Below are 144,179 nucleotides of genomic sequence, written 5' to 3'. Positions count from 1 at the left end.
ACAGTACTTCTCAATCGGCTTTCAGGCACATATCGCATGGCTGAGTAGACATTGATCGCGGGGCTGAGTAGGCACAGATCATGAGGCTGAGGCGAGCATCGCATGGCTCAGTAAATACTGATAGCGAAGCTAATTAGGTGTTGATCAAGTGGTGTATAGGAGCTTGTCAAGCGGCTGACAGGTGCTGGTCACGCCGCTGAATATGCGCTGATCGAGGGGGTGATTAGGCGCTGATCAAGTGTCTGACAGTCTCTGATCAAGCGGCTTACAGACTATGATCACGCGGCTGTTTAGGGGCTGATTCGCAGATGAGTAGGCATTGATCCCGCAGCTGAGAAGGCAATGATCAAGAGGCTGTCAGGTGCTGTTTAAGCGGCTTTCAGGTGCTGATCAAGCAGCTGACAGGTGCTGATCAACTGGCTGACAGTGGCTAATGAAGCGGCTGACAGCCGCTGATCAACTGGCTGACAGTTGCTAATGAAGCGGCTGAAAGGTTTTGATCAACATGCTGACAGGTGCTGATTAAGCGGCTGACAGGTGCTGATAAAGCTGCTGACAGGTGCTGATCAAGCTGCTGACAGGTGTTTAACAAGCATCTAACAATTGCTGATCAACTGGCTGACAGGGGCTAATCAAGCGGCTGATAGGCGCTGATCAAGGGGCTGACAGGTGCTGATCAACTGGCTGACAGGTGCTAATCAAGCGGCTGATAGGCACTCATCAAGCAGCTGGCAGGTGCTGATCAAGTGGCTGATAGGCCCTGATCAAACTTCTGACAGGTGCTTGTCAAGCGGCTGAGAGGCACTTATCGCGCGGCTGTGTAGGCGCTTTTCAATCAGCTGATTGGGCACTGGTCAAGTGGCTGACAGGCACTGATGAAGTGGTTGACCAGGCGCTGAATGACCAGCAGAGCAGGAAATGATCAAGCGGCTGACAGGCGCTGATCAACCGGCTGAGGGTCACGGATCACGTGGCTGAGTAGGAACTGATCACGCAGCAAAGTGGTCGCTGATCAAGCAGTTGACAGGTGCTGATAGAGTGGCTGACAGGTGCTGATATAGAGGCTGACAGGTACTGATCAAGCCGTTGAGTAGGCGCTGATCGCGCAGCTGATTAGGCGATGATAAAGCGGCTGACAGGCGCTGATGAAGTGGCTGACAGGTGCTGATAAAGTCGTTGACAGATGTTGATCTAGCGGCTAATAATCGCTGATCAAGGGGCTGACAGGTGCTGTTAAATCTTTGACAGATGCTGATCTGGCGGCTGATAATCGCTGATCAAGCGGCTGACAGTAATTCTCAGTCGGCTGTCAGGCACATATCGCACGGCTGAGTAGGCAGTGATCGCGGGGTTGAGTAGGCACAGATCATGCGGCTGAGGCGAGCATCGCATGGCTCAGTAAATACTGATAGCGAAGCTAATTAGGTGTTGATCAAGTGGTGTATAGGAGCTTGTCAAGCGGCTGACAGGTGCTGATCACGCTGCTGAATAGGCGCTGATCGAGGGGGTGATTAGGCGCTGATCAAGCGTCTGACAGTCTCTGATCAAGCGGCCGACAGACTATGATCACCCGGCAGTGTAGGGGCTGTTTCTCGGCTAAGTAGGCATTGATGGCGCAGCTGAGAAGGCACTGATCAAGCGGCTGGCAGCACTGTTTAAGCGGCTTACAGGTGCTGATCAAGCAGCTGACAGGTGCTGATCAACTGGCTGACAGTTGCTAATGAAGCGGCTGACAGGTGTTGATCAACATGCTGACAGGTGCTAATCAAGCAGCTGATAGGTGCTGATAAAGCTGCTGACAGATGCTGATCAAGCTGCTGACAGGTGCTGATTAAGCGGCTGACAGGTGCTAATCAACTGGCTGACAGGTGCTAATCAAGCAGCTGATAGGCGCTGATCAAGCGGCTCTCAGGTGCTGATCAAGCTGCTGACAGGTGCTGATTAAGCGGCTGACAGGTGCTAATCAACTGGCTGACAGGTGCTAATCAAGCAGCTGATAGGCGCTGATCAAGAGGCTCTCAGGTGCTGATCAAGTGGCTGAGAAGTGTTAATTAAGCAGCTGATAGGCGCTGATCAAGCGTCTGAAAGGTGTTGATAAAATAGTTGACAGATGCTGATCTAGAGGTTGATGATCGCTGATCTAGCGGCTGATTATCACTGATCAAGCGAGTGACAGTACTTCTCAATCGGATGTCAGGCACATATCGCACGGCTGAGTAGGCACTGATCGCGGGGCTGAGTAGGCACAGATCATGCAGCTGAGGCAATGATCGCATGGCTCAGGAAATACTGAGAGTGAAGCTAATAAGGTGTTGATCAAGTGGTGTATAAGTTCTTGTCAAGCGCCTGACAGGTGCTGATCGCCCTGCTCAATAGGCGCTGATGGAGGGGGTGATTAGGCGCTGATCAAGCGCCTGAAAGTCTCTGCTCAAGCGGCTGGCAGACTATGATCACGCGTCTGTGTAGGGGCTGATTCGCGGCTGAGTAGGCGCTGATAGCCCAGCAGAGAAGGCAATGATCAAGCAGCTGACGGGCACTGATGAAGCCGGTTATATGTGCTGATCAAGCAGCTGACAGGTGCTGATCAACTGGCTGAGAGGTGCTAATGAAGCAGCTGACAGGTGTTGATCAACATGCTGACAGGTGCTAATCAAGCAGCTGATAGGTGCTGATAAAGCTGCTGACAGGTGCTGATTAAGCGGCTGACAGGTGCTAATCAACTGGCTGACAGGTGCTAATCAAGCAGCTGATAGGCGCTGATCAAGCGGCTCTCAGGTGCTGATCAACTGGCTGAGAAGTGTTAATTAAGCAGCTGATAGGCGCTGATCAAGCGTCTGAAAGGTGCTGATAAAGTAGTTGACAGATGCTGATCTAGCGGTTGATGATCGCTGATCTAGCGGCTGATTATCACTGATCAAGCGAGTGACAGTACTTCTCAATCGGATGTCAGGCACATATCGCACGGCTGAGTAGGCACTGATCGCGGGGCTGAGTAGGCACAGATCATGCAGCTGAGGCCATGATCGCATGGCTCAGGAAATACTGAGAGTGAAGCTAATAAGGTGTTGATCAAGTGGTGTATAAGTTCTTGTCAAGCGCCTGACAGGTGCTGATCGCCCTGCTCAGTAGGCGCTGATGGAGGGGGTGATTAGGCGCTGATCAAGCGCCTGACAGTCTCTGCTCAAGCGGCTGGCAGACTATGATCACGCGTCTGTGTAGGGGCTGATTCGCGGCTGAGTAGGCGCTGATAGCCCAGCTGAGAAGGCAATGATCAAGCAGCTGACGGGCACTGATGAAGCCGGTTATATGTGCTGATCAAGCAGCTGACAGGTGCTGATCAAGTGGCTGAGAGGTGCTAATGAAGCGGCTGACAGGTGTTGATCAACATGCTGACAGGTGCTAATCAAGCAGCTGATAGGTGCTGATAAAGCTGCTGACAGATGCTGATCAAGCTGCTGACAGGTGCTGATTAAGCGGCTGACAGGTGCTAATCAACTGGCTGACAGGTGCTAATCAAGCAGCTGATAGGCGCTGATCAAGCGGCTCTCAGGTGCTGATCAACTGGCTGAGAAGTGTTAATTAAGCAGCTGATAGGCGCTGATCAAGCGTCTGAAAGGTGCTGATAAAGTAGTTGACAGATGCTGATCTAGCGGTTGATGATCGCTGATCTAGCGGCTGATTATCACTGATCAAGCGAGTGACAGTACTTCTCAATCGGATGTCAGGCACATATCGCACGGCTGAGTAGGCACTGATCGCGGGGCTGAGTAGGCACAGATCATGCAGCTGAGGCCATGATCGCATGGCTCAGGAAATACTGAGAGTGAAGCTAATAAGGTGTTGATCAAGTGGTGTATAAGTTCTTGTCAAGCGCCTGACAGGTGCTGATCGCCCTGCTCAGTAGGCGCTGATGGAGGGGGTGATTAGGCGCTGATCAAGCGCCTGACAGTCTCTGCTCAAGCGGCTGGCAGACTATGATCACGCGTCTGTGTAGGGGCTGATTCGCGGCTGAGTAGGCGCTGATAGCCCAGCTGAGAAGGCAATGATCAAGCAGCTGACGGGCACTGATGAAGCCGGTTATATGTGCTGATCAAGCAGCTGACAGGTGCTGATCAAGTGGCTGAGAGGTGCTAATGAAGCGGCTGACAGGTGTTGATCAACATGCTGACAGGTGCTAATCAAGCAGCTGATAGGTGCTGATAAAGCTGCTGACAGGTGCTGATCAAGCGGCTGACAGGTGCTGATCAACTGGCTGACAGATTCCGATCAAGCGGCTGAGTAGGCGCTGATCGCGCAGCTGATTAGGCAATGATAAAGTGGCTGACAGGCGCTGATCAAGTGGCTGACAGGTGCTGATCAAGTCGTTGACAGATCTTGATCTAGCGGCTGATAATCGCTGATCAAGCAGCTGACAGGCGCTGATCAAGCGGCTGAAAGGTGCTGATAAAGTCGTTAATAGATGCTGATCTAGCGGCTGATAATCGCTGATCAAGCGACTGACAGTACTTCTCAATCGGCTTTCAGGCACATATCGCATGGCTGAGTAGACATTGATCGCGGGGCTGAGTAGGCACAGATCATGAGGCTGAGGCGAGCATCGCATGGCTCAGTAAATACTGATAGCGAAGCTAATTAGGTGTTGATCAAGTGGTGTATAGGAGCTTGTCAAGCGGCTGACAGGTGCTGGTCACGCCGCTGAATATGCGCTGATCGAGGGGGTGATTAGGCGCTGATCAAGTGTCTGACAGTCTCTGATCAAGCGGCTTACAGACTATGATCACGCGGCTGTTTAGGGGCTGATTCGCAGATGAGTAGGCATTGATCCCGCAGCTGAGAAGGCAATGATCAAGAGGCTGTCAGGTGCTGTTTAAGCGGCTTTCAGGTGCTGATCAAGCAGCTGACAGGTGCTGATCAACTGGCTGACAGTGGCTAATGAAGCGGCTGACAGCCGCTGATCAACTGGCTGACAGTTGCTAATGAAGCGGCTGAAAGGTTTTGATCAACATGCTGACAGGTGCTGATTAAGCGGCTGACAGGTGCTGATAAAGCTGCTGACAGGTGCTGATCAAGCTGCTGACAGGTGTTTAACAAGCATCTAACAATTGCTGAAAAACTGGCTGACAGGGGCTAATCAAGCCACTGGTAGGCGCTTATCAAGCGGCTGACAGGTGCTGGTCAACTGGCTGACAGGTGCTAATCAAGCGGCTGATAGGCACTCATCAAGCGGCTGACAGGTGCTGATCAAGCGGCTGATAGGCGCTGATCAAGGGGCTGACAGGTGCTGATCAACTGGCTGACAGGTGCTAATCAAGCGGCTGATAGGCACTCATCAAGCAGCTGGCAGGTGCTGATCAAGTGGCTGATAGGCCCTGATCAAACTTCTGACAGGTGCTGGTCAAGCGGCTGAGAGGCACTTATCGCGCGGCTGTGTAGGCGCTTTTCAATCAGCTGATTGGGCACTGGTCAAGTGGCTGACAGGCACTGATGAAGTGTTGACCAGGCGCTGAATGACCAGCAGAGCAGGAAATGATCAAGCGGCTGACAGGCGCTGATCAACCGGCTGAGGGTCACGGATCACGTGGCTGAGTAGGAACTGATCACGCAGCAAAGTGGTCGCTGATCAAGCAGTTGACAGGTGCTGATAGAGTGGCTGACAGGTGCTGATAAAGTGGCTGACAGGTACTGATCAAGCCGTTGAGTAGGCGCTGATCGCGCAGCTGATTAGGCGATGATAAAGCGGCTGACAGGCGCTGATGAAGTGGCTGACAGGTGCTGATAAAGTCGTTGACAGATGTTGATCTAGCGGCTAATAATCGCTGATCAAGGGGCTGACAGGTGCTGTTAAATCTTTGACAGATGCTGATCTGGCGGCTGATAATCGCTGATCAAGCGGCTGACAGTAATTCTCAATCGGCTGTCAGGCACATATCGCACGGCTGAGAAGGCAGTGATCGCGGGGTTGAGTAGGCACAGATCATGCGGCTGAGGCGTTGATCGCATGGCTCAGTAAATACTGATAGCGAAGCTAATTAGGTGTTGATCAAGTGGTGTATAGGAGCTTGTCAAGCGGCTGACAGGTGCTGATCACGCCGCTGAATATGCGCTGATCGAGGGGGTGATTAGGCGCTGATCAAGTGTCTGACAGTCTCTGATCAAGCGGCTTACAGACTATGATCACGCGGCTGTTTAGGGGCTGATTCGCAGATGAGTAGGCATTGATCCCGCAGCTGAGAAGGCAATGATCAAGAGGCTGTCAGGTGCTGTTTAAGCGGCTTTCAGGTGCTGATCAAGCAGCTGACAGCCGCTGATCAACTGGCTGACAGTGGCTAATGAAGCGGCTGAAAGGTTTTGATCAACATGCTGACAGGTGCTGATTAAGCGGCTGACAGGTGCTGATAAAGCGGCTGACAGGTGCTGATCAAGCTGCTGACAGGTGTTTAACAAGCATCTAACAATTGCTGATCAACTGGCTGACAGGGGCTAATCAAGCCACTGGTAGGCGCTTATCAAGCGGCTGACAGGTGCTGGTCAACTGGCTGACAGGTGCTAATCAAGCGGCTGATAGGCACTCATCAAGCGGCTGACAGGTGCTGATCAAGCGGCTGATAGGCGCTGATCAAGGGGCTGACAGGTGCTGATCAACTGGCTGACAGGTGCTAATCAAGCGGCTGATAGGCACTCATCAAGCAGCTGGCAGGTGCTGATCAAGTGGCTGATAGGCCCTGATCAAACTTCTGACAGGTGCTGGTCAAGCGGCTGAGAGGCACTTATCGCGCGGCTGTGTAGGCGCTTTTCCATCAGCTGATTGGGCACTGGTCAAGTGGCTGACAGGCACTGATGAAGTGGTTGACCAGGCGCTGAATGACCAGCAGAGCAGGAAATGATCAAGCGGCTGACAGGCGCTGATCAACCGGCTGAGGGTCACGGATCACGTGGCTGAGTAGGAACTGATCACGCAGCAAAGTGGTCGCTGATCAAGCAGTTGACAGGTGCTGATAGAGTGCCTGACAGGTGCTGATAAAGTGGCTGACAGGTACTGATCAAGCCGTTGAGTAGGCGCTGATCGCGCAGCTGATTAGGCGATGATAAAGCGGCTGACAGGCGCTGATGAAGTGGCTGACAGGTGCTGATAAAGTCGTTGACAGATGTTGATCTAGCGGCTAATAATCGCTGATCAAGGGGCTGACAGGTGCTGTTAAATCTTTGACAGATGCTGATCTGGCGGCTGATAATCGCTGATCAAGCGGCTGACAGTAATTCTCAATCGGCTGTCAGGCACATATCGCACGGCTGAGTAGGCAGTGATCGCCGGGTTGAGTAGGCACAGATCATGCGGCTGAGGCGAGCATCGCATGGCTCAGTAAATACTGATAGCGAAGCTATTTAGGTGTTGATCAAGTGGTGTATAGGAGCTTGTCAAGCGGCTGACAGGTGCTGATCACGCTGCTGAATAGGCGCTGATCGAGGGGGTGATTAGGCGCTGATCAAGCGTCTGACAGTCTCTGATCAAGCGGCCGACAGACTATGATCACCCGGCAGTGTAGGGGCTGTTTCTCGGCTAAGTAGGCATTGATGGCGCAGCTGAGAAGGCACTGATCAAGCGGCTGGCAGCACTGTTTAAGCGGCTTACAGGTGCTGATCAAGCAGCTGACAGGTGCTGATCAACTGGCTGACAGTTGCTAATGAAGCGGCTGACAGGTGTTGATCAACATGCTGACAGGTGCTAATCAAGCAGCTGATAGGTGCTGATAAAGCTGCTGACAGATGCTGATCAAGCTGCTGACAGGTGCTGATTAAGCGGCTGACAGGTGCTAATCAACTGGCTGACAGGTGCTAATCAAGCAGCTGATAGGCGCTGATCAAGCGGCTCTCAGGTGCTGATCAAATGGCTGAGAAGTGTTAATTAAGCAGCTGATAGGCGCTGATCAAGCGTCTGAAAGGTGCTGATAAAGTAGTTGACAGATGCTGATCTAGCGGTTGATGATCACTGATCTAGCGGCTGATTATCACTGATCAAGCGAGTGACAGTACTTCTCAATCGGATGTCAGGCACATATCGCACGCTGAGTAGACATTGATCGCGGGGCTGAGTAGGCACAGATCATGCGGCTGAGGCGAGCATCACATGGCTCAGTAAATACTGATAGCGAAGCTAATTAGGTGTTGATCAAGTGGTGTATAGGAGCTTGTCAAGCGGCTGACAGGTGCTGATCACGCCGCTGAATATGCGCTGATCGAGGGGGTGATTAGGCGCTGATCAAGTGTCTGACAGTGTCTGATCAAGCGGCTTACAGACTATGATCACGCGGCTGTTTAGGGGCTGATTCGCAGATGAGTAGGCATTGATCCCGCAGCTGAGAAGGCAATGATCAAGAGGCTGTCAGGTGCTGTTTAAGCGGCTTTCAGGTGCTGATCAAGCAGCTGACAGGTGCTGATCAACTGGCTGACAGTTGCTAATGAAGCGGCTGAAAGGTTTTGATCAACATGCTGACAGGTGCTGATTAAGCGGCTGACAGGTGCTGATAAAGCTGCTGACAGGTGCTGATCAAGCTGCTGACAGGTGTTTAACAAGCATCTAACAATTGCTGATCAACTGGGTGACAGGGGCTAATCAAGCCACTGATAGGCGCTTATCAAGCGGCTGACAGGTGCTGGTCAACTGGCTGACAGGTGCTAATCAAGCGGCTGATAGGCCCTCATCAAGCGGCTGACAGGTGCTGATCAAGCGGCTGATAGGCGCTGATCAAGCGGCTCTCAGGTGCTGATCAACTGGCTGAGAAGTGTTAATTAAGCAGCCGATAGGCGCTGATCAAGCGTCTGAAAGGTGCTGATAAAGTAGTTGACAGATGCTGATCTAGCGGTTGATGATCGCTGATCTAGCGGCTGATTATCACTGATGAAGCGAGTGACAGTACTTCTCAATCGGATGTCAGGCACATATCGCACGGCTGAGTAGGCACTGATCGCGGGGCTGAGGAGGCACAGATCATGCAGCTGAGTCCATGATCGCATGGCTCAGGAAATACTGAGAGTGAAGCTAATAAGGTGTTGATCAAGTGGTGTATAAGTTCTTGTCAAGCGCCTGACAGGTGCTGATCGCCCTGCTCAATAGGCGCTGATGGAGGGGGTGATTAGGCGCTGATCAAGCGCCTGACAGTCTCTGCTCAAGCGGCTGGCAGACTATGATCACGCGTCTGTGTAGGGGCTGATTCGCGGCTGAGTAGGCGCTGATAGCCCAGCTGAGAAGGCAATGATCAAGCAGCTGACGGGCACTGATGAAGCCGGTTACATGTGCTGATCAAGCAGCTGACAGGTGCTGATCAACTGGCTGAGAGGTGCTAATGAAGCGGCTGACAGGTGTTGATCAACATGCTGACAGGTGCTAATCAAGCAGCTGATAGGTGCTGATAAAGCTGCTGACAGGTGCTGATCAAGCGGCTGACAGGTGCTGATCAACTGGCTGACAGATTCTGATCAAGCGGCTGAGTAGGCGCTGATCGCGCTGCTGATTAGGCAATGATAAAGTGGCTGACAGGCGCTGATCAAGTGGCTGACAGGTGCTGATCAAGTCGTTGACAGATCTTGATCTAGCGGCTGATAATCGCTGATCAAGCAGCTGACAGGCGCTGATCAAGCGGCTGAAAGGTGCTGATAAAGTCGTTAATAGATGCTGATCTAGCGGCTGATAATCGCTGATCAAGCGACTGACAGTACTTCTCAATCGGCTTTCAGGCACATATCGCATGGCTGAGTAGACATTGATCGCGGGGCTGAGTAGGCACAGATCATGCGGCTGAGGCGATGATCGCATGGCTCAGTAAATACTGATAGCGAAGCTAATTAGGTGTTGATCAAGTGGTGTATAGGAGCTTGTCAAGCGGCTGACAGGTGCTGATCACGCCGCTGAATATGCGCTGATCGAGGGGGTAATTAGGCGCTGATCAAGTGTCTGACAGTCTCTGATCAAGCGGCTTACAGACTATGATCACGCGGCTGTTTAGGGGCTGATTCGCAGAGGAGTAGGCATTGATCCCGCAGCTGAGAAGGCAATGATCAAGAGGCTGTCAGGTGCTGTTTAAGCGGCTTTCAGGTGCTGATCAAGCAGCTGACAGGTGCTGATCAACTGGCTGACAGTGGCTAATGAAGCGGCTGACAGCCGCTGATCAACTGGCTGACAGTTGCTAATGAAGCGGCTGAAAGGTTTTGATCAACATGCTGACTGGTGCTGATTAACCGGCTGACAGGTGCTGATAAAGCTGCTGACAGGTGCTGATCAAGCTGCTGACAGGTGTTTAACAAGCATCTAACAATTGCTGATCAACTGGCTGACAGGGGCTAATCAAGCCACTGATAGGCGCTTATCAAGCGGCTGACAGGTGCTGGTCAACTGGCTGACAGGTGCTAATCAAGCGGCTGATAGGCACTGATCAAGCGGCTGACAGGTGCTGATCAAGCGACTGATAGGCGCTGATCAAGGGGCTGACAGGTGCTGATCACCTGGCTGACAGGTGCTAATCAAGCGGCTGATAGGCACTCATCAAGCAGCTGGCAGGTGCTGATCAAGTGGCTGATAGGCCCTGATCAAACTTCTGACAGGTGCTGGTCAAGCGGCTGAGAGGCACTTATCGCGCGGCTGTGTAGGCGCTTTTCAATCAGCTGATTGGGCACTGGTCAAGTGGCTGACAGGCACTGATGAAGTGGTTGACCAGGCGCTGAATGACCAGCAGAGCAGGAAATGATCAAGCGGCTGACAGGCGCTGATCAACCGGCTGAGGGTCACGGATCACGTGGCTGAGTAGGAACTGATCACGCAGCAAAGTGGTCGCTGATCAAGCAGTTGACAGGTGCTGATAGAGTGGCTGACAGGTGCTGATAAAGTGGCTGACAGGTACTGATCAAGCCGTTGAGTAGGCGCTGATCGCGCAGCTGATTAGGCGATGATAAAGCGGCTGACAGGCGCTGATGAAGTGGCTGACAGGTGCTGATAAAGTCGTTGACAGATGTTGATCTAGCGGCTAATAATCGCTGATCAAGGGGCTGACAGGTGCTGTTAAATCTTTGACAGATGCTGATCTGGCGGCTGATAATCGCTGATCAAGCGGCTGACAGTAATTCTCAATCGGCTGTCAGGCACATATCGCACGGCTGAGTAGGCAGTGATCGCGGGGTTGAGTAGGCACAGATCATGCGGCTGAGGCGAGCATCGCATGGCTCAGTAAATACTGATAGCGAAGCTAATTAGGTGTTGATCAAGTGGTGTATAGGAGCTTGTCAAGCGGCTGACAGGTGCTGATCACGCTGCTGAATAGGCGCTGATCGAGGGGGTGATTAGGCGCTGATCAAGCGTCTGACAGTCTCTGATCAAGCGGCCGACAGACTATGATCACCCGGCAGTGTAGGGGCTGTTTCTCGGCTAAGTAGGCATTGATGGCGCAGCTGAGAAGGCACTGATCAAGCGGCTGGCAGCACTGTTTAAGCGGCTTACAGGTGCTGATCAAGCAGCTGACAGGTGCTGATCAACTGGCTGACAGTTGCTAATGAAGCGGCTGACAGGTGTTGATCAACATGCTGACAGGTGCTAATCAAGCAGCTGATAGGTGCTGATAAAGCTGCTGACAGATGCTGATCAAGCTGCTGACAGGTGCTGATTAAGCGGCTGACAGGTGCTAATCAACTGGCTGACAGGTGCTAATCAAGCAGCTGATAGGCGCTGATCAAGCGGCTCTCAGGTGCTGATCAACTGGCTGAGAAGTGTTAATTAAGCAGCTGATAGGCGCTGATCAAGCGTCTGAAAGGTGCTGATAAAGTAGTTGACAGATGCTGATCTAGCGGTTGATGATCACTGATCTAGCGGCTGATTATCACTGATCAAGCGAGTGACAGTACTTCTCAATCGGATGTCAGGCACATATCGCACGCTGAGTAGACATTGATCGTGGGGCTGAGTAGGCACAGATCATGCGGCTGAGGCGAGCATCACATGGCTCAGTAAATACTGATAGCGAAGCTAATTAGGTGTTGATCAAGTGGTGTATAGGAGCTTGTCAAGCGGCTGACAGGTGCTGATCACGCCGTTGAATATGCGCTGATCGAGGGGGTGATTAGGCGCTGATCAAGTGTCTGACAGTCTCTGATCAAGCGGCTTACAGACTATGATCACGCGGCTGTTTAGGGGCTGATTCGCAGATGAGTAGGCATTGATCCCGCAGCTGAGAAGGCAATGATCAAGAGGCTGTCAGGTGCTGTTTAAGCGGCTTTCAGGTGCTGATCAAGCAGCTGACAGGTGCTGATCAACTGGCTGACAGTTGCTAATGAAGCGGCTGAAAGGTTTTGATCAACATGCTGACAGGTGCTGATTAAGCGGCTGACAGGTGCTGATAAAGCTGCTGACAGGTGCTGATCAAGCTGCTGACAGGTGTTTAACAAGCATCTAACAATTGCTGATCAACTGGGTGACAGGGGCTAATCAAGCCACTGATAGGCGCTTATCAAGCGGCTGACAGGTGCTGGTCAACTGGCTGACAGGTGCTAATCAAGCGGCTGATAGGCCCTCATCAAGCGGCTGACAGGTGCTGATCAAGCGGCTGATAGGCGCTGATCAAGCGGCTCTCAGGTGCTGATCAACTGGCTGAGAAGTGTTAATTAAGCAGCCGATAGGCGCTGATCAAGCGTCTGAAAGGTGCTGATAAAGTAGTTGACAGATGCTGATCTAGCGGTTGATGATCGCTGATCTAGCGGCTGATTATCACTGATGAAGCGAGTGACAGTACTTCTCAATCGGATGTCAGGCACATATCGCACGGCTGAGTAGGCACTGATCGCGGGGCTGAGGAGGCACAGATCATGCAGCTGAGTCCATGATCGCATGGCTCAGGAAATACTGAGAGTGAAGCTAATAAGGTGTTGATCAAGTGGTGTATAAGTTCTTGTCAAGCGCCTGACAGGTGCTGATCGCCCTGCTCAATAGGCGCTGATGGAGGGGGTGATTAGGCGCTGATCAAGCGCCTGACAGTCTCTGCTCAAGCGGCTGGCAGACTATGATCACGCGTCTGTGTAGGGGCTGATTCGCGGCTGAGTAGGCGCTGATAGCCCAGCTGAGAAGGCAATGATCAAGCAGCTGACGGGCACTGATGAAGCCGGTTACATGTGCTGATCAAGCAGCTGACAGGTGCTGATCAACTGGCTGAGAGGTGCTAATGAAGCGGCTGACAGGTGTTGATCAACATGCTGACAGGTGCTAATCAAGCAGCTGATAGGTGCTGATAAAGCTGCTGACAGGTGCTGATCAAGCGGCTGACAGGTGCTGATCAACTGGCTGACAGATTCTGATCAAGCGGCTGAGTAGGCGCTGATCGCGCTGCTGATTAGGCAATGATAAAGTGGCTGACAGGCGCTGATCAAGTGGCTGACAGGTGCTGATCAAGTCGTTGACAGATCTTGATCTAGCGGCTGATAATCGCTGATCAAGCAGCTGACAGGCGCTGATCAAGCGGCTGAAAGGTGCTGATAAAGTCGTTAATAGATGCTGATCTAGCGGCTGATAATCGCTGATCAAGCGACTGACAGTACTTCTCAATCGGCTTTCAGGCACATATCGCATGGCTGAGTAGACATTGATCGCGGGGCTGAGTAGGCACAGATCATGCGGCTGAGGCGATGATCGCATGGCTCAGTAAATACTGATAGCGAAGCTAATTAGGTGTTGATCAAGTGGTGTATAGGAGCTTGTCAAGCGGCTGACAGGTGCTGATCACGCCGCTGAATATGCGCTGATCGAGGGGGTGATTAGGCGCTGATCAAGTGTCTGACAGTCTCTGATCAAGCGGCTTACAGACTATGATCACGCGGCTGTTTAGGGGCTGATTCGCAGAGGAGTAGGCATTGATCCCGCAGCTGAGAAGGCAATGATCAAGAGGCTGTCAGGTGCTGTTTAAGCGGCTTTCAGGTGCTTATCAAGCAGCTGACAGGTGCTGATCAACTGGCTGACAGTGGCTAATGAAGCGGCTGACAGCCGCTGATCAACTGGCTGACAGTTGCTAATGAAGCGGCTGAAAGGTTTTGATCAACATGCTGACAGGTGCTGATTAAGCGGCTGACAGGTGCTGATAAAGCTGCTGACAGGTGCTGATCAAGCTGCTGACAGGTGTTTAACAAGCATCTAACAATTGCTGATCAACTGGCTGACAGGGGCTAATCAAGCCACTGGTAGGCGCTTATCAAGCGGCTGACAGGTGCTGGTCAACTGGCTGACAGGTGCTAATCAAGCGGCTGATAGGCACTCATCAAGCGGCTGACAGGTGCTGATCAAGCGGCTGATAGGCGCTGATCAAGGGGCTGACAGGTGCTGATCACCTGGCTGACAGGTGCTAATCAAGCGGCTGATAGGCACTCATCAAGCAGCTGGCAGGTGCTGATCAAGTGGCTGATAGGCCCTGATCAAACTTCTGACAGGTGCTGGTCAAGCGGCTGAGAGGCACTTATCGCGCGGCTGTGTAGGCGCTTTTCAATCAGCTGATTGGGCACTGGTCAAGTGGCTGACAGGCACTGATGAAGTGGTTGACCAGGCGCTGAATGACCAGCAGAGCAGGAAATGATCAAGCGGCTGACAGGCGCTGATCAACCGGCTGAGGGTCACGGATCACGTGGCTGAGTAGGAACTGATCACGCAGCAAAGTGGTCGCTGATCAAGCAGTTGACAGGTGCTGATAGAGTGGCTGACAGGTGCTGATAAAGTGGCTGACAGGTACTGATCAAGCCGTTGAGTAGGCGCTGATCGCGCAGCTGATTAGGCGATGATAAAGCGGCTGACAGGCGCTGATGAAGTGGCTGACAGGTGCTGATAAAGTCGTTGACAGATGTTGATCTAGCGGCTAATAATCGCTGATCAAGGGGCTGACAGGTGCTGTTAAATCTTTGACAGATGCTGATCTGGCGGCTGATAATCGCTGATCAAGCGGCTGACAGTAATTCTCAATCGGCTGTCAGGCACATATCGCACGGCTGAGTAGGCAGTGATCGCGGGGTTGAGTAGGCACAGATCATGCGGCTGAGGCGAGCATCGCATGGCTCAGTAAATACTGATAGCGAAGCTAATTAGGTGTTGATCAAGTGGTGTATAGGAGCTTGTCAAGCGGCTGACAGGTGCTGATCACGCTGCTGAATAGTCGCTGATCGAGGGGGTGATTAGGCGCTGATCAAGCGTCTGACAGTCTCTGATCAAGCGGCCGACAGACTATGATCACCCGGCAGTGTAGGGGCTGTTTCTCGGCTAAGTAGGCATTGATGGCGCAGCTGAGAAGGCACTGATCAAGCGGCGGGCAGCACTGTTTAAGCGGCTTACAGGTGCTGATCAAGCAGCTGACAGGTGCTGATCAACTGGCTGACAGTTGCTAATGAAGCGGCTGACAGGTGTTGATCAACATGCTGACAGGTGCTAATCAACCAGCTGATAGGTGCTGATAAAGCTGCTGACAGATGCTGATCAAGCTGCTGACAGGTGCTGATGAAGCGGCTGACAGGTGCTAATCAACTGGCTGACAGGTGCTAATCAAGCAGCTGATAGGCGCTGATCAAGCGGCTCTCAGGTGCTCATCAACTGGCTGAGAAGTGTTAATTAAGCAGCTGATAGGCGCTGATCAAGCGTCTGAAAGGTGCTGATAAAGTAGTTGACAGATGCTGATCTAGCGGTTGATGATCGCTGATCTAGCGGCTGATTATCACTGATCAAGCGAGTGACAGTACTTCTCAATCGGATGTCAGGCACATATCGCACGGCTGAGTAGGCACTGATCGCGGGGCTGAGTAGGCACAGATCATGCAGCTGAGGCCATGATCGCATGGCTCAGGAAATACTGAGAGTGAAGCTAATAAGGTGTTGATCAAGTGGTGTATAAGTTCTTGTCAAGCGCCTGACAGGTGCTGATCGCCCTGCTCAATAGGCGCTGATGGAGGGGGTGATTAGGCGCTGATCAAGCGCCTGACAGTCTCTGCTCAAGCGGCTGGCAGACTATGATCACGCGTCTGTGTAGGGGCTGATTCGCGGCTGAGTAGGCGCTGATAGCCCAGCTGAGAAGGCAATGATCAAGCAGCTGACGGGCACTGATGAAGCCGGTTACATATGCTGATCAAGCAGCTGACAGGTTCTGATCAACTGGCTGACAGGTGCTAATCAAGCGGCTGATAGGCACTCATCAAGCAGCTGGCAGGTGCTGATCAAGTGGCTGATAGGCCCTGATCAAACTTCTGAGAGGTGCTGGTCAAGCGGCTGAGAGGCACTTATCGCGCGGCTGTGTAGGCGCTTTTCAATCAGCTGATTGGGCACTGGTCAAGTGGCTGACAGGCACTGATGAAGTGGTTGACCAGGCGCTGAATGACCAGCAGAGCAGGAAATGATCAAGCGGCTGACAGGCGCTGATCAACCGGCTGAGGGTCACGGATCACGTGGCTGAGTAGGAACTGATCACGCAGCAAAGTGGTCGCTGATCAAGCAGTTGACAGGTGCTGATAGAGTGGCTGACAGGTGCTGATAAAGTGGCTGACAGGTACTGATCAAGCCGTTGAGTAGGCGCTGATCGCGCAGCTGATTAGGCGATGATAAAGCGGCTGACAGGCGCTGATGAAGTGGCTGACAGGTGCTGATAAAGTCGTTGACAGATGTTGATCTAGCGGCTAATAATCGCTGATCAAGGGGCTGACAGGTGCTGTTAAATCTTTGACAGATGCTGATCTGGCGGCTGATAATCGCTGATCAAGCGGCTGACAGTAATTCTCAATCGGCTGTCAGGCACATATCGCACGGCTGAGTAGGCAGTGAACGCGGGGTTGAGTAGGCACAGATAATGCGGCTGAGGCGAGCATCGCATGGCTCAGTAAATACTGATAGCGAAGCTAATTAGGTGTTGATCAAGTGGTGTATAGGAGCTTGTCAAGCGGCTGACAGGTGCTGATCACGCTGCTGAATAGGCGCTGATCGAGGGGGTGATTAGGCGCTGATCAAGCGTCTGACAGTCTCTGATCAAGCGGCCGACAGACTATGATCACCCGGCAGTGTAGGGGCTGTTTCTCGGCTAAGTAGGCATTGATGGCGCAGCTGAGAAGGCACTGATCAAGCGGCTGGCAGCACTGTTTAAGCGGCTTACAGGTGCTGATCAAGCAGCTGACAGGTGCTGATCAACTGGCTGACAGTTGCTAATGAAGCGGCTGACAGGTGTTGATCAACATGCTGACAGGTGCTAATCAAGCAGCTGATAGGTGCTGATAAAGCTGCTGACAGATGCTGATCAAGCTGCTGACAGGTGCTGATTAAGCGGCTGACAGGTGCTAATCAACTGGCTGACAGGTGCTAATCAAGCAGCTGATAGGCGCTGATCAAGCGGCTCTCAGGTGCTGATCAACTGGCTGAGAAGTGTTAATTAAGCAGCTGATAGGCGCTGATCAAGCGTCTGAAAGGTGCTGATAAAATAGTTGACAGATGCTGATCTAGCGGTTGATGATCGCTGATCTAGCGGCTGATTATCACTGATCAAGCGAGTGACAGTACTTCTCAATCGGATGTCAGGCACATATCGCACGGCTGAGTAGGCACTGATCGCGGGGCTGAGGAGGCACAGATCATGCAGCTGAGGCGATGATCGCATGGCTCAGGAAATACTGAGAGTGAAGCTAATAAGGTGTTGATCAAGTGGTGTATAAGTACTTGTCAAGCGCCTGACAGGTGCTGATCGCCCTGCTCAATAGGCGCTGATGGAGGGGGTGATTAGGCGCTGATCAAGCGCCTGACAGTCTCTGCTCAAGCGGCTGGCAGACTATGATCACGCGTCTGTGTAGGGGCTGATTCGCGGCTGAGTAGGCGCTGATAGCCCAGCTGAGAAGGCAATGATCAAGCAGCTGACGGGCACTGATGAAGCCGGTTATATGTGCTGATCAAGCAGCTGACAGGTGCTGATCAACTGGCTGAGAGGTGCTAATGAAGCGGCTGACAGGTGTTGATCAACATGCTGACAGGTGCTAATCAAGCAGCTGATAGGTGCTGATAAAGCTGCTGACAGGTGCTGATAAAGCGGCTGACAGGTGCTGATCAACTGGCTGACAGATTCCGATCAAGCGGCTGAGTAGGCGCTGATCGCGCAGCTGATTAGGCAATGATAAAGTGGCTGACAGGCGCTGATCAAGTGGCTGACAGGTGCTGATCAAGTCGTCGACAGATCTTGATCTAGCGGCTGATAATCGCTGATCAAGCGACTGACAGTACTTCTCAATCGGCTTTCAGGCACATATCGCATGGCTGAGTAGACATTGATCGCGGCACTGAGTAGGCACAGATCATGCGGCTGAGGCGATGATCGCATGGCTCAGTAAATACTGATAGCGAAGCTAATTAGGTGTTGATCAAGTGGTGTATAGGAGCTTGTCAAGCGGCTGACAGGTGCTGATCACGCCGCTGAATATGCGCTGATCGAGGGGGTGATTAGGCGCTGATCAAGTGTCTGACAGTCTCTGATCAAGCGGCTTACAGACTATGATCACGCGGCTGTTTAGGGGCTGATTCGCAGATGAGTAGGCATTGATCCCGCAGCTGAGAAGGCAATGATCAAGAGGCTGTCAGGTGCTGTTTAAGCGGCTTTCAGGGGCTGATCAAGCAGCTGACAGGTGCTGATCAACTGGCTGACAGTGGCTAATGAAGCGGCTGACAGCCGCTGATCAACTGGCTGACAGTTGCTAATGAAGCGGCTGAAAGGTTTTGATCAACATGCTGACAGGTGCTGATTAAGCGGCTGACAGGTGCTGATAAAGCTGCTGACAGGTGCTGATCAAGCTGCTGACAGGTGTTTAACAAGCATCTAACAATTGCTGATCAACTGGCTGACAGGGGCTAATCAAGCCACTGATAGGCGCTTATCAAGCGGCTGACAGGTGCTGGTCAACTGGCTGACAGGTGCTAATCAAGCGGCTGATAGGCACTCATCAAGCGGCTGACAGGTGCTGATCAAGCGGCTGATAGGCGCTGATCAAGGGGCTGACAGGTGCTGATCACCTGGCTGACAGGTGCTAATCAAGCGGCTGATAGGCACTCATCAAGCAGCTGGCAGGTGCTGATCAAGTGGCTGATAGGCCCTGATCAAACTTCTGACAGGTGCTGGTCAAGCGGCTGAGAGGCACTTATCGCGCGGCTGTGTAGGCGCTTTTCAATCAGCTGATTGGGCACTGGTCAAGTGGCTGACAGGCACTGATGAAGTGGTTGACCAGGCGCTGAATGACCAGCAGAGCAGGAAATGATCAAGCGGCTGACAGGCGCTGATCAACCGGCTGAGGGTCACGGATCACGTGGCTGAGTAGGAACTGATCACGCAGCAAAGTGGTCGCTGATCAAGCAGTTGACAGGTGCTGATAGAGTGGCTGACAGGTGCTGATAAAGTGGCTGACAGGTACTGATCAAGCCGTTGAGTAGGCGCTGATCGCGCAGCTGATTAGGCGATGATAAAGCGGCTGACAGGCGCTGATGAAGTGGCTGACAGGTGCTGATAAAGTCGTTGACAGATGTTGATCTAGCGGCTAATAATCGCTGATCAAGGGGCTGACAGGTGCTGTTAAATCTTTGACAGATGCTGATCTGGCGGCTGATAATCGCTGATCAAGCGGCTGACAGTAATTCTCAATCGGCTGTCAGGCACATATCGCACGGCTGAGTAGGCAGTGATCGCGGGGTTGAGTAGGCACAGATCATGCGGCTGAGGCGAGCATCGCATGGCTCAGTAAATACTGATAGCGAAGCTAATTAGGTGTTGATCAAGTGGTGTATAGGAGCTTGTCAAGCGGCTGACAGGTGCTGATCACGCTGCTGAATAGGCGCTGATCGAGGGGGTGATTAGGCGCTGATCAAGCGTCTGACAGTCTCTGATCAAGCGGCCGACAGACTATGATCACCCGGCAGTGTAGGGGCTGTTTCTCGGCTAAGTAGGCATTGATGGCGCAGCTGAGAAGGCACTGATCAAGCGCCTGGCAGCACTGTTTAAGCGGCTTACAGGTGCTGATCAAGCAGCTGACAGGTGCTGATCAACTGGCTGACAGTTGCTAATGAAGCGGCTGACAGGTGTTGATCAACATGCTGACAGGTGCTAATCAAGCAGCTGATAGGTGCTGATAAAGCTGCTGACAGATGCTGATCAAGCTGCTGACAGCTGCTGATGAAGCGGATGACAGGTGCTAATCAACTGGCTGACAGGTGCTAATCAAGCAGCTGATAGGCGCTGATCAAGCGGCTCTCAGGTGCTGATCAACTGGCTGAGAAGTGTTAATTAAGCAGCTGATAGGCGCTGATCAAGCGTCTGAAAAGTGCTGATAAAGTAGTTGACAGATGCTGATCTAGCGGTTGATGATCGCTGATCTAGCGGCTGATTATCACTGATCAAGCGAGTGACAGTACTTCTCAATCGGATGTCAGGCACATATCGCACGGCTGAGTAGGCACTGATCGCGGGGCTGAGTAGGCACAGATCATGCAGCTGAGGCCATGATCGCATGGCTCAGGAAATACTGAGAGTGAAGCTAATAAGGTGTTGATCAAGTGGTGTATAAGTTCTTGTCAAGCGCCTGACAGGTGCTGATCGCCCTGCTCAATAGGCGCTGATGGAGGGGGTGATTAGGCGCTGATCAAGCGCCTGACAGTCTCTGCTCAAGCGGCTGGCAGACTATGATCACGCGTCTGTGTAGGGGCTGATTCGCGGCTGAGTAGGCGCTGATAGCCCAGCTGAGAAGGCAATGATCAAGCAGCTGACGGGCACTGATGAAGCCGGTTACATATGCTGATCAAGCAGCTGACAGGTTCTGATCAACTGGCTGACAGGTGCTAATCAAGCGGCTGATAGGCACTCATCAAGCAGCTGGCAGGTGCTGATCAAGTGGCTGATAGGCCCTGATCAAACTTCTGAGAGGTGCTGGTCAAGCGGCTGAGAGGCACTTATCGCGCGGCTGTGTAGGCGCTTTTCAATCAGCTGATTGGGCACTGGTCAAGTGGCTGACAGGCACTGATGAAGTGGTTGACCAGGCGCTGAATGACCAGCAGAGCAGGAAATGATCAAGCGGCTGACAGGCGCTGATCAACCGGCTGAGGGTCACGGATCACGTGGCTGAGTAGGAACTGATCACGCAGCAAAGTGGTCGCTGATCAAGCAGTTGACAGGTGCTGATAGAGTGGCTGACAGGTGCTGATAAAGTGGCTGACAGGTACTGATCAAGCCGTTGAGTAGGCGCTGATCGCGCAGCTGATTAGGCGATGATAAAGCGGCTGACAGGCGCTGATGAAGTGGCTGACAGGTGCTGATAAAGTCGTTGACAGATGTTGATCTAGCGGCTAATAATCGCTGATCAAGGGGCTGACAGGTGCTGTTAAATCTTTGACAGATGCTGATCTGGCGGCTGATAATCGCTGATCAAGCGGCTGACAGTAATTCTCAATCGGCTGTCAGGCACATATCGCACGGCTGAGTAGGCAGTGATCGCGGGGTTGAGTAGGCACAGATCATGCGGCTGAGGCGAGCATCGCATGGCTCAGTAAATACTGATAGCGAAGCTAATTAGGTGTTGATCAAGTGGTGTATAGGAGCTTGTCAAGCGGCTGACAGGTGCTGATCACGCTGCTGAATAGGCGCTGATCGAGGGGGTGATTAGGCGCTGATCAAGCGTCTGACAGTCTCTGATCAAGCGGCCGACAGACTATGATCACCCGGCAGTGTAGGGGCTGTTTCTCGGCTAAGTAGGCATTGATGGCGCAGCTGAGAAGGCACTGATCAAGCGGCGGGCAGCACTGTTTAAGCGGCTTACAGGTGCTGATCAAGCAGCTGACAGGTGCTGATCAACTGGCTGACAGTTGCTAATGAAGCGGCTGACAGGTGTTGATCAACATGCTGACAGGTGCTAATCAAGCAGCTGATAGGTGCTGATAAAGCTGCTGACAGATGCTGATCAAGCTGCTGACAGCTGCTGATGAAGCGGATGACAGGTGCTAATCAACTGGCTGACAGGTGCTAATCAAGCAGCTGATAGGCGCTGATCAAGCGGCTCTCAGGTGCTGATCAACTGGCTGAGAAGTGTTAATTAAGCAGCTGATAGGCGCTGATCAAGCGTCTGAAAGGTGCTGATAAAGTAGTTGACAGATGCTGATCTAGCGGTTGATGATCACTGATCTAGCGGCTGATTATCACTGATCAAGCGAGTGACAGCACTTCTCAATCGGATGTCAGGCACATATCGCATGGCTGAGTAGACATTGATCGCGGGGCTGAGTAGGCACAGATCATGCGGCTGAGGCGAGCATCACATGGCTCAGTAAATACTGATAGCGAAGCTAATTAGGTGTTGATCAAGTGGTGTATAGGAGCTTGTCAAGCGGCTGACAGGTGCTGATCACGCCGCTGAATATGCGCTGATCGAGGGGGTGATTAGGCGCTGATCAAGTGTCTGACAGTGTCTGATCAAGCGGCTTACAGACTATGATCACGCGGCTGTTTAGGGGCTGATTCGCAGATGAGTAGGCATTGATCCCGCAGCTGAGAAGGCAATGATCAAGAGGCTGTCAGGTGCTGTTTAAGCGGCTTTCAGGTGCTGATCAAGCAACTGACAGGTGCTGATCAACTGGCTGACAGTTGCTAATGAAGCGGCTGAAAGGTTTTGATCAACATGCTGACAGGTGCTAATCAAGCAGCTGATAGGTGCTGATAAAGCTGCTGACAGGTGCTGATCAAGCGGCTGACAGGTGCTGATCAACTGGCTGACAGACTCTGATCAAGCGGCTGAGTAGGCGCTGATCGCGCAGCTGATTAGGCAATGATAAATTGGCTGACAGGCGCTGATCAAGTGGCTGACAGGTGCTGATCAAGTCGTTGACAGATCTTGATCTAGCGGCTGATAATCGCTGATCAAGCAGCTGACAGGCGCTGATCAAGCGGCTGAAAGGTGCTGATAAAGACGTTAATAGATGCTGATGTAGCGGCTGATAATCGCTGTTCAAGCGACTGACAGTACTTCTCAATCGGCTTTCAGGCACATATCGCATGGCTGAGTAGACATTGATCGCGGGGCTGAGTAGGCACAGATCATGCGGCTGAGGCGATGATCGCATGGCTCAGTAAATACTGATAGCGAAGCTAATTAGGTGTTGATCAAGTGGTGTATAGGAGCTTGTCAAGCGGCTGACAGGTGCTGATCACGCCGCTGAATATGCGCTGATCGAGGGGGTGATTAGGCGCTGATCAAGTATCTGACAGTCTCTGATCAAGCGGCTTACAGACTATGATCATGCGGCTGTTTAGGGGCTGATTCGCAGATGAGTAGGCATTGATCCCGCAGCTGAGAAGGCAATGATCAAGAGGGTGTCAGGTGCTGTTTAAGCGGCTTTCAGGTGCTGATCAAGCAGCTGACAGGTGCTGATCAACTGGCTGACAGTGGCTAATGAAGCGGCTGACAGCCGCTGATCAACTGGCTGACAGTTGCTAATGAAGCGGCTGAAAGGTTTTGATCAACATGCTGACAGGTGCTGATTAAGCGGCTGACAGGTGCTGATAAAGCTGCTGACAGGTGCTGATCAAGCTGCTGACAGGTGTTTAACAAGCATCTAACAATTGCTGATCAACTGGCTGACAGGGGCTAATCAAGCCACTGATAGGCGCTTATCAAGCGGCTGACAGGTGCTGGTCAACTGGCTGACAGGTGCTAATCAAGCGGCTGATAGGCACTCATCAAGCGGCTGACAGGTGCTGATCAAGCGGCTGATAGTCTTTGATCAAGTGGCTGTCAGGCACCGATCACACGGCTGAGTAGGCGCTGGTCGTGGGGCTGAGTAGGCACAGATCAAGAGGCTGAGGCAATGATCACGCGGCTGAGTAAATGATCATCGTGTGGCTGATTAGGTGCTGATCAAGAGGCTGACAGGTACTTGTCAAGCGGCTGACAAGCACTGATCGGGCGACTGTGTAGGCACTGACTGCGGGGCTCAGTAGGCACAGATCAACTGGCTGCAAGATGCTATTCACGCGGCTAAGTCGGTGCTTTTCAATCGGCTGAGTGGAAAGTGGTCAAGCGCTGATCAAGCTACTGACATGTGCTTAACAAGCGGCTGACAATTGCTGATCAACTAGCTGACAGGGGTAATCAAGCCACTGTGAGGCGCTGATCAAGCGGCTGACAGGTGCTGGTCAACTGGCTGGCAGTTGCTAATCTAGCGGCTGATAGGCGCTCATCAAGCGGCTGACAGGCGCTGATCAAGGAGCTGACAGGTGCTGGTCAACTGGGTGATAGGTACTATTCAAGTGGTTGATAGGCCCTGATCAAGCTTCTGACAGGTGCTTGTCAAGCGGCTGAGAGGCACTTATCTCGCGGCTGCGGAGGCGCTATTCAATCAGCTCTGTGGGCACTGGTCAAGTGGCTGACAGGCATTGATGAAGTGGTTGACCAGGCGCTGAGTGACCAGCAGAGCAGAAAATGATCAAGCGGCTGACAGGCGCTGATCAACCGGCTGAGGGTCACTGATCATGTGGCTGAGTAGGATCGATCACGCAGCAAAGTGGTCGCTGATCAAGCTGCTGACAGGTGCTGATATAGTGGCTGACAGGTGGTGATATAGTGGCTGATAGGTACTGATCAAGCGGTTGAGTAGGCGCTGATCATGCAGCTGATTAGGCGATGATAAAGCGGCTGACAGGCGCTGATCAAGCGGCTGATAGGTGCTGATAAAGTCGTTGACAGATGTTGATCTAGCGGCTGATAATCGCTGATCAAGCGGCTGAAATTACTTCTCAATCGGCTGTCAGGTACATATCGCACAGCTGAGTAGGCACTGATCGAGGGGCTGAGTAGGCACAGATCATGCGGCTGAGGCGATGATCGCATGGCTCAGTAAAAACTGATAGCGAAGCTAATTAGGTGTTGATCAAGTGGTGTATAGGCCCTTGTCAAGCGGCTCACAGGTGCTGATCGCGCCGCTCAATAGGCGCTGATGGAGAGGGTGATTAGGCGCTGATCAAGCGTAGGACAGCCTCTGATCAAGCGGCTGACAGACTATGATCAAGCGGCTGTGTAGGGTCTGATTCACGGCTGAGTAGGCATTGATCGCGCAGCTGAGAAGACACTGATCAAGCGGCTGGCAGCCCTTGTTTAAGCGGCTTACAGGTGCTGATCAAGCAGCTGACAGGTGCTGATCAACTGGCTGACAGTTGGTAATGAAGAGGCTGACAGGTGTTGAACAACATGCTGACAGGTGCTAATCAAGCAGCTGATAGGTGCTGATAAGGCTGCTGACAGGTGATGATCAAGAAGCTGATAGGTGCCGATCAACTGGCTGACAGGTTCTGATCAAGAGTCTGAGTAGGCGCTGATCGTGCAGCTGATAAGGCGATGATCAAGCAGCTGACAGGTGCTGGTCAACTGCTGACAGGTGCTAATCAAGCGGAAGATAGACGCTCATCACGCGGCTGACAGGTGCTGATCAAGCGGCTGATAGTCGCTGATCAAGCGCCTGAAACGTGATGATCAAGCGGCTGACAGGTGCTGATCCAGTGGCTTACAGGTGGTGATAAACTGGCGGAGAGGTCCTGATCAACTGGCTGACAGGTACTTCTCAAGCGGCTGATAGGAACTGATCGCGTGGCTGAGTAGGCGCTGATTGTCGGCCTCAGTAGGCGCAGATCAACTGGCTGAGTGATGCAATTCGCGCGGCTGAGTAGGCACTCTTCAACCCGCTGACAGGTGCTGATCAAGCGGATGACCGACTCTGATAAAGAGGCTGACAGACTATGATCACGCGGCTGTGGAGGGGCTGATTCGCGGCTAAGTAGGCGCTGATTGCGGAGCTGAGAAGGCAATGATCAACAGCTGACAGGCACTGATGAAGCGGCTGGCAGGCGCTGTTTAAGCGGCTTACAGGTGCTGATCAAGCAGCTGACAGATGCTGATCAAATGGCTGACAGGTGCTAATCCAGCAGCTGACAGTTGTTGATTAACAGGCTGACAGGTGCTAATGAAGCAGCTGATAGGTTCTGATAAAGCTGCTGACAGGTGCTGATCAAGCGGCTGACAGGTGCCGATCAAGTGGCTGACAGGTTCTGATCAAGAGTCTGAGTAGGCGCTGATCGTGCAGGTGATAAGGCGATGATCAAGCGGCTAACAGACGCTGACCCAGTGGATTACAGGTGCTGGTCAACTGGCTGACAGTTGTTAATGAAGGGGCTGACAGGTGTTGATCAACATACTGACAGGTGCTAATCAAGCAGCTGATAGGTGCTGATAAAGCTGCTGACAGGTGCTGATCAAGCAGTTGACAGGTTCTGATACAGCGGCTAACAGGTGCTGATAATGTGGCTTACAGTTAATGATCAAGCAGCTTATAGGGGCTGCCCTAGCGCCTGGCAGTTGCTGATAAAGTGGCTGACAGGTGCAAATGAAGTGGCTGACAGGTGCTGATCAACTGGCTGACAGGTACTGATCAAGTGGCTGATAGGCCCTGATCAAGTTGCTGACAGATGCTTCTCAAGTGGCTGACAGGCGCTTATCGCATGGATGCGTATGCGTTTATCAATCAGCTGAGTGGGCACTGGTCAAGGGGCGGACAGGCACTGATCTAGTGGTTGTCCAGGCGCTGAATGACCATCAGAGCAGGAAATGATCAAGCCGCTGACAGGCGCTGATCAGCTGGCTGAGGGTCACTGATCCTGTAGCGGAGTAGGCTCTGATTACGCAGCTAAGCGGGCACTGATCAAGCTGTTGAGAGTTGCTGATATATTGGCTGACAGGTGCTGATCAAGTGGCTGACAGGTACTGATCAAGCTGCTGACACGCGTTTATCAAGCGGCTGACAGGTGCTGATCAAGTGTCTGACAGGTACTTCTCAAGAGGCTGACAGTCACTGATCGGGAGTCTGAGTAGGAGCTGATCGTGGGGCTCAGTAGGAGCACATCAACTGGCTGAGAGATGCTATTTGCGCGGCTGATTAGGCACTGTTCAACCGGCTGACAGGTGCTGATCAAGCAGCTGACAGACACTGATCTCGCGGATGATTAAGCACTGATAGCACAGCTGAGTAAGTGTTGATCAAGCGGTTTACAGGTGCTTGTAAAGCGGCTGACAGGTGCTTATTGCCAGGCTGCGTAGGCGCTTTTCAATCTGCTGAGTGGGCAGTGGTCAAGCGGCTGACTGACACTGATCCAGTGGTTGACCAGGCGCTGAATGACCAGCAGAGCAGGAAATGATCAAGCGCCTGACAGCAGAAGATCAACCGGCTGAGCGTCACTGACCGCGTGGCTGAGTAGGCTCTGTTCATGCAGCAAAGTGGGTGCTGATCTAGCGGTTGGCAGGTGATGATCAATAGACTGACAGGTGTTAATCAAGCAGCTGATACGCACTGATCAACCTGCTGACAGGTGCTGATCAAGCGGATGACAGGTGCTGATCAACTGGCTGACAGGTGCTTATCAAGCGTCTGACCGTTGCTGATCAACTGGCTGACAGTTGCTAATGAAGCAGCTGACAGGTGTTGATCAAAATGATGACAGGTGCTAATCAAGCCGCTGACAGGTGCTGATCGCGCCGCTCAATAGGCGCTGATCGAGGGGGTGACTAGGCGCTGTTCAAGCGTCTGACAGTCTCTGATCAAGCGGCTGACAGACTATGATCACGCGGCTGTGTAGGGGCTGATTTGCAGCTGAGTAGGCATTGATGGCGCAGCTGAGAAGGCACTGATCAGGCGGCTGGCAGGAGCTGTTTAAGCGGCTTACAGGTGCTGATCAAGCAGCTGATAGGTGCTGATCAACTGGCTGAGAGTTGCTAATGAAGCGGCTGACAGGTGTTGATCAACATGCTGACAGGTGATAATCAAGCAGCTGATAGGGGCTGATCAAGCTGCTGACAGGTGCTGATCAAGCAGCTGACAGGTGCTGATCAACTGGCTGACAGTTGCTAATGAAGCGACTGACAGGTGTTTATCAACATGCTGACAGGTGCTAATCAAGCAGCTGATAGGTGCTGATTAAGCGGCTGATAGGCGCTGATCAAGCGGCTAACAGGTGCTGATCAACTGGCTGAGAAGTGTTAATTAAGCAGCTGATAGGTGCTGATCAAGGTGCTGAAAGTTGCTGATCAAGCGTCTGACAGGTTCTGATCCAGTGGCTTACAGGTGGTGATCAACTGGCTCAGAGGTGCTGATCAACTGGCTGACAGGTACTTCTCAAGCAGCTGACAGGCACTGATCGGGCGGCTGAATATGCGTTCATTGCGGCGATCAGTAGGTGCAGATCAACTGGCTGAGAGATGAAATTCCCACGGCTGAGTAGGCACTCTTCAACCTGCTGACAGGTGCTGATCAAGCGGATGAACGACTAAGATAAAGAGGCTGACAGACTATGATCACGTGGCTGTGTAGGGGCTGATTCGCGGCTGAGTAGGCACTGATCCCGCAGCTGAGAAGGCAATGATCAAGCAGCTGACAGGCACTGATGAAGCGGCTGGCAGGCGCTGTTTAAGCGGATTACAGGGGCTGATCAAACAGCTGACAGGTGCTGATCAACTAGCTGACAGGTGGTAATCAAGCGGCTGACAGTTGCTGATCAACTGGCTGACAGTTGCTAATGAAGGGGCTGTCAGGTGTTGATCAACATGCTGACAGGTGCTAATCAAGCAGCTGATAGGTGCTGATAAAGCTGCTGAAAGGTCCTGATCAAGCGGCTGACAGGTGTCGATCAACTGGATGACAGGTACTATTCAAGTGGTAGATTGGCCCTGATCAAGCTTCTGACAGGTGCTTGTCAAGCGGCTGAGAGGCACTTATCGCGCGGCTGTGTAGGCGCTTTTCAGTCAGCTGAGTGGGCACTGGTCAAGTGGCTGACAGGCACTGATGAAGTGGTTGACCAGGCGTTGAATGACCAGCAGAGCAGGAAATGATCAAGCGGCTGACAGGCGCTGATCAACCCGCTGAGAGTCACTGATCACGTGGCTGAGTAGGATCTGATCACGCAGCAAAGTGGTCGCTGATCAAGCAGTTGACAGGTGCTGATATAGTGGCTGACAGGTGCTGATAAAGTGGCTGACAGGTACTGATCAAGTGGTTGAGTAGGCGCTGATCGCGCAGCTGATTAGGCGATGATATCGCGGCTGACAGGCGCTGATCAAGCGGCTGACAGGTGATGATAAAGTGGTTGACAGGTGCTGATCAAGCGGCTGATAGTCGTTGATCAAGTGGCTGTCAGGCACAGATCGCATGACTGAGTAGGCGCTGGTCGTGGCGCTGAGTAGGCACAGATCAAGAGGCTGAGGCGATGATCACGCGGCTAAGTAAATGATCATCGCTTGGCAGATTAGGTGCTGATCAAGAGGCTGACAGGCGTTTATCAAGCTGCTGACAGGTGCTGATCAAGTGGCTGACAGGTGCTGATCAAGCAGCTGATAGGTGCTGATAAAGATGCTGACAGGTGCCGATCAAGGGGCTGACAGGTGCTGATCAACTGGCTGAGAGCTTCTGATCAAGCAGCTGGGTAGGCGCTGATCGTGCATCTGATAAGGTGATGATCAAGCGGCTAACAGGCGCTGATTCAGTGGCTTACAGGTGCTGATCAACTGGCTGAGAGGTGCTGATCAACTGGCTGTCAGGTGCTAATCAAGCGGCTGACAGTTGCTGATCAACTGGCTGACAGTTGCTAATGAAGCGGCTGACAGGTGTTGATCAACATGCTGACAGGTGCTGATCAAGCAGATGATAGGTGCTGATAAAGCTTCTGACAGGTGCTGATCAAGCGGCTGACAGTTGCTGATCAACTGGCTGACAGGTTCTGATCAAGAGGCTGAGTAGGTGCTGATCTTGCAGCTGGTAAGGCGATGATCAAGCGGCTAACAGGCGCTGATCCAGTGGATTACAGGTGCTGATCAACTGGCTGACAGGTGCTAATCAAGTGGCTAATAGGCCCTGATCAAGCTGCTTACAGGTGATTTTCAGGCGGCTGACTGGTGCTTATCGCGCGGCTCCATTGGCGCTTTTCAATCTGTTGAGTGGGCAGTGGTCAAGCAGCTGACAGGCGCTAATCAAGCGGCTGACAGGTGCTGATAAAGTCGTTGACAGGTGCTGATCAAGCGACTGATAGTCGCTGATAAAGTGGCTGACAGTACTTCTCAAGTGTCTGTCAGGCGCACATTGCACGGCTGAGTAGGCGCTGATCGCGGGGCTGAGTAGACACAGATCAAGCGACTGAGGTGATGATCGTGCGGCTGAGTAAATGATGATCGCGTGACTGATTAGGTGCTGGTCAAGAGGCTGACACGCGTTTATCAAGCTGCTGACAGGTGCTGATCAACTGGCTGACTGGTACTGATCAAGCAGCTGAGTAGGCGCTGATCATGCAGCTGGTTAGACGATGATAAAGTGGGTAACAGGCGCTGATCAAGCGGCTGATAGGTGCTCATCAAGCGGCTGACAGGTGCAGATCAAGCGGCAAACAGGTGCTGATCAACTGGCTGATAGGTACTATTCAAGAGGCTGTTAGGCCCTGATCATGCTTCTGACAGGTGCTTGTCAAGCGGCTGAGAGGCACTTATCGCGCGGCTGCGTAGGTGCTTTTCAATCAGCTGAGTGGGCACTGGTCAAGTCGCTGAAAGGCACTGATGAAGTGCTTGACCAGGCGCTGAATGACCAGCAGAGCAGGAAATGATCAAGGGGCTGACAGGCGCTGATCAACCGGCTGAGGGTCACTGATCAACTGGCTTAGTAGGATATGATCACGCAGCAAAGTGGACGCTGATCAAGCAGTTGACAAGTGGTGATATAGTGGCTGACAGGTGCTGATAAAGTGGCTGACAGGTACTGATCAAGCGGTTGAGTAGGCACTGATAGCGCAGCTGATTAGGCGATGATAAAGTGGCTGACAGGTGCTGATAAAGTCGTTGACGGATGTTGATCTAGCGGCTGATAATCGCTGATCAAGCGGCTGACAGGTGCTGATCGCGCCGCTTCAATAGGCGCTGATGTAGGGGGTGATTAGGCGCTGATCAAGCGTCTGACAGTCTATGATCAAATGGCTGACAGACTATGATCACGCGGCTGTGTAGGGGCTGATTTGCGGCTGAGTAGGCGTTGATCGCACAGCTGAGAATGCACTAATCAAGCGGATGGCAGGCGCAGTTTAAGCGGCTTTCAGGTGCTGATCAAGCAGCTGACAGGTGCTGATCAACTGGCTGACAGTTGCTAACAAAGCGGCAGACAGGTGTTCATCAGCATGCTGACAGGTGCTAATCAAGCAGCTGATAGGTGCTGATCAAGCTGCTGACAGGTGCTGATCAAGCTGCTGACAGGTGCTGATTAATCGGCTGACAGGTGCTAATCAACTGGCTGACAGTTGCTAATGAAGCGGCTGACAGTTGTTGATCAACATGCTGACAGTTCCTAATCAAGCAGCTGATAGGTGCTGATAAAGCTGCTGAGAGGTCCTGATCAAGCGGCTGACAGGTGTCGATCAACTGGCTGATAGGTACTATTCTAGTGGCTGATAGGCCCTGATCAAGCTTCTGACAGTTGCTTGTCAAGCGGCAGAGAGGCACTTATCGCGCGGCTGCATAGGCGCTTTTCAATCAGGTGAGTGGGCAATGGTCAAGTGGCAGACAGGCACTGATGAAGTGGTTGACCAGGCGCTGAATGACCAGCAGAGCAGGAAATGATCAAGCGGCTGACAGGCGCTGATCAACCGGCTGAGAATCACTTATCACGTGCCTGAGTAGGCTCTGATTACGCAGCTAAGCGGGTACTGATCAAGCTGTTGAGAGTTGCTGATATATTGGCTGACAGGTGCTGATAAAGTGGCTGACAGGTACTGATCAAGCTGCTGACACGCGTTTATCAAGCGGCTGACAGGTGCTGATCAAGCGGATGGCACGTGCTGATCAACTGGCTGACAGGTGCTAATGAAGCGACTCTCAGGTGCTGATCAACTGGCTGACAGGTGCTAATCAAGTGGCTGATAGGCCCTGATCAATCTGCTGACAGGTGCTGATCAACTGGCTGACAGGTGCTGATCAAGCAGCTGATACTCGCTGCTAAAGCTGCTGACAGGTGCTGATCATCTGGCTGACAGGTGCTAATCAAGCGGCTGATAGGCGATGATCAAGGTGCTGACAGGAGCTGATCAACTGGCTGACAGGTGCTAAACAAGCAGCTGATAGGTGCTGATTGCGCAGCTGAGAATGCAATGATCAAGCAGCTGACAGGCACTGATCAATCGGTAGGCAGGTGCTGATCAACTGGCTGACAAGTGCTAAACAAGCAGCTGATAGGCGCTATTTGCACACCTGAGAATGCAATGAACAAGTACCTGACAGGCACTGATCAATCGGTAGGCAGGTGCTGATCAACTGGTTGACAAGTGCTAATCAAGTAGCTGATAGGCGATGATCAAGCTGCTGACAGGTTCTGATCAAGAGGCTGACAGGTGCTGATCAACTGGCTGACAGGTGCTAATCACACGGCTGATAGGTGATGATCAAGGGGCTGACAGGTGCTGTTCAACTGGCTGACAGGTGCTAATGAAGCGGCTGACAGGTGCTGATCAATTGGCTGACAGGTGCTGATCAACTAGCTGACAGGTGCTAATCAAGTGGCTAATAGGCCCTGATCAAGCTGCTTACAGGTGATTTTCAGGCGGCTGACTGGTGCTTATCGCGCGGCTCCATTGGCGCTTTTCAATCTGTTGAGTGGGCAGTGGTCAAGCAGCTGACAGGCGCTAATCAAGCAGCTGACAGGTGCTGATAAAGTCGTTGACAGGTGCTGATCAAGCGACTGATAGTCGCTGATAAAGTGGCTGACAGTACTTCTCAAGTGTCTGTCAGGCGCACCTCGCACGGCTGAGTAGGCGCTGATCGCGGGGCTGAGTAGACACAGAACAAGCGGCTGAGGTGATGATCGTGCGGCTGAGTAAATGATGATCGCGTGGCTGATTAGGTGCTGGTCAAGAGGCTGACACGCGTTTATCAAGCTGCTGACAGGTGCTGATCAACTGGCTGACTGGTACTGATCAAGCGGCTGATAGGCGCTGATCAAGGCGCTGACAGGTGCTGATCAACTGGCTGATAGGTACTATTCAAGTGGCTGGTAGGCCCTGATCAAGCTTCGGAAAGGTGCTTGTCAAGCGGCTGAGAGGCACTTAACGCGCAGCTGCGTAGGCGCTTTTCAATCAGCTGAGTGGCCACTGGTCAAGTGGCTGACAGGCACTGATGAAGTGGTTGACCAGGCGCTGAATGACCAGCAGAGCAGGAAATGATCAAGTGGCTGACAGGCGCTGATCAAGTGGCTGACAGGTGCTGATAAAGTCGTTGACAGATGTTGATCTAGCTGCTGATAATCGCTGATCATGAGGCTGAAAGGCGCTGATCAAGCGGCTGAAATGTGCTGATAAAGTCGTTGACAGATGCTGATCTAGCGGCTGATAATCGCTGATCAATCGGCTGACAGTACTTCGCAATCGGCTGTCAGGCACATATCGCACGGCTGAGTAGGCAGTGATCGCGGGGTTGAGTAGGCACAGATCATGCGGCTGAGGCGAGCATCGCATGGCTCAGTAAATACTGATAGCGAAGCTAATTAGGTGTTGATCAAGTGGTGTATAGGAGCTTGTCAAGCGGCTGACAGGTGCTGATCACGCTGCTGAATAGGCGCTGATCGAGGGGGTGATTAGGCGCTGATCAAGCGTCTGACAGTCTCTGATCAAGCGGCCGACAGACTATGATCACCCGGCAGTGTAGGGGCTGTTTCTCGGCTAAGTAGGCATTGATGGCGCAGCTGAGAAGGCACTGATCAAGCGCCTGGCAGCACTGTTTAAGCGGCTTACAGGTGCTGATCAAGCAGCTGACAGGTGCTGATCAACTGGCTGACAGTTGCTAATGAAGCGGCTGACAGGTGTTGATCAACATGCTGACAGGTGCTAATCAAGCAGCTGATAGGTGCTGATAAAGCTGCTGACAGATGCTGATCAAGCTGCTGACAGCTGCTGATGAAGCGGATGACAGGTGCTAATCAACTGGCTGACAGGTGCTAATCAAGCAGCTGATAGGCGCTGATCAAGCGGCTCTCAGGTGCTGATCAACTGGCTGAGAAGTGTTAATTAAGCAGCTGATAGGCGCTGATCAAGCGTCTGAAAAGTGCTGATAAAGTAGTTGACAGATGCTGATCTAGCGGTTGATGATCGCTGATCTAGCGGCTGATTATCACTGATCAAGCGAGTGACAGTACTTCTCAATCGGATGTCAGGCACATATCGCACGGCTGAGTAGGCACTGATCGCGGGGCTGAGTAGGCACAGATCATGCAGCTGAGGCCATGATCGCATGGCTCAGGAAATACTGAGAGTGAAGCTAATAAGGTGTTGATCAAGTGGTGTATAAGTTCTTGTCAAGCGCCTGACAGGTGCTGATCGCCCTGCTCAGTAGGCGCTGATGGAGGGGGTGATTAGGCGCTGATCAAGCGCCTGACAGTCTCTGCTCAAGCGGCTGGCAGACTATGATCACGCGTCTGTGTAGGGGCTGATTCGCGGCTGAGTAGGCGCTGATAGCCCAGCTGAGAAGGCAATGATCAAGCAGCTGACGGGCACTGATGAAGCCGGTTACATATGCTGATCAAGCAGCTGACAGGTTCTGATCAACTGGCTGACAGGTGCTAATCAAGCGGCTGATAGGCACTCATCAAGCAGCTGGCAGGTGCTGATCAAGTGGCTGATAGGCCCTGATCAAACTTCTGAGAGGTGCTGGTCAAGCGGCTGAGAGGCACTTATCGCGCGGCTGTGTAGGCGCTTTTCAATCAGCTGATTGGGCACTGGTCAAGTGGCTGACAGGCACTGATGAAGTGGTTGACCAGGCGCTGAATGACCAGCAGAGCAGGAAATGATCAAGCGGCTGACAGGCGCTGATCAACCGGCTGAGGGTCACGGATCACGTGGCTGAGTAGGAACTGATCACGCAGCAAAGTGGTCGCTGATCAAGCAGTTGACAGGTGCTGATAGAGTGGCTGACAGGTGCTGATAAAGTGGCTGACAGGTACTGATCAAGCCGTTGAGTAGGCGCTGATCGCGCAGCTGATTAGGCGATGATAAAGCGGCTGACAGGCGCTGATGAAGTGTCTGACAGGTGCTGATAAAGTCGTTGACAGATGTTGATCTAGCGGCTAATAATCGCTGATCAAGGGGCTGACAGGTGCTGTTAAATCTTTGACAGATGCTGATCTGGCGGCTGATAATCGCTGATCAAGCGGCTGACAGTAATTCTCAATCGGCTGTCAGGCACATATCGCACGGCTGAGTAGGCAGTGATCGCGGGGTTGAGTAGGCACAGATCATGCGGCTGAGGCGAGCATCGCATGGCTCAGTAAATACTGATAGCGAAGCTAATTAGGTGTTGATCAAGTGGTGTATAGGAGCTTGTCAAGCGGCTGACAGGTGCTGATCACGCTGCTGAATAGGCGCTGATCGAGGGGGTGATTAGGCGCTGATCAAGCGTCTGACAGTCTCTGATCAAGCGGCCGACAGACTATGATCACCCGGCAGTGTAGGGGCTGTTTCTCGGCTAAGTAGGCATTGATGGCGCAGCTGAGAAGGCACTGATCAAGCGGCTGGCAGCACTGTTTAAGCGGCTTACAGGTGCTGATCAAGCAGCTGACAGGTGCTGATCAACTGGCTGACAGTTGCTAATGAAGCGGCTGACAGGTGTTGATCAACATGCTGACAGGTGCTAATCAAGCAGCTGATAGGTGCTGATAAAGCTGCTGACAGATGCTGATCAAGCTGCTGACAGCTGCTGATGAAGCGGATGACAGGTGCTAATCAACTGGCTGACAGGTGCTAATCAAGCAGCTGATAGGCGCTGATCAAGCGGCTCTCAGGTGCTGATCAACTGGCTGAGAAGTGTTAATTAAGCAGCTGATAGGCGCTGATCAAGCGTCTGAAAGGTGCTGATAAAGTAGTTGACAGATGCTGATCTAGCGGTTGATGATCACTGATCTAGCGGCTGATTATCACTGATCAAGCGAGTGACAGCACTTCTCAATCGGATGTCAGGCACATATCGCATGGCTGAGTAGACATTGATCGCGGGGCTGAGTAGGCACAGATCATGCGGCTGAGGCGAGCATCACATGGCTCAGTAAATACTGATAGCGAAGCTAATTAGGTGTTGATCAAGTGGTGTATAGGAGCTTGTCAAGCGGCTGACAGGTGCTGATCACGCCGCTGAATATGCGCTGATCGAGGGGGTGATTAGGCGCTGATCAAGTGTCTGACAGTGTCTGATCAAGCGGCTTACAGACTATGATCACGCGGCTGTTTAGGGGCTGATTCGCAGATGAGTAGGCATTGATCCCGCAGCTGAGAAGGCAATGATCAAGAGGCTGTCAGGTGCTGTTTAAGCGGCTTTCAGGTGCTGATCAAGCAACTGACAGGTGCTGATCAACTGGCTGACAGTTGCTAATGAAGCGGCTGAAAGGTTTTGATCAACATGCTGACAGGTGCTAATCAAGCAGCTGATAGGTGCTGATAAAGCTGCTGACAGGTGCTGATCAAGCGGCTGACAGGTGCTGATCAACTGGCTGACAGACTCTGATCAAGCGGCTGAGTAGGCGCTGATCGCGCAGCTGATTAGGCAATGATAAATTGGCTGACAGGCGCTGATCAAGTGGCTGACAGGTGCTGATCAAGTCGTTGACAGATCTTGATCTAGCGGCTGATAATCGCTGATCAAGCAGCTGACAGGCGCTGATCAAGCGGCTGAAAGGTGCTGATAAAGACGTTAATAGATGCTGATGTAGCGGCTGATAATCGCTGTTCAAGCGACTGACAGTACTTCTCAATCGGCTTTCAGGCACATATCGCATGGCTGAGTAGACATTGATCGCGGGGCTGAGTAGGCACAGATCATGCGGCTGAGGCGATGATCGCATGGCTCAGTAAATACTGATAGCGAAGCTAATTAGGTGTTGATCAAGTGGTGTATAGGAGCTTGTCAAGCGGCTGACAGGTGCTGATCACGCCGCTGAATATGCGCTGATCGAGGGGGTGATTAGGCGCTGATCAAGTATCTGACAGTCTCTGATCAAGCGGCTTACAGACTATGATCATGCGGCTGTTTAGGGGCTGATTCGCAGATGAGTAGGCATTGATCCCGCAGCTGAGAAGGCAATGATCAAGAGGGTGTCAGGTGCTGTTTAAGCGGCTTTCAGGTGCTGATCAAGCAGCTGACAGGTGCTGATCAACTGGCTGACAGTGGCTAATGAAGCGGCTGACAGCCGCTGATCAACTGGCTGACAGTTGCTAATGAAGCGGCTGAAAGGTTTTGATCAACATGCTGACAGGTGCTGATTAAGCGGCTGACAGGTGCTGATAAAGCTGCTGACAGGTGCTGATCAAGCTGCTGACAGGTGTTTAACAAGCATCTAACAATTGCTGATCAACTGGCTGACAGGGGCTAATCAAGCCACTGATAGGCGCTTATCAAGCGGCTGACAGGTGCTGGTCAACTGGCTGACAGGTGCTAATCAAGCGGCTGATAGGCACTCATCAAGCGGCTGACAGGTGCTGATCAAGCGGCTGATAGTCTTTGATCAAGTGGCTGTCAGGCACCGATCACACGGCTGAGTAGGCGCTGGTCGTGGGGCTGAGTAGGCACAGATCAAGAGACTGAGGCAATGATCACGCGGCTGAGTAAATGATCATCGTGTGGCTGATTAGGTGCTGATCAAGAGGCTGACAGGTACTTGTCAAGCGGCTGACAAGCACTGATCGGGCGACTGTGTAGGCACTGACTGCGGGGCTCAGTAGGCACAGATCAACTGGCTGCAAGATGCTATTCACGCGGCTAAGTCGGTGCTTTTCAATCGGCTGAGTGGAAAGTGGTCAAGCGCTGATCAAGCTACTGACATGTGCTTAACAAGCGGCTGACAATTGCTGATCAACTAGCTGACAGGGGTAATCAAGCCACTGTGAGGCGCTGATCAAGCGGCTGACAGGTGCTGGTCAACTGGCTGGCAGTTGCTAATCTAGCGGCTGATAGGCGCTCATCAAGCGGCTGACAGGCGCTGATCAAGGAGCTGACAGGTGCTGGTCAACTGGGTGATAGGTACTATTCAAGTGGTTGATAGGCCCTGATCAAGCTTCTGACAGGTGCTTGTCAAGCGGCTGAGAGGCACTTATCTCGCGGCTGCGGAGGCGCTATTCAATCAGCTCTGTGGGCACTGGTCAAGTGGCTGACAGGCATTGATGAAGTGGTTGACCAGGCGCTGAGTGACCAGCAGAGCAGAAAATGATCAAGCGGCTGACAGGCGCTGATCAACCGGCTGAGGGTCACTGATCATGTGGCTGAGTAGGATCGATCACGCAGCAAAGTGGTCGCTGATCAAGCTGCTGACAGGTGCTGATATAGTGGCTGACAGGTGGTGATATAGTGGCTGATAGGTACTGATCAAGCGGTTGAGTAGGCGCTGATCATGCAGCTGATTAGGCGATGATAAAGCGGCTGACAGGCGCTGATCAAGCGGCTGATAGGTGCTGATAAAGTCGTTGACAGATGTTGATCTAGCGGCTGATAATCGCTGATCAAGCGGCTGAAATTACTTCTCAATCGGCTGTCAGGTACATATCGCACAGCTGAGTAGGCACTGATCGAGGGGCTGAGTAGGCACAGATCATGCGGCTGAGGCGATGATCGCATGGCTCAGTAAAAACTGATAGCGAAGCTAATTAGGTGTTGATCAAGTGGTGTATAGGCCCTTGTCAAGCGGCTCACAGGTGCTGATCGCGCCGCTCAATAGGCGCTGATGGAGAGGGTGATTAGGCGCTGATCAAGCGTAGGACAGCCTCTGATCAAGCGGCTGACAGACTATGATCAAGCGGCTGTGTAGGGTCTGATTCACGGCTGAGTAGGCATTGATCGCGCAGCTGAGAAGACACTGATCAAGCGGCTGGCAGCCCTTGTTTAAGCGGCTTACAGGTGCTGATCAAGCAGCTGACAGGTGCTGATCAACTGGCTGACAGTTGGTAATGAAGAGGCTGACAGGTGTTGAACAACATGCTGACAGGTGCTAATCAAGCAGCTGATAGGTGCTGATAAGGCTGCTGACAGGTGATGATCAAGAAGCTGATAGGTGCCGATCAACTGGCTGACAGGTTCTGATCAAGAGTCTGAGTAGGCGCTGATCGTGCAGCTGATAAGGCGATGATCAAGCAGCTGACAGGTGCTGGTCAACTGCTGACAGGTGCTAATCAAGCGGAAGATAGACGCTCATCACGCGGCTGACAGGTGCTGATCAAGCGGCTGATAGTCGCTGATCAAGCGCCTGAAACGTGATGATCAAGCGGCTGACAGGTGCTGATCCAGTGGCTTACAGGTGGTGATAAACTGGCGGAGAGGTCCTGATCAACTGGCTGACAGGTACTTCTCAAGCGGCTGATAGGAACTGATCGCGTGGCTGAGTAGGCGCTGATTGTCGGCCTCAGTAGGCGCAGATCAACTGGCTGAGTGATGCAATTCGCGCGGCTGAGTAGGCACTCTTCAACCCGCTGACAGGTGCTGATCAAGCGGATGACCGACTCTGATAAAGAGGCTGACAGACTATGATCACGCGGCTGTGGAGGGGCTGATTCGCGGCTAAGTAGGCGCTGATTGCGGAGCTGAGAAGGCAATGATCAACAGCTGACAGGCACTGATGAAGCGGCTGGCAGGCGCTGTTTAAGCGGCTTACAGGTGCTGATCAAGCAGCTGACAGATGCTGATCAAATGGCTGACAGGTGCTAATCCAGCAGCTGACAGTTGTTGATTAACAGGCTGACAGGTGCTAATGAAGCAGCTGATAGGTTCTGATAAAGCTGCTGACAGGTGCTGATCAAGCGGCTGACAGGTGCCGATCAAGTGGCTGACAGGTTCTGATCAAGAGTCTGAGTAGGCGCTGATCGTGCAGGTGATAAGGCGATGATCAAGCGGCTAACAGACGCTGACCCAGTGGATTACAGGTGCTGGTCAACTGGCTGACAGTTGTTAATGAAGGGGCTGACAGGTGTTGATCAACATACTGACAGGTGCTAATCAAGCAGCTGATAGGTGCTGATAAAGCTGCTGACAGGTGCTGATCAAGCAGTTGACAGGTTCTGATACAGCGGCTAACAGGTGCTGATAATGTGGCTTACAGTTAATGATCAAGCAGCTTATAGGGGCTGCCCTAGCGCCTGGCAGTTGCTGATAAAGTGGCTGACAGGTGCAAATGAAGTGGCTGACAGGTGCTGATCAACTGGCTGACAGGTACTGATCAAGTGGCTGATAGGCCCTGATCAAGTTGCTGACAGATGCTTCTCAAGTGGCTGACAGGCGCTTATCGCATGGATGCGTATGCGTTTATCAATCAGCTGAGTGGGCACTGGTCAAGGGGCGGACAGGCACTGATCTAGTGGTTGTCCAGGCGCTGAATGACCATCAGAGCAGGAAATGATCAAGCCGCTGACAGGCGCTGATCAGCTGGCTGAGGGTCACTGATCCTGTAGCGGAGTAGGCTCTGATTACGCAGCTAAGCGGGCACTGATCAAGCTGTTGAGAGTTGCTGATATATTGGCTGACAGGTGCTGATCAAGCGGCTAACAGGTGCTGATCAACTGGCTGAGAAGTGTTAATTAAGCAGCTGATAGGTGCTGATCAAGGTGCTGAAAGTTGCTGATCAAGCCTCTGACAGGTTCTGATCCAGTGGCTTACAGGTGGTGATCAACTGGCTCAGAGGTGCTGATCAACTGGCTGACAGGTACTTCTCAAGCAGCTGACAGGCACTGATCGGGCGGCTGAATATGCGTTCATTGCGGCGATCAGTAGGTGCAGATCAACTGGCTGAGAGATGAAATTCCCACGGCTGAGTAGGCACTCTTCAACCTGCTGACAGGTGCTGATCAAGCGGATGAACGACTAAGATAAAGAGGCTGACAGACTATGATCACGTGGCTGTGTAGGGGCTGATTCGCGGCTGAGTAGGCACTGATCCCGCAGCTGAGAAGGCAATGATCAAGCAGCTGACAGGCACTGATGAAGCGGCTGGCAGGCGCTGTTTAAGCGGATTACAGGGGCTGATCAAACAGCTGACAGGTGCTGATCAACTAGCTGACAGGTGGTAATCAAGCGGCTGACAGTTGCTGATCAACTGGCTGACAGTTGCTAATGAAGGGGCTGTCAGGTGTTGATCAACATGCTGACAGGTGCTAATCAAGCAGCTGATAGGTGCTGATAAAGCTGCTGAAAGGTCCTGATCAAGCGGCTGACAGGTGTCGATCAACTGGATGACAGGTACTATTCAAGTGGTAGATTGGCCCTGATCAAGCTTCTGACAGGTGCTTGTCAAGCGGCTGAGAGGCACTTATCGCGCGGCTGTGTAGGCGCTTTTCAGTCAGCTGAGTGGGCACTGGTCAAGTGGCTGACAGGCACTGATGAAGTGGTTGACCAGGCGTTGAATGACCAGCAGAGCAGGAAATGATCAAGCGGCTGACAGGCGCTGATCAACCCGCTGAGAGTCACTGATCACGTGGCTGAGTAGGATCTGATCACGCAGCAAAGTGGTCGCTGATCAAGCAGTTGACAGGTGCTGATATAGTGGCTGACAGGTGCTGATAAAGTGGCTGACAGGTACTGATCAAGTGGTTGAGTAGGCGCTGATCGCGCAGCTGATTAGGCGATGATATCGCGGCTGACAGGCGCTGATCAAGCGGCTGACAGGTGATGATAAAGTGGTTGACAGGTGCTGATCAAGCGGCTGATAGTCGTTGATCAAGTGGCTGTCAGGCACAGATCGCATGACTGAGTAGGCGCTGGTCGTGGCGCTGAGTAGGCACAGATCAAGAGGCTGAGGCGATGATCACGCGGCTAAGTAAATGATCATCGCTTGGCAGATTAGGTGCTGATCAAGAGGCTGACAGGCGTTTATCAAGCTGCTGACAGGTGCTGATCAAGTGGCTGACAGGTGCTGATCAAGCAGCTGATAGGTGCTGATAAAGATGCTGACAGGTGCCGATCAAGGGGCTGACAGGTGCTGATCAACTGGCTGAGAGCTTCTGATCAAGCAGCTGGGTAGGCGCTGATCGTGCATCTGATAAGGTGATGATCAAGCGGCTAACAGGCGCTGATTCAGTGGCTTACAGGTGCTGATCAACTGGCTGAGAGGTGCTGATCAACTGGCTGTCAGGTGCTAATCAAGCGGCTGACAGTTGCTGATCAACTGGCTGACAGTTGCTAATGAAGCGGCTGACAGGTGTTGATCAACATGCTGACAGGTGCTGATCAAGCAGATGATAGGTGCTGATAAAGCTTCTGACAGGTGCTGATCAAGCGGCTGACAGTTGCTGATCAACTGGCTGACAGGTTCTGATCAAGAGGCTGAGTAGGTGCTGATCTTGCAGCTGGTAAGGCGATGATCAAGCGGCTAACAGGCGCTGATCCAGTGGATTACAGGTGCTGATCAACTGGCTGACAGGTGCTAATCAAGTGGCTAATAGGCCCTGATCAAGCTGCTTACAGGTGATTTTCAGGCGGCTGACTGGTGCTTATCGCGCGGCTCCATTGGCGCTTTTCAATCTGTTGAGTGGGCAGTGGTCAAGCAGCTGACAGGCGCTAATCAAGCGGCTGACAGGTGCTGATAAAGTCGTTGACAGGTGCTGATCAAGCGACTGATAGTCGCTGATAAAGTGGCTGACAGTACTTCTCAAGTGTCTGTCAGGCGCACATTGCACGGCTGAGTAGGCGCTGATCGCGGGGCTGAGTAGACACAGATCAAGCGACTGAGGTGATGATCGTGCGGCTGAGTAAATGATGATCGCGTGACTGATTAGGTGCTGGTCAAGAGGCTGACACGCGTTTATCAAGCTGCTGACAGGTGCTGATCAACTGGCTGACTGGTACTGATCAAGCAGCTGAGTAGGCGCTGATCATGCAGCTGGTTAGACGATGATAAAGTGGGTAACAGGCGCTGATCAAGCGGCTGATAGGTGCTCATCAAGCGGCTGACAGGTGCAGATCAAGCGGCAAACAGGTGCTGATCAACTGGCTGATAGGTACTATTCAAGAGGCTGTTAGGCCCTGATCATGCTTCTGACAGGTGCTTGTCAAGCGGCTGAGAGGCACTTATCGCGCGGCTGCGTAGGTGCTTTTCAATCAGCTGAGTGGGCACTGGTCAAGTCGCTGAAAGGCACTGATGAAGTGCTTGACCAGGCGCTGAATGACCAGCAGAGCAGGAAATGATCAAGGGGCTGACAGGCGCTGATCAACCGGCTGAGGGTCACTGATCAACTGGCTTAGTAGGATATGATCACGCAGCAAAGTGGACGCTGATCAAGCAGTTGACAAGTGGTGATATAGTGGCTGACAGGTGCTGATAAAGTGGCTGACAGGTACTGATCAAGCGGTTGAGTAGGCACTGATAGCGCAGCTGATTAGGCGATGATAAAGTGGCTGACAGGTGCTGATAAAGTCGTTGACGGATGTTGATCTAGCGGCTGATAATCGCTGATCAAGCGGCTGACAGGTGCTGATCGCGCCGCTTCAATAGGCGCTGATGTAGGGGGTGATTAGGCGCTGATCAAGCGTCTGACAGTCTATGATCAAATGGCTGACAGACTATGATCACGCGGCTGTGTAGGGGCTGATTTGCGGCTGAGTAGGCGTTGATCGCACAGCTGAGAATGCACTAATCAAGCGGATGGCAGGCGCAGTTTAAGCGGCTTTCAGGTGCTGATCAAGCAGCTGACAGGTGCTGATCAACTGGCTGACAGTTGCTAACAAAGCGGCAGACAGGTGTTCATCAGCATGCTGACAGGTGCTAATCAAGCAGCTGATAGGTGCTGATCAAGCTGCTGACAGGTGCTGATCAAGCTGCTGACAGGTGCTGATTAATCGGCTGACAGGTGCTAATCAACTGGCTGACAGTTGCTAATGAAGCGGCTGACAGTTGTTGATCAACATGCTGACAGTTCCTAATCAAGCAGCTGATAGGTGCTGATAAAGCTGCTGAGAGGTCCTGATCAAGCGGCTGACAGGTGTCGATCAACTGGCTGATAGGTACTATTCTAGTGGCTGATAGGCCCTGATCAAGCTTCTGACAGTTGCTTGTCAAGCGGCAGAGAGGCACTTATCGCGCGGCTGCATAGGCGCTTTTCAATCAGGTGAGTGGGCAATGGTCAAGTGGCAGACAGGCACTGATGAAGTGGTTGACCAGGCGCTGAATGACCAGCAGAGCAGGAAATGATCAAGCGGCTGACAGGCGCTGATCAACCGGCTGAGAATCACTTATCACGTGCCTGAGTAGGCTCTGATTACGCAGCTAAGCGGGTACTGATCAAGCTGTTGAGAGTTGCTGATATATTGGCTGACAGGTGCTGATAAAGTGGCTGACAGGTACTGATCAAGCTGCTGACACGCGTTTATCAAGCGGCTGACAGGTGCTGATCAAGCGGATGGCACGTGCTGATCAACTGGCTGACAGGTGCTAATGAAGCGACTCTCAGGTGCTGATCAACTGGCTGACAGGTGCTAATCAAGTGGCTGATAGGCCCTGATCAATCTGCTGACAGGTGCTGATCAACTGGCTGACAGGTGCTGATCAAGCAGCTGATACTCGCTGCTAAAGCTGCTGACAGGTGCTGATCATCTGGCTGACAGGTGCTAATCAAGCGGCTGATAGGCGATGATCAAGGTGCTGACAGGTGCTGATCAACTGGCTGACAGGTGCTAAACAAGCAGCTGATAGGTGCTGATTGCGCAGCTGAGAATGCAATGATCAAGCAGCTGACAGGCACTGATCAATCGGTAGGCAGGTGCTGATCAACTGGCTGACAAGTGCTAAACAAGCAGCTGATAGGCGCTATTTGCACACCTGAGAATGCAATGAACAAGTACCTGACAGGCACTGATCAATCGGTAGGCAGGTGCTGATCAACTGGTTGACAAGTGCTAATCAAGTAGCTGATAGGCGATGATCAAGCTGCTGACAGGTTCTGATCAAGAGGCTGAGTAGGTGCTGATCGTGAAGCTGATAAGGCGATGATCAAGCGGCTGATAGTCGTTGATCAAGTGGCTGTCAGGCACAGATCGCATGACTGAGTAGGCGCTGGTCGTGGCGCTGAGTAGGCACAGATCAAGAGGCTGAGGCGATGATCACGCGGCTAAGTAAATGATCATCGCTTGGCAGATTAGGTGCTGATCAAGAGGCTGACAGGCGTTTATCAAGCTGCTGACAGGTGCTGATCAAGTGGCTGACAGGTGCTAATCAAGCAGCTGATAGGTGCTGATAAAGCTGCTGACAGATGCTGATCAAGCTGCTGACAGCTGCTGATGAAGCGGATGACAGGTGCTAATCAACTGGCTGACAGGTGCTAATCAAGCAGCTGATAGGCGCTGATCAAGCGGCTCTCAGGTGCTGATCAACTGGCTGAGAAGTGTTAATTAAGCAGCTGATAGGCGCTGATCAAGCGTCTGAAAAGTGCTGATAAAGTAGTTGACAGATGCTGATCTAGCGGTTGATGATCGCTGATCTAGCGGCTGATTATCACTGATCAAGCGAGTGACAGTACTTCTCAATCGGATGTCAGGCACATATCGCACGGCTGAGTAGGCACTGATCGCGGGGCTGAGTAGGCACAGATCATGCAGCTGAGGCCATGATCGCATGGCTCAGGAAATACTGAGAGTGAAGCTAATAAGGTGTTGATCAAGTGGTGTATAAGTTCTTGTCAAGCGCCTGACAGGTGCTGATCGCCCTGCTCAATAGGCGCTGATGGAGGGGGTGATTAGGCGCTGATCAAGCGCCTGACAGTCTCTGCTCAAGCGGCTGGCAGACTATGATCACGCGTCTGTGTAGGGGCTGATTCGCGGCTGAGTAGGCGCTGATAGCCCAGCTGAGAAGGCAATGATCAAGCAGCTGACGGGCACTGATGAAGCCGGTTACATATGCTGATCAAGCAGCTGACAGGTTCTGATCAACTGGCTGACAGGTGCTAATCAAGCGGCTGATAGGCACTCATCAAGCAGCTGGCAGGTGCTGATCAAGTGGCTGATAGGCCCTGATCAAACTTCTGAGAGGTGCTGGTCAAGCGGCTGAGAGGCACTTATCGCGCGGCTGTGTAGGCGCTTTTCAATCAGCTGATTGGGCACTGGTCAAGTGGCTGACAGGCACTGATGAAGTGGTTGACCAGGCGCTGAATGACCAGCAGAGCAGGAAATGATCAAGCGGCTGACAGGCGCTGATCAACCGGCTGAGGGTCACGGATCACGTGGCTGAGTAGGAACTGATCACGCAGCAAAGTGGTCGCTGATCAAGCAGTTGACAGGTGCTGATAGAGTGGCTGACAGGTGCTGATAAAGTGGCTGACAGGTACTGATCAAGCCGTTGAGTAGGCGCTGATCGCGCAGCTGATTAGGCGATGATAAAGCGGCTGACAGGCGCTGATGAAGTGGCTGACAGGTGCTGATAAAGTCGTTGACAGATGTTGATCTAGCGGCTAATAATCGCTGATCAAGGGGCTGACAGGTGCTGTTAAATCTTTGACAGATGCTGATCTGGCGGCTGATAATCGCTGATCAAGCGGCTGACAGTAATTCTCAATCGGCTGTCAGGCACATATCGCACGGCTGAGTAGGCAGTGATCGCGGGGTTGAGTAGGCACAGATCATGCGGCTGAGGCGAGCATCGCATGGCTCAGTAAATACTGATAGCGAAGCTAATTAGGTGTTGATCAAGTGGTGTATAGGAGCTTGTCAAGCGGCTGACAGGTGCTGATCACGCTGCTGAATAGGCGCTGATCGAGGGGGTGATTAGGCGCTGATCAAGCGTCTGACAGTCTCTGATCAAGCGGCCGACAGACTATGATCACCCGGCAGTGTAGGGGCTGTTTCTCGGCTAAGTAGGCATTGATGGCGCAGCTGAGAAGGCACTGATCAAGCGGCTGGCAGCACTGTTTAAGCGGCTTACAGGTGCTGATCAAGCAGCTGACAGGTGCTGATCAACTGGCTGACAGTTGCTAATGAAGCGGCTGACAGGTGTTGATCAACATGCTGACAGGTGCTAATCAAGCAGCTGATAGGTGCTGATAAAGCTGCTGACAGATGCTGATCAAGCTGCTGACAGCTGCTGATGAAGCGGATGACAGGTGCTAATCAACTGGCTGACAGGTGCTAATCAAGCAGCTGATAGGCGCTGATCAAGCGGCTCTCAGGTGCTGATCAACTGGCTGAGAAGTGTTAATTAAGCAGCTGATAGGCGCTGATCAAGCGTCTGAAAGGTGCTGATAAAGTAGTTGACAGATGCTGATCTAGCGGTTGATGATCACTGATCTAGCGGCTGATTATCACTGACCAAGCGAGTGACAGCACTTCTCAATCGGATGTCAGGCACATATCGCATGGCTGAGTAGACATTGATCGCGGGGCTGAGTAGGCACAGATCATGCGGCTGAGGCGAGCATCACATGGCTCAGTAAATACTGATAGCGAAGCTAATTAGGTGTTGATCAAGTGGTGTATAGGAGCTTGTCAAGCGGCTGACAGGTGCTGATCACGCCGCTGAATATGCGCTGATCGAGGGGGTGATTAGGCGCTGATCAAGTGTCTGACAGTGTCTGATCAAGCGGCTTACAGACTATGATCACGCGGCTGTTTAGGGGCTGATTCGCAGATGAGTAGGCATTGATCCCGCAGCTGAGAAGGCAATGATCAAGAGGCTGTCAGGTGCTGTTTAAGCGGCTTTCAGGTGCTGATCAAGCAACTGACAGGTGCTGATCAACTGGCTGACAGTTGCTAATGAAGCGGCTGAAAGGTTTTGATCAACATGCTGACAGGTGCTAATCAAGCAGCTGATAGGTGCTGATAAAGCTGCTGACAGGTGCTGATCAAGCGGCTGACAGGTGCTGATCAACTGGCTGACAGACTCTGATCAAGCGGCTGAGTAGGCGCTGATCGCGCAGCTGATTAGGCAATGATAAATTGGCTGACAGGCGCTGATCAAGTGGCTGACAGGTGCTGATCAAGTCGTTGACAGATCTTGATCTAGCGGCTGATAATCGCTGATCAAGCAGCTGACAGGCGCTGATCAAGCGGCTGAAAGGTGCTGATAAAGACGTTAATAGATGCTGATGTAGCGGCTGATAATCGCTGTTCAAGCGACTGACAGTACTTCTCAATCGGCTTTCAGGCACATATCGCATGGCTGAGTAGACATTGATCGCGGGGCTGAGTAGGCACAGATCATGCGGCTGAGGCGATGATCGCATGGCTCAGTAAATACTGATAGCGAAGCTAATTAGGTGTTGATCAAGTGGTGTATAGGAGCTTGTCAAGCGGCTGACAGGTGCTGATCACGCCGCTGAATATGCGCTGATCGAGGGGGTGATTAGGCGCTGATCAAGTATCTGACAGTCTCTGATCAAGCGGCTTACAGACTATGATCATGCGGCTGTTTAGGGGCTGATTCGCAGATGAGTAGGCATTGATCCCGCAGCTGAGAAGGCAATGATCAAGAGGGTGTCAGGTGCTGTTTAAGCGGCTTTCAGGTGCTGATCAAGCAGCTGACAGGTGCTGATCAACTGGCTGACAGTGGCTAATGAAGCGGCTGACAGCCGCTGATCAACTGGCTGACAGTTGCTAATGAAGCGGCTGAAAGGTTTTGATCAACATGCTGACAGGTGCTGATTAAGCGGCTGACAGGTGCTGATAAAGCTGCTGACAGGTGCTGATCAAGCTGCTGACAGGTGTTTAACAAGCATCTAACAATTGCTGATCAACTGGCTGACAGGGGCTAATCAAGCCACTGATAGGCGCTTATCAAGCGGCTGACAGGTGCTGGTCAACTGGCTGACAGGTGCTAATCAAGCGGCTGATAGGCACTCATCAAGCGGCTGACAGGTGCTGATCAAGCGGCTGATAGTCTTTGATCAAGTGGCTGTCAGGCACCGATCACACGGCTGAGTAGGCGCTGGTCGTGGGGCTGAGTAGGCACAGATCAAGAGACTGAGGCAATGATCACGCGGCTGAGTAAATGATCATCGTGTGGCTGATTAGGTGCTGATCAAGAGGCTGACAGGTACTTGTCAAGCGGCTGACAAGCACTGATCGGGCGACTGTGTAGGCACTGACTGCGGGGCTCAGTAGGCACAGATCAACTGGCTGCAAGATGCTATTCACGCGGCTAAGTCGGTGCTTTTCAATCGGCTGAGTGGAAAGTGGTCAAGCGCTGATCAAGCTACTGACATGTGCTTAACAAGCGGCTGACAATTGCTGATCAACTAGCTGACAGGGGTAATCAAGCCACTGTGAGGCGCTGATCAAGCGGCTGACAGGTGCTGGTCAACTGGCTGGCAGTTGCTAATCTAGCGGCTGATAGGCGCTCATCAAGCGGCTGACAGGCGCTGATCAAGGAGCTGACAGGTGCTGGTCAACTGGGTGATAGGTACTATTCAAGTGGTTGATAGGCCCTGATCAAGCTTCTGACAGGTGCTTGTCAAGCGGCTGAGAGGCACTTATCTCGCGGCTGCGGAGGCGCTATTCAATCAGCTCTGTGGGCACTGGTCAAGTGGCTGACAGGCATTGATGAAGTGGTTGACCAGGCGCTGAGTGACCAGCAGAGCAGAAAATGATCAAGCGGCTGACAGGCGCTGATCAACCGGCTGAGGGTCACTGATCATGTGGCTGAGTAGGATCGATCACGCAGCAAAGTGGTCGCTGATCAAGCTGCTGACAGGTGCTGATATAGTGGCTGACAGGTGGTGATATAGTGGCTGATAGGTACTGATCAAGCGGTTGAGTAGGCGCTGATCATGCAGCTGATTAGGCGATGATAAAGCGGCTGACAGGCGCTGATCAAGCGGCTGATAGGTGCTGATAAAGTCGTTGACAGATGTTGATCTAGCGGCTGATAATCGCTGATCAAGCGGCTGAAATTACTTCTCAATCGGCTGTCAGGTACATATCGCACAGCTGAGTAGGCACTGATCGAGGGGCTGAGTAGGCACAGATCATGCGGCTGAGGCGATGATCGCATGGCTCAGTAAAAACTGATAGCGAAGCTAATTAGGTGTTGATCAAGTGGTGTATAGGCCCTTGTCAAGCGGCTCACAGGTGCTGATCGCGCCGCTCAATAGGCGCTGATGGAGAGGGTGATTAGGCGCTGATCAAGCGTAGGACAGCCTCTGATCAAGCGGCTGACAGACTATGATCAAGCGGCTGTGTAGGGTCTGATTCACGGCTGAGTAGGCATTGATCGCGCAGCTGAGAAGACACTGATCAAGCGGCTGGCAGCCCTTGTTTAAGCGGCTTACAGGTGCTGATCAAGCAGCTGACAGGTGCTGATCAACTGGCTGACAGTTGGTAATGAAGAGGCTGACAGGTGTTGAACAACATGCTGACAGGTGCTAATCAAGCAGCTGATAGGTGCTGATAAGGCTGCTGACAGGTGATGATCAAGAAGCTGATAGGTGCCGATCAACTGGCTGACAGGTTCTGATCAAGAGTCTGAGTAGGCGCTGATCGTGCAGCTGATAAGGCGATGATCAAGCAGCTGACAGGTGCTGGTCAACTGCTGACAGGTGCTAATCAAGCGGAAGATAGACGCTCATCACGCGGCTGACAGGTGCTGATCAAGCGGCTGATAGTCGCTGATCAAGCGCCTGAAACGTGATGATCAAGCGGCTGACAGGTGCTGATCCAGTGGCTTACAGGTGGTGATAAACTGGCGGAGAGGTCCTGATCAACTGGCTGACAGGTACTTCTCAAGCGGCTGATAGGAACTGATCGCGTGGCTGAGTAGGCGCTGATTGTCGGCCTCAGTAGGCGCAGATCAACTGGCTGAGTGATGCAATTCGCGCGGCTGAGTAGGCACTCTTCAACCCGCTGACAGGTGCTGATCAAGCGGATGACCGACTCTGATAAAGAGGCTGACAGACTATGATCACGCGGCTGTGGAGGGGCTGATTCGCGGCTAAGTAGGCGCTGATTGCGGAGCTGAGAAGGCAATGATCAACAGCTGACAGGCACTGATGAAGCGGCTGGCAGGCGCTGTTTAAGCGGCTTACAGGTGCTGATCAAGCAGCTGACAGATGCTGATCAAATGGCTGACAGGTGCTAATCCAGCAGCTGACAGTTGTTGATTAACAGGCTGACAGGTGCTAATGAAGCAGCTGATAGGTTCTGATAAAGCTGCTGACAGGTGCTGATCAAGCGGCTGACAGGTGCCGATCAAGTGGCTGACAGGTTCTGATCAAGAGTCTGAGTAGGCGCTGATCGTGCAGGTGATAAGGCGATGATCAAGCGGCTAACAGACGCTGACCCAGTGGATTACAGGTGCTGGTCAACTGGCTGACAGTTGTTAATGAAGGGGCTGACAGGTGTTGATCAACATACTGACAGGTGCTAATCAAGCAGCTGATAGGTGCTGATAAAGCTGCTGACAGGTGCTGATCAAGCAGTTGACAGGTTCTGATACAGCGGCTAACAGGTGCTGATAATGTGGCTTACAGTTAATGATCAAGCAGCTTATAGGGGCTGCCCTAGCGCCTGGCAGTTGCTGATAAAGTGGCTGACAGGTGCAAATGAAGTGGCTGACAGGTGCTGATCAACTGGCTGACAGGTACTGATCAAGTGGCTGATAGGCCCTGATCAAGTTGCTGACAGATGCTTCTCAAGTGGCTGACAGGCGCTTATCGCATGGATGCGTATGCGTTTATCAATCAGCTGAGTGGGCACTGGTCAAGGGGCGGACAGGCACTGATCTAGTGGTTGTCCAGGCGCTGAATGACCATCAGAGCAGGAAATGATCAAGCCGCTGACAGGCGCTGATCAGCTGGCTGAGGGTCACTGATCCTGTAGCGGAGTAGGCTCTGATTACGCAGCTAAGCGGGCACTGATCAAGCTGTTGAGAGTTGCTGATATATTGGCTGACAGGTGCTGATCAAGTGGCTGACAGGTACTGATCAAGCTGCTGACACGCGTTTATCAAGCGGCTGACAGGTGCTGATCAAGTGTCTGACAGGTACTTCTCAAGAGGCTGACAGTCACTGATCGGGAGTCTGAGTAGGAGCTGATCGTGGGGCTCAGTAGGAGCACATCAACTGGCTGAGAGATGCTATTTGCGCGGCTGATTAGGCACTGTTCAACCGGCTGACAGGTGCTGATCAAGCAGCTGACAGACACTGATCTCGCGGATGATTAAGCACTGATAGCACAGCTGAGTAAGTGTTGATCAAGCGGTTTACAGGTGCTTGTAAAGCGGCTGACAGGTGCTTATTGCCAGGCTGCGTAGGCGCTTTTCAATCTGCTGAGTGGGCAGTGGTCAAGCGGCTGACTGACACTGATCCAGTGGTTGACCAGGCGCTGAATGACCAGCAGAGCAGGAAATGATCAAGCGCCTGACAGCAGAAGATCAACCGGCTGAGCGTCACTGACCGCGTGGCTGAGTAGGCTCTGTTCATGCAGCAAAGTGGGTGCTGATCTAGCGGTTGGCAGGTGATGATCAATAGACTGACAGGTGTTAATCAAGCAGCTGATACGCACTGATCAACCTGCTGACAGGTGCTGATCAAGCGGATGACAGGTGCTGATCAACTGGCTGACAGGTGCTTATCAAGCGTCTGACCGTTGCTGATCAACTGGCTGACAGTTGCTAATGAAGCAGCTGACAGGTGTTGATCAAAATGATGACAGGTGCTAATCAAGCCGCTGACAGGTGCTGATCGCGCCGCTCAATAGGCGCTGATCGAGGGGGTGACTAGGCGCTGTTCAAGCGTCTGACAGTCTCTGATCAAGCGGCTGACAGACTATGATCACGCGGCTGTGTAGGGGCTGATTTGCAGCTGAGTAGGCATTGATGGCGCAGCTGAGAAGGCACTGATCAGGCGGCTGGCAGGAGCTGTTTAAGCGGCTTACAGGTGCTGATCAAGCAGCTGATAGGTGCTGATCAACTGGCTGAGAGTTGCTAATGAAGCGGCTGACAGGTGTTGATCAACATGCTGACAGGTGATAATCAAGCAGCTGATAGGGGCTGATCAAGCTGCTGACAGGTGCTGATCAAGCAGCTGACAGGTGCTGATCAACTGGCTGACAGTTGCTAATGAAGCGACTGACAGGTGTTTATCAACATGCTGACAGGTGCTAATCAAGCAGCTGATAGGTGCTGATTAAGCGGCTGATAGGCGCTGATCAAGCGGCTAACAGGTGCTGATCAACTGGCTGAGAAGTGTTAATTAAGCAGCTGATAGGTGCTGATCAAGGTGCTGAAAGTTGCTGATCAAGCGTCTGACAGGTTCTGATCCAGTGGCTTACAGGTGGTGATCAACTGGCTCAGAGGTGCTGATCAACTGGCTGACAGGTACTTCTCAAGCAGCTGACAGGCACTGATCGGGCGGCTGAATATGCGTTCATTGCGGCGATCAGTAGGTGCAGATCAACTGGCTGAGAGATGAAATTCCCACGGCTGAGTAGGCACTCTTCAACCTGCTGACAGGTGCTGATCAAGCGGATGAACGACTAAGATAAAGAGGCTGACAGACTATGATCACGTGGCTGTGTAGGGGCTGATTCGCGGCTGAGTAGGCACTGATCCCGCAGCTGAGAAGGCAATGATCAAGCAGCTGACAGGCACTGATGAAGCGGCTGGCAGGCGCTGTTTAAGCGGATTACAGGGGCTGATCAAACAGCTGACAGGTGCTGATCAACTAGCTGACAGGTGGTAATCAAGCGGCTGACAGTTGCTGATCAACTGGCTGACAGTTGCTAATGAAGGGGCTGTCAGGTGTTGATCAACATGCTGACAGGTGCTAATCAAGCAGCTGATAGGTGCTGATAAAGCTGCTGAAAGGTCCTGATCAAGCGGCTGACAGGTGTCGATCAACTGGATGACAGGTACTATTCAAGTGGTAGATTGGCCCTGATCAAGCTTCTGACAGGTGCTTGTCAAGCGGCTGAGAGGCACTTATCGCGCGGCTGTGTAGGCGCTTTTCAGTCAGCTGAGTGGGCACTGGTCAAGTGGCTGACAGGCACTGATGAAGTGGTTGACCAGGCGTTGAATGACCAGCAGAGCAGGAAATGATCAAGCGGCTGACAGGCGCTGATCAACCCGCTGAGAGTCACTGATCACGTGGCTGAGTAGGATCTGATCACGCAGCAAAGTGGTCGCTGATCAAGCAGTTGACAGGTGCTGATATAGTGGCTGACAGGTGCTGATAAAGTGGCTGACAGGTACTGATCAAGTGGTTGAGTAGGCGCTGATCGCGCAGCTGATTAGGCGATGATATCGCGGCTGACAGGCGCTGATCAAGCGGCTGACAGGTGATGATAAAGTGGTTGACAGGTGCTGATCAAGCGGCTGATAGTCGTTGATCAAGTGGCTGTCAGGCACAGATCGCATGACTGAGTAGGCGCTGGTCGTGGCGCTGAGTAGGCACAGATCAAGAGGCTGAGGCGATGATCACGCGGCTAAGTAAATGATCATCGCTTGGCAGATTAGGTGCTGATCAAGAGGCTGACAGGCGTTTATCAAGCTGCTGACAGGTGCTGATCAAGTGGCTGACAGGTGCTGATCAAGCAGCTGATAGGTGCTGATAAAGATGCTGACAGGTGCCGATCAAGGGGCTGACAGGTGCTGATCAACTGGCTGAGAGCTTCTGATCAAGCAGCTGGGTAGGCGCTGATCGTGCATCTGATAAGGTGATGATCAAGCGGCTAACAGGCGCTGATTCAGTGGCTTACAGGTGCTGATCAACTGGCTGAGAGGTGCTGATCAACTGGCTGTCAGGTGCTAATCAAGCGGCTGACAGTTGCTGATCAACTGGCTGACAGTTGCTAATGAAGCGGCTGACAGGTGTTGATCAACATGCTGACAGGTGCTGATCAAGCAGATGATAGGTGCTGATAAAGCTTCTGACAGGTGCTGATCAAGCGGCTGACAGTTGCTGATCAACTGGCTGACAGGTTCTGATCAAGAGGCTGAGTAGGTGCTGATCTTGCAGCTGGTAAGGCGATGATCAAGCGGCTAACAGGCGCTGATCCAGTGGATTACAGGTGCTGATCAACTGGCTGACAGGTGCTAATCAAGTGGCTAATAGGCCCTGATCAAGCTGCTTACAGGTGATTTTCAGGCGGCTGACTGGTGCTTATCGCGCGGCTCCATTGGCGCTTTTCAATCTGTTGAGTGGGCAGTGGTCAAGCAGCTGACAGGCGCTAATCAAGCGGCTGACAGGTGCTGATAAAGTCGTTGACAGGTGCTGATCAAGCGACTGATAGTCGCTGATAAAGTGGCTGACAGTACTTCTCAAGTGTCTGTCAGGCGCACATTGCACGGCTGAGTAGGCGCTGATCGCGGGGCTGAGTAGACACAGATCAAGCGACTGAGGTGATGATCGTGCGGCTGAGTAAATGATGATCGCGTGACTGATTAGGTGCTGGTCAAGAGGCTGACACGCGTTTATCAAGCTGCTGACAGGTGCTGATCAACTGGCTGACTGGTACTGATCAAGCAGCTGAGTAGGCGCTGATCATGCAGCTGGTTAGACGATGATAAAGTGGGTAACAGGCGCTGATCAAGCGGCTGATAGGTGCTCATCAAGCGGCTGACAGGTGCAGATCAAGCGGCAAACAGGTGCTGATCAACTGGCTGATAGGTACTATTCAAGAGGCTGTTAGGCCCTGATCATGCTTCTGACAGGTGCTTGTCAAGCGGCTGAGAGGCACTTATCGCGCGGCTGCGTAGGTGCTTTTCAATCAGCTGAGTGGGCACTGGTCAAGTCGCTGAAAGGCACTGATGAAGTGCTTGACCAGGCGCTGAATGACCAGCAGAGCAGGAAATGATCAAGGGGCTGACAGGCGCTGATCAACCGGCTGAGGGTCACTGATCAACTGGCTTAGTAGGATATGATCACGCAGCAAAGTGGACGCTGATCAAGCAGTTGACAAGTGGTGATATAGTGGCTGACAGGTGCTGATAAAGTGGCTGACAGGTACTGATCAAGCGGTTGAGTAGGCACTGATAGCGCAGCTGATTAGGCGATGATAAAGTGGCTGACAGGTGCTGATAAAGTCGTTGACGGATGTTGATCTAGCGGCTGATAATCGCTGATCAAGCGGCTGACAGGTGCTGATCGCGCCGCTTCAATAGGCGCTGATGTAGGGGGTGATTAGGCGCTGATCAAGCGTCTGACAGTCTATGATCAAATGGCTGACAGACTATGATCACGCGGCTGTGTAGGGGCTGATTTGCGGCTGAGTAGGCGTTGATCGCACAGCTGAGAATGCACTAATCAAGCGGATGGCAGGCGCAGTTTAAGCGGCTTTCAGGTGCTGATCAAGCAGCTGACAGGTGCTGATCAACTGGCTGACAGTTGCTAACAAAGCGGCAGACAGGTGTTCATCAGCATGCTGACAGGTGCTAATCAAGCAGCTGATAGGTGCTGATCAAGCTGCTGACAGGTGCTGATCAAGCTGCTGACAGGTGCTGATTAATCGGCTGACAGGTGCTAATCAACTGGCTGACAGTTGCTAATGAAGCGGCTGACAGTTGTTGATCAACATGCTGACAGTTCCTAATCAAGCAGCTGATAGGTGCTGATAAAGCTGCTGAGAGGTCCTGATCAAGCGGCTGACAGGTGTCGATCAACTGGCTGATAGGTACTATTCTAGTGGCTGATAGGCCCTGATCAAGCTTCTGACAGTTGCTTGTCAAGCGGCAGAGAGGCACTTATCGCGCGGCTGCATAGGCGCTTTTCAATCAGGTGAGTGGGCAATGGTCAAGTGGCAGACAGGCACTGATGAAGTGGTTGACCAGGCGCTGAATGACCAGCAGAGCAGGAAATGATCAAGCGGCTGACAGGCGCTGATCAACCGGCTGAGAATCACTTATCACGTGCCTGAGTAGGCTCTGATTACGCAGCTAAGCGGGTACTGATCAAGCTGTTGAGAGTTGCTGATATATTGGCTGACAGGTGCTGATAAAGTGGCTGACAGGTACTGATCAAGCTGCTGACACGCGTTTATCAAGCGGCTGACAGGTGCTGATCAAGCGGATGGCACGTGCTGATCAACTGGCTGACAGGTGCTAATGAAGCGACTCTCAGGTGCTGATCAACTGGCTGACAGGTGCTAATCAAGTGGCTGATAGGCCCTGATCAATCTGCTGACAGGTGCTGATCAACTGGCTGACAGGTGCTGATCAAGCAGCTGATACTCGCTGCTAAAGCTGCTGACAGGTGCTGATCATCTGGCTGACAGGTGCTAATCAAGCGGCTGATAGGCGATGATCAAGGTGCTGACAGGAGCTGATCAACTGGCTGACAGGTGCTAAACAAGCAGCTGATAGGTGCTGATTGCGCAGCTGAGAATGCAATGATCAAGCAGCTGACAGGCACTGATCAATCGGTAGGCAGGTGCTGATCAACTGGCTGACAAGTGCTAAACAAGCAGCTGATAGGCGCTATTTGCACACCTGAGAATGCAATGAACAAGTACCTGACAGGCACTGATCAATCGGTAGGCAGGTGCTGATCAACTGGTTGACAAGTGCTAATCAAGTAGCTGATAGGCGATGATCAAGCTGCTGACAGGTTCTGATCAAGAGGCTGACAGGTGCTGATCAACTGGCTGACAGGTGCTAATCACACGGCTGATAGGTGATGATCAAGGGGCTGACAGGTGCTGTTCAACTGGCTGACAGGTGCTAATGAAGCGGCTGACAGGTGCTGATCAATTGGCTGACAGGTGCTGATCAACTAGCTGACAGGTGCTAATCAAGTGGCTAATAGGCCCTGATCAAGCTGCTTACAGGTGATTTTCAGGCGGCTGACTGGTGCTTATCGCGCGGCTCCATTGGCGCTTTTCAATCTGTTGAGTGGGCAGTGGTCAAGCAGCTGACAGGCGCTAATCAAGCAGCTGACAGGTGCTGATAAAGTCGTTGACAGGTGCTGATCAAGCGACTGATAGTCGCTGATAAAGTGGCTGACAGTACTTCTCAAGTGTCTGTCAGGCGCACCTCGCACGGCTGAGTAGGCGCTGATCGCGGGGCTGAGTAGACACAGAACAAGCGGCTGAGGTGATGATCGTGCGGCTGAGTAAATGATGATCGCGTGGCTGATTAGGTGCTGGTCAAGAGGCTGACACGCGTTTATCAAGCTGCTGACAGGTGCTGATCAACTGGCTGACTGGTACTGATCAAGCGGCTGATAGGCGCTGATCAAGGCGCTGACAGGTGCTGATCAACTGGCTGATAGGTACTATTCAAGTGGCTGGTAGGCCCTGATCAAGCTTCGGAAAGGTGCTTGTCAAGCGGCTGAGAGGCACTTAACGCGCAGCTGCGTAGGCGCTTTTCAATCAGCTCAGTGGCCACTGGTCAAGTGGCTGACAGGCACTGATGAAGTGGTTGACCAGGCGCTGAATGACCAGCAGAGCAGGAAATGATCAAGTGGCTGACAGGCGCTGATCAAGTGGCTGACAGGTGCTGATAAAGTCGTTGACAGATGTTGATCTAGCTGCTGATAATCGCTGATCATGAGGCTGAAAGGCGCTGATCAAGCGGCTGAAATGTGCTGATAAAGTCGTTGACAGATGCTGATCTAGCGGCTGATAATCGCTGATCAATCGGCTGACAGTACTTCGCAATCGGCTGTCAGGCACATATCGCACGGCTGGGTAGGCACTGATTCCGGGGCTGAGAAGGCACTGATCAAACGGCTGGCAGGCGCTGTTTAAGTGGCTTACAGGTGCTGATCAAGTAACTGACAGGTGCTGATCAACTGGCTGACAGTTGCTAATGAAGCGGCTAACAGGTGTTGATCAACATGGTGATGACAGGTGCAAATCAAGCAGCTGATATGTGCTGATCAAGCTGCTGACAGGTGCTGATCAAGCTGCTGACAGGTGCTGATTAAGCGGCTGACAGGTGCTAATCAACTGGCTAGACAGGTGCTAAATAAGCGGCTGATAGGCGCTGATCAAGCGGCTCACAGGTACTGATCAACTGGCTGAGAAGTGTTAATTAAGCAGCTGATAGGTGCTGATCAAGATGCTGAACGGTGCTGATGAAGCGGCTGACAGGTGCTGATCCAGTGGCTTACAGGTGCTGATCAACTGGCTGACAGGTACTTCTCAAGCGGCTGACAGGCACGGACCGGGCGGCTGAGTAGGCGCTGATTCCTGGGCTCAGTACGTGCACATCAACTGGCTGAGAGATGCATTTCGCGCGGCTGAGTAGGCACTCTTCAACTTGCTGACAGGTGCTGATCAAGCAGATCACCGACTCTGATAAAGAGGCTGACAGACTATGATCACGCGGCTGTGGAGGGGCTGATTCGCGGCTGAGTAGGCGCTGATCGCGCAGCTGAGAAGGCAATGATCAAGCACGTGACAGGCACTGATGAAGCGGCTGGCAGGCACTGTTTAAGCGGCTTACAGGTGCTGATCAAGCAGCTGACAGGTGCTGATCAACTGGCTGACAGTTGCTAATGAAGCGGCTGACAGGTGTTGATCAACATGCTGACAGGTGCTAATCAAGCAGCTTATAGGTGCTGATCAAGCAGCTGACAGACACTGATCTCGCGGCTGATTAAGCACTGATAGCGCAGCTAAGTAAGTGTTGATCAAGCGGTTTACAGGTGCTTGTAAAGCGGCTGACAGGCGCTTATCGCTCGGCTGCGTAGGCGCTTTTCAATCTGCTGAGTGGGCAGTGGTCAAGCGGCTGACTGACACTGATCCAGTGGTTGACCAGGCGCTGAATGACCAGCAGAGCAGGAAATGATCAAGCGCCTGACAGGAGAAGATGAACCGGCTGAGCGTCACTGACCGCGTGGCTGAGTAGGCTCTGTTCATGCAGCAAAGTGGGTGCTGATCAAGCAGATGACAGGTGCTGATCAACTGGCTGACAGGTGCTAATGAAGCGACTCTCAGGTGCTGATCAACTGGCTGACAGGTGCTAATCAAGTGGCTGATAGGCCCTGATCAATCTGCTGACAGGTGCTGATCAACTGGCTGACAGGTGCTGATCAAGCAGCTGATATTCGCTGCTCAAGCTGCTGACAGGTGCTGAATATCTGGCTGACAGGTGCTAATCAAGCGGCTGATAGGCGATGATCAGTGTGCTGACAGGTGCTGATCAACTGGCTGACTGGTGTTAAACAAGCAGCTGATAGGTGCTGATTGCTCAGCTGAGAATGCAATGATCAAGCAGCTGACAGGCACTGATCAATCGGTAGGCAGGTGCTGATCAAGTGGCTGACAAGTGCTAATCAAGTAGCTGATAGGCGATGATCAAGCTGCTGACAGGTTCTGATCAAGAGGCTGACAGGCGAAGATCAACAGGCTGAGGGTCACTAATCACGTGGCTGAATAGGATCTGATCACGTGTCTGTTAGATCTGATCATGCAGCAAAGTGGTCGCTGATCAAGCAGCTGACAGGCACTGATGAAGCGGCCGGCAGGTGCTTTTTAAGCGGCTTACAGGTGCTGATCAAGCAGCTGACATGTGCTGATCAACTGGCTGACAGTTGCTAATGAAGCATCTGACAGGTGTTGATCAAAATGATGACAGGTGCTAATCAAGCCGCTGACAGGTGCTGATCGCGCCGCTCAATAGGCGCTGATCGAGGGGGTGATTAGGCGCTGATCAAGCGTCTGACAGTCTCTGATCAAGCGGCTGACAGACTATGATCACGCGGTTGTGTAGGGGCTGATTCGTGGCTGAGTAGGCATTGATCGCACAGCTGAGAAGGCACTGATCAAGCGCTGATAGGCACTCATCAAGCGGCTGACAGATGCTGATCAACTGGCTGATAGGTACTATTCATGTGGCTGATAGGCCCTGATCAAGCTTCTGAGAGGTGCTTGTCAAGCGGCTGAGAGGCACTTATCCCGTGGCTGCGTAGGCGATTTTCAATCAGCTGAGTGGGCACTGGTCAAGTGGCTGACAGGCACTGATGAAGTGGTTGACCAGGCGCTGAATGACCAGCAGAGCAGGAAATGATCAAGCGGCTGACAGGCGCTGATCAACCGGCTGAGGGTCACGTATCACGTGGCCGAGTAGGATCTGATCACGTAGCAAAGTGGTCGCTGATCAAGCAGTTGACAGTTGCTGATAGAGTGGCTGACAGGTGCTGATAGAGTGGCTGACAGGTACTGATCAAGCCGTTGAATAGGCGCTGATCGCGTTGCTGATTATGCGATGATAAAGCAGCTGATATGCGCTGATCAAGCGGCTGACAGGTGCTGATAAAGTCGTTGACAGATGTTTATCTAGCGGCTGATAATCGCTGATCAAGCGGCTGACAGTAATTCTCAATCGGCTGTCAGGCACATATTGCATGGCTGAGTAGGCACTGATCGCGGGGTTGAATAGGAACAGATCACCGGCTGAGGCGATGATCGCATGGCTCAGTAAATACTGATAGTGAAGCTAATTAGGTGTTGATCAAGTGGATTATAGGAGCTTGTCAAGCGGCTGACAGGTGCTGATCGCGCCGCTCAATAGGCGCTGATCGAGGGGGTGTTTAGGCGCTGGTCAAGCGTCTGACACTCTCTGATCAAGCGGCCGACAGACTATGATCACGCGGCTGTGTAGGGGCTGTTTCGCGGCTGAGTAGGCATTGATCGCGCAGCTGAGAAGGCACTGATCAAACGGCTGGAAGGCGCTGTTTAAGCCGCTTACAGGTGCTGATCAAGCAGCTGACAGGTGCTGATCAACTGGCTGACAGTTGCTAATGAAGCGGCTGACAGGTGTTAATCAACATGCTGACAGGTGCTAATCAAGCAGCTGATAGGTGCTGATAAAGATGCTGACAGGTGCTGATCAAGCTGCTGACAGGTGCTCATCAACTGGCTGACAGGTGCTAATCAAGCGGCTGATAGGCCCTGATGAAGAGGCTAACAGGTGCTGAACAACTGGCTGAGAAGTGTTAATTAAGCAGCTGATAGTCGCTGATCAAGCTGCTGAAAGGTGTAGATCAAGACGCTGACAGGTGCTGATTCAGTGGTTTACAAGTGATGATCAACTGGCTGATAGGTGATGATCAAGCGGCTAACAGGTGCTGATCAACTGGCTGAGAAGTGTTAATTAAGTAGCTGATACGCGCTGATCAAGCGGCTGACATGTCCTGATCCAGTGGCTTACAGTTGGTGATCAACTGGCTGAGAGGTGCTGATCAACTGAATGACAGGTACTTCTCAAGCGGCTGACAGGCACGGATCGGGCGGCTGAGTAGGCGTTGATTGCTGGGCTCAGTAGGTGCAGATGAACTGGCTGAGAGATGCAATTTGCGCGGCTGAGTAGGCACTCTTCAACTTGCTGACAGGTGCTGATCAAGCGGATGACCGACTCTGATAAAGAGGCTGACAGACTATGATCACGCGGCTGTGTAGGGGCTGATTCGCGGCTGAGTAGGTTCTGATCGCGCAGCTGAGAAGGCAATGATCAAGCACCTGACAGGCACTGATGAAGCGGCTGGCAGGCGCTGTTTAAGCGGCTTACAGGTGCTGATCAAGTAGCTGACAGGTGCTTATCAACTGGCTGACAGGTGCTAATCCAGCGGCTGAAAGGTGTTGATCAACATGCTGACAGGTGATAATCAAGCAGCTGATAGGTGCTGATAAAGCTGCCGACAGGTGCTGATCAAGCGGCTGACAGGTGCTGATTAAGCAGCTGACAGGTGCTAATCAACTGGCTAGACAGGTGCTAATCAAGCGGCTGATAGGCGCTGATCAACAGGCTGACAAGTCCTGGTCAAGCGGCTGAGTAGGCGCTGATCGTGCAGCTGGTAAGGCGATGATCAAGCGGCTAACAGGCGCTTATCCAGTGGCTTACAGGTTCTGATCAACTGGCTGACAGCTGCTGATCAACTGGCTGACAGGTGCTAATCAAGCAGCTTATAGGCGCTGATCAAGGTGCTGACAGGTGCTGATCAACTGGCTGACAGGTACTGATCAAGCCGTTGAGTAGGCGCTGATCGCGCAGCTGATTAGGCGATGATAAAGCGGCTGACAGGCGCTGATGAAGTGGCTGACAGGTGCTGATAAAGTGGCTGACAGGTACTGATCAAGCCGTTGAGTAGGCACTGATCGCGCAGCTGATTAGGCGATGATAAAGCGGCTGACAGGCGCTGATGAAGTGGCTGACAGGTGCTGATAAAGTGGCTGACAGGTACTGATCAAGCCGTTGAGTAGGCACTGATCGCGCAGCTGATTAGGCGATGATAAAGCGGCTGACAGGCGCTGATGAAGTGGCTGACAGGTGCTGATAAAGTCGTTGACAGATGTTGATCTAGCGGCTAATAATCGCTGATCAAGGGGCTGACAGGTGCTGTTAAATCTTTGACAGATGCTGATCTGGCGGCTGATAATCGCTGATCAAGCGGCTGACAGTAATTCTCAATCGGCTGTCAGGCACATATCGCACGGCTGAGTAGGCAGTGATCGCGGGGTTGAGTAGGCACAGATCATGCGGCTGAGGCGAGCATCGCATGGCTCAGTAAATAATGATAGCGAAGCTAATTAGGTGTTGATCAAGTGGTGTATAGGACCTTGTCAAGCGGCTGACAGGTGCTGATCACGCTGCTGAATAGGCGCTGATCGAGGGGGAGATTAGGCGCTGATCAAGCGTCTGAGAGTCTCTGATCAAGCGGCCGACAGACTATGATCACCCGGCAGTGTAGGGGCTGTTTCTCGGCTAAGTAGGCATTGATGGCGCAGCTGAGAAGGCACTGATCAAGCGGCTTGCAGCACTGTTTAAGCGGCTTACAGGTGCTGAATAACTGGCTGACAGTTGCTAATGAAGCGGCTGACAGGTGTTGATCAACATGCTGACAGGTGCTAATCAAGCAGCTGATAGGTGCTGATAAAGCTGCTGACAGATGCTGATCAAGCTGCTGACAGGTGCTGATTAAGCGGCTGACAGGTGCTAATCAACTGGCTGACAGGTGCTAATCAAGCAGCTTATAGGCGCTGATCAAGCGGCTCTCAGGTGCTGATCAACTGGCTGAGAAGTGTTAATTAAGCAGCTGATAGGCACTGATCAAGCGTCTGAAAGGTGCTGATAAAGTAGTTGACAGATGCTGATCTAGCGGTTGATGATCGCTGATCTAGCGGCTGATTATCACTGATCAAGCGAGTGACAGTACTTCTCAATCGGATGTCAGGCACATATCGCACGGCTGAGTAGGCACTGATCGCGGGGCTGAGTAGGCACAGATCATGCAGCTGAGGCCATGATCGCATGGCTCAGGAAATACTGAGAGTGAAGCTAATAAGGTGTTGATCAAGTGGTGTATAAGTTCTTGTCAAGCGCCTGACAGGTGCTGATCGCCCTGCTCAATAGGCGCTGATGGAGGGGGTGATTAGGCGCTGATCAAGCGCCTGACAGTCTCTGCTCAAGAGGCTGGCAGACTATGATCACGCGTCTGTGTAGGGGCTGATTCGCGGCTGAGTAGGTGCTGATAGCCCAGCTGAGAAGGCAATGATCAAGCAGCTGACGGGCACTGATGAAGCCGGTTATATGTGCTGATCATGCAGCTGACAGGTGCTGATCAACTGGCTGAGAGGTGCTAATGAAGCGGCTGACAGGTGTTGATCAACATGCTGACAGGTGCTAATCAAGCAGCTGATAGGTGCTGATAAAGCTGCTGACAGGTGCTGATCAAGCGGCTGACAGGTGCTGATCAACTGGCTGACAGATTCCGATCAAGCGGCTGAGTAGGCGCTGATCGCGCAGCTGATTAGGCAATGATAAAGTGGCTGACAGGCGCTGATCAAGGGGCTGACAGGTGCTGATCAAGTCGTTGACAGATCTTGATCTAGCGGCTGATAATCGCTGATCAAGCAGCTGACAGGCGCTGATCAAGCGGCTGAAAGGTGCTGATAAAGTCGTTAATAGATGCTGATCTAGCGGCTGATAATCGCTGATCAAGCGACTGACAGTACTTCTCAATCGGCTTTCAGGCACATATCGCATGGCTGAGTAGACATTGATCGCGGGGCTGAGTAGGCACAGATCATGTGGCTGAGGCGATGATCGCATGGCTCAGTAAATACTGATAGCGAAGCTAATTAGGTGTTGATCAAGTGGTGTATAGGAGATTGTCAAGCGGCTGACAGGTGCTGATCATGCCGCTGAATATGCGCTGATCGAGGGGATGATTAGGCGCTGATCAACTGTCTGACAGTCTCTGATCAAGCGGCTTACAGACTATGATCACGCGGCTGTTTAGGGGCTGATTCGCAGAAGAGTAGGCATTGATCCCTCAGCTGAGAAGGCAATGATCAAGAGGCTGTCAGGTGCTGTTTAAGCGGCTTTCAGGTGCTTATCAAGCAGCTGACAGGTGCTGATCAACTGGCTGACAGTGGCTAATGAAGCGGCTGACAGCCGCTGATCAACTGGCTGACAGTTCCTAATGAAGCGGCTGAAAGATTTTGATCAACATGCTGACAGGTGCTGATTAAGCGGCTGACAGGTGCTGATAAAGCTGCTGACAGGTGCTGATCAAGCTTCTGACAGGTGTTTAACAAGCCTCTAACAATTGCTGATCAACTGGCTGACAGGGGCTAATCAAGCCACTGATAGGCGCTTATCAAGCGGCTGACAGGTGCTGGTCAACTGGCTGACAGGTGCTAATCAAGCGGCTGATAGGCACTCATCAAGCGGCTGACAGGTGCTGATCAAGCGGCTGATAGGCGCTGATCAAGGGGCTGACAGGTGCTGATCAACTGGCTGACAGGTGCTAATCAAGTGGCTGATAGGCACTCATCAAGCAGCTGGCAGGTGCTGATCAAGTGGCTGATAGGCCCTGATCAAACTTCTGACAGGTGCTGGTCAAGCGGCTGAGAGGCACTTATCGCGCGGCTGTGTAGGCGCTTTTCAATCAGCTGATTGGGCACTGGTCAAGTGGCTGACAGGCACTGATGAAGTGGTTGACCAGGCGCTGAATGACCAGCAGAGCAGGAAATGATCAAGCGGCTGACAGGCGCTGATCAACCGGCTGAGGGTCACGGATCACGTGGCTGAGTAGGAACTGATCATGCAGCAAAGTGGTCGCTGATCAAGCAGTTGACAGGTGCTGATAGAGTGGCTGACAGGTACTGAGCAAGCCGTTGAGTAGGCGCTGATCGCGCAGCTGATTAGGCGATGATAAAGCGGCTGACAGGCGCTGATGAAGTGGCTGACAGGTGCTGATAAAGTAGTTGACAGATGTTGATCTAGCGGCTAATAATCGCTGATCAAGGGGCTGACAGGTGCTGTTAAATCTTTGACAGATGCTGATCTGGCGGCTGATAATCGCTGATCAAGCGGCTGACAGTAATTCTCAATCGGCTGTCAGGCACATATCACAAGGCTGAGTAGGCAGTGATCGCGGGGTTGAGTAGGCACAGATCATGCGGCTGAGGCGAGCATCGCATGGCTCAGTAAATACTGATAGTGAAGCTAATTAGGTGTTGATCAAATGGTGTATAGGAGCTTGTCAAGCGGCTGACAGGTGCTGATCACGCTGCTGAATAGGCGCTGATCGAGGGGGTGATTAGGCGCTGATCAAGCGTCTGACAGTCTCTGATCAAGCGGCCGACAGACTATGATCACCCGGCAGTGTAGGGGCTGTTTCTTGGCTAAGTAGGCATTGATGGCGCAGCTGAGAAGGCACTGATCAAGCGGCTGGCAGCACTGTTTAAGCGGCTTTCAGGTGCTGAATAACTGGCTGACAGTTGCTAATGAAGCGGCTGACAGGTGTTGATCAACATGCTGACAGGTGCTAATCAAGCAGCTGATAGGTGCTGATAAAGCTGCTGACAGATGCTGATCAAGCTGCTGACAGGTGCTGATTAAGCGGCTGACAGGTGCTAATCAACTGGCTGACAGGTGCTAATCAAGCAGCTGATAGGCGCTGATCAAGCGGCTCTCAGGTGCTGATCAACTGGCTGAGAAGTGTTAATTAAGCAGCTGATAGGCGCTGATCAAGCGTCTGAAAGGTGCTGATAAAGTAGTTGACAGATGCTGATCTAGCAGTTGATGATCGCTGATCTAGCGGCTGATTATCACTGATCAAGCGAGTGACAGTACTTCTCAATCGGATGTCAGGCACATATCGCACGGCTGAGTAGGCACTGATCGCGGGGCTGAGTAGGCACAGATCATGCAGCTGAGGCCATGATCGCATGGCTCAGGAAATACTGAGAGTGAAGCTAATAAGGTGTTGATCAAGTGGTGTATAAGTTCTTGTCAAGCGCCTGACAGGTGCTGATCACCCTGCTCAATAGGCGCTGATGGAGGGGGTGATTAGGCGCTGATCAAGCGCCTGACAGTCTCTGCTCAAGCGGCTGGCAGACTATGATCACGCGTCTGTGTAGGGGCTGATTCGCGGCTGAGTAGGCGCTGATAGCCCAGCTGAGAAGGCAATGATCAAGCAGCTGACGGGCACTGATGAAGCCGGTTATATGTGCTGATCAAGCAGCTGACAGGTGCTGATCAACTGGCTGAGAGGTGCTAATGAAGCGGCTGACAGGTGTTGATCAACATGCTGACAGGTGCTAATCAAGCAGCTGATAGGTGCTGATAAAGCTGCTGACAGGTGCTGATCAAGCGGCTGACAGGTGCTGATCAACTGGCTGACAGATTCTGATCAAGCGGCTGAGTAGGCGCTGATCGCGCAGCTGATTAGGCAATGATAAAGTGGCTGACAGGCGCTGATCAAGTGGCTGACAGGTGCTGATCAAGTCGTTGACAGATCTTGATCTAGCGGCTGATAATCGCTGATCAAGCAGCTGACAGGCGCTGATCAAGCGGCTGAAAGGTGCTGATAAAGTCGTTAATAGATGCTGATCTAGCGGCTGATAATCGCTGATCAAGCGACTGACAGTACTTCTCAATCGGCTTTCAGGCACATATCGCATGGCTGAGTAGACATTGATCGCGGGGCTTAGTAGGCACAGATCATGCGGCTGAGGCAATGATCGCATGGCTCAGTAAATACTGATAGCGAAGCTAATTAGGTGTTGATCAAGTGGTGTATAGGAGCTTGTCAAGCGGCTGACAGGTGCTGATCACGCCGCTGAATATGCGCTGATCGAGGGGGTGATTAGGCGCTGATCAACTGTCTGACAGTCTCTGATCAAGCGGCTTACAGACTATGATCACGCGGCTGTTTAGGGGCTGATTCGCAGATGAGTAGGCATTGATCCCGCAGCTGAGAAGGCAATGATCAAGAGGGTGTCAGGTGCTGTTTAAGCGGCTTTCAGGTGCTGATCAAGCAGCTGACAGGTGCTGATCAACTGGCTGACAGTTGCTAATGAAGCGGCTGAAAGGTTTTGATCAACATGCTGACAGGTGCTGATTAAGCGGCTGACAGGTGCTGATAAAGCTGCTGACAGGTGCTGATCAAGCTGCTGACAGGTGTTTAACAAGCATCTAACAATTGCTGATCAACTGGCTGACAGGGGCTAATCAAGCCACTGATAGGCGCTTATCAAGCGGCTGACAGGTGCTGGTCAACTGGCTGACAGGTGCTAATCAAGCGGCTGATAGGCACTCATCAAGCGGCTGAAAGGTGCTGATCAAGCGGCTGATAGGCGCTGATCAAGGGGCTGACAGGTGCTGATCAACTGGCTGACAGGTGCTAATCAAGCGGCTGATAGGCACTCATCAAGCAGCTGGCAGGTGCTGATCAAGTGGCTGATAGGCCCTGATCAAACTTCTGACAGGTGCTGGTCAAGCGGCTGAGAGGCACTTATCGTGCGGCTGTGTAGGCGCTTTTCAATCAGCTGAGTGGGCACTGGTCAAGTCACTGAAAGACACTGGTGAAGTGGTTGACCAGGCGCTGAATGACCAGCAGAGCAGGAAATGATCAAGCGGCTGACAGGCCTTGATCAACCGGCTGAGGGTCACTGATCACATGGCTGAGTAGGATCTGATCACAAAGCAAAGTGGTCGCTGTTCAAGCAGTTGACAGGTGCTGATATAGTGGCTGACAGGTGCTGATAAAGAGGCAGACAGGTACTGATCAACCGGTTGAGTAGGCGATGATCGTGCAGCTTATAAGGCAATGATCAAGCGGCTTACAGGCGCTGATCCAGTGGCTTACAGGTGATGATCAACTGGATGAGACGTGCTGATCAATTGGCTGACAGGTGCTAACAAAGCAGCTGATAGGCGCTGATCAAGCTGCTGACAGGTGCTGATCAACTGGCTGACTGGTACTGATCAAGCGGCTGAGTAGGCGCTGATCAGGCAGCTGTTTAGGCGATGACAAAGCGGCTAACAGGCGCTGATCAAGCGGCTTAGAGGTGATGATAAATGGTTGACAGTTGCTGATCAAGCGGTTGAGAGTCATTGATCAAGTGGCTGTCAGGCACAGATCACATGGCTGAGTAGGCACAGATCAAGAGGCTGAGGGGATGATCGCGCGGCTGAGTAAATGATCATCGCGTGTCTGATTAGCTGCTGATCAAGAGGCTGACACGCGTTTATCAAGCTGCTGACAGGTGCTGATCAACTGGCTGACAGTTGCTAATGAAGCGGCTAACAGGTGCTGATCAACTGGCTGAGAAGTGTTAATTAAGCAGCTAATACGCCCTGATCAAGCTGCTGACAGGTGCTGATCAACCGGATGACAGGTGCTGATCAACTGGCTGACAGGTGTTAATCAAGCAGCTGATACGCACTGATCAACCTGCTGACAGGTGCTGATCAACCGGATGACAGGTGCTGATCAACTGGCTGACAGGTGCTAATGAAGCGACTCTCAGGTGCTGATCAATTGGCTGACAGGTGCTAATCAAGTGGCTGGTAGGCCCTGATCAATCTGCTGACAGGTGCTGATCAACTGGCTAACAGGTGCTGATCAAGCACCTGATATTCGCTGCTCAAGCTGCTGACAGGTGTTGATCATCTGGCTGACAGGTGCTAATCAAGCGGTTGATAGGTGCTGATTGCGCAGCTGAGAATGCAATGATCAAGCAGCTGACAGGCACTGATCAATCGGTAGGCAGGTGCTGATCAACTGGCTGACAAGTGCTAATCAAGTAGCTGATAGGCGATGATCAAGCTGCTGACAGGTTCTAATTAAGAGGCTGACAGTTGCTGATCAACTGGCTAACAGGTGCTAATCAATTGGCTGACAGGTGCTGATCAAGTGGCTGACTGGTGCTAATCAAGCGGCTGATAGGCGATGATCAAGGTGCTGACAGGTGCTGATCAACTGGCTGACAGGTGCTAATCAAGCAGTTTATAGGCGCTGATCATGGTGCAGACAGGTGCTGATCAACTGGCTGACTGGAACTGATCAAGCAGCTGATTAGGCGCTGATCATGCAGCTGATTATGTGATGATAAAGCGGCTAACAGGCGCTGATCAAGCGGCTGACAGGTGCTGATAAAGTCGTTGACAGGTGCTGATCAAGCGACTGATAGTCGTTGATTAAGTAGCTGTCAGGCGTAGATCACGTGGCTAAGTAGGCGCTGGTCGTGGGGCTGAGTAGGCACAGATCAAGAGGTTGAGGCGATGAACGCGGGGCTGAGTAAATGATCATCGCTTGGCAGATTAGGTGCTGATCAAGAGGCTGACACGCGTTTATCAAGCTGCTGACAGGTGCTGATCAAGTGGCTGACAGGTGCTGATCAAGCGGCTGATAGGCGCTGATTAAGGGGCTGACAGGTGCTGATCAACTGGCTGACAGTACTTCTCAAGCGGCTGACAGACACTGATCGGGCAGCTGAGTAGGCGCTGACTGTGGGGCTCAGTAGGCAGAGATCAAATGGCCGAAAGATGCTATTCGTGCGGCTGAGTCGGTGCTTTTCAATCGGCTGAGTGGAAAGTGGTCAAGCGCTGATCAAGCTGCTGACAGGTGCTTAACAAGCGGCTGACAATTGCTGATCAACTGGCTGACAGGGGCTAATCAAGCCACTGATATGCGTTGGTCAAGCGGCCCACAGGTGCTGGTCAACTGGCTGACAGGTGCTAATCAAGCTGCTGATAGGCGCACATCAAGCTGCTGACAGGTGCTGATCAAGTGGCTGACAGGTACTTGTCAAGCGGCTGACAAGCACTGATCGGGCGGCTGTGTAGGCACTGACTGCGGGGCTCAGTAGGCACAGATCAACTGGCTGAAAGATGCTATTCACGCGGTTGAGTCTTTGCTTTTCAATCGGCTGAGTGGAAAGTGGTCAAGCGCTGATAAAGCTGCTGACAGGTGCTTAACAAGCGGCTGACAATTGCTGATCAACTGGCTGACAGGGGCTAATCTAGCCACTGATAGGCGCTGATCAAGCGGCTGAGAGCTGCTGGTCAAGTGGCTGACAGGTGCTAATCAAGCGGCTGATAGGCGCTCATCAAGCGGATGACAGGTGCTGATCAAGCGGCTGAGAGGCACTTATCGCGCGGCTGTGTAGGCGCTTTTCAATCAGCTGAGTGGGCACTGGTCAAGTGGCTGACAGGCACTGATGAAGTGGTTGACCAGGCACTGAATGACCAGCAGAGCAGGAAATGATCAAGCGGCTGACAGGCGCTGATCAACCGGCTGAGGTTCACTGATCACGTGGCTGAGTAGGATCTGCTAATGCAGCAAAGTGGTCGCTGATCAAGCAGTTGACAGGTGCTGATATAGTGGCTGACAGGTGCTGATAAAGTGGCTGACAGGTACTGATGAAGCGGTTGAGTAGACACTGATCACGCAGCTGATTAGGAGATGATAAATTGGCTGACAGGCCTGATCCAGCAGCTAACAGGTGCTTATCAACTTGCTGAGAAGTGTTAATTTAGCAGCTGATAGTCGCTGATCAAGCTGCTGAAAAGTACTGATCAAGCGGCTCAGAGGTGCTGATCAACTGGCTGACAGGTACTTCTCAAGCGGCTGACAGGCACTGATCGGGCGGCTTTGTAGGCGCTGATTGAGTGGCTCAGTAGGGGCAGACCAACTGGCTGAGAGATGCAATTCGCGCGGCTGAGTAGGCACTCTTCAACCTACTGACAGGTGCTGATCAAGCGGATGACCGACTCTGATAAAGAGGCTGACAGACTTTGATCACGCGGCTCTGTAGGGTCTGATTCGCGGCTGAGTAGGCTCTGATCGCGCAGCTGAGAAGGCAATGATCAAGCAGCTGACATGCACTGATGAAGCAGTTGGCAGGAGCTGTTTAAGAAGTTTACAGGTGCTGGTCAAGCAGCTGACAGGTGCTGATCAACTGGCTGACAGGTTCTGATCAAGAGGCTGAGTAGGCGCTGATCGTGCAGCTGATCAGGCGATGATCAAGCGGCTAACAGGCGCTGACCCAGTGGCTTACAGGTGCTGATCAACTGGCTGAGAGGTGCTGGTCATCTGGCTGAGAGGTGCTTATCAACTGGCTGACAGTTGCTAATGAAGTGGCTGACAGCCACTGATCAACTGGCTGACAGTTGCTAATGAAACGGATGACATGTGTTGATCAACATGCTGACAGGTGCTAATCAAGCAGCTGATAGGTGCTGATAAAGCTGCTGACAGGTGCTGATCAAGCGGTTGACAGGTTCTGATACAGCGGCCAACAGGTGCTGATAATGTGGCTGACAGTTAATGATCAAGCTGCTTATAGGGGCTGCCCTAGCGCCTTACAGTTGCTGATAAAGTGGCTGACAGTTGCAAATGAAGTGGCTGACAGATGCTGATCAACTGGCTGACAGGTACTTATCAAGTGGCTGATAGGCCCTGATCAAGTTGCTGACAGATGCTTCTCAAGTGGCTGACAGGCGCTTATCGCGTGGATGCGTATGCATTTATCAATCAGCTGAGTGGGCACTGGTCAAGGGGCTGACAGGCACTGATCTAGTGGTTGTCCAGGCGCTGAATGACCATCAGAGCAGGAAATGATCAAGCCGCTGACAGGCGCTGATCAGCCGCCTGAGGGTCACTGATCCTGTGGCTGAGTAGGCTCTGATTACGCAGCTAAGCGGGCACTGATCAAGCTGTTGAGAGTTGCTGATATATTGGCTGACAGGTGCTGATAAAGCGGCTGACAGGTGCTGATAAAGTCGTTGACAGATATTGATCTAGAGGCTGATAATCGCTGATCAAGCGGCTGACAGTACCTCTCAATCGGCTGTCAGGCACATATCGCACGGCTGATTAGGCGCTGGTCGTGGGGCTGAGTAGGCACAGATCAAGAGGCTGAGGCAATGATCACGCGGCTGAGTAAATGACCATCGCGTGGCTGATTAGGTGCTGATCAAGAGGCTGACACGCATTTATCAAGCTGCTGACAGGTGCTGATCAAGTGGCTGACAGGTACTTGTCAAGCGGCTGACAAGCACTGATCGGGCGGCTGTGTAGGCACTGACTGCTTGGCTCAGTAGGCACAGATCAACTGGCTGAAAGATGCTATTCGCGCGGCTGAGTCGGTTCTTTTCAATCGGCTGAGTGGAAAGTGGTCAAGTGCTGATCAAGCTACTGACAAGTGCTTAACAAGCGGCTGACAATTGCCGATCAACTAGCTGACAGGGGTAATCAAGCCACTGATAGGCGCTGATCAAGCGGCTGACAGGTGCTGGTCAACTGGCTGGCAGTTGCTAATCTAGCGGCTGATAGGTGCTCATCAAGCGGCTGACAGGTGTTGATCAAGTGGCTGATAGGCGCTGATCAAGGAGCTGACAGGTGCTGATCAACTGGGTGATAGGTACTTCTCAAGCGGCTGACAGGAACTGATCGCGCGGCTGAGTAGGCGCTGATTGGGGGCCTCAGTAGGCGCAGATCAACTGGCTGAGTGATGCAATTTGCGCGGCTGAGTAGGCACTCTTCAACCCGCTGACAGGTGCTGATCAAGCGGAAGATAGACGCTCATCACGCGGCTGACAGGTGCTGATCAAGCGGCTGATAGTCGCTGATCAAGCGCCTGAAACGTGATGATCAAGCGGCTGACAGGTGCTGATCCAGTGGCTTACAGGTGGTGATAAACTGGCTGAGAGGTCCTGATCAACTGGCTGACAGGTACTTCTCAAGCGGCTGACAGGAACTGATCGCGCGGCTGAGTAGGCGCTGATTGGGGGCCTCAGTAGGCGCAGATCAACTGGCTGAGTGATGCAATTTGCGCGGCTGAGTAGGCACTCTTCAACCCGCTGACAGGTGCTGATCAAGCGGATGACCGTCTCTGATAAAGAGGCTGACACACTATGATCACGCGGCTGTGGAGGGGCTGATTGCGGAGCTGAGAAGGCAATGATCAACAGCTGACAGGCACTGATGAAGCGGCTGGCAGGCGCTGTTTAAGCGGCTTACAGGTGCTGATCAAGCAGCTGACAGATGCTGATCAACTGGCTGACAGGTGCTAATCCAGCAGCTGACAGTTGTTGATTAACAGGATGACAGGTGCTAATGAAGCAGCTGATAGGTTATGATAAAGCTGCTGAAAGTACCTGATCAAACGGCTGACAGGTGCCGATCAACTGCCTGACAGGTACTATTCAAGTGGCTGATAGTCCCTGATCAAGCTTCTGACAGTTGCTTGTCAAGCGGCTGAGAGGCATCTATCGCGCGGCTGCGTAGGCGCTTTTCAATCAGCTGAGTGGGCACTTGTCAAGGGGCTGACAGGCCCTGATCTAGTTGTTGACGGGCACTGAATGACCATCAGAGCAGGAAATGATCAAGCCGCTGACCGGCGCTGATCAGCCGGCTGAGGTTCACTGATCCTGTGGCTGAATAGGTTCTGATTACGCAGCTAAGCGGGCACTGATCAAGCTGTTGAGAGTTGCTGATATATTGGCTGACAGGTGCTGATCAAGTGGCTGACAGGTACTGATCAAGCTGCTGACACGCGTTTATCAAGCGGCTGACAGGTGCTGATCAAGTGGCTGACAGGTACTTCTCAAGAGGCTGACAGTCACTGATCGGGCGGCTGAGTAGGCGCTGATCGTGGGGCTCAATAGGAGCAGATCAACGGGCTGAGAGATGCTATTTGCGCGGCTGAATAGGCACTCTTCAACCGGCTGACAGGTGCTGATCAAGCAGCTGAGAGACACTGATCTCACGGCTGATTAAGCACTGATAGCACAGCTCAGTAAGTGTTGATCAAGGGGTTTACAGGTGCTTGTAAAGCGGCTGACAGGCGCTTATCGCTCGGCTGCGTAGGCGCTTTTCAATCTGCTGAGTGGGCAGTGGTCAAGCGGCTGACTGACACTGATCCAGTGGTTGACCAGGCGCTGAATGACCAGCAGAGCAGGAAATGATCAAGCGCCTGACAGGAGAAGATCAACCGGCTGAGCGTCACTGACCGCGTGGCTGAGTAGGCTCTGATCATGCAGCAAAGTGGGCGCTGATCAAGCGGTTAACAGGTGATGATCAATAGACTGACAGGTGTTAATCAAGCAGCTGATACGCACTGATCAACCTGCTGACAGGTGCTGATCAAGCGGATGACAGGTGCTGATCAACTGGCTGACAGGTGCTAATCAAGTGGCTGATAGGCCCTGATCAATCTGCTGACAGGTGCTGATCAACTGGCTGACAGGTGCTGATCATGCAGCTGAAACTCGCTGCTCAAGCTGCTGACAGGTGCTGATCATCTGGCTGACAGGTGCTAATCAAGCGGCTGATAGGCGATGATCAAGGTGCTGACAGGTGCTGAACAACTGGCTGACAGGTGCTAAACAAGCAGCTGACAGGTGCTGATTGCACAGCTGAGAATGCAATTATCAAGCAGCTGACAGGCACTGATCTTTCAGTAGGCAGGTGCTGATCAACTGGCTGACAAGTGCTAATCAAGTAGCTGATAGGCGATGATCAAGGTGCTGACAGGTGCTGATCAACTGGCTGACAGGTGCTAAACAAGCAGCTGATAGGTGCTGATTGCGCAGCTGAGAATGCAATGATCAAGCAGCTGACAGGCACTGATCAATCGGTAGGCAGGTGCTGATCAACTGGCTGACTATGCTAATCAAGTAGCTGATAGGCGATGATCAAGCTGCTGACATGTTCTGATCAAGAGGCTGACAGGTGCTGATCAACTGGCTGACAGGTGCTAAGCACACGGCTGATAGGCGATGATCAAGGGACTGACAGGTGCTGTTCAACTGGCTGACAGGTGCTAATGAAGCGGCTGACAGGTGCTGATCAATTGGCTGACAGGTGCTGATCAACTAGCTGACAGGTGCTAATCTAGTGGCTAATAGGCCCTGATCAAGCTGCTGACAGGTGATTTTCAGGCGGCTGACTCGTGCTTATCTCGTGGCTGCATTGGCGCTTTTCAATCGGCTGAGTGGGCAGTGGTCAAGCAGCTGACAGGCGCTAATAAAGCGGCTGACAGGTCCTGATAAAGTCGTTGACAGGTGCTGATCAAGCGACTGATAGTCGCTGATAAAGTGGCTGACAGTACTTCTCAAGTGTCTGTCAGGCGCACATCGCACGGCTGAATAGGCGCTGATCGCGGCGCTGAGTAGACACAGATCAAGTGGCTGAGGTGATGATCGTGCGGCTGAGTAAATGATGAGAGCGTTGCAGATTAGGCGCTGGTCACGAGGCTGACACGCGTTTATCAAGCTGCTAACAGGAGCTGATCAACTGGCTGACTGGTGTTAATCAAGCAGCTGATAGGCGCTGATCAAGCGGCTAACAGGTGCTGATCAACTGGCTGAGAAGTGTTAATTAAGCAGCTGATAGGTGCTGATCAACCTGCTGAAAGTTGCTTATCAAGCGGCTGACAGGTGCTGATCCAGTGGCTTACAGGTGCTGATCAACTGGCTGACAGGTACTTCTCAAGCGGCTGACAGGCACGGACTGGGCGGCTGAGTAGGCGTTCATTGCGGGGCTCAGTAGGCGCAGATCAACTGGGTGAGAGATGCAATTCGCGCGGCTGAGTAGGCACTCTTCAACCTGCAGACAGTTGCTGATCAAGCGGATGACTGACTCTGATAAAGAGGCTGACAGACTATGATCACGTGGCTGTGGAGGGCCTGATTCGCGGCTGAGTAGTCTCTGATCGAGCAGCTGAGAAGACAATGATCCAGCAGCGGACAGGCACTGATGAAGCGGCTGGCAGGTGCTGTTAAATCGGCTTACAGGTGCTGATCAAGCAGCTGACAGGTGCTGATCAACTGGCTGACAGGTGCTAATCAAGCGGCTGACAGCCCCTGATCAACTGGCTGACAGTTGCTAATGAAGCGGCTGACAGGTGTTGATCAACATGCTGTCAGGTGCTAATCAAGCAGCTGATAGGTGCTGATAAAGCTGCTGAAAGGTCCTGATCAAGCGGCTGACAGGTGCCGATCACCTGGCTGACAGGTACTATTCAAGTGGCTGATAGGCCCTGATCAAGCTTCTGAAAGGTGCTTGTCAAGCGGCTGAGAGGCACTTATTGCGTGGCTGCATAGGCACTTTTCAATCAGCTGAGTGAGCACTGGTCAAGTGGCTGACAGGCACTGATGAAGTGGTTGACCAGGCGCTGAATGACCAGCAGAGCAGGAAATGATCAAGCGGCTGACAGGCGCTGATCAACCGGCTGAGAGTCACTGATCACGTGGCTGAGTAGGCTCTGATTACGCAGCTAAGCGGGCACAGATCAAGCTGTTGAGAGTTGCTGATATATTGGGCGACAGGTGCTGATAAAGTGGCTGACAGGTACTGATCAAGCTGCTGACACACGTTTAACAAGCGGCTGACAGGTGCTGATCAAGTGGCTGACAGTACTTCTCAAGTGTCTGTCAGGCGCACATCGCACGGCTGAGTAGGCGCTGATCGCGGGGCTGAGTAGACACAGATCAAGCGGCTGAGGCGATGATCGTGCAGCTGAGTAAATGATGATCACGTGGCTGATTAGGTGCTGGTCAAGAGGCTGACATGTGTTTATCAAGCTGCTGACAGGTGCTGATCAACTGGCTGAATGGTACTGATCAAGCGGCTGAGTAGGCGCTGAACATGCAGCTGGTTAGACGATGATAAAGTGTCTAACAGGCGCTGATCAAGCGGCTGATAGGTGCTCATCAAGCGGCTGACAGTTGCTGATCAAGCGGCTGATAGGCGCTCATCAAGCGGCTGACAGGTGCTGATCAACTGGCTGGCAGGTGCTAATCCAGCGGCTTACAGTGGCTAATCAACTGGCTGAGAGATGCTAATGAAGCAGCTGACAGGTGTTGATCAACATGCTGACAGGTGCTAATCAAGCAGATGATAAGTGCTGATAAAGCTGCTGACAGGTGCTGATCAAGCTGTTGTCAGGGCTAATCAACTGGCTGACAGGTGCTAATCAAGCAGCTGATAGGCGATGATCAAGCGGCTAACAGGTGCTGAACAACTGGCTGAGAAGTGTTAATTAAGCAGATGATAGGCACTGATCAAGCTGCTGAAAGGTGCTGATCAAGGGACTGACAGGTGCTGATCCAGTGGCTTACAGGTGGTGATCAACTGGCTGAGAGGTGCTGATCCACTGGCTGACAGGTACTGCTCAAGTGGCTGACAAGCTCTGATCGGGTGGCTGTGTAGGTACTGACTGCGGGGCTCAGTAGGCACAGATCAACTGGCCAAAAGATGCTATTCACGCGGCTGAGTCGGTGCTTTTCAATCGGCTGAGTGGAAAGTGGTCAAGCGCTGATAAAGCTGCTGACAGGTGCTTAACAAGCGGCTGACAATTGCTGATCAACTGGCTGACAGGGGCTAATCTAGCCACTGATAGGCGCTGATCAAGCGGCTGAGAGCTGCTGGTCAAGTGGCTGACAGGTGCTAATCAAGCGGCTGATAGGCGCTCATCAAGCGGATGACAGGTGCTGATCAAGCGGCTGATAGGCCCTGATCAAGCTTCTGACAGGTGCTTGTCAAGCGGCTGAGAGGCACTTATCGCGCGGCTGTGTAGGCGCTTTTCAATCAGCTGAGTGGGCACTGGTCAAGTGGCTGACAGGCACTGATGAAGTGGTTGACCAGGCACTGAATGACCAGCAGAGCAGGAAATGATCAAGCGGCTGACAGGCGCTGATCAACCGGCTGAGGTTCACTGATCACGTGGCTGAGTAGGATCTGCTAATGCAGCAAAGTGGTCGCTGATCAAGCAGTTGACAGGTGCTGATATAGTGGCTGACAGGTGCTGATAAAGTGGCTGACAGGTACTGATGAAGCGGTTGAGTAGACACTGATCACGCAGCTGATTAGGAGATGATAAATTGGCTGACAGGCCTGATCCAGCGGCTAACAGGTGCTTATCAACTTGCTGAGAAGTGTTAATTTAGCAGCTGATAGTCACTGATCAAGCTGCTGAAAAGTGCTGATCAAGCGGCTCAGAGGTGCTGATCAACTGGCTGACAGGTACTTCTCAAGCGGCTGACAGGCACTGATCGGGCGGCTTTGTAGGCGCTGATTGAGTGGCTCAGTAGGGGCAGACCAACTGGCTGAGAGATGCAATTCGCGCGGCTGAGTAGGCACTCTTCAACCTACTGACAGGTGCTGATCAAGCGGATGACCGACTCTGATAAAGAGGCTGACAGACTTTGATCACGCGGCTCTGTAGGGTCTGATTCGCGGCTGAGTAGGCTCTGATCGCACAGCTGAGAAGGCAATGATCAAGCAGCTGACAGGCACTGATGAAGCAGTTGGCAGGAGCTGTTTAAGAAGTTTACAGGTGCTGGTCAAGCAGCTGACAGGTGCTGATCAACTGGCTGACAGGTTCTGATCAAGAGGCTGAGTAGGCGCTGATCGTGCAGCTGATCAGGCGATGATCAAGCGGCTAACAGGCGCTGACCCAGTGGCTTACAGGTGCTGATCAACTGGCTGAGAGGTGCTGATCAACTGGCTGACAGGTGCTAATCAAGTAGCTGATAGGCGATGATCAAGGTGATGACAGGTTCTGATCAAGAGGCTGACAGGTGCTAATCACACGGCTGATAGGCGATGATCAAGGTGCTGACAGGTGCTTTTCAACTGGCTGACAGGTGTTAATGAAGCGGCTGACAGGTTCTGATCAATTGGCTGACAGGTTCTGATCAACTAGCTGACAGGTGTTAATCAAGTGGCTAATAGGCCCTGATCAAGCCGCTGACAGGTGATATTCAGGCGGCTGACTGGTGCTTATCGCGCGGCTGCATTGACGCTTTTCAATCGGCTGAGTGGGCAGTGGTCCAGCAGCTGACAGGCGCTAATCAAGCGGCTGACAGGTGCTCATAAAGTCGTTGACAGGTGCTGATCAGGCGACTGATAGTCGCTGATAAAGTGGCTGACAGTACTTCTCAAGTGTCTGTCAGGCGCACATCGCACGGCTGAGTAGGCACTGATCGCGGGGCTGAGTAGACACAGATTAAGCGGCTGAGGTGATGATTGTGCGGCTGAGTAAATGATGATCGTGTGGCTGATTAGGTGCTGGTCAAGAGGCTGACACGCGTTTATCAAGCTGCTGAAAGGTGCTGATCAAGCCGCTGACATGTGCTGATTCAGTGGCTTACAGGTGATGATCAACTGGCTGACAGGTGCTGATCAAACGGCTAACATGTGCTGATCAACTGCTTGAGAAATGTTAATTAAGCAGCTGATAGGCACTGATAAAGCTGCTGAAAGGTGCAGATCAAGCGGCTGACAGGTGCTGATCAACTGGCTGACAGGTACTTCTCAAGCGGCTGACAGGCACTGATCAGGCGGCTGAGTAGGCGCTGATTGCGGGGATCAGTAGGCGCAGATCAACTGTCTGAGAGATGCAATTCGCGCAGCTGAGTAGGCACTCTTCAACCTGCTGACAGGTGCTGATCAAGCGGCTGACAGGTGCTGTTCAAATGGCTGAGAGGTGCTGATGAACTGGCTGACAGGTGCTAATCAAGCAGCTGTTACGCGCTGATCAACCTGCTGACAGGTGCTGATTAAGCGGCTGACAGGTGCTAATCAACTGGCTGACAGGTGCTAATCAAGCGGCTGATAGGCGCTGATCAACTTGCTGAGAAGTGTTAATTAAGCAGCTGATAGGCGCCGATCAAGCTGCTGAAAGGTGCTGATCAAGCGGATGACCGACTCTGATAAAGAGGCTGACAGACTATGATCACGCGGATGTGTAGGGGCTGATTCGCGGCTGAGTAGGCGCTGATCGCACAGCTGAGAACGCAATGATCAATCAGCTGACAGGCACTGATGAAGCGGCTGGCAGGCGCTGTTTAAGCAGCTTACAGGTGCTTATCAAGCAGCTGACGGGTGCTGATCAACTGGCTGACAGGTGCTGATCAAGCTGATCAAGCGGCTGACAGACTGTGATCACGCGGCTGTGTAGGGGCTGATTTGCAGCTGAGTAGGCATTGATGGCGCAGCTGAGAAGGCACTGATCAAGCGGCTGACAGGTGCTGATCAAGCGGTTGACAGGTTCTGATACAGCGGCTAACAGGTGCTGATAATGCAGCTGACAGTAAATGATCAAGCTGCTCATAGGGGCTGCCCTAGCGCCTGACAGTTGCTGATAAAGTGGCTGACAGGTGCAAATGAAGTGGCTGACAGGTGCTGATCAACTGGCTGACAGTTGCTAATGAAGCGGCTGTCAGGTATTGGTCAACATCCTGACAGGTGCTAATCAAGCATCTGATAGGTGCTGATCAAGCTGCTGACAGGTGCTGATCAACTTGCTGACTGGTACTGATCAAGCGGCTGAGTAGGCGCTGATCATGCAGCTGGTTAGACGATGATAAAGTGGCTAACAGGCGCTGATCAAGCGGCTGACAGGTGCTCATCAAGCAGCTGACAGGTGCAGATCAAGCGGCTGATAGGCACTCATCAAGCGGCTGACAGGTGCTGATCAAGTGGCTGATAGGTACTATTCAAGTGGCTGATAGGCCCTGATCAAGCTTCTGACAGGTGCTTGTCAAGCAGCTGAGAGGCATTTATCGCACGGCTATATAGGCCCATTTCAATCAGCTGAGTGGGCACTGGTCAAGTGGCTGACAGGCATTGATGAAGTGGTTGACCAGGCACTGAATGACCAGCAGAGCAGGAAATGATCAAGCGGCTGAGTAGGCGCTGATCGTGCAGCTTTTAATGCGATCATCAAGCAGCTAACAGGCGCTGATCCACTGGATTACAGGTGTTGATCATCTGGCTGAGAGTTGCTGATCAATTGGCTGACAGGTGCTAATCAAGCAGCTGATAGGCGATGATCAAGCTGCTGACAGGTGCTGATCAACTGGCTGACTGGAACTGATCAAGCGGCTGAGTAGGCGCTGATCATGCAGCTGATTAGGGAATGATAAAGTGGCTAACAGGCGCTGATCAAGCGGCTGACAGGTGTCCATCAACTGGCTGACAGGTACTATTCAAGTGGTTGATAGGCCCTGATCAAGCTTCTGACAGGTGTTTGTCAAGCGGCTGAGAGGCACTTATCGCACAGCTGCGTAGGCGCTTTTCAATCAGCTGAGTGGGCACTGGTCAAGTGCCTGACAGGCACTGATGCCGTGGTTGACAAGGCGCTGAATGACCAGCAGAGCAGGAAATGATCAAGCGGCTGACAGGCGCTGATCAACAGGCTGAGGGTCACTGACCACGTGGCAGTGTAGGATCTGATCATGCAGCAAAGTGGTCGCTGATCAAGCAGCTGACAGGCTCTGATGAAGCGGCTGGCAGGCGCTGTTTAAGCGGCTTACAGGTGCTGATCAAGCAGCTGACAGGTGCTGATCAACTGGCTTAAAGGTGCTTATCAAGCGTCTGACAGTTGCTGATCAACTGGCTGACAGTTGCTAATGAAGCGGCTGACAGGTGTTGATCAACATGCTGACAGGTGCTAATCAAGCAGCTGATAGGTGCTGATAAAGCTGCTGACACGTGCTGATCAAGCCGCTAACAGGTGCTGATCGCTCCGCTCAATAGGCGCTGATCGAGGGGGTGATTAGGCGCTGATCAAGCGTCTGACAGTCCCTGATCAAGCGGCTGAGAGACTATGATCACGCGGCTGTGTAGGGGCTGTTTCGCGGCTGAGTAGGCATTGATCGCGCAGCTGAGAATGCACTGATCAAGCGGATGGCAGGTCCTGTTTAAGCGGCTTACAGGTGCTGATCAAGCAGCTGACAGGTGCTGATCAACTGTCTGACAGTTGCTAATGAAGCGGCTGACAGGTGTTGATCAACATGCTGACAGGTGCTAATCAAGCAGCTGATAGGTGCTGATAAAGATGCTGACAGGTGAGGATCAAGCTGCTGACAGGTGCTGATTAAGCGGCTGACAAGTGCTCATCAACTGGCTGACAGGTGCCAATCAAGCGCCTGATACACGCTGATCAAGCGGCTAACAGGTGCTGATCAACTGGCTGTGAAGTGTTAATTAAGCAGCTGATAGGCGCTGATAAAGCTGCTGAACGGTGCTGATCAAGCGGCTAACACGCGCTGATCCAGTGGCTTACAGGTGCTGATCAACTGGCTAAGAGGTGTTGATCAACTGGCTGACAGGTGCTAATCAAGCTGTTGATAGGCGCTGATCAAGTTGCTGACAGGTGTGGATCAACTGGCTGACTGGTACTGATCAAGCGGCTGAGTAGGTGCTGATCAGGCTGCTGTTTAGGCGATGATAAAGCGGCTAACAGGCGCTGATCAAGCGGCTGACAGGTGATGATAAAGTGGTTGACAGGTGCTGATCTAGCGGCTGATAATCGCTGATCAAGCGGCTGACAGGTGCTGGTCAATTTGCTGACTGGTGCTTTTCAAAGGGGCTGATAGGCGCTCATCAAGCAGCTGACAGATGCTAATCAAGCGGCTGATAGGCGCTGATCAAGGCGCTGACAGGTGCTGATCAACTGGCTGATAGGTAGTATTCAAGTGGCTGATAGGCCCTGATCAAGCTTCTGACAGGTGCTTGTCAAGCGGCTGAGAGACACTTAACGCGCAGCTGTGTAGGCGCTTTTCAATCAGCTGAGTGGCCACTGCTCAAGTGGCTGACAGGCACTGATGAAGTGGTTGACCAGGCGCTGAATGACCAGCAGAGCAGGAAATGATCAAGTGGCTGACAGGCGCTGATCAAGTGGCTGACAGGTGCTGATAAAGTCGTTGACAGATGTTGATCTAGCTGCTGATAATCGCTGATCATGCGGCTGACAGGCGCTGATCAAGCGGCTGAAATGTGCTGATAAAGTCGTTGACAGATGCTGATCTACCGGCTGATAATCGCTGATCAATCGGCTGACAGGACTTCGCAATCGGCTGTCAGGCACATATCGCACGGCTGGGTAGGCACTGATTCCGGGGCTGAGAAGGCACTGATCAAACGGCTGGCAGGTGCTGTTTAAGTGGCTTACAGGTGCTGATCAAGTAGCTGACAGGTGCTGATCAACTGGCTGACAGTTGCTAATGAAGCGGCTAACAGGTGTTGATCAACATGGTGACAGGTGCAAATCAAGCAGCTGATATGTGCTGATCAAGCTGCTGACAGGTGCTGATCAAGCTGTTGACAGGTGCTGATTAAGCAGCTGACAGGTGCTAATCAACTGGCTAGACAGGTGCTAAATAAGCGGCTGATAGGCGCTGATCAAGCGGCTCACAGGTGCTGATCAACTGGATGAGAAGTGTTAATTAAGCAGCTGATAGGTGCTGATCAAGATGCTGAACGGTGCTGATGAAGTGACTGACAGGTGCTGATTCAGTGGCTTACAGGCGCTGATAAAGTGGCTCCCAGGTAGTGATGAAGCGGTTGAGTAGGCGCTGATCGCGCAGCTGATTAGGTGATGATAAAGCGGCTGACAGGCGCTGATCAAGCAACTGACAGGTTCTGATAAAGTCGTTGACAGATGTTGATCTAGCGGCTGATACTCGCTGGTCAAGCGGCTGAATGGTGCTGATAAACCATTGGCAGATGCTGATCTAGCGGCTGATGATCGCTGATCAAGCGGCTGACAGTACTTCGCATTCGGCTGTCAGGCACATATTGCACGGCTGATTAGGCCCTGATCGCGGGGCTCAGTAGGCACAGATCATGCGGCTGAGGCGATGATCACATGGCTCAGTAAATACTGATAGTGAATCTAATTATGTGTTGATCAAGTGGTTTATAGGTGCTTGTCAAGCAGCTGACAGGTGCTGATTGGGCCGCTCAATAGGCGTTGATCGAGGAGGTGATTATGCGCTGATCAAGCGTCTGACAGTCTCTGATCACGCGGCTGTGTAGGGGCTCATTCAGGGCTCAGTAGGCATTGATCGTGCAGCTGAGAAGGCACTGATCAAGCGCTGACAGGCATTGATGAAGCGACTGGCAGGCGTTGTTTAAGAGGCTTACAGGTGCTGATCAAGCAGCTGACAGGTGCTGATCAACTGGCTGACAGTTGCTGATCAACTGGCTGAGAGTTGCTAATGAAGCGGCTGACAGGTGTTGATCAACATGCTGACAGGTGCTAATCAAGCAGCTGGTAGGTGCTGATAAATCTGCTGACAGGTGCTGATCAAGCGGATGACAGGTGCTGATCAACTGGCTGATAGGTACTATTCAAGTGGCTGACAGGCCCCGATCAAGCTTCTGACAGGTGCTTGTCTAGCGGCTGAGAGGCACTTATCACGTGGCTGCATAGGTGCTTTTCAATCAGCTGAGTGGGCACTGGTCAAGTGGCTGACAGGCACTGATGAAGTGGTTGACCAGGCGCTGAATGACCAGCAGAGCAGGAAATGATCAAGCGGCTGACAGGCGCTGATCAACCGGCTGAGGGTCACGGATTATGTGGCTGAGTAGGATCTGATCATGCAGCAAAGTGGTCGCTGATCAAGTAGTTGACATGTGCTGATAGAGTGGCTGACAGGTGCTGACAAAGTGGCTGACAGGTACTGATCAAGCGGTTGAGTAGGCGCTGATCACGCAGCTGATTAGGCGATGATCAAGCGGCTGACAGGTGCTGGTAAATTCGTTGACAGATGTTGATCTAGCGGCTAATAATCGCTGATCCAGGGGCTGACAGGCGCTGATCAAGGGGCTGAAAGGTGCTGATAAATCTTGGACAGATGCTGATCTGGCGGCTGATAATCGCTGATCAAGCGGCTGACAGTACTTCTCAATCGGCTTTCAGGCATATATCACACGGCTGAGTAGGCACTGATCGCGGGGTTGAGTAGGCACAGATCATGCAGCTGATGCGAAGATCGCATGGCTCAGTAAATACAGTAAGCGAAGCTAATTAGGTGTTGATCAAGTGGTTTATAGGAGCTTGTCAAGCAGCTGACAGGTGCTGATCAACTGGCTGACAGTTGCTAATGAATAGGCTGACAGGTGTTGATCAACATGCTGACAGGTGCTAATCAAGCAGCTGATAGGTGCTGATAAAGATGCTGACAGGTGCTGATAAGCAGCTGACAGGTGCTGATCAAGCGGATGACAGGTGCTGGTCAACTGCTGACTGGTGCTGATCAAGCGGCTGATAGGCACTGATCAAGCGTCTGAAAGGTGCTGATCAAGCGGCTGACAGGTGCTGATCCAGTGATTTACAGGTGGTGATCAACTGGCTGAGAGGTGCTGATCAACTGGCTGACAGTTGCTAATGAAGCGGCTGACAGCCGCTGATCATCTGGCTGACACTTGCTAATGAAGTGGCTGACAGGTGTTGATCAACATGCTGACAGGTGCTAATCAAGCAGCTGATAGGTGCTTATAAAGCTCCTGACAGGTGCTGATCAGTGGGCTGACAGGTGCTGATCAACTGACTGACAGGTTCTGATTAAGCGGCTGAGTAGGATCTGATCGTGCCGCTGATAAGGCGATGATTAAGCGTCTAACACGCGCTGACCCAGTGCTTACAGGTGCTGATCAACGGGCTGAGAGGTGCTGATAAACTGGCTGACAGGTGCTATTCAAGCAGCTGATAGGCGCTGATCAAGCAGTTGACAGGTGCTGATCAACTGGCTGACAGGTGCTAATCAAGCATGTGATAGGTGCTGATAAAGGTGCTGACAGATGCTGATCAAGCTGCTTACAGGTGCTGATTAAGCGGCTGACAGGTGCTCATCAACTGGCTGACTGGTGCTAATCAAACGGCTGATAGGCTCTGATCAACCAGCTAACAGGTGCTGATCATCTGGCTGAGAAATGTTAATTAAGCAGCTGATAGGCGCTGATCAAGCTGCTGAAAGGTGCTGATCAAGCGGCTGACAAGTGCTGATCCAGTAGCTTACAGGTGCTGATCAACTGGCTGAGAGGTGCTGATCAACTGGGTGACAGTTACTTCTCAAGCGGCTGACAGGCACTGATCAGGCGGCTGAGTAGGCGCTGATAGCGGGGCTTAGTAGGCGCAGATCAACTGGCTGAGAGATGCAATTCGCGCGGCTGAGTATGCACTCTTCAACCTGCTGACAGGTGCTGATCAAGCGGATGACCGACTCTGATAAAGAGGCTGACAGACTATGATCACGCGGCTGTGTAGGGATGATTCGCGGCTGAGTAGGTGCTGATCGCGCAGCTGAGAAGGCAATGATCCAGCAGCTGACAGGCATTGATGAAGCGGCTGGCAGGTGCTGTTTAATCGGCTTACAGGTACTGATCAAGCGGCTGACAGGTGCTGATCAACTGGCTGACAGGTGCTAATCAAGCGGCTGACAGTTGCTGATCAACTGGCTGACAGTTGCTAATGAAGCGGCTGACAGGTGTTGATCAACATGCTGACAGGTGCTAATCAAGCAGCTGATAGGTGCTGATAAAGCTGCTGACAGGTGCTGATCAAGCGGTTGACAGGTTCTGATACAGCGGCTAACAGGTGCTGATAATGTGGCTGACAGTTAATGATCAAGCTGCTTATAGGGGCTGCCCTAGCGCCTGACAGTTGCTGATAAAGTGGCTGACAGGTGCAAATGAAGTGGCTGACAGGTGCCGAACAACTGGCTGACAGGGACTGATCAAGTGGCTGATAGGCCCTGATCAAGCTGCTTACAGGTGCTGATTAAGCGGCTGACAGGTGCTGATCAAGTGGCTGACAGGTACTTCTCAAGAGGCTGACAGTCACTGATCTGGCGGCTGAGTAGGCGCTGATCATGGGGCTCAGTAGGAGCAGATCAACTGGCTTAGAGATGCTATTTGCGCGGCTGAATAGGCACTGTTCAACCGGCTGACAGGTGCTGATCAAGCAGCTGACAGACACTGATCTCGCGGCTGATTAAGCACTGATAGCGCAGCTAAGTAAGTGTTGATCAAGCGGTTTACAGGTGCTTGTAAAGCGGCTGACAGGCGCTTATCGCTCGGCTGCTTAGGCGCTTTTCAATCTGCTGAGTGGGCAGTGGTCAAGCGGCTGACTGACACTGATCCAGTGGTTGACCAGGCGCTGAATGACCAGCAGAGCAGGAAATGATCAAGCACCTGACAGGAGAAGATCAACCGGCTGAGCGTCACTGACCGCGTGGCTGAGTAGGCTCTGTTCATGCAGCAAAGTGGGTGCTGATCTAGCGGTTGACAGGTGATGATCAATAGACTGACAGGTGTTAATCAAGCAGCTGATACGCACTGATCAACCTGCTGACAGGTGCTGATCAAGCGGATGACAGGTGCTGATCAACTGGCTGACAGGTGCTAATGAAGCGACTCTCAGGTGCTGATCAACTGGCTGACAGGTGCTAATCAAGTGGCTGATAGGCCCTGATCAATCTGCTGACAGGTGCTGATCAACTGGCTGACAGGTGCTGATCAAGCAGCTGATACTCGCTGCTCAAGCTGCTGACAGGTGCTGATCATCTGGCTGACAGGTGCTCATCAAGCGGCTGATAGGCGATGATCAAGGTGCTGACAGGTGCTGATCAACTGGCTGACAGGTGCTAAGCAAGCAGCTGATAGGTGCTGATTGCGCAGCTGAGAATGCAATGATCAAGCAGCTGACAGGCACTGATCAATCGGTAGGCAGGTGCTGATCAACTGGCTGACAAGTGCTAATCAAGTAGCTGATAGGCGATGATCAAGCTGTTGACAGGTTCTGATCAAATGGCTGACAGGTGCTAATCACACGGCTGATAGGCGATGATCAAGGGGCTGACAGGTGCTGTTCAACTGGCTGACAGGTGCTGATCAAGCGGCTTAGTAGGGCTGATCGTGCAGCTGATAAGGCGATGATCAAGCGGCTAACTTGCGCTGATCCAGTGGCTTACAGGTTCTGAACAACTGGCTGACAGGTGCTGATCAACTGGCTGACAGGTGCTAATCAAGCAGCTTATAGGCACTGATCAAGGTGCTGACCGGTGCTGATCAACTGGCTGACTGGTACTGTTCAAGCAGCTGAGTAGGCGCTGATCATGCAGCTGATTATGTGATGATAAAGTGGCTAACAGGCGCTGATCAAGCGGCTGACAGGTGATGATAAAGTGGTTGACAGGTGCTGATCAAGCGGCTGATAGTCGTTGATTAAGTAGCTGTCAGGCGCAGATCGCGTGGCTGAGTAGGCGCTTGTCGTGGGGCTGAGTAGGCACAGATCAAGAGGCTGAGGCGATGATCGCGTGGCTGAGAAAATGATCATCGCTTGGCATATTAGGTGCTGATCAAGAGGCTGACACGCGTTTATCAAGCTGCTGATAGGTGCTGATCAAGTGGCTGACAGGTGCTGATCAAGCAGCTGATAGTCGCTGATTAAGGGGCTGACAAGTGCTGATCAACTGGCTGACAGTATTTCTCAAGCAGCTGACAGACACTGATCGGGCAGCTGAGTAGGCGCTGATTGCGGGACTCAGTAGGCAGAGATCAACTGGTCGAAAGATGCTATTCGCGCGGCTGAGTCAGTGCTTTTCAATCGGCTGTGTGGAAAGTGGTCAAGCGCTGATCAAGCTGCTGACAGGTGCTTAACAAGCGGCTGACAATCGCTAATCAACTGGCTGACAGGGGCTAATCAAGCCACTGATATGCGTTGATCAAGCGGCCCACAGGTGCTGGTAAACTGGCTGACAGGTGCAAATCAAGCTGCTGATAGGCGCACATCAAGCTGCTGACAGGTGCTGATCAAGTGGCTGACAGGTACTTGTCAAGCGACTTACAAGCACTGATCGGGCGGCTGGGTAGGCACTGACTGCAGGGCTCAGTAGGCACATATCAACAGGCTGAAAGATGCTATTCATGCGTAGGAGTCTTTGCTTTTCAATCGGCTGAGTGGAAAGTGGTCAAGCGCTGATCAAGCTGCTGACAGGTGCATAACAAGCGGCTGACAATTGCTGATCAAGTGGATGACAGGGGCTAATCAAGCAGCTGATAGGTGCTGATAAAGCTGCTGACAGGTGCTGATCAAGCGGTTGACAGGTTCTGATACAGCAGCTAACAGGTGCTGATAATGTGGCTGACAGTTAATGATCAAGCTGCTTCTAGGGGCTGCCTTAGCGCCTGACAGTTGATGATAAAGTGGCTGACAGGTGAAAATGAAGTGGCTGACAGGTGCTGATCAACTGGCTGACAGGTACTGATCAAGTGGCTGACAGGCCCTGATCAAGTTGCTGACAGATGCTTCTCAAGTGGCTGACAGGCGCTTATCGCGTGGATGATTATGCGTTTATCAATCAGCTGAGTGGGCACTGGTCAAGGGACTGACAGGCACTGATCTAGTGGTTGTCCAGGCGCTGAATGACCATCAGAGCAGGAAATGATCAAGCCGCTGACAGGCGCTGATCAGCCGCCTGAGGGTCACTGATCCTGTGGCTGAGTAGGCTCTGATTACGCAGCTAAGCGGGCACTGATCAAGCTGTTGAGAGTTGCTGATATATTGGCTGACAGGTGCTGATAAAGTGGGTGACAGGTACTGATGAAGCTGCTAACACGCGTTTATCAAGCGGCTGACAGGTACTTCTCAAGAGGCTGACAGTCACTGATCAGGCGGCTGAGTAGGCGCTGATCGTGGGGCTCAGTAGGAGCAGATCAACTGGCTGAGAGATGCTATTTGCAGGGCTGAATAGGCAGTGTTCAACCGGCTGACAGGTGCTGATCAAGCAGCTGACAGACACTGATCTCGCGGCTGATTAAGCACTGATAGCGCAGCTAGTAAGTGTTGATCAAGCGGTTTACAGGTGCTTGTAAAGCGGCTGACAGGCGCTTATCGCTCGGCTGCTTAGGCGCTTTTCAATCTGCTGAGTGGGCAGTGGTCAAGCGGCTGACTGACACTGATCCAGTGGTTGACCAGGCGCTGAATGTCCAGCAGAGCAGGAAATGATCAAGCGCCTGACAGGAGAAGATCAACCGGCTGAGCGTCACTGACCGCGTGGCTGAGTAGGCTCTGTTCATGCAGCAAAGTGGGTTCTGATGTACCGGTTGGCAGGTGATGATCAATAGACTGACAGGTGTTAATCAAGCAGCTGATACGCACTGATCAACCTGCTGACAGGTGCTGATCAAGCGGATGACAGGTGCTGATCAACTGGCTGACAGGTGCTAATGAAGCGACTCTCAGGTGCTGATCAATTGGCTGACAGGTGCTAATCAAGTGGCTGGTAGGCCCTGATCAATCTTCTGACAGGTGATGATCAACTGGCTGACAGGTGCTGATCAAGCAGCTGATACTCGCTGCTCAAGCTGCTGAAAGGTGCTGATCATCTGGCTGACAGGTGCTAATCAAGCGGTTGATAGGTGCTGATTGCGCAGCTGAGAATGCAATGATCAAGCAGCTGACAGGTGCTGATCATCTGGCTGACAGGTGCTAAACAAGCAGCTGATAGGTGCTGATTGCGCAGCTGAGAATGCAATGATCAAGCAGCTGATACACACTGATCAACCTGCTGACAGGTGCTGATCAAGCTGCTGACAGGTGCTGATCAAGAGGCTGACAGGTGCTGATCAACTGGCTGACATGTGCTAATGAAGCGGCTGACAGGTGCTAATCAATTGGCTGACAGGTGCTGATCAACTAGCTGACAGGTGCTAATCAAGTGGCTAATAGGCCCTGATCAAGCTGCTGACAGGTGCTTGTCAAGCGGCTGAGAGGCACTTAACACGTGGCTGCGTAGGCGCTTTTCAATCAGCTGAGTGGGCAGTGGTCAAGTGGCTGACAGGCACTGATGAAGTGGTTGACCAGGCGCTGAATGACCAGCAGAGCAGAAAATGATCAAGCGGCTGATAGGTGCTGATAAACCTGCTGACAGGTGCTGGTCAACTGGCTGACAGGTTCTGATCAAGCGGCTGAGTATGCGCTGATCGTGCAGCTGATAAGGCGATGATCAAGCGGCTAACAGGCGATGATCCAGTGGCTTACAGGTGCTGATCAACTGGCTGAGGGTCACTGATCACGTGGCTGAGAAAGATCTGACCACGCAGCAAAGTGGTCGCTGATCAAGCAGTTGACAGGTGCTGTTATACTGGCCGAAAGGTGCTGATAAAGTGGCTGACAGGTACTGATCAAGCGGTTGAGTAGGCGCTGATCGCGCAGCTGATTAGGCAATGATAAAGCGGCTGACAGGCGCTGATCAAGCGGTTGACAGGTGCTGATAAGTCGTTGACAGATGTTGATCTAGCGGCTGATAATCGCTGATCAAGCGGCTGACAGGCGCTGATCAAACGTCTGAAATGTGCTGATAAAGTCGTTGACAGATGCTGATCTAGCGGCTGATAATGGCTGATCAAGCGGCTGACAGTACTTCTCAATCGGCTGTCAGGCACATATCGCACGGCTGAGTACGCATTAATCGCGGGGCTGAGTAGGCACAGATCATGCGGCTGAGGCGATGATCGCATGGCACAGTAAATACTGATAGCCATGCTAATTAGGTGTTGATCAAGAGGCCTATAGGTGCTTGTCAAATGGCTGACAGGTGCTGATCGTGCCGCTCAATAGCCGCTGATGGAGGCGGTGAATAGGCGCTGATCAAGCGTCTGACAGTCTCTGATCAAGCGGCTGACAGACTGTGATCACGCGGCTGTGTAGGGGCTGATTTGCGGCTGAGTAGGCATTGATCGCGCAGCTGAGAAGGCACTGATGAAGCTGCTGGCAGGTGCTGTTTAAGCGGCTTACAGGTGCTGATTAAGCAGATGACAGGTGCTGATCAACTGGCTGACAGGTGCTGATCCAGCGACTGACAGTTGCTGATCAACTGGCTGACAGGTGCTAATCAAGCGGCTGACAGTTGTTGATCAACATGCTGACAGATGCTAATCAAGCAGCTGATAGGTGCTGATAAAGCTGCTGACAGGTTCTGATCAAGCAGCTGACATGTGCTGATCAACTGGCTGACAGGTTCTGATCAAACGGCTGAGTAGGCGCTGATCGTGCAGCTGATAAGGCAATGGTCAAGCGGCTAACAGGCGCTGATCCAGTGGCTTACACCCGCTGATCAACTGGCTGACAGGTGCTAATCAAGCAGCTGATAGGCGCTGATCAAGCTTCTGACAGGTGCTGATCAACTGGCTGACTGGTACTGATCAAGCGGCTGAGTAGGCTCTGATCATGCAGCTCATTAGGCGATGAGAAAGCGGGTAACAGGCACTGATCAAGCAGCTGACATGTGATGATCAAGTGGCTCCCAGGTGCTGATCAAGCGGCTGATAGGCGCTGATTAAGGGGCTGACAGGTGCTGATCAACTGGCTGAAATGTACTTGTCAAGCGGCTGACAGACACTGATCGGGCGTCTGATTTTGGGGCTCAGTAGGCACAGATCAACTGGCCGAAAGATGCTATTCGCACGGCTGAGTTGGTGCTTTTCAATCGGCTGAGCGGAAAGTGGTCAAGCGCTGATCAAGCTGCTGACAGCTGCTTAACAAGCGGCTGACAATTGCTGATCAACTGGCTGACAGGGGCTAATCAAGTGGCTGATAGGCGCTCATCAAGCGACTGACAGGTGCTGATCAAGTGGCTGATAGGCGCTGATCAAGGGGCTGACAGGTGCTGATCAACTGGCTGATAGGTACTATTCAAGTGGCTGATAGGCCCTGATCAAGCTTCTGACAGGTGCTTGTCAAGCGGCTGAGAGGCACTTATCACGCAGCTGCGTAGGTGCTTTTCAATCAGGTGAGTGGGCACTGGTCAAGTGGCTGACAGGCACTGATGAAGTGTTTGACCAGGCGCTGAAGGACCAGCAGAGCAGGAAATGATCAAGTGGCTGACATGCGCTGATCAACATGCTGACGGGTGCTAATCAAGCAGCTGATAGGTGCTGATAAACCTGCTGACAGGTGCTGATCAAGCAGCTTACAGGTGCTGGTGAACTGGCTGACAGGTTCTAATCAAGCGGCTGAGTATGCGCTGATCGTGCAGCTGATAAGGCGATGATCAAGCGGCTAACAGGCGATGATCCCGTGGCTTACAGGTGCTGATCAACTGGCTGAGGGTCACTGATCACGTGGCTGAGAAGGATCTGATCACGCGGCATAGTGGTCGCTGATCAAGCAGTTGACAGGTGCTGTTATAGTGGCCGACAGGTGCTGATAAAGTGGCTGACAGGTACTGATCAAGCGGTTGAGTAGGGGCTGATCGCGCAGCTGATTAGGTGATGATAAAGCGGCTGAAAGGCGCTGATCAAGCGGCTGACATGTGCTGATAAAGTCGTTGACAGATGTTGATCTAGCAGCTGATAATCGCTGATCAAGCGGCTGACAGTATTTCGCAATCGGCTGTCAGGCACATATCGCACGGCTGAGTAGGCACTGATCGCGGGGCTGAGTAGGCACAGATCATGCGGCTGAGGCGATGATGGCATGGCTCAGTAAATACTGATAGCGAAGCTAATTAGGTGTTGATCAAGTGGTTTATAGGTGCTTGTCAAGCGGCTGACAGGTGCTGATCGCGCCGCTCAATAGGCGCTGATGGAGGGGTGAGTAGGCGCTGATCAAGCGTCTGACAGTCTCTGATCAAGGGGCTGGCAGACTATGATCACGCGGCAGTGTAGGGGCTGATTTGCGGCTGAGTAGACATTGATCGCCCAGCTGAGAAGGCACTGATGAAGCGGCTGGCAGGCGCTGTTTAAGCGGCTTACAGGTGATGATCAAGCAGCTGACAGGTGCTGATCAACTGGCTGGCAGGTGCTAATCAAGCGGCTGACAGTTGCTGATCAACTGGCTGACAGTTGCTAATGAAGCGGCTGACAGGTGTTGATCAACATGCTGTCAGGTGCTAATCAGGCAGCTGATAGGTGCTGATAAAGCTGCTGACAGGTGCTGATCAAGCGGTTGACAGGTTCTGATACAGCGGCTAACAGATTCTGATAATGTGGCTGACAGTTAATGATCAAGCTGCTTATAGGTGCTGCCCTAGCGACTGACAGTTGCTGATAAAGTGGCTGACAGGTGCTGATCAAGTTGCTGACAGATGCTTCTCAAGTGGCTGACAGGCGCTTATCGCGTGGATGCGTATGCATTTCTCAATCAGCTGAGTGGGCACTGGTCAAGGGGCTGACAGGCACTGATAAAGTGGTTGACCAGGCGCTGAATGACCATCAGAGCAGGAAATGATCAAGCCGCTGACAGGCGCTGATCAGCCGGCTGAGGGTCACTGATCCTCTGGCTGAGTAGGCTTTGATTACGCAGCTAAGCGGGCACTGATCAAGCTGTTGAGAGTTGCTGATATATTGGCTGACAGGTGCTGATCAAGTGGCTGACAGGTACTGATCAAGCTGCTGACACGCGTTTATCAAGCGGCTGACAGGTGCTGATCAAGTGGCTCACAGGTACTTCTCAAGAGGCTGACATGCACTGATCGGGAGGCTGAGTAGGCGCTGATCATGGGGCTCAGTAGGAGCAGATCAACTGGCTGAGAGATGCTATTTGTGCGGCTGAATAGGCAGTGTTCAACCGGCTGACAGGTGCTGATCAAGCAGCTGACAGACACTGATCTCGCGGCTGATTAAGCACTGATAGCACAGCTCAGTAAGTGTTGATCAAGCGGTTTACAGGTGCTTGTAAAGCGGCTGACAGGCGCTTATCGCTCAGCTGTGTAGGCGCTTTTCAATCTGCTGAGTGGGCAGTGGTCAAGCGGCTGACTGACACTGATCCAGTGGTTGACCAGGCGCTGAATGACCAGCAGAGCAGGAAATGATAAAGCGCCTGACAGGAGAAGATCACCGGCTGAGTGTCACTGATTGCGTGGCTGAATAGGCTCTGATCTTGCAGCAAAGTGGGCACTGATCACGTGGTTGACAGGTGATGATCAATAGACTGACAGGTGTTAATCAAGCAGCTGATACGCACTGATCAACCTGCTGACAGGTGCTGATCAAGCGGATGACAGGTGCTGATCAACTGGCTGACAGGTGCTAATGAAGCGACTGTCAGGTGCTGATCAACTGGCTGACAGGTGCTAATCAAGTGGCTGATAGGCCCTGATCAATCTGCTGACAGGTGCTGATCAAGCAGCTGATACTCGCTGCTCAAGCTGCTGACAGGTGCTGATCATCTGGCTGACAGGTGCTAATCAAGCGGCTGATAGGCAGTGATCAAGGTGCTGACAGGTGCTGATCAACTGGCTGACAGGTGCTAAACAAGCAGCTGATAGGTGCTGATTGCGCAGCTGAGAATGCAATGATCAAGCAGCTGACAGGCACTGATCAATCGGTAGGCAGGTGCTGATCAACTGGCTGACAAGTGCTAATCAAGTACCTGATAGGCGATGATCAAGCTACTGACAGGTTCTGATCAAGAGGCTGACAGGTGCTGATCAACTGGCTGACAGGTGCTAATCACACGGCTGATAGGCGATGATCAAGGGGCTGACAGGTGCTGTTCAACTGGCTGACAGGTGCTAATGAAGTGGCTGACAGGTGATGATCGACTGGCTGACAGGTACTGATCAAGTTGCTGACAGATGCTTCTCAAGTGGCTGAGAGGCGCTTATCGCGTGGATGCGTATGTGTTTACCAATCAGCTGAGTGGGCACTGGTCAAGGGGCTGACAGGCACTGATCTAGTGGTGGACCAGGCGCTGAATGACCATCAGAGCAGGAAATGATCAAGCCGCTTACAGGCGCTGATCAGCCGGCTGATGGTCACTGATCCTGTGGCGGAGTAGGCTCTGATTACGCAGCTAAGCGGGCACTGATCAAGCTGTTGAGAGTTGCTGATATATTGGCTGACAGGTGCTGATCAAGTGGCTGACAGGTACTTCTCAAGAGGCTGACAGTCACTGATCGGGCGGCTGAGTAGGCGCTGATCATGGGGCTCAGTAGGAGCACATCAACTGGCTGAGAGATGCTATTTGCGCGGCTGAATAGGCACTGTTCAACCGGCTGACAGGTGCTGATCAAGCAGCTGACAGACACTGATCTCGCGGCTGATTAAGAACTGATAGCGCAGCTCAGTAAGTGTTGATCAAGCGGTTTACAGGTGCTTGTAAAGCGGCTGACAGGTGCTTATCGCTCGGCTGCGTAGGCGCTTTTCAATCTGCTGAGTGGGCAATGGTGAAGCGGCTGACTGACACTGATCCAGTGGTTGACCGGGCGCGGAATGACCAGCAGAGCAGGAAATGATCAAGCGCCTGACAGGAGAAGATCAACCGGCTGAGCGTCACTGACCGCGTGGCTGAGTAGGCTCTGTTCATGCAGCAAAGTGGGTGCTGATCTAGCGGTTGACAGGTGATGATCAATAGACTGACAGGTGTTAATCAAGCAGCTGATACGCACTGATCAACCTGCTGACAGGTGCTGATCAACCGGATGACAGGTGCTGATCAACTGGCTGACAGGTGCTAATGAAGCGACTCTCAGGTGCTGATCAACTAGCTGACAGGTGCTAATCAAGTGGCTGATAGGCCCTGATCAATCTGCTGACAGGTGCTGATCAACTGGCTGACAGGTGCTGATCAAGCAGCTGATACTCGCTGCTCAAGCTGCTGACAGGTGCTGATCATCTGGCTGACAGGTGCTAATCAAGCGGCTGATAGGCGATGATCAAGGTGCTGACAGGTGCTGATCAACTGGCTGACAGGTGCTAAACAAGCAGCTGATAGGTGCTGATTGCGCAGCTGAGAATGCAATGATCAAGCAGCTGACAGGCACTGATCAATCGGTAGGCAGGTGCTGATCAACTGGCTGACAAGTGCTAATCAAGTAGCTGATAGGCGATGATCAAGCTGCTGACAGGTTCTGATCAAGAGGCTGACAGGTGCTGATCAACTGGCTGACAGGTGCTAATCACACGGCTGATAGGCGATGATCAAGGGGCTGACAGGTGCTGTTCAACTGGCTGACATGTGCTAATGAAGCGGCTGACAGGTGCTGATCAATTGGCTGACAGGTGCTGATCAACTAGCTGACAGGTGCTAATCAAGTGGCTAATAGGCCCTGATCAAGCTGCTGACAGGTGATTTTCAGGCGGCTGACTGGTGCTTATCGCGCGGCTGCATTGGCGCTTTTCAATCGGCTGAGTGGGCAGTGGTCAAGCAGCTGACAGGCACTAATCAAGCGGCTGACAGGTGCTGATAAAGTCGTTGACAGGTGCTGATCAAGCGACTGATAGTCGCTGATAAAGTGGCTGACAGTACTTCTCAAGTGTCTGTCAGGCGCACCTCGCACGGCTGAGTAGGCGCTGATCGCGGGGCTGAGTAGACACAGATCAAGCGGCTGAGGCGATGATCGTGCGGCTGAGTAAATGATGATCGCGTGGCTGATTAGGTGCTGGTCAAGTGGCTGCCAGGTACTTCTCAAGCGGCTGACAGGCACTGATCAAGTGGATGACCAGGAGCTGAATGACCAGCAGAGCAGGAAATGATCAAGCGGCTGACTGGTGCTGATCAACTGCCTGACAAGTTCTGACCAAGCGGCTGAGTAGGTGCTGATCGCGCCGCTCAATAGGCGCTGATCGAGGGGGTGATTAGGTGCTGATCAAGCGTCTGACAGTCTCTGATCAAGCGGCTGACAGACTATGATCACGCGGCTGTGGAGGGGCTGATTCGCGGCTGAGTAGGCGCTGATCGTGCAGCTGAGAAGGCAATGATCAAGCACGTGACAGGCACTGATGAAGCGGCTGGCAGGCACTGTTGAAACGGCTTACAGGTGCTTATCAAGCAGCTGACAGGTGCTGATCAACTGGCTGACAGTTGCTAATGAATTGGCTGACAGGTGTTGATCAACATGCTGACAGGTGCTAATCAAGCAGCTGATAAGTGCTGTTAAAGCTACTGACAGGTGCTGTTCAAGCGGCTGACAGGTGACGATCAACTGGCTGACAGGTTCTGATCAAGCAGCTGAGTAGGCGCTGATCGTGCACCTGATAAGGCGATGATCAAGCGGCTAACAGGCGCTGATCCAGTGGCTTACAGGTGCTAATCAACTGGCTGAGAGGTGCTGATCAACATGCTGACAGGTGCTAATGAAGCAGCTGATAGGCGCTGATCAAGCTGCTGACAGGTGCTGATCAACTGGCTGACTGCTACTGATCAAGCGGCTGAGTAGGCGCTGATCTTGAAGCTGATTAGGCGATGATAAAGTGGCTAACAGGCGCTGATCAAGCGGCTGACAGGTGCTGATAAAGTGGTTGACAGGAGCTGATCAAGCAGCTGATATTCGTTGATCAAGTGACTGTCTGGAGCAGATCGCATGTCTGAGTAGGCACAGATCAAGAGGCTGAGGCGATGATCATGCGGCTGAGTAAATGATCATCGCATGGCTCATTAGGTGCTGATCAAGAGGCTGACACACGTTTATCAAGCTGCTGAAAGGTCCTGATCAAGCGGCTGACAGGTGCCGATCAACTGGCTGACAGGTACTATTCAAGTGGCTGATAGGCCCTGATCAAGCTTCTGACAGGTGCTTGTCAAGCGGCTGAGAGGCCCTTATCGCACGGCTGCGTAGGCCCTTTTCAATCAGCTGAGTGGGCACTGATCACGTGGCTGAGTAGGATCTGATCACGCAGCAAAGTGGTCGCTGATCAAGCAGTTGACAGTTGCTGATATAGTGGCTGACAGGTGCTGATAAAGTAGCTGACAGGTACTGATCAAGCGGTTGAGTAGGAACTGATCGCGCAGCTGATTAGGCGATGATAAAGCGGCTGACAGGTGCTGATAAAGTCGTTGACAGATGTTGATCTAGCGGCTGATAATCGCTGATCAAGCGGCTGACAGGCACTGATAAAGCGGCTGAAAGGTGCTGATAAAGTCGTCTGCAGATGCTGATCTAGCGTCTGATGATCGCTGATCAAGCGGCTGACAGTACTTCGCATTCGGCTGTCAGGCACATATCGCACGGCTGATTAGGCACTGATCGCGGGGCTGAGTAGGCACAGATCATGCGGCTGAGTCGATGATCGCATGGCTCAATAAATACTGATAGTGAATCTAATTATGTGTTGATCAAGTGGTTTATAGGTGCTTGTCAAGCAGCTGACAGGTGGTGATTGCGCCACTCAATAAGCGCTGATGGAGGGGGTGATTAGGCGCTAATCAAGCGTCTGACAGTCTCTGATCAAGCGGCAGGCAGATTATGATCACACGGCTGTGTAGGGGCTGACTCGCGGCTCAGTAGGCATTGATCGCGCAGCTGAGAAGGCACTGATCAAGCGGCTGACAGGCAGTGATGAAGTGGCTGGCAAGCGCTGTTTAAGCGGCTTACAGATGCTGATCAAGCAGCTTACAGTTGCTGATCTACTGGCTGAGAATTGCTAATGAAGCAGCTGACAGGTGTTGATCAACATGGTGACAGGTGCTAATCAAGCAGCTGATAGGTGCTGATTAAGCTGCTGACAGTTGCTGATCAAGCGGCTGACAGGTGCTAATCAACTGGCTGAGAAGTGATAATTAAGCAGCTGATAGGCGCTGATCAAGCTGCTGAAAGGTGCTGATCAAGCGGCTGACAGGTGCTGATCCAGTGGCTTACAGTTGGTGATCAACTGGCTGAGAGGTGCTAATCCAGCTGCTGACAGGTGCTAATCAACTGGCTGACAGGTGCTAATCAAGCAGCCGATAGGTGCTGATCAAGCGGCTAACAGGTGCTGATCAACTGACTGAGAAGTGATAATTAAGCAGCTGAGAGGCGCTGATCTAGCTGCTGAAAGGTGCTGATCCAGTGGCTTTCAGTTGGTGATCAACTGGCTGAGAGGTGCTGATCTACTGGCTGACAGGTACTTCTCAAACGGCTGACAGGCACTGATCGGGCGGCTGAGTAGGCGCTGGTTGCAGGGCTCATTAGGCGCAGATCAACTGGCTGAGGGATGCAATTAGCGCAGCTGAGTAGGCACTCTTCAACCTGCTGACAGGTGCTGATCAAGCAAATGACCGACTCTGATAAAGAGGCTGACAGACTATGATCACACGGCTGTGTAGGGGCTGACTCGCGGCTCAGTAGGCATTGATCGCGCAGCTGAGAAGGCACTGATCAAGCGGCTGACAGGCAGTGATGAAGTGGCTGGCAAGCGCTGTTTAAGCGGCTTACAGATGCTGATCAAGCAGCTTACAGTTGCTGATCTACTGGCTGAGAGTTGCTAATGAAGCAGCTGACAGGTGTTGATCAACATGGTGACAGGTGCTAATCAAGCAGCTGATAGGTGCTGATTAAGCTGCTGACAGTTGCTGATCAAGCGGCTGACAGGTGCTAATCAACTGGCTGAGAAGTGATAATTAAGCAGCTGATAGGCGCTGATCAAGCTGCTGAAAGGTGCTGATCAAGCGGCTGACAGGTGCTGATCCAGTGGCTTACAGTTGGTGATCAACTGGCTGAGAGGTGCTAATCCAGCTGCTGACAGGTGCTAATCAACTGGCTGACAGGTGCTAATCAAGCAGCCGATAGGTGCTGATCAAGCGGCTAACAGGTGCTGATCAACTGGCTGAGAAGTGATAATTAAGCAGCTGAGAGGCGCTGATCTAGCTGCTGAAAGGTGCTGATCCAGTGGCTTTCAGTTGGTGATCAACTGGCTGAGAGGTGCTGATCTACTGGCTGACAGGTACTTCTCAAACGGCTGACAGGCACTGATCGGGCGGCTGAGTAGGCGCTGGTTGCAGGGCTCATTAGGCGCAGATCAACTGGCTGAGGGATGCAATTCGCGCAGCTGAGTAGGCACTCTTCAACCTGCTGACAGGTGCTGATCAAGCAAATGACCGACTCTGATAAAGAGGCTGACAGACTATGATCACACGGCTGTGTAGTGGCTAATTCGCGTGTGAGTAGGCGCTGATCATGCAGCTGAGAAGGCAATGATAAAGCAGCTGACAGGCACTGATTAAGCGGCTTACAGGTGCTGATCCAGCAGTTGACAGGTGCTGATCAACTGGTGACAGGTGCTAATCCAGCGGCTGACAGTTGGTGATCAACTGGCTGACAGTTGCTAATGAAGCGGCTGACAGGTGTTGATCAACATGCTGACAGGTGCTAATCAAGCAGCTGATAGGTGCTGATAAAACTGCTGACAGTTGCTGATCAAGAAGCTGACAGGTGCTGATCAACAGGCTGACAGGTTCTGATCAAGCGGCTGAGTAGGCGCTGATCGTGCAGGTGATAAGGTGATGATCAAGGGGCTAACAGGCGCTGATCCAGTGGCTAACAGGTGCTGATCAACTGGCTGACAGGTGCAGATCAACTGGCTCACAGGTGCTAATCAAGCAGCTGATAGGTGCTGATCAACTGGCTGACTGGTACTGATCAAGCGGCTGAGTAGGCGCTGATCATGCAGCTAATTAGGCCATGAGAAAGCGGGTAATAGGCACTGATCCAGCAGCTGAAAGGTGATGATAAAGTGGTTGACAGGTGCTGATCAAGAGGCTGATAGTCGTTGATCAAGTGGCTGTCAGGTGCAGATCGCATGGCCGAGTAGGTGCTGGTCGTGGGGCTGAGTAGGCACAGATCACGAGGCTGAGGCGATGATCGCACGGCTGAGTAAATGATCATGGCGTGGCTGATTAGGTGCTGATCAAGAGGCTGACACGCGTTTATCAAGCTGCTGACAGGTGCTGATCACCTGGCTGAGAAGTGTTAATTAAGCAGCTGATAGGCGCTGATCAAGCTGCTGACAGGTGCTGATCAAGCGGCTGACAGGTGCTGATCCAGTGGCTTACAGGTGGTGATCAACTGGCAGAGAGGTTCTGATGAACTGGCTGACTTTTACTTCTCAAGTGGCTGACAGGCACTGATCGGGCAGCTGAGTAGTCGCTGATCGCTGGGCTCAGTAGGCACAGATCACCTGGTTGAGAGATGCAATTCACGTGGCTGAGTAGGCACTCTTCAACCTGCTGACAGGTGCTGATCAAGCGGATGACCGACTCTGATAAAGAGGCTGACAGACTATGATCACGCGGCTGTGTAGGGGCTGATTCACGGCTGAGTAGGCGCTGATCCCGCAGCTGAAAAGGCAATGATCAAGCAGCTAACAGGCACTGATGAAACGGCTGGCAGGCGCTGTTTAAGCGGCTTACAGGTGCTGATCAAGCAGCTGACAAGTGCTGATCAACTAGCTGACAGGTGGTAATCAAGCGGCTGACAGTTGCTGATCAACTGGCTGACAGTTGCTAATGAAGGGGCTGTCAGGTGTTGATCAACATGCTGACAGGTGCTAAACAAGCAGCTGATAGGTGCTGATAAAGCTGCTGAAAGATCCTGATCAAGCGACTGACAGGTGATGGTCAACTGGCTGACAGGCGCTAATCAAGCAGCTGATAGGTCCTGTAAAGATGCTGACAGGTGCCGATCAACTGGCTGAGAGGTTCTGATTAAGCGGCTAAGTAGGTGCTGATCATGCAGGTGATAATGCGATGATCAAGTGGCTAACAGGCGCTGATCCAGTGGCTTACAGGCGCTGTTCAACTGTTGAGAGGTGCTGATCAACTGGCTGACAGGTGCTAATCAAGCAGCTGATAAGTGCTGATAAAGCTGCTGACAGGTGCTGATCAAGCGGCTGACAGGCGAGGATCAACAGGCTGAGGGTCACTAATCACGTGGCTGAATAGGATCTGATCACGTGTCTGTTAGATCTGATCATGCAGCAAAGTGGTCGCTGATCAAGCAGCTGACAGGCACTGATGAAGCGGCCGGCAGGCGCTTTTTAAGCGGCTTACAGGTGCTGATCAAGCAGCTGACACGTGCTGATCAACTGGCTGACAGTTGCTAATGAAGCATCTGACAGGTGTTGATCAAAATGATGACAGGTGCTAATCAAGCCGCTGACAGGTGCTGATCGCGCCGCTCAATAGGCGCTGATCGAGGGGGTGATTAGGCGCTGATCAAGCGTCTGACAGTCTCTGATCAAGCGGCTGACAGACTATGATCACGCGGTTGTGTAGGGGCTGATTCGTGGCTGAGTAGGCATTGATCGCACAGCTGAGAAGGCACTGATCAAGCGGCTGATAGGCGCTCATCAAGCGGCTGACAGATGCTGATCAACTGGCTGATAGGTACTATTCAAGTGGCTGATAGGCCCTGATCAAGCTTCTGAGAGGTGCTTGTCAAGCGGCTGAGAGGCACTTATCCCGTGGCTGCGTAGGCGATTTTCAATCAGCTGAGTGGGCACTGGTCAAGTGGCTGACAGGCACTGATGAAGTGGTTGACAAGGCGCTGAATGACCAGCAGAGCAGGAAATGATCAAGCGGCTGACAGGCGCTGATCAACCGGCTGAGGGTCACGGATCACGTGGACGAGTAGGATCTGATCACGTAGCAAAGTGGTCGCTGATCAAGCAGTTGACAGGTGCTGATAGAGTGGCTGACAGGTACTGATCAAGCCGTTGAATAGGCGCTGATCGCGTTGCTGATTAGGCGATGATAAAGCAGCTGATATGCGCTGATCAAGCGGCTGACAGGTGCTGATAAAGTCGTTGACAGATGTTTATCTAGCGGCTGATAATCGCTGATCAAGCGGCTGACAGTAATTCTCAATCGGCTGTCAGGCACATATTGCATGGCTGAGTAGGCACTGATCGCGGGGTTGAATAGGAACAGATCACCGGCTGAGGCGATGATCGCATGGCTCAGTAAATACTGATAGCGAAGCTAATTAGGTGTTGATCAAGTGGATTATAGGAGCTTGTCAAGCGGCTGACAGGTGCTGATCGCGCCGCTCAATAGGCGCTGATCGAGGGGGTGTTTAGGCGCTGGTCAAGCGTCTGACACTCTCTGATCAAGTGGCCGACAGACTATGATCACGCGGCTGTGTAGGGGCTGTTTCGCGGCTGAGTAGGCATTGATCGCGCAGCTGAGAAGGCAATGATCAAACGGCTGGAAGGCGCTGTTTAAGCGGCTTACAGGTGCTGATCAAGCAGCTGACAGGTGCTGATCAACTGGCTGACAGTTGCTAATGAAGCGGCTGACAGGTGTTAATCAACATGCTGACAGGTGCTAATCAAGCAGCTGATAGGTGCTGATAAAGATGCTGACAGGTGCTGATCAAGCTGCTGACAGGTGCTGATTAGCGGCTGACAGGTGCTAATCAACTGGCTGACAGGTGCTAATCAAGCGGCTGATAGGCCCTGATCAAGAGGCTAACAGGTGCTGAACAACTGGCTGAGAAGTGTTAATTAAGCAGCTGATAGGCGCTGATCAAGCTGCTGACAGGTGCTGATTCAGTGGTTTACAAGTGATGATCAACTGGCTGATAGGTGATGATCAAGCGGCTAACAGGTGCTGATCAACTGGCTGAGAAGTGTTAATTAAGTAGCTGATACGCGCTGATCCAGCGGCTGACAGGTCCTGATCCAGTGGCTTACAGGTGGTGATCAACTGGCTGAGAGGTGCTGATCAACTGAATGACAGGTACTTCTCAAGCGGCTGACAGGCACGGATCGGGCGGCTGAGTAGGCGTTGATTGCTGGGCTCAGTAGGTGCAGATGAACTGGCTGAGAGATGCAATTTGCGCGGCTGAGTAGGCACTCTTCAACTTGCTGACAGGTGCTGATTAAGCGGATGACCGACTCTGATAAAGAGGCTGACAGACTATGATCACGCGGCTGTGTAGGGGCTGATTCGCGGCTGAGTAGGTTCTGATCGCGCAGCTGAGAAGGCAATGATCAAGCACCTGACAGGCACTGATTAAGCGGATGGCAGGTGCTGTTTAAGCGGCTTACAGGTGCTGATCAAGTAGCTGACATGTGCTTATCAACTGGCTGACAGGTGCTAATCCAGCGGCTGAAAGGTGTTGATCAACATGCTGACAGGTGATAATCAAGCAGCTGATAGGTGCTGATAAAGCTGCTGACAGGTGCTGATCAAGCGGCTGACAGGTCCTGATTAAGCAGCTGACAGGTGCTAATCAACTGGCTAGACAGGTGCTAATCAAGCGGCTGATAGGCGCTGATCAACAGGCTGACAAGTCCTGGTCAAGCGGCTGAGTAGGCGCTGATCGTGCAGCTGGTAAGGCGATGATCAAGCGGCTAACAGGCGCTTATCCAGTGGCTTACAGGTTCTGATCAACTGGCTGACAGCTGCTGATCAACTGGCTGACAGGTGCTAATCAAGCAGCTTATAGGCGCTGATCAAGGTGCTGACAGGTGCTGATCAACTGGCTGACAGGTGCTGATAAAGTCGTTGACAGATGTTGATCTAGCGGCTAATAATCGCTGATCAAGGGGCTGACAGGTGCTGTTAAATCTTTGACAGATGCTGATCTGGCGGCTGATAATCGCTGATCAAGCGGCTGACAGTAATTCTCAATCGGCTGTCAGGCACATATCGCACGGCTGAGTAGGCAGTGATCGCGGGGTTGAGTAGGCACAGATCATGCGGCTGAGGCGAGCATCGCATGGCTCAGTAAATACTGATAGCGAAGCTAATTAGGTGTTGATCAAGTGGTGTATAGGAGCTTGTCAAGCGGCTGACAGGTGCTGATCACGCTGCTGAATAGGCGCTCATCGAGGGGGTGATTAGGCGCTGATCAAGCGTCTGACAGTCTCTGATCAAGCGGCCGACAGACTATGATCACCCGGCAGTGTAGGGGCTGTTTCTTGGCTAAGTAGGCATTGATGGCGCAGCTGAGAAGGCACTGATCAAGCGGCTGGCAGCACTGTTTAAGCGGCTTTCAGGTGCTGAATAACTGGCTGACAGTTGCTAATGAAGCGGCTGACAGGTGTTGATCAACATGCTGACAGGTGCTAATCAAGCAGCTGATAGGTGCTGATAAAGCTGCTGACAGATGCTGATCAAGCTGCTGACAGGTGCTGATTAAGCGGCTGACAGGTGCTAATCAACTGGCTGACAGGTGCTAATCAAGCAGCTGATAGGCGCTGATCAAGCGGCTAACAGGTGCTGATCAACTGGCTGACAGGTACTGATCAAGCCGTTGAGTAGGCGCTGATCGCGCAGCTGATTAGGCGATGATAAAGCGGCTGACAGGCGCTGATGAAGTGGCTGACAGGTGCTGATAAAGTCGTTGACAGATGTTGATCTAGCGGCTAATAATCGCTGATCAAGGGGCTGACAGGTGCTGTTAAATCTTTGACAGATGCTGATCTGGCGGCTGATAATCGCTGATCAAGCGGCTGACAGTAATTCTCAATCGGCTGTCAGGCACATATCGCACGGCTGAGTAGGCAGTGATCGCGGGGTTGAGTAGGCACAGATCATGCGGCTGAGGCGAGCATCGCATGGCTCAGTAAATACTGATAGCGAAGCTAATTAGGTGTTGATCAAGTGGTGTATAGGAGCTTGTCAAGCGGCTGACAGGTGCTGATCACGCTGCTGAATAGGCGCTGATCGAGGGGGTGATTAGGCGCTGATCAAGCGTCTGACAGTCTCTGATCAAGCGGCCGACAGACTATGATCACCCGGCAGTGTAGGGGCCGTTTCTCGGCTAAGTAGGCATTGATGGCGCAGCTGAGAAGGCACTGATCAAGCGGCTGGCAGCACTGTTTAAGCGGCTTACAGGTGCTGATCAAGCAGCTGACAGGTGCTGATCAACTGGCTGACAGTTGCTAATGAAGCAGCTGACAGGTGTTGATCAACATGCTGACAGGTGCTAATCAAGCAGCTGATAGGTGCTGATAAAGCTGCTGACAGATGCTGATCAAGCTGCTGACAGGTGCTGATTAAGCGGCTGACAGGTGCTAATCAACTGGCTGACAGGTGCTAATCAAGCAGCTGATAGGCGCTGATCAAGCGGCTCTCAGGTGCTGATCAACTGGCTGAGAAGTGTTAATTAAGCAGCTGATAGGCGCTGATCAAGCGTCTGAAAGGTGCTGATAAAGTAGTTGACAGATGCTGATCTAGCGGTTGATGATCACTGATCTAGCGGCTGATTATCACTGATCAAGCGAGTGACAGTACTTCTCAATCGGATGTCAGGCACATATCGCACGCTGAGTAGACATTGATCGTGGGGCTGAGTAGGCACAGATCATGCGGCTGAGGCGAGCATCACATGGCTCAGTAAATACTGATAGCGAAGCTAATTAGGTGTTGATCAAGTGGTGTATAGGAGCTTGTTAAGCGGCTGACAGGTGCTGATCACGCCGCTGAATATGCGCTGATCGAGGGGGTGATTAGGCGCTGATCAAGTGTCTGACAGTCTCTGATCAAGCGGCTTACAGACTATGATCACGCGGCTGTTTAGGGGCTGATTCGCAGATGAGTAGGCATTGATCCCGCAGCTGAGAAGGCAATGATCAAGAGGCTGTCAGGTGCTGTTTAAGCGGCTTTCAGGTGCTGATCAAGCAGCTGACAGGTGCTGATCAACTGGCTGACAGTTGCTAATGAAGCGGCTGAAAGGTTTTGATCAACATGCTGACAGGTGCTGATTAAGCGGCTGACAGGTGCTGATAAAGCTGCTGACAGGTGCTGATCAAGCTGCTGACAGGTGTTTAACAAGCATCTAACAATTGCTGATCAACTGGGTGACAGGGGCTAATCAAGCCACTGATAGGCGCTTATCAAGCGGCTGACAGGTGCTGGTCAACTGGCTGACAGGTGCTAATCAAGCGGCTGATAGGCCCTCATCAAGCGGCTGACAGGTGCTGATCAAGCGGCTGATAGGCGCTGATCAAGCGGCTCTCAGGTGCTGATCAACTGGCTGAGAAGTGTTAATTAAGCAGCCGATAGGCGCTGATCAAGCGTCTGAAAGGTGCTGATAAAGTAGTTGACAGATGCTGATCTAGCGGTTGATGATCGCTGATCTAGCGGCTGATTATCACTGATGAAGCGAGTGACAGTACTTCTCAATCGGATGTCAGGCACATATCGCACGGCTGAGTAGGCACTGATCGCGGGGCTGAGGAGGCACAGATCATGCAGCTGAGTCCATGATCGCATGGCTCAGGAAATACTGAGAGTGAAGCTAATAAGGTGTTGATCAAGTGGTGTATAAGTTCTTGTCAAGCGCCTGACAGGTGCTGATCGCCCTGCTCAATAGGCGCTGATGGAGGGGGTGATTAGGCGCTGATCAAGCGCCTGACAGTCTCTGCTCAAGCGGCTGGCAGACTATGATCACGCGTCTGTGTAGGGGCTGATTCGCGGCTGAGTAGGCGCTGATAGCCCAGCTGAGAAGGCAATGATCAAGCAGCTGACGGGCACTGATGAAGCCGGTTACATGTGCTGATCAAGCAGCTGACAGGTGCTGATCAACTGGCTGAGAGGTGCTAATGAAGCGGCTGACAGGTGTTGATCAACATGCTGACAGGTGCTAATCAAGCAGCTGATAGGTGCTGATAAAGCTGCTGACAGGTGCTGATCAAGCGGCTGACAGGTGCTGATCAACTGGCTGACAGATTCTGATCAAGCGGCTGAGTAGGCGCTGATCGCGCTGCTGATTAGGCAATGATAAAGTGGCTGACAGGCGCTGATCAAGTGGCTGACAGGTGCTGATCAAGTCGTTGACAGATCTTGATCTAGCGGCTGATAATCGCTGATCAAGCAGCTGACAGGCGCTGATCAAGCGGCTGAAAGGTGCTGATAAAGTCGTTAATAGATGCTGATCTAGCGGCTGATAATCGCTGATCAAGCGACTGACAGTACTTCTCAATCGGCTTTCAGGCACATATCGCATGGCTGAGTAGACATTGATCGCGGGGCTGAGTAGGCACAGATCATGCGGCTGAGGCGATGATCGCATGGCTCAGTAAATACTGATAGCGAAGCTAATTAGGTGTTGATCAAGTGGTGTATAGGAGCTTGTCAAGCGGCTGACAGGTGCTGATCACGCCGCTGAATATGCGCTGATCGAGGGGGTGATTAGGCGCTGATCAAGTGTCTGACAGTCTCTGATCAAGCGGCTTACAGACTATGATCACGCGGCTGTTTAGAGGCTGATTCGCAGAGGAGTAGGCATTGATCCCGCAGCTGAGAAGGCAATGATCAAGAGGCTGTCAGGTGCTGTTTAAGCGGCTTTCAGGTGCTGATCAAGCAGCTGACAGGTGCTGATCAACTGGCTGACAGTGGCTAATGAAGCGGCTGACAGCCGCTGATCAACTGGCTGACAGTTGCTAATGAAGCGGCTGAAAGGTTTTGATCAACATGCTGACAGGTGCTGATTAAGCGGCTGACAGGTGCTGATAAAGCTGCTGACAGGTGCTGATCAAGCTGCTGACAGGTGTTTAACAAGCATCTAACAATTGCTGATCAACTGGCTGACAGGGGCTAATCAAGCCACTGGTAGGCGCTTATCAAGCGGCTGACAGGTGCTGGTCAACTGGCTGACAGGTGCTAATCAAGCGGCTGATAGGCACTCATCAAGCGGCTGACAGGTGCTGATCAAGCGGCTGATAGGCGCTGATCAAGGGGCTGACAGGTGCTGATCACCTGGCTGACAGGTGCTAATCAAGCGGCTGATAGGCACTCATCAAGCAGCTGGCAGGTGCTGATCAAGTGGCTGATAGGCCCTGATCAAACTTCTGACAGGTGCTGGTCAAGCGGCTGAGAGGCACTTATCGCGCGGCTGTGTAGGCGCTTTTCAATCAGCTGATTGGGCACTGGTCAAGTGGCTGACAGGCACTGATGAAGTGGTTGACCAGGCGCTGAATGACCAGCAGAGCAGGAAATGATCAAGCGGCTGACAGGCGCTGATCAACCGGCTGAGGGTCACGGATCACGTGGCTGAGTAGGAACTGATCACGCAGCAAAGTGGTCGCTGATCAAGCAGTTGACAGGTGCTGATAGAGTGGCTGACAGGTGCTGATAAAGTGGCTGACAGGTACTGATCAAGCCGTTGAGTAGGCGCTGATCGCGCAGCTGATTAGGCGATGATAAAGCGGCTGACAGGCGCTGATGAAGTGGCTGACAGGTGCTGATAAAGTCGTTGACAGATGTTGATCTAGCGGCTAATAATCGCTGATCAAGGGGCTGACAGGTGCTGTTAAATCTTTGACAGATGCTGATCTGGCGGCTGATAATCGCTGATCAAGCGGCTGACAGTAATTCTCAATCGGCTGTCAGGCACATATCGCACGGCTGAGTAGGCAGTGATCGCGGGGTTGAGTAGGCACAGATCATGCGGCTGAGGCGAGCATCGCATGGCTCAGTAAATACTGATAGCGAAGCTAATTAGGTGTTGATCAAGTGGTGTATAGGAGCTTGTCAAGCGGCTGACAGGTGCTGATCACGCTGCTGAATAGGCGCTGATCGAGGGGGTGATTAGGCGCTGATCAAGCGTCTGACAGTCTCTGATCAAGCGGCCGACAGACTATGATCACCCGGCAGTGTAGGGGCTGTTTCTCGGCTAAGTAGGCATTGATGGCGCAGCTGAGAAGGCACTGATCAAGCGGCTGGCAGCACTGTTTAAGCGGCTTACAGGTGCTGATCAAGCAGCTGACAGGTGCTGATCAACTGGCTGACAGTTGCTAATGAAGCGGCTGACAGGTGTTAATCAACATGCTGACAGGTGCTAATCAAGCAGCTGATAGGTGCTGATAAAGATGCTGACAGGTGCTGATCAAGCTGCTGACAGGTGCTGATTAGCGGCTGACAGGTGCTAATCAACTGGCTGACAGGTGCTAATCAAGCGGCTGATAGGCCCTGATCAAGAGGCTAACAGGTGCTGAACAACTGGCTGAGAAGTGTTAATTAAGCAGCTGATAGGCGCTGATCAAGCTGCTGACAGGTGCTGATTCAGTGGTTTACAAGTGATGATCAACTGGCTGATAGGTGATGATCAAGCGGCTAACAGGTGCTGATCAACTGGCTGAGAAGTGTTAATTAAGTAGCTGATACGCGCTGATCCAGCGGCTGACAGGTCCTGATCCAGTGGCTTACAGGTGGTGATCAACTGGCTGAGAGGTGCTGATCAACTGAATGACAGGTACTTCTCAAGCGGCTGACAGGCACGGATCGGGCGGCTGAGTAGGCGTTGATTGCTGGGCTCAGTAGGTGCAGATGAACTGGCTGAGAGATGCAATTTGCGCGGCTGAGTAGGCACTCTTCAACTTGCTGACAGGTGCTGATTAAGCGGATGACCGACTCTGATAAAGAGGCTGACAGACTATGATCACGCGGCTGTGTAGGGGCTGATTCGCGGCTGAGTAGGTTCTGATCGCGCAGCTGAGAAGGCAATGATCAAGCACCTGACAGGCACTGATTAAGCGGATGGCAGGTGCTGTTTAAGCGGCTTACAGGTGCTGATCAAGTAGCTGACATGTGCTTATCAACTGGCTGACAGGTGCTAATCCAGCGGCTGAAAGGTGTTGATCAACATGCTGACAGGTGATAATCAAGCAGCTGATAGGTGCTGATAAAGCTGCTGACAGGTGCTGATCAAGCGGCTGACAGGTCCTGATTAAGCAGCTGACAGGTGCTAATCAACTGGCTAGACAGGTGCTAATCAAGCGGCTGATAGGCGCTGATCAACAGGCTGACAAGTCCTGGTCAAGCGGCTGAGTAGGCGCTGATCGTGCAGCTGGTAAGGCGATGATCAAGCGGCTAACAGGCACTTATCCAGTGGCTTACAGGTTCTGATCAACTGGCTGACAGCTGCTGATCAACTGGCTGACAGGTGCTAATCAAGCAGCTTATAGGCGCTGATCAAGGTGCTGACAGGTGCTGATCAACTGGCTGACAGGTGCTGATAAAGTCGTTGACAGATGTTGATCTAGCGGCTAATAATCGCTGATCAAGGGGCTGACAGGTGCTGTTAAATCTTTGACAGATGCTGATCTGGCGGCTGATAATCGCTGATCAAGCGGCTGACAGTAATTCTCAATCGGCTGTCAGGCACATATCGCACGGCTGAGTAGGCAGTGATCGCGGGGTTGAGTAGGCACAGATCATGCGGCTGAGGCGAGCATCGCATGGCTCAGTAAATACTGATAGCGAAGCTAATTAGGTGTTGATCAAGTGGTGTATAGGAGCTTGTCAAGCGGCTGACAGGTGCTGATCACGCTGCTGAATAGGCGCTGATCGAGGGGGTGATTAGGCGCTGATCAAGCGTCTGACAGTCTCTGATCAAGCGGCCGACAGACTATGATCACCCGGCAGTGTAGGGGCTGTTTCTTGGCTAAGTAGGCATTGATGGCGCAGCTGAGAAGGCACTGATCAAGCGGCTGGCAGCACTGTTTAAGCGGCTTTCAGGTGCTGAATAACTGGCTGACAGTTGCTAATGAAGCGGCTGACAGGTGTTGATCAACATGCTGACAGGTGCTAATCAAGCAGCTGATAGGTGCTGATAAAGCTGCTGACAGATGCTGATCAAGCTGCTGACAGGTGCTGATTAAGCGGCTGACAGGTGCTAATCAACTGGCTGACAGGTGCTAATCAAGCAGCTGATAGGCGCTGATCAAGCGGCTAACAGGTGCTGATCAACTGGCTGACAGGTACTGATCAAGCCGTTGAGTAGGCGCTGATCGCGCAGCTGATTAGGCGATGATAAAGCGGCTGACAGGCGCTGATGAAGTGGCTGACAGGTGCTGATAAAGTCGTTGACAGATGTTGATCTAGCGGCTAATAATCGCTGATCAAGGGGCTGACAGGTGCTGTTAAATCTTTGACAGATGCTGATCTGGCGGCTGATAATCGCTGATCAAGCGGCTGACAGTAATTCTCAATCGGCTGTCAGGCACATATCGCACGGCTGAGTAGGCAGTGATCGCGGGGTTGAGTAGGCACAGATCATGCGGCTGAGGCGAGCATCGCATGGCTCAGTAAATACTGATAGCGAAGCTAATTAGGTGTTGATCAAGTGGTGTATAGGAGCTTGTCAAGCGGCTGACAGGTGCTGATCACGCTGCTGAATAGGCGCTGATCGAGGGGGTGATTAGGCGCTGATCAAGCGTCTGACAGTCTCTGATCAAGCGGCCGACAGACTATGATCACCCGGCAGTGTAGGGGCCGTTTCTCGGCTAAGTAGGCATTGATGGCGCAGCTGAGAAGGCACTGATCAAGCGGCTGGCAGCACTGTTTAAGCGGCTTACAGGTGCTGATCAAGCAGCTGACAGGTGCTGATCAACTGGCTGACAGTTGCTAATGAAGCGGCTGACAGGTGTTGATCAACATGCTGACAGGTGCTAATCAAGCAGCTGATAGGTGCTGATAAAGCTGCTGACAGATGCTGATCAAGCTGCTGACAGGTGCTGATTAAGCGGCTGACAGGTGCTAATCAACTGGCTGACAGGTGCTAATCAAGCAGCTGATAGGCGCTGATCAAGCGGCTCTCAGGTGCTGATCAACTGGCTGAGAAGTGTTAATTAAGCAGCTGATAGGCGCTGATCAAGCGTCTGAAAGGTGCTGATAAAGTAGTTGACAGATGCTGATCTAGCGGTTGATGATCACTGATCTAGCGGCTGATTATCACTGATCAAGCGAGTGACAGTACTTCTCAATCGGATGTCAGGCACATATCGCACGCTGAGTAGACATTGATCGTGGGGCTGAGTAGGCACAGATCATGCGGCTGAGGCGAGCATCACATGGCTCAGTAAATACTGATAGCGAAGCTAATTAGGTGTTGATCAAGTGGTGTATAGGAGCTTGTTAAGCGGCTGACAGGTGCTGATCACGCCGCTGAATATGCGCTGATCGAGGGGGTGATTAGGCGCTGATCAAGTGTCTGACAGTCTCTGATCAAGCGGCTTACAGACTATGATCACGCGGCTGTTTAGGGGCTGATTCGCAGATGAGTAGGCATTGATCCCGCAGCTGAGAAGGCAATGATCAAGAGGCTGTCAGGTGCTGTTTAAGCGGCTTTCAGGTGCTGATCAAGCAGCTGACAGGTGCTGATCAACTGGCTGACAGTTGCTAATGAAGCGGCTGAAAGGTTTTGATCAACATGCTGACAGGTGCTGATTAAGCGGCTGACAGGTGCTGATAAAGCTGCTGACAGGTGCTGATCAAGCTGCTGACAGGTGTTTAACAAGCATCTAACAATTGCTGATCAACTGGGTGACAGGGGCTAATCAAGCCACTGATAGGCGCTTATCAAGCGGCTGACAGGTGCTGGTCAACTGGCTGACAGGTGCTAATCAAGCGGCTGATAGGCCCTCATCAAGCGGCTGACAGGTGCTGATCAAGCGGCTGATAGGCGCTGATCAAGCGGCTCTCAGGTGCTGATCAACTGGCTGAGAAGTGTTAATTAAGCAGCCGATAGGCGCTGATCAAGCGTCTGAAAGGTGCTGATAAAGTAGTTGACAGATGCTGATCTAGCGGTTGATGATCGCTGATCTAGCGGCTGATTATCACTGATGAAGCGAGTGACAGTACTTCTCAATCGGATGTCAGGCACATATCGCACGGCTGAGTAGGCACTGATCGCGGGGCTGAGGAGGCACAGATCATGCAGCTGAGTCCATGATCGCATGGCTCAGGAAATACTGAGAGTGAAGCTAATAAGGTGTTGATCAAGTGGTGTATAAGTTCTTGTCAAGCGCCTGACAGGTGCTGATCGCCCTGCTCAATAGGCGCTGATGGAGGGGGTGATTAGGCGCTGATCAAGCGCCTGACAGTCTCTGCTCAAGCGGCTGGCAGACTATGATCACGCGTCTGTGTAGGGGCTGATTCGCGGCTGAGTAGGCGCTGATAGCCCAGCTGAGAAGGCAATGATCAAGCAGCTGACGGGCACTGATGAAGCCGGTTACATGTGCTGATCAAGCAGCTGACAGGTGCTGATCAACTGGCTGAGAGGTGCTAATGAAGCGGCTGACAGGTGTTGATCAACATGCTGACAGGTGCTAATCAAGCAGCTGATAGGTGCTGATAAAGCTGCTGACAGGTGCTGATCAAGCGGCTGACAGGTGCTGATCAACTGGCTGACAGATTCTGATCAAGCGGCTGAGTAGGCGCTGATCGCGCTGCTGATTAGGCAATGATAAAGTGGCTGACAGGCGCTGATCAAGTCGTTGACAGATCTTGATCTAGCGGCTGATAATCGCTGATCAAGCAGCTGACAGGCGCTGATCAAGCGGCTGAAAGGTGCTGATAAAGTCGTTAATAGATGCTGATCTAGCGGCTGATAATCGCTGATCAAGCGACTGACAGTACTTCTCAATCGGCTTTCAGGCACATATCGCATGGCTGAGTAGACATTGATCGCGGGGCTGAGTAGGCACAGATCATGCGGCTGAGGCGATGATCGCATGGCTCAGTAAATACTGATAGCGAAGCTAATTAGGTGTTGATCAAGTGGTGTATAGGAGCTTGTCAAGCGGCTGACAGGTGCTGATCACGCCGCTGAATATGCGCTGATCGAGGGGGTGATTAGGCGCTGATCAAGTGTCTGACAGTCTCTGATCAAGCGGCTTACAGACTATGATCACGCGGCTGTTTAGAGGCTGATTCGCAGAGGAGTAGGCATTGATCCCGCAGCTGAGAAGGCAATGATCAAGAGGCTGTCAGGTGCTGTTTAAGCGGCTTTCAGGTGCTGATCAAGCAGCTGACAGGTGCTGATCAACTGGCTGACAGTGGCTAATGAAGCGGCTGACAGCCGCTGATCAACTGGCTGACAGTTGCTAATGAAGCGGCTGAAAGGTTTTGATCAACATGCTGACAGGTGCTGATTAAGCGGCTGACAGGTGCTGATAAAGCTGCTGACAGGTGCTGATCAAGCTGCTGACAGGTGTTTAACAAGCATCTAACAATTGCTGATCAACTGGCTGACAGGGGCTAATCAAGCCACTGGTAGGCGCTTATCAAGCGGCTGACAGGTGCTGGTCAACTGGCTGACAGGTGCTAATCAAGCGGCTGATAGGCACTCATCAAGCGGCTGACAGGTGCTGATCAAGCGGCTGATAGGCGCTGATCAAGGGGCTGACAGGTGCTGATCACCTGGCTGACAGGTGCTAATCAAGCGGCTGATAGGCACTCATCAAGCAGCTGGCAGGTGCTGATCAAGTGGCTGATAGGCCCTGATCAAACTTCTGACAGGTGCTGGTCAAGCGGCTGAGAGGCACTTATCGCGCGGCTGTGTAGGCGCTTTTCAATCAGCTGATTGGGCACTGGTCAAGTGGCTGACAGGCACTGATGAAGTGGTTGACCAGGCGCTGAATGACCAGCAGAGCAGGAAATGATCAAGCGGCTGACAGGCGCTGATCAACCGGCTGAGGGTCACGGATCACGTGGCTGAGTAGGAACTGATCACGCAGCAAAGTGGTCGCTGATCAAGCAGTTGACAGGTGCTGATAGAGTGGCTGACAGGTGCTGATAAAGTGGCTGACAGGTACTGATCAAGCCGTTGAGTAGGCGCTGATCGCGCAGCTGATTAGGCGATGATAAAGCGGCTGACAGGCGCTGATGAAGTGGCTGACAGGTGCTGATAAAGTCGTTGACAGATGTTGATCTAGCGGCTAATAATCGCTGATCAAGGGGCTGACAGGTGCTGTTAAATCTTTGACAGATGCTGATCTGGCGGCTGATAATCGCTGATCAAGCGGCTGACAGTAATTCTCAATCGGCTGTCAGGCACATATCGCACGGCTGAGTAGGCAGTGATCGCGGGGTTGAGTAGGCACAGATCATGCGGCTGAGGCGAGCATCGCATGGCTCAGTAAATACTGATAGCGAAGCTAATTAGGTGTTGATCAAGTGGTGTATAGGAGCTTGTCAAGCGGCTGACAGGTGCTGATCACGCTGCTGAATAGGCGCTGATCGAGGGGGTGATTAGGCGCTGATCAAGCGTCTGACAGTCTCTGATCAAGCGGCCGACAGACTATGATCACCCGGCAGTGTAGGGGCTGTTTCTCGGCTAAGTAGGCATTGATGGCGCAGCTGAGAAGGCACTGATCAAGCGGCTGGCAGCACTGTTTAAGCGGCTTACAGGTGCTGATCAAGCAGCTGACAGGTGCTGATCAACTGGCTGACAGTTGCTAATGAAGCGGCTGACAGGTGTTGATCAACATGCTGACAGGTGCTAATCAAGCAGCTGATAGGTGCTGATAAAGCTGCTGACAGATGCTGATCAAGCTGCTGACAGGTGCTGATTAAGCGGCTGACAGGTGCTAAGTAACTGGCTGACAGGTGCTAATCAAGCAGCTGATAGGCGCTGATCAAGCGGCTCTCAGGTGCTGATCAACTGGCTGAGAAGTGTTAATTAAGCAGCTGATAGGCGCTGATCAAGCGTCTGAAAGGTGCTGATAAAGTAGTTGACAGATGCTGATCTAGCGGTTGATGATCACTGATCTAGCGGCTGATTATCACTGATCAAGCGAGTGACAGTACTTCTCAATCGGATGTCAGGCACATATCGCACGCTGAGTAGACATTGATCGTGGGGCTGAGTAGGCACAGATCATGCGGCTGAGGCGAGCATCACATGGCTCAGTAAATACTGATAGCGAAGCTAATTAGGTGTTGATCAAGTGGTGTATAGGAGCTTGTCAAGCGGCTGACAGGTGCTGATCACGCCGTTGAATATGCGCTGATCGAGGGGGTGATTAGGCGCTGATCAAGTGTCTGACAGTCTCTGATCAAGCGGCTTACAGACTATGATCACGCGGCTGTTTAGGGGCTGATTCGCAGATGAGTAGGCATTGATCCCGCAGCTGAGAAGGCAATGATCAAGAGGCTGTCAGGTGCTGTTTAAGCGGCTTTCAGGTGCTGATCAAGCAGCTGACAGGTGCTGATCAACTGGCTGACAGTTGCTAATGAAGCGGCTGAAAGGTTTTGATCAACATGCTGACAGGTGCTGATTAAGCGGCTTACAGGTGCTGATAAAGCTGCTGACAGGTGCTGATCAAGCTGCTGACAGGTGTTTAACAAGCATCTAACAATTGCTGATCAACTGGGTGACAGGGGCTAATCAAGCCACTGATAGGCGCTTATCAAGCGGCTGACAGGTGCTGGTCAACTGGCTGACAGGTGCTAATCAAGCGGCTGATAGGCCCTCATCAAGCGGCTGACAGGTGCTGATCAAGCGGCTGATAGGCGCTGATCAAGCGGCTCTCAGGTGCTGATCAACTGGCTGAGAAGTGTTAATTAAGCAGCCGATAGGCGCTGATCAAGCGTCTGAAAGGTGCTGATAAAGTAGTTGACAGATGCTGATCTAGCGGTTGATGATCGCTGATCTAGCGGCTGATTATCACTGATGAAGCGAGTGACAGTACTTCTCAATCGGATGTCAGGCACATATCGCACGGCTGAGTAGGCACTGATCGCGGGGCTGAGGAGGCACAGATCATGCAGCTGAGTCCATGATCGCATGGCTCAGGAAATACTGAGAGTGAAGCTAATAAGGTGTTGATCAAGTGGTGTATAAGTTCTTGTCAAGCGCCTGACAGGTGCTGATCGCCCTGCTCAATAGGCGCTGATGGAGGGGGTGATTAGGCGCTGATCAAGCGCCTGACAGTCTCTGCTCAAGCGGCTGGCAGACTATGATCACGCGTCTGTGTAGGGGCTGATTCGCGGCTGAGTAGGCGCTGATAGCCCAGCTGAGAAGGCAATGATCAAGCAGCTGACGGGCACTGATGAAGCCGGTTACATGTGCTGATCAAGCAGCTGACAGGTGCTGATCAACTGGCTGAGAGGTGCTAATGAAGCGGCTGACAGGTGTTGATCAACATGCTGACAGGTGCTAATCAAGCAGCTGATAGGTGCTGATAAAGCTGCTGACAGGTGCTGATCAAGCGGCTGACAGGTGCTGATCAACTGGCTGACAGATTCTGATCAAGCGGCTGAGTAGGCGCTGATCGCGCTGCTGATTAGGCAATGATAAAGTGGCTGACAGGCGCTGATCAAGTGGCTGACAGGTGCTGATCAAGTCGTTGACAGATCTTGATCTAGCGGCTGATAATCGCTGATCAAGCAGCTGACAGGCGCTGATCAAGCGGCTGAAAGGTGCTGATAAAGTCGTTAATAGATGCTGATCTAGCGGCTGATAATCGCTGATCAAGCGACTGACAGTACTTCTCAATCGGCTTTCAGGCACATATCGCATGGCTGAGTAGACATTGATCGCGGGGCTGAGTAGGCACAGATCATGCGGCTGAGGCGATGATCGCATGGCTCAGTAAATACTGATAGCGAAGCTAATTAGGTGTTGATCAAGTGGTGTATAGGAGCTTGTCAAGCGGCTGACAGGTGCTGATCACGCCGCTGAATATGCGCTGATCGAGGGGGTGATTAGGCGCTGATCAAGTGTCTGACAGTCTCTGATCAAGCGGCTTACAGACTATGATCACGCGGCTGTTTAGAGGCTGATTCGCAGAGGAGTAGGCATTGATCCCGCAGCTGAGAAGGCAATGATCAAGAGGCTGTCAGGTGCTGTTTAAGCGGCTTTCAGGTGCTGATCAAGCAGCTGACAGGTGCTGATCAACTGGCTGACAGTGGCTAATGAAGCGGCTGACAGCCGCTGATCAACTGGCTGACAGTTGCTAATGAAGCGGCTGAAAGGTTTTGATCAACATGCTGACAGGTGCTGATTAAGCGGCTGACAGGTGCTGATAAAGCTGCTGACAGGTGCTGATCAAGCTGCTGACAGGTGTTTAACAAGCATCTAACAATTGCTGATCAACTGGCTGACAGGGGCTAATCAAGCCACTGGTAGGCGCTTATCAAGCGGCTGACAGGTGCTGGTCAACTGGCTGACAGGTGCTAATCAAGCGGCTGATAGGCACTCATCAAGCGGCTGACAGGTGCTGATCAAGCGGCTGATAGGCGCTGATCAAGGGGCTGACAGGTGCTGATCACCTGGCTGACAGGTGCTAATCAAGCGGCTGATAGGCACTCATCAAGCAGCTGGCAGGTGCTGATCAAGTGGCTGATAGGCCCTGATCAAACTTCTGACAGGTGCTGGTCAAGCGGCTGAGAGGCACTTATCGCGCGGCTGTGTAGGCGCTTTTCAATCAGCTGATTGGGCACTGGTCAAGTGGCTGACAGGCACTGATGAAGTGGTTGACCAGGCGCTGAATGACCAGCAGAGCAGGAAATGATCAAGCGGCTGACAGGCGCTGATCAACCGGCTGAGGGTCACGGATCACGTGGCTGAGTAGGAACTGATCACGCAGCAAAGTGGTCGCTGATCAAGCAGTTGACAGGTGCTGATAGAGTGGCTGACAGGTGCTGATAAAGTGGCTGACAGGTACTGATCAAGCCGTTGAGTAGGCGCTGATCGCGCAGCTGATTAGGCGATGATAAAGCGGCTGACAGGCGCTGATGAAGTGGCTGACAGGTGCTGATAAAGTCGTTGACAGATGTTGATCTAGCGGCTAATAATCGCTGATCAAGGGGCTGACAGGTGCTGTTAAATCTTTGACAGATGCTGATCTGGCGGCTGATAATCGCTGATCAAGCGGCTGACAGTAATTCTCAATCGGCTGTCAGGCACATATCGCACGGCTGAGTAGGCAGTGATCGCGGGGTTGAGTAGGCACAGATCATGCGGCTGAGGCGAGCATCGCATGGCTCAGTAAATACTGATAGCGAAGCTAATTAGGTGTTGATCAAGTGGTGTATAGGAGCTTGTCAAGCGGCTGACAGGTGCTGATCACGCTGCTGAATAGGCGCTGATCGAGGGGGTGATTAGGCGCTGATCAAGCGTCTGACAGTCTCTGATCAAGCGGCCGACAGACTATGATCACCCGGCAGTGTAGGGGCTGTTTCTCGGCTAAGTAGGCATTGATGGCGCAGCTGAGAAGGCACTGATCAAGCGGCGGGCAGCACTGTTTAAGCGGCTTACAGGTGCTGATCAAGCAGCTGACAGGTGCTGATCAACTGGCTGACAGTTGCTAATGAAGCGGCTGACAGGTGTTGATCAACATGCTGACAGGTGCTAATCAAGCAGCTGATAGGTGCTGATAAAGCTGCTGACAGATGCTGATCAAGCTGCTGACAGGTGCTGATGAAGCGGCTGACAGGTGCTAATCAACTGGCTGACAGGTGCTAATCAAGCAGCTGATAGGCGCTGATCAAGCGGCTCTCAGGTGCTGATCAACTGGCTGAGAAGTGTTAATTAAGCAGCTGATAGGCGCTGATCAAGCGTCTGAAAGGTGCTGATAAAGTAGTTGACAGATGCTGATCTAGCGGTTGATGATCGCTGATCTAGCGGCTGATTATCACTGATCAAGCGAGTGACAGTACTTCTCAATCGGATGTCAGGCACATATCGCACGGCTGAGTAGGCACTGATCGCGGGGCTGAGTAGGCACAGATCATGCAGCTGAGGCCATGATCGCATGGCTCAGGAAATACTGAGAGTGAAGCTAATAAGGTGTTGATCAAGTGGTGTATAAGTTCTTGTCAAGCGCCTGACAGGTGCTGATCGCCCTGCTCAATAGGCGCTGATGGAGGGGGTGATTAGGCGCTGATCAAGCGCCTGACAGTCTCTGCTCAAGCGGCTGGCAGACTATGATCACGCGTCTGTGTAGGGGCTGATTCGCGGCTGAGTAGGCGCTGATAGCCCAGCTGAGAAGGCAATGATCAAGCAGCTGACGGGCACTGATGAAGCCGGTTATATGTGCTGATCAACTGGCTGAGAGGTGCTAATGAAGCGGCTGACAGGTGTTGATCAACATGCTGACAGGTGCTAATCAAGCAGCTGATAGGTGCTGATAAAGCTGCTGACAGGTGCTGATCAAGCGGCTGACAGGTGCTGATCAACTGGCTGACAGATTCTGATCAAGCGGCTGAGTAGGCGCTGATCGCGCTGCTGATTAGGCAATGATAAAGTGGCTGACAGGCGCTGATCAAGTGGCTGACAGGTGCTGATCAAGTCGTTGACAGATCTTGATCTAGCGGCTGATAATCGCTGATCAAGCAGCTGACAGGCGCTGATCAAGCGGCTGAAAGGTGCTGATAAAGTCGTTAATAGATGCTGATCTAGCGGCTGATAATCGCTGATCAAGCGACTGACAGTACTTCTCAATCGGCTTTCAGGCACATATCGCATGGCTGAGTAGACATTGATCGCGGGGCTGAGTAGGCACAGATCATGCGGCTGAGGCGATGATCGCATGGCTCAGTAAATACTGATAGCGAAGCTAATTAGGTGTTGATCAAGTGGTGTATAGGAGCTTGTCAAGCGGCTGACAGGTGCTGATCACGCCGCTGAATATGCGCTGATTGAGGGGGTGATTAGGCGCTGATCAAGTGTCTGACAGTCTCTGATCAAGCGGCTTACAGACTATGATCACGCGGCTGTTTAGGGGCTGATTCGCAGATGAGTAGGCATTGATCCCGCAGCTGAGAAGGCAATGATCAAGAGGCTGTCAGGTGCTGTTTAAGCGGCTTTCAGGTGCTTATCAAGCAGCTGACAGGTGCTGATCAACTGGCTGACAGTTGCTAATGAAGCGGCTGAAAGGTTTTGATCAACATGCTGACAGGTGCTGATTAAGCGGCTGACAGGTGCTGATAAAGCTGCTGACAGGTGCTGATCAAGCTGCTGACAGGTGTTTAACAAGCATCTAACAATTGCTGATCAACTGGCTGACAGGGGCTAATCAAGCCACTGATAGGCGCTTATCAAGCGGCTGACAGGTGCTGGTCAACTGGCTGACAGGTGCTAATCAAGCGGCTGATAGGCACTCATCAAGCGGCTGACAGGTGCTGATCAAGCGGCTGATAGGCGCTGATCAAGGGGCTGACAGGTGCTGATCAACTGGCTGACAGGTGCTAATCAAGCGGCTGATAGGCACTCATCAAGCAGCTGGCAGGTGCTAATCAAGTGGCTGATAGGCCCTGATTAAACTTCTGAAAGGTGCTTGTCAAGCGGCTGAGAGGCACTTATCGCGCGGCTGTGTAGGCGCTTTTCAATCAGCTGATTGGGCACTGGTCAAGTGGCTGACAGGCACTGATGAAGTGGTTGACCAGGCGCTGAATGACCAGCAGAGCAGGAAATGATCAAGCGGCTGACAGGTGCTGATCAACCGGCTGAGGGTCACGGATCACGTGGCTGAGTAGGAACTGATCATGCAGCAAAGTGGTCGCTGATCAAGCAGTTGACAGGTGCTGATAGAGTGGCTGACAGGTACTGATCAAGCCGTTGAGTAGGCGCTGATCGCGCAGCTGATTAGGCGATGATAAAGCGGCTGACAGGCGCTGATGAAGTGGCTGACAGGTGCTGATAAAGTCGTTGACAGATGTTGATCTAGCGGCTAATAATCGCTGATCAAGGCGCTGACAGGTGCTGTTAAATCTTTGACAGATGCTGATCTGGCGGCTGATAATCGCTGATCAAGCGGCTGACAGTAATTCTCAATCGGCTGTCAGGCACATATCGCACGGCTGAGTAGGCAGTGATCGCGGGGTTGAGTAGGCACAGATCATGCGGCTGAGGCGAGCATCGCATGGCTCAGTAAATACTGATAGCGAAGCTAATTAGGTGTTGATCAAGTGGTGTATAGGAGCTTGTCAAGCGGCTGACAGGTGCTGATCACGCTGCTGAATAGGCGCTGATCGAGGGGGTGATTAGGCGCTGATCAAGCGTCTGACAGTCTCTGATCAAGCGGCCGACAGACTATGATCACCCGGCAGTGTAGGGGCTGTTTCTCGGCTAAGTAGGCATTGATGGCGCAGCTGAGAAGGCACTGATCAAGCGGCTGGCAGCGCTGTTGAAGCGGCTTACAGGTGCTGATCAAGCAGCTGACAGGTGCTGATCAACTGGCTGACAGTTGCTAATGAAGCGGCTGACAGGTGTTGATCAACATGCTGACAGGTGCTAATCAAGCAGCTGATAGGTGCTGATAAAGCTGCTGACAGATGCTGATCAAGCTGCTGACAGGTGCTGATTAAGCGGCTGACAGGTGCTAAGTAACTGGCTGACAGGTGCTAATCAAGCAGCTGATAGGCGCTGATCAAGCGGCTCTCAGGTGCTGATCAACTGGCTGAGAAGTGTTAATTAAGCAGCTGATAGGCGCTGATCAAGCGTCTGAAAGGTGCTGATAAAGTAGTTGAAAGATGCTGATCTAGCGGTTGATGATCGCTGATCTAGCGGCTGATTATCACTGATCAAGCGAGTGACAGTACTTCTCAATCGGATGTCAGGCACATATCGCACGGCTGAGTAGGCACTGATCGCGGGGCTGAGTAGGCACAGATCATGCAGCTGAGGCCATGATCGCATGGCTCAGGAAATACTGAGAGTGAAGCTAATAAGGTGTTGATCAAGTGGTGTATAAGTTCTTGTCAAGCGCCTGACAGGTGCTGATCGCCCTGCTCAATAGGCGCTGATGGAGGGGGTGATTAGGCGCTGATCAAGCGCCTGACAGTCTCTGCTCAAGCGGCTGGCAGACTATGATCACGCGTCTGTGTAGGGGCTGATTCGCGGCTGAGTAGGTGCTGATAGCCCAGCTGAGAAGGCAATGATCAAGCAGCTGACGGGCACTGATGAAGCCAGTTATATGTGCTGATCAAGCAGCTGACAGGTGCTGATCAACTGGCTGACAGGTGCTGATCAACTAGCTGACAGGTGCTAATGAAGTGGCTAATAGGCCCTGATCAAGCTGCTTACAGGTGATTTTCAGGCGGCTGACTGGTGCTTATCGCGCGGCTGCATTGGCGCTTTTCAATCTGTTGAGTGGGCAGTGGTCAAGCAGCTGACAGGCGCTAATCAAGCGGCTGACAGGTGCTGATAAAGTCGTTGACAGGTGCTGATCAAGCGACTGATAGTCGCTGATAAAGTGGCTGACAGTACTTCTCAAGTGTCTGTCAGGCTCACATCGCACGGCTGAGTAGGCGCTGATCGCGGGGCTGAGTAGACACAGATCAAGCGGCTGAGGTGATGATCGTGCGGCTGAGTAAATGATGATCGCGTGGCTGATTAAGTGCTGGTCAAGAGGCTGACACGCGTTTATCAAGCTGCTGACAGGTGCTGATCAACTGGCTGACTGGTTCTGATCAAGCGGCTGAGTAGGCGCTGATCATGCAGCTGGTTAGATGATGATAAAGTGGGTAACAGGCGCTGATCAAGCGGCTGATAGGTGCTCATCAAGCGGCTGACAGGTGCAGATCAAGCGGCAAACAGCTGCTGATCAACTGGCTGATAGGTACTATTCAAGTGGCTGTTAGGCCCTGATCATGCTTCTGACAGGTGCTTGTCAAGCGGCTGAGAGGCACTTATCGCGCGGCTGCGTAGGTGCTTTTCAATCAGCTGAGTGGGCACTGGTCAAGTGGCTGACAGGCACTGATGAAGTGCTTGACGAGGCGCTGAATGACCAGCAGAGCAGGAAATGATCAAGCGGCTGACAGGCGCTGATCAACCGGCTGAGGGTCACTGATCAACTGGCTTAGTAGGATCTGATCACGCAGCAAAGTGGACGCTGATCAAGCAGTTGACAGGTGCTGATATAGTGGCTGACAGGTGCTGATAAAGTGGCTGACAGGTACTGATCAAGCGGTTGAGTAGGCACTGATAGCGCAGCTGATTAGGCGATGATAAAGTGGCTGACAGGTGCTGATAAAGTCGTTGACCGATGTTGATCTAGTGGCTGATAATCGCTGATCAAGCGGCTGACAGGTGCTGATCGCGCCGCTTCAATAGGCGCTGATGGAGGGGGTGATTAGGCGCTGATCAAGCGTCTGACAGTCTCTGATCAAATGGCTGACAGACTATGATCACGCGGCTGTGTAGGGGCTGATTCGCGGCTGAGTAGGCGTTGATTGCACAGCTGAGAATGCACTTATCAAGCGGATGGCAGGCGCAGCTTAAGCGGCTTTCAGGTGCTGATCAAGCAGCTGACAGGTGCTGATCAACTGGCTGACAGTTGCTAACGAAGCGGCAGACAGGTGTTCATCAACATGCTGACAGGTGCTAATCAAGCAGCTGATAGGTGCTGATCAAGCTGCTGACAGGTGCTGATCAAGCTGCTGACAGGTGCTGATTAATCGGCTGACAGGTGCTAATCAACTGGCTGACAGTTGCTAATGAAGCGGCTGACAGGTGTTGATCAACATGCTGACAGTTCCTAATCAAGCAGCTGATAGGTGCTGATAAATCTGCTGAAAGGTCCTGATCAAGCGGCTTACAGGTGTCGATCAACTGGCTGATAGGTACTATTCTAGTGGCTGATAGGCCCTGATCAAGCTTCTGACAGTTGCTTGTCAAGCGGCTGAGAGGCACTTATCGCGCGGCTGCATAGGCGCTTTTCAATCAGGTGAGTGGGCAATGGTCAAGTGGCAGACAGGCACTGATGAAGTGGTTGACCAGGCGCTGAATGACCAGCAGAGCAGGAAATGATCAAGCGGCTGACAGGCGCTGATCAACCGGCTGAGAGTCACTGATCACGTGCCTGAGTAGGCTCTGATTACGCAGCTAAGCGGGTACTGATCAAGCTGTTGAGAGTTGCTGATATATTGGCTGACAGGTGCTGATAAAGTGGCTGACAGGTACTGATCAATCTGCTGACACGCGTTTATCAAGCGGCTGACAGGTGCTGATCAAGCGGATGACACGTGCTGATCAACTGGCTGACAGGTGCTAATGAAGCGACTCTCAGGTGCTGATCAACTGGCTGACAGGTGCTAATCAAGTGGCTGATAGTCCCTGATCAATCTGCTGACAGGTGCTGATCAACTGGCTGACAGGTGCTGATCAAGCAGCTGATACTCGCTGCTCAAGCTGCTGACAGGTGCTGATCATCTGGCTGACAGGTGCTAATCAAGCGTCTGATAGGCGATGATCAAGGTGCTGACAGGTGCTGATCAACTGGCTGACAGGTGCTAAACAAGCAGCTGATAGGTGCTGATTGCGCAGCTGAGAATGCAATGATCAAGCAGCTGACAGGCACTGATCAATCGGTAGGCAGGTGCTGATCAACTGGCTGACAAGTGCTAATCAAGTAGCTGATAGGCGATGATCAAGCTGCTGACAGGTTCTGATCAAGAGGCTGACAGGTGCTGATCAAGAGGCTGACAGGTGCTAATCAAACGGCTGATAGGCGATGATCAAGGGGCTGACAGGTGCTGTTCAACTGGCTGACAGGTGCTGATGAATTGGCTGACAGGTGCTGATCAACTAGCTGACAGGTGCTAATCAAGTGGCTAATAGGCCCTGATCAAGCTGCTGACAGGTGATTTTCAGGCGGCTGACTGGTGCTTATCGCGCGGCTGCATTGGCGCTTTTCAATCGGCTGAGTGGGCAGTGGTCAAGCAGCTGACAGGCACTAATCAAGCGGCTGACAGGTGCTGATAAAGTCGTTGACAGGTGCTGATCAAGCGACTGATAGTCGCTGATAAAGTGGCTGACAGTACTTCTCAAGTGTCTGTCAGGCGCACCTCGCACGGCTGAGTAGGCGCTGATCGCGGGGCTGAGTAGACACAGATCAAGCGGCTGAGGCGATGATCGTGCGGCTGATAAATGATGATCGCGTGGCTGATTAGGTGCTGGTCCAGTGGCTGCCAGGTACTTCTCAAGCGGCTGACAGGCACTGATCAAGTGGATGACCAGGAGCTGAATGACCAGCAGAGCAGGAAATGATCAAGCGGCTGACTGGTGCTGATCAACTGCCTGACAGGTTCTGATGAAGCGGCTGAGTAGGCGATGATCAAGGTGCTGACAGGTGCTGATCAACTGGCTGACAGGTGCTAAACAAGCAGCTGATAGGTACTATTTGCGCACCTGAGAATGCAATGAACAAGTAGCTGACAGGCACTGATCAATCGGTAGGCAGGTGCTGATCAACTGGTTGACAAGTGCTAATCAAGTAGCTGATAGGCGATGATCAAGCTGCTGTCAGGTTCTGATCAAGAGGCTGACAGGTGCTAATCACACGGCTGATAGGCGATGATCAAGGGGCTGACAGGTGCTGTTCAACTGGCTGACAGGTGCTAATGAAGCGGCTGACAGGTGCTGATCAATTGGCTGACAGGTGCTGATCAACTAGCTGACAGGTGCTAATGAAGTGGCTAATAGGCCCTGATCAAGCTGCTGACAGGTGATTTTCAGGCAGCTGACTGGTGCTTATCGCGCGGCTCCATTGGCGCTTTTCAATCTGTTGAGTGGGCAGTGGTCAAGCAGCTGACAGGCGCTAATCAAGCGGCTGACAGGTGCTGATCAAGTCGTTGACAGGTGCTGATCAAGCGACTGATAGTCGCTGATAAAATGGCTGACAGTACTTCTCAAGTGTCTGTCAGGCGCACATCGCACGGCTGAGTAGGCGCTGATCGCGGGGCTGAGTTGACACAGATCAATCGGCTGAGGTGATGATCGTGCGGCTGAGTAAATGATGATCGCGTGGCTGATTAGGTGCTGGTCAAGAGGCTGACACGCGTTTATCAAGCTGCTGACAGGTGCTGATCAACTGGTTGACTGGTACTGATCAAGCGGCTGAGTAGGCGCTGATCATGCAGCTGGTTAGACGATGATAAAGTTGGTAACAGGCCCTGATCAAGCGGCTGATAGGTGCTCATCAAGCGGCTGACAGGTGCAGATCAAGCGGCAAACAGCTGCTGATCAACTGGCTGATAGGTACTATTCAAGTGGCTGTTAGGCCCTGATCATGCTTCTGACAGGTGCTTGTCAAGCGGCTGAGAGGTACTTATCGCGCGGCTGCGTAGGTGCTTTTCAATCAGCTGAGTGGGCACTGGTCAAGTGGCTGACAGGCACTGATGAAGTGCTTGACGAGGCGCTGAATGACCAGCAGAGCAGGAAATGATCAAGCGGCTGACAGGCGCTGATCAACCGGCTGAGGGTCACTGATCAACTGGCTTAGTAGGATCTGATCACGCAGCAAAGTGGACGCTGATCAAGCAGTTGACAGGTGGTGATCAACCGGATGACAGGTGCTGATCAACTGGCTGACAGGTGCTAATGAAGCGACTCTCAGGTGCTGATCAACTGGCTGACAGGTGCTAATCAAGTGGCTGATAGGCCCTGATCAATCTGCTGACAGGTGCTGATCAACTGGCTGACAGGTGCTGATCAAGCAGCTGATACTCGCTGCTCAAGCTGCTGACAGGTGCTGATCATCTGGCTGACAGGTGCAAATCAAGCGGCTGATAGGCGATGATCAAGGTGCTGACAGGTGCTGATCAACTGGCTGGCAGGTGCTAAACAAGCAGCTGATAGGTGCTGATTGCGCAGCTGAGAATGCAATGATCAAGCAGCTGACAGGCACTGATCAATCGGTAGGCAGGTGCTGATCAACTGGCTGACAAGTGCTAATCAAGTAGCTGATAGGCGATGATCAAGCTGCTGACAGGTTCTGATCAAGAGGCTGACAGGTGCTGATCAACTGGCTGACAGGTGCTAATCACACGGCTGATAGGCGATGATCAAGGGGCTGACAGGTGCTGTTCAACTGGCTGACAGGTGCTAATGAATCGGCTGACAGGTGCTGATCAATTGGCTGACAGGTGCTGATCAACTAGCTGACAGGTGATAATCAAGTGGCTAATAGGCCCTGATCAAGCTGCTGACAGGTGATTTTCAGGCGGCTGACTGGTGCTTATCGCGCGGCTGCATTGGCCCTTTTCAATCAGCTGAGTGGGCAGTGGTCAAGCAGCTGACAGGCACTAATCAAGCGGCTGACAGGTGCTGATAAAGTCGTTGACAGGTGCTGATCAAGCGACTGATAGTCGCTGATAAAGTGGCCGACAGTACTTCTCAACTGTCTGTCAGGCGCACCTCGCACGGCTGAGTAGGCGATGATCGCGGGGCTGAGTAGACACAGATCAAGCGGCTGAGGCGATGATCGTGCGGCTGAGTAAATGATGATCGCGTGGCTGATTAGGTGCTGGTCAAGTGGCTGCCAGGTACTTCTCATGCGGCTGACAGGCACTGATCAAGTGGATGACCAGTAGCTGAATGACCAGCAGAGCTGGAAATGATTAAGCGGCTGACTGGTGCTGATCAACTGCCTGACAGGTTCTGATCAAGCGGCTGACTAGGTGCTGATCGTGAAGCTGATAAGGCGATGATCAAGTGGCTGATAGTCGTTGATCAAGTGGCTGTCAGGCGCAGATCGCATGGCTTAGTAGGCGCTGGTCATGGGGCTGAGTAGGCACAGATCAAGAGGCTGAGGCGATGATCGCGCGGCTGAGTAAATGATCATCGTGTGGCTGATTAGGTGCTGATCAAGAGGCTGACAGGTACTTGTCAAGCGGCTGACAAGCACTGATCAGGCGGCTGTGTAGGCACTGATTGCGGGGCTCAGTAGGCACAGATCAACTGGCTGAAAGATGCTATTCGCGCGGCTGAGTCAGTGCTTTTCAATCGGCTGAGTGGAAAGTGGTCAAGCGCTGATCAAGCTGCTGACAGGTGCTTAACAAGCGGCTGACAATTGCTGATCAACTGGCTGACAGGGGCTAATCAAGCCACTGATAGGCGCTGACCAAGCGGCTGACAGGTGCTGGTCAACTGGCTGACAGGTGCTAATCAAGCGGCTGATAGGTGCACATCAAGCTGCTGACAGGTGCTGATCAAGTGGCTGACAGGTACTTGTCAAGCGGCTGACAAGCACTGATCGGGCAGCTGTGTAGGCACTGACTGCAGGGCTCAGTAGGCACAGATCAACTTGCTGAAAGATGCTCTTCACGCGGTTGAGTCTTTGCTTTTCAATCGGCTGAGTGGAAAGTGGTCAAGCGCTGATCAAGCTGCTGACAGGTGCATAACAAGCGGCTGACAATTGCTGATCAAGCGGCTGACAGGGGCTAATCAAGCAGCTGATAGGTGCTGATAAAGCTGCTGACAGGTGCTGATCAAGTGGTTGACAGGTTCTGATACAGCGGCTAACACGTGCTGATAATGTGGCTGACAGTTAATGATCAAGCTGCTTCTAGGGGCTGCCCTAGCGCCTGACAGTTGCTGATAAAGTGGCTGACAGGTGCAAATGAATTGGCTGACAGGTGCTGATCAACTGGCCGACAGGTACTGATCAATTTGCTGACAGATGCTTCTCAAGTGGCTGACAGGCGCTTATCACGTGGATGCATATGCGTTTATCAATCAGCTGAGTGGGCACTGGTCAAGGGGCTGACAGGCACTGATCTAGTGGTGGACCAGGCGCTGAATGACCATCAGAGCAGGAAATGATCAAGCCGCTGACAGGCGCTGATCAGCATGCTGAGGGTCACTGATCCTGTGGCGGAGTAGGCTCTGATTACTCAGCTAAGCGGGCACTGATCAAGCTGTTGAGAGTTGCTGATATATTGGCTGACAGCTGCTGATAAAGTGGCTGACAGGTACTGATCAAGCTGCTGACACGCGTTTATCAAGCGGCTGACAGGTGCTGATCAAGTGGCTGACAGGTACTTCTCAAGAGGCTGACAGTCACTGATCGGGCGGCTGAGTAGGCGCTGATCATGGGGCTCAGTAGGAGCAGATCAACTGGCTGAGAGATGCTATTTGCACGGCTGAATAGGCACTGTTCAACCGGCTGACAGGTGCTTATCAAGCAGCTGACAGACTCTGATCTCGCGGCTGATTAAGCACTGATAGCGCAGCTCAGTAAGTGTTGATCAAGCGGTTTACAGGTGGTTGTAAAGCGGCTGACAGGCGCTTATCGCTCGGCTGCGTAGGCGCTTTTCAGTCTGCTGAGTGGGCAGTGGTCAAGCGGCTGACTGACACTGATCCAGTGGTTGACCAGGCGCTGAATGACCAGCAGAGCAGGAAATGATCAAGCGCCTGACAGGAGAAGATCAACTGGCTGAGCGTCACTGACCGCGTGGCTGAGTAGGCTCTGTTCATGCAGCAAAGTGGGTGCTGATCTAGCGGTTGACAGGTGATGATCAATAGACTGACAGGTGTTAATCAAGCAGCTGATACGCACTGATCAACCTGCTGACAGGTGCTGATCAAGCGGATGACAGGTGCTGATCAACTGGCTGACAGGTGCTAATGAAGCGACTCTCAGGTGCTGATAAACTGGCTGACAGGTGCTAATCAAGTGGCTGATAGGCCCTGATCAATCTGCTGACAGGTGCTGATCAACTGGCTGACAGGTGCTGATCAAGCAGCTGATACTCGCTGCTCAAGCTGCTGACAGGTGCTGATCATCTGGCTGACAGGTGATAATCAAGCGGCTGATAGGCGATGTTCAAGGTGCTGACAGGTGCTGATCAACTGGCTGACAGGTGCTAAACAAGCAGCTGATAGGTGCTGATTGCGCAGCTGAGAATGCAATGATCAAGCAGCTGACAGGCACTGGTCAATCGGTAGGCAGGTGCTGATCAACTGGCTGACAAGTGCTAATCAAGTAGCTGATAGGCGATGATCAAGCTGCTGACAGGTTCTGATCAAGAGGCTGACAGGTGCTGATCAACTGGCTGACAGGTGCTAATCACACGGCTGATAGGCGATGATCAAGGGGCTGACAGGTGCTGTTCAACTGGCTGACAGGTGCTGTTCAACTGGCTGACAGGTGCTGATCAACTAGCTGACAGGTGCTAATCAAGTGGCTAATAGGCCCTGATCAAGCTGCTGACAGGTGATTTTCAGGCGGCTGACTGGTGCTTATCGCGTGGCTGCATTGGCGCTTTTCAATCAGCTGAGTGGGCAGTGGTCAAGCAGCTGACAGGCACTAATCAAGCGGCTGACAGGTGCTCATAAAGTCGTTGACAGGTGCTGATCAAGCGACTGATAGTCGCTGATAAGGTGGCTGACAGTACTTCTCAAGTGTCTGTCAGGCGCACCTCGCACGGCTGAGTAGGCGCTGATCGCGGGGCTGAGTAGACACAGATCAAGTGGCTGAGGCGATGATCGTGCGGCTGAGTAAATGATGATCGCGTGGCTGATTAGGTGCTGGTCCAGTGGCTGCCAGGTAATTCTCAAGCGGCTGACAGGCACTGATCAAGTGGATGACCAGGAGCTGAATGACCAGCAGAGCAGGAAATGATCAAGCAGCTGACTGGTGCTGATCAACTGCCTGACAGGTTCTGATCAAGCGGCTGAGTAGGTGCTGATCGTGAAGCTGATAAGGCGATGATCAAGCAGCTGATAGTCGTTGATCAAGTGGCTGTCAGGCACAGATCGCATGGCTTAGTAGGCGCTGGTCATGGGGCTGAGTAGGCACAGAACAAGAGGCTGAGGCGATGATCGCGCGGCTGAATAAATGATCATCGTGTGGCTGATTAGGTGCTGATCAAGAGGCTGACAGGTACTTGTCAAGCGGCTGACAAGCACTGATCAGGCGGCTGTGTAGGCACTGACTGCGGGGCTCAGTAGGCACAGATCAACTGGCTGAACGATGCTATTCGCGCGGCTGAGTCAGTGCTTTTCAATCGGCTGAGTGGAAAGTGGTTAAGCGCTGATCAAGCTGCTGACAGGTGCTTAACAAGCGGCTGACAATTGCTGATCAACTGGCTGACAGGGGCTAATCAAGCCACTGATAGGCGCTGACCAAGCGGCTGACAGGTGCTGGTCAACTGGCTGACAGGTGCTAATCAAGCGGCTGATAGGTGCACATCAAGCTGCTGACAGGTGCTGATCAAGTGGCTGACAGGTACTTGTCAAGCGGCTGACAAGCACTGATCGGGCAGCTGTGTAGGCACTGACTGCGGGGCTCAGTAGGCACAGATCAACTGGCTGAAAGATGCTCTTCACGCGGTTGAGTCTTTGCTTTTCAATCGGCTGAGTGGAAAGTGGTCAAGCGCTGATCAAGCTGCTGACAGGTGCATAACAAGCGGCTGACAATTGCTGATCAAGTGGCTGACAGGGGCTAATCAAGCAGCTGATAGGTGCTGATAAAGCTGCTGACAGGTGCTGATCAAGCGGTTGACAGGTTCTGATACAGCGGCTAACACGTGCTGATAATGTGGCTGACAGTTAATGATCAAGCTGCTTATAGGGGCTGCCCTAGCGCCTGACCGTTGCTGATAAAGTGGCTGACAGGTGCAAATGAAGTGGCTGACAGTTGCTGATCAACTGGCTGACAGGTACTGATCAAGTTGCTGACAGATGCTTCTCAAGTGGCTGACAGGCGCTTATCGCGTGGATGCGTATGCGTTTACCAATCAGCTGAGTGGGCACTGGTCAAGGGGCTGACAGGCACTGATCTAGTGGTGGACCAGGCGCTGAATGACCATCAGAGCAGGAAATGATCAAGCCGCTGACAGGCGCTGATCAGCCCGCTGAGGGTCACTGATCCTGTGGTGGAGTAGGCTTGATTACGCAGCTAAGCGGGCACTGATCAAGCTGTTGAGAGTTGCTGATATATTGGCTGACAGGTGCTGATCAAGTGGCTGACAGGTACTGATCAAGCTGCTGACATGCGTTTATCAAGCGGCTGACAGGTGCTGATCAAGTGGCTGACAGGTACTTCTCAAGAGCCTGACAGTCACTGATCGGGCTGCTGAGTAGGCGCTGATCATGGGGCTCAGTAGGAGCAGATCAACTGGCTGAGAGATGCTATTTGCGCGGCTGAATAGGCACTGTTCAACCGGCTGACAGGTGCTGATCAAGCAGCTGACAGACACTGATCTCGTGGCTGATTAAGCACTGATAGCGCAGCTCAGTAAGTGTTGATCAAGCGGTTTACAGGTGCTTGTAAAGCGGCTGACAGGCGCTTATCGCTCGGCTGCGTAGGCGCTTTTCAATCTGCTGAGTGGGCTGTGGTCAAGCGGCTGACTGACACTGATCCAGTGGTTGACCAGGCGCTGAATGACCAGCAGAGCAGGAAATGATCAAGCGCCTGACAGGAGAAGATCAACCGGCTGAGCGTCACTGACCGCGTGGCTGAGTAGGCTCTGTTCATGCAGCAAAGATGCTATTCACGCGGTTGAGTCTTTGCTTTTCAATCGGCTGAGTGGAAAGTGGTCAAGCGCTGATCAAGCTGCTGACAGGTGCATAAAAAGCGGCTGACAATTGCTGATCAAGTGGCTGACAGGGGCTAATCAAGCAGCTGATAGGTGCTGATAAAGCTGCTGACAGGTGCTGATCAAGCGGTTGACAGGTTCTGATAGAGTGGCTAACAGGTGCTGATAATGTGGCTGACAGTTAATGATCAAGCTGCTTATAGGGGCTGCCCTAGCGCCTGACAGTTGATGATAAAGTGGCTGACACGTGCAAATGAAGTGGCTGACAGGTGCTGATCAACTGGCTGACAGGTACTGATCAAGTTGCTGACAGATGCTTCTCAAGTGGCTGACAGGCGCTTATCGCGTGGATGTGTATGCGTTTACCAATCAGCTGAGTGGGCACTGGTCAAGGGGCTGACAGGTTCTGATCAAGGCGCTGACAGGTGCTGTTCAACTGGCTGACAGGTGCTAATGAAGCGGTTGACAGGTGCTGATCAATTGGCTGACAGGTGCTAATCAAGTGGCTAATAGGCCCTGATCAAGCTGCTGACAGGTGATTTTCAGGCGGCTGACTGGTGCTTATCGCGCGGCTGCATTGGCGCTTTTCAGTCGGCTGAGTGGGCAGTGGTCAAGCAGCTGACAGGCACTAATCAAGCGGCTGACAGGTGCTGATAAAGTCGTTGACAGGTGCTGATCAAGCGACTGATAGTCGCTGATAAAGTGGCTGACAGTACTTCTCAAGTGTCTGTCAGGCGTACATCGCACGGCTGAGTAGGCGCTGATCGCGGGGCTGAGTAGACACAGATCAAGCGGCTGAGGCGATGATCGTGTGGCTGAGTAAATGATGATTGCGTGGCTGATTAGGTGCTGGTCAAGTGGCTGCCAGGTACTTCTCAAGCGGCTGACAGGCACTGATCAAGTGGATGACCAGGAGCTGAATGACCAGCAGAGCAGGAAATGATCAAGCGGCTGACTGGTGCTTATCAACTGCCTGACAGGTTCTGATCAAGCGGCTGAGTAGGCGCTGATCGCGAAGCTGATAAGGTCATGATCAAGCGGCTGATAGTCGTTGATCAAGTGGCTGTCAGGCACAGATCGCATGGCTGAGTAGGCGCTGGTCATGGGGCTGAGTAGGCACAGATCAAGAGGCTGAGGCGATGATCGCGCGGCTGAGTAAATGATCATCGTGTGGCTGATTAGGTGCTGATCAAGAGGCTGACAGGTACTTGTCAAGCGGCTGACAAGCACTGATCAGGCGGCTGTGTAGGCACTGACTGCGGGGCTCAGTAGGCACAGATCAACTGGCTGAAAGATGCTATTCGCGCGGCTGAGTCAGTGCTTTTCAATCGGCTGAGTGGAAAGTGGTCAAGCGCTGATCACGCTGCTGACAGGTGCTTAACAAGCGGCTGACAATTGCTGATCAACTGGCTGACAGGGGCTAATCAAGCCACTGATAGGCGCTGATCAAGCGGCTGACAGGTGCAGTTCAACTGGCTGACAGGTGCTAATCAAGCGGCTGACAGGCGCACATCAAGCTGCTGACAGGTGCTGATCAAGTGGCTGACAGGTACTTGTCAAGCGGCTGACAAGCACTGATCGGGCGGCTGTGTAGGCACTGACTGCGGGGCTCAGTAGGCACAGATCAACTGGCTGAAAGATACTATTCAGGCGGTTGAGTCTTTGCTTTTCAATCAGCTGAGTGGAAAGTGGTTAAGCGCTGATCAAGCTGCTGACAGGGGCTAATCAATCAGCTGATAGGTGCTGATAAAGCTGCTGACAGGTGCTGATCAAGCGGTTGACAGTTTCTGATACAGCGGCTAACACGTGCTGATAATGTGGCTGACAGTTAATGATCAAGCTGCTTATAGGGGCTGCCCTAGCGCCTGACAGTTGCTGATAAAGTGGCTGACAGGTGCAAAAGAAGTGGCTGACAGGTGCTGATCAACTGGCTGACAGGTACTGATCAAGTTGCTGACAGATGCTTCTCAAGTGGCTGACAGGCGCTTATCGCGTGGATGCGTATGCGTTTACCAATCAGCTGAGTGGGCACTGGTCAAGGGGCTGACAGGCACTGATCTAGTGGTTGTCCAGGCGCTGAATGACCATCAGAGCAGGAAATGATCAAGCGGCTGACAGGCGCTGATCAGCCGCCTGAGGGTCACTGATCCTGTGGCTGAGTAGGCTCTGATTACGCAGCTAAGGGGGCACTGATCAAGATGTTGAGAGTTGCTGATATATTGGCTGACAGGTGCTGATCAAGTGGCTGACAGGTACTTCTCTAGAGGCTGACACGCGTTTATCAAGCGGCTGACAGGTGCTGATCAAGTGGCTCACAGGTGCTAATCCAGAGGCTGACAGGAGCTGATCAACTGGCTGAGAGTTGCTAATGAAGCGGCTGACATGTGTTGATCAACATGCTGACAGGTGCTAATCAAGCAGCTGATATGTGCTGATCAAGCTGCTGACAGGTGCTGATCAAGCTGCTGACAGGTGCTGATTAAGCGGCTGACAGGTGCTCATCAACTGGCTGACAGGTGCTAATCAAGCAGCTGATATGTGCTGATCAAGCTGCTGACAGGTGCTGATCAACCTGCTGACAGGTGCTGATCAACCGGATGACAGGTGCTGATCAACTGGCTGACAGGTGCTGATCAAGCAGCTGATAATCGCTGCTCAACCTGCAGACAGGTGCTGATCAACTGGCTGACAGGTGGTAATGAAGCAACTCTCAGGTGCTGATCAACTGGCTGACAGGTGCTAATCAAGTGGCTGATAGGCCCTGATCAATCTGCTGACAGGTGCTGATCAACTGGCTGACAGGTGCTGATCAAGCAGCTGATACTCGCTGCTCAAGCTGCTGACAGGTGCTGATCATCTGGCTGACAGGTGCTAATCAAGCGGCTGATAGGTGATGATCAAGGTGCTGACAGGTGCTGATCAACTTGCTGACAGGTGCTAAACAAGCAGCTGATAGGTGCTGATTGCGCAGCTGAGAATGCAATGATCAAGCAGCTGACAGGCACTGATCAATCGGTAGGCAGGTGCTGATCCACTGTCTGACAAGTGCTAATCAAGTAGCTGATAGGCGATGATCAAGCTGCTGACAGGTTCTGATCAAGAGGCTGACAGGTGCTGATCAACTGGCTGACAGGTGCTAATCACACGGCTGATAGGCGATGATCAAGGGGCTGACAGGTGCTGTTCAACTGGCTGACAGGTGCTGATCAATTGGCTGACAGGTGCTGATCAACTAGCTGACAGGTGTTAATCAAGCAGCTGATACGCACTGATCAACCTGCTGACAGGTGCTGATCAACTGGCTGACAGGCGCTAATGAAACTACTCTCAGGTGCTGATCAACTGGCTGACAGGTGCTAATCAAGTGGCTGATAGGCCCTGATCAATCTGCTGACAGGTGCTGATCAACTGGCTGACAGGTGCTGATCAAGCAGCTGATAATCGCTGCTCAAGCTGCTGACAGGTGCTGATCATCTGGCTGACAGGTGCTAATCAAGCGGCTGATAGGCGATGATCAAGGTGCTGACAGGTGCTGATCAACTGGCTGACAGGTGCTAAACAAGCAGCTGATAGGTGCTGATTGCACAGCTGAGAATGCAATGATCAAGCAGCTGACAGGCACTGATCAATCGGTAGGCAGGTGCTGATCCACTGTCTGACAAGTGCTAATCAAGTAGCTGATAGGCGATGATCAAGCTGCTGACAGATTCTGATCAAGAGGCTGACAGGTGCTGATCAACTGGCTGACAGGTGCTAATCAAGTGGCTAATAGTCCCTGATCAAGCTGCTGACAGGTGATTTTCAGGCGGCTGACTGGTGCTTATCGTGCGGCTGCATTGGCGCTTTTCAATCGGCTGCGTGGGCAGTGGTCAAGCAGCTGACAGGCACTAATCAAGTGGCTGACATGTGCTGATAAAGTCGTTGACAGATGCTGATCAAGCGACTGATAGTCGCTGATAAAGTGGCTGACAGTACTTCTCAAGTGTCTGTCAGGCGCACCTCGCACGGCTGAGTAGGCGCTGATCGCGGGGCTGAGTAGACACAGATGAAGCGGCTGAGGCGATGATCGTGCAGCTGAGTAAATGATGATCGCGTGGCTGATTAGGTGCTGGTCCAGTGGCTGCCAGGTACTTCTCAAGCAGCTGACAGGCAATGATCAAGTGGATGACCAGGAGCTGAATGACCAGCAGAGCAGGAAATGATCAAGCGGCTGACTGGTGCTGATCAACTGCCTGACAGGTTCTGACCAAGCGGCTGAGTAGGTGCTGATCGTGAAGCTGATAAGGCGATGATCAAGCGCCTGATAGTCGTTGATCAAGTGGCTGTCAGGCACAGATCGCATGGCTTAGTAGGCGCTGGACATGGGGCTGAGTAGGCACAGATCAAGAGGCTGAGGCGATGATCGCGCGGCTGAGTAAATGATCATCGTGTGGCTGATTAGGTGCTGATCAAGAGACTGACAGGTACTTGTCAAGCGGCTGACAAGCACTGATCAGGCGGCTGTGTTGGCACTGACTGCGGGGCTCAGTAGGCACAGATCAACTGGCTGAAAGATGCTGTTCGCGCGGCTGAGTCAGTCCTTTTCAATCGGCTGAGTGGAAAGTGGTCAAGCGCTGATCAACCTGCTGACAGGTGCTTAACAAGCCGCTGACAGTTGCTGATCAACTGGCTGACAGGGGCTAATCAAGCCACTGATAGGCGCTGACCAAGCGGGTGACAGGTGCTGGTCAACTGGCTGACAGGTGCTAATCAAGCGGCTGATAGGTGCTGATAAAGCTGCTGACAGGTGCTGATCAAGCGGTTGACAGGTTCTGATAGAGTGGCTAACAGGTGCTGATAATGTGGCTGACAGTTAATGATCAAGCTGCTTATAGGGGCTGCCCTAGCGCCTGACAGTTGATGATAAAGTGGCTGACACGTGCAAATGAAGTGGCTGACAGGTGCTGATCAACTGGCTGACAGGTACTGATCAAGTTGCTGACAGATGTTTCTCAAGTGGCTGACAGGCGCTTATCGCGTGGATGTGTATGCGTTTACCAATCAGCTGAGTGGGCACTGGTCAAGGGGCTGACAGGTTCTGATCAAGGGGCTGACAGGTGCTGTTCAACTGGCTGACAGGTGCTAATGAAGCGGCTGACAGGTGCTGATCAATTGGCTGACAGGTGCTAATCAAGTGGCTAATAGGCCCTGATCAAGCTGCTGACAGGTGATTTTCAGGCGGCTGACTGGTGCTTATCGCGCGGCTGCATTGGCGCTTTTCAGTCGGCTGAGTGGGCAGTGGTCAAGCAGCTGACAGGCACTAATCAAGCGGCTGACAGGTGCTGATAAAGTCGTTGACAGGTGCTGATCAAGCGACTGATAGTCGCTGATAAAGTGGCTGACAGTACTTCTCAAGTGTCTGTCAGGTGCACATCGCACGGCTGAGTAGGCGCTGATCGCGGGGCTGAGTAGACACAGATGAAGCGGCTGAGGCGATGATCGTGCGGCTGAGTAAATGATGATTGCGTGGCTGATTAGGTGCTGGTCAAGTGGCTGCCAGGTACTTCTCAAGCGGCTGACAGGCACTGATCAAGTGGATGACCAGGAGCTGAATGACCAGCAGAGCAGGAAATGATCAAGCGGCTGACTGGTGCTTATCAACTGCCTGACAGGTTCTGATCAAGCGGCTGAGTAGGCGCTGATCGTGAAGCTGATAAGGCCATGATCAAGCGGCTGATAGTCGTTGATCAAGTGGCTGTCAGGCACAGATCGCATGGCTGAGTAGGCGCTGGTCATGGGGCTGAGTAGGCACAGATCAAGAGGCTGAGGCGATGATCGCGCGGCTGAGTAAATGATCATCGTGTGGCTGATTAGGTGCTGATCAAGAGGCTGACAGGTACTTGTCAAGCGGCTGACAAGCACTGATCAGGCGGCTGTGTAGGCACTGACTGCGGGGCTCAGTAGGCACAGATCAACTGGCTGAAAGATGCTATTCGCGCGGCTGAGTCAGTGCTTTTCAATCGGCTGAGTGGAAAGTGGTCAAGCGCTGATCACGCTGCTGACAGGTGCTTAACAAGCGGCTGACAATTGCTGATCAACTGGCTGACAGGGGCTAATCAAGCCACTGATAGGCGCTGATCAAGCGGCTGACAGGTGCAGTTCAACTGGCTGACAGGTGCTAATCAAGCGGCTGACAGGCGCACATCAAGCTGCTGACAGGTGCTGATCAAGTGGCTGACAGGTACTTGTCAAGCGGCTGACAAGCACTGATCGGGCGGCTGTGTAGGCACTGACTGCGGGGCTCAGTAGGCACAGATCAACTGGCTGAAAGATACTATTCAGGCGGTTGAGTCTTTGCTTTTCAATCAGCTGAGTGGAAAGTGGTTAAGCGCTGATCAAGCTGCTGACAGGGGCTAATCAATCAGCTGATAGGTGCTGATAAAGCTGCTGACAGGTGCTGATCAAGCGGTTGACAGTTTCTGATACAGCGGCTAACACGTGCTGATAATGTGGCTGACAGTTAATGATCAAGCTGCTTATAGGGGCTGCCCTAGCGCCTGACAGTTGCTGATAAAGTGGCTGACAGGTGCAAAAGAAGTGGCTGACAGGTGCTGATCAACTGGCTGACAGGTACTGATCAAGTTGCTGACAGATGCTTCTCAAGTGGCTGACAGGCGCTTATCGCGTGGATGCGTATGCGTTTACCAATCAGCTGAGTGGGCACTGGTCAAGGGGCTGACAGGCACTGATCTAGTGGTTGTCCAGGCGCTGAATGACCATCAGAGCAGGAAATGATCAAGCGGCTGACAGGCGCTGATCAGCCGCCTGAGGGTCACTGATCCTGTGGCTGAGTAGGCTCTGATTACGCAGCTAAGGGGGCACTGATCAAGATGTTGAGAGTTGCTGATATATTGGCTGACAGGTGCTGATCAAGTGGCTGACAGGTACTTCTCTAGAGGCTGACACGCGTTTATCAAGCGGCTGACAGGTGCTGATCAAGTGGCTCACAGGTGCTAATCCAGAGGCTGACAGTAGCTGATCAACTGGCTGAGAGTTGCTAATGAAGCGGCTGACATGTGTTGATCAACATGCTGACAGGTGCTAATCAAGCAGCTGATATGTGCTGATCAAGCTGCTGACAGGTGCTGATCAAGCTGCTGACAGGTGCTGATTAAGCGGCTGACAGGTGCTCATCAACTGGCTGACAGGTGCTAATCAAGCAGCTGATATGTGCTGATCAAGCTGCTGACAGGTGCTGATCAACCTGCTGACAGGTGCTGATCAACCGGATGACAGGTGCTGATCAACTGGCTGACAGGTGCTGATCAAGCAGCTGATAATCGCTGCTCAACCTGCAGACAGGTGCTGATCAACTGGCTGACAGGTGGTAATGAAGCAACTCTCAGGTGCTGATCAACTGGCTGACAGGTGCTAATCAAGTGGCTGATAGGCCCTGATCAATCTGCTGACAGGTGCTGATCAACTGGCTGACAGGTGCTGATCAAGCAGCTGATACTCGCTGCTCAAGCTGCTGACAGGTGCTGATCATCTGGCTGACAGGTGCTAATCAAGCAGCTGATAGGTGATGATCAAGGTGCTGACAGGTGCTGATCAACTTGCTGACAGGTGCTAAACAAGCAGCTGATAGGTGCTGATTGCGCAGCTGAGAATGCAATGATCAAGCAGCTGACAGGCACTGATCAATCGGTAGGCAGGTGCTGATCAACTGGCTGACAAGTGCTAATCAAGTAGCTGATAGGCGATGATCAAGCTGCTGACAGGTTCTGATCAAGAGGCTGACAGGTGCTGATCAACTGGCTGACAGGTGCTAATCACACGGCTGATAGGCGATGATCAAGGGGCTGACAGGTGCTGTTCAACTGGCTGACAGGTGCTGATCAATTGGCTGACAGGTGCTGATCAACTAGCTGACAGGTGTTAATCAAGCAGCTGATACGCACTGATCAACCTGCTGACAGGTGCTGATCAACTGGCTGACAGGCGCTAATGAAACTACTCTCAGGTGCTGATCAACTGGCTGACAGGTGCTAATCAAGTGGCTGATAGGCCCTGATCAATCTGCTGACAGGTGCTGATCAACTGGCTGACAGGTGCTGATCAAGCAGCTGATACTCGCTGCTCAAGCTGCTGACAGGTGCTGATCATCTGGCTGACAGGTGCTAATCAAGCGGCTGATAGGCGATGATCAAGGTGCTGACAGGTGCTGATCAACTGGCTGACAGGTGTTAAACAAGCAGCTGATAGGTGCTGATTGCACAGCTGAGAATGCAATGATCAAGCAGCTGACAGGCACTGATCAATCGGTAGGCAGGTGCTGATCAACTGTCTGACAAGTGCTAATCAAGTAGCTGATAGGCGATGATCAAGCTGCTGACAGATTCTGATCAAGAGGCTGACAGGTGCTGATCAACTGGCTGACAGGTGCTAATCAAGTGGCTAATAGTCCCTGATCAAGC

The sequence above is a fragment of the Bubalus kerabau genome, chromosome 9 (genome assembly GCF_029407905.1).
Source record: "Bubalus kerabau isolate K-KA32 ecotype Philippines breed swamp buffalo chromosome 9, PCC_UOA_SB_1v2, whole genome shotgun sequence".
Taxonomy (NCBI): domain Eukaryota; kingdom Metazoa; phylum Chordata; class Mammalia; order Artiodactyla; family Bovidae; genus Bubalus; species Bubalus kerabau.
This window is presented reverse-complemented; position numbering follows the sequence as displayed.